Source organism: Pleurodeles waltl, chromosome 7 (assembly GCF_031143425.1).
Source record: "Pleurodeles waltl isolate 20211129_DDA chromosome 7, aPleWal1.hap1.20221129, whole genome shotgun sequence".
In the NCBI taxonomy this organism is placed as follows: Eukaryota; Metazoa; Chordata; class Amphibia; order Caudata; family Salamandridae; genus Pleurodeles; species Pleurodeles waltl.
Window position 1 is genome coordinate 564,777,683 of NC_090446.1, and position 144,179 is coordinate 564,921,861.

Below are 144,179 nucleotides of genomic sequence, written 5' to 3' on the forward strand. Positions count from 1 at the left end.
CGCCCGGTGTATAGACCTATCTCCCTCCTGAACACCGAGATTAAAGTGATGTCAACCGTGCTTACGACCAGGTTGAAGGAAGCGCTCCCCTCACTAGTACACCCAGACCAATGTGGATTCATGCCGTCACGTAGCACCACACATTACATTAGACGACTGAATGTGGCACTGGCACACCGCAACACTCTGACTCTGTCCCCTCTAGCCCATCTCTTACTCGACTTTGAAAAAGCCTTTGATACTGTGGACTGGTCCTACCTGGAACAAGTCCTAGGAAATAACGGTGTCGGACCCAGATTCCGCGGCCTTATCAGGCTACTCTATTCCAATCCAACCGCTCGTATTCAAGTGAATGGGGTAGCCTCAGAACCATTTCCCACCCGTCGTGGTACCCGGCAGGGATTTCCACTGTCTCCACTGCTGTTTGCCCTCGCAATCGAACCTTTGGAGAAACTATTGAGGGAAGACCCCCTGTTAGAGGGCTGGTCGTGGCCTACAGGCCCAGAAGACTGAGTGGCTCTGTACACGGACGATGTCCTCATCTACCTTTCCAACCCGGCCACGAGTGGCCCACGAATCCTACACCTTCTGGACCTCTTCTCACAAGCCTCTGGTCTGACTCTAAATCCGAACAAATCCCTACTGGTCCCTCTGCACCCTTCCAGAGAATGCGTCGACTGGCAACAAAATATCCCGATCCGTCAAAACAGTTTTAAATATTTGGGTGTCCATATAGCTATGATACCTGAACTAGCATGTGAACTAAATATTACCCCGCTTGTTAAGAACACCAAGAAGGATCTCACATGCTGGCGGAGCCTACCCCTTAATCTATTAGGCAGAATAGCATCATATAAAATGATGATTCTCCCAAGATTTCTATACCAAATACAGAACTTCAAACTCCCGGTCCCCCAGAAATGGTTCAAAGAGGTAGAGGCAGCAGCACGCCAATTTTTGTGGCATGGCTCCCGCCCCAAGCTATCCTTCACTACATGTCAAAGAGATGTCCATGACGGGGGATTGGGGATGTCAAACATTTATTCTTATTATTTGGCTACGCACTTATTAGTGGTTAACGACTGGCTAGCAGGAGGCTGGACTGGCCCAGCGTACAGACTAGAACTCCAGGTAATGGGCTATAATGGCATTTATAACGCGCTATATGGGGGCCCAATCTCGCAGACTATCCCAGAGGTGACTAGAGTGATTCTTACAGGGTGGCGAGCGGCACAGAGGGCATCAGGTTGGTGGAATCGCCTCACCCAACAGACCCCTCTTTGGCGGGGGAGGTGGCTAGGGGAAGTCTCCGCATTAGAAGGTTTCAAGAAATGGGACACCATCTGGATATCCACTCTCGGGACATCTGGGGCGTGTCACACATGCGATCCTTTGAGGAACTCCAAAGAACCTACTCACTGAACAACACCCAATTCCACAAATATCTACAACTCAGACACGCCCTACTATCGCATATACGACCAGGGGAAAACATTCCTGAGCACAGCCCTCTGGAGACGAAGATTCTGATGGGAAGCTTGGGTAAAGGTGGAATCTCTCAGATATTCCGCTCAATCCTTACTAACACATCCCCCTCCCTCGAAGGTCTTCGTCAAAAATGGGAGGGGTGGGTTGGCCCCATAGACACAACCTGGAGGGAAGTATTAATGGCCCCTCGGTCAACGCCCATATACTCTAGATTCCAATTGCTACAAACTCTCTTTCTGCATACAGCATACCTCACCCCGAAAAGACTCATCCAGGCAGGTCTCGGACCCACAGCCAGTTGTCCTCGATGCTCACACCTCGAAGCTGACTTCCTCCACATGGTCTGGTCTTGCCCCACTATAGAGCTATACTGGATAACGATTTTGGGGGAGATCTCAGAGGTCCTACAAATAGCTGTGGAGGCATCCCCTGTATCGATCCTACTGGGAGCCACAGGGGAGACAGAGTTGACTAGAGCTGATCGAACCTTTTTTGGAGTGGCGTGCCTGGTAGCAAAAAGAGACATTATGACAGAGTGGAAATCCGAAAGAGTTCCGGCACTCGCCAAATGGAGGCGGGGTGTAGACTGGTGCGCACAGTGCGAAAAGTTAGTGTACGAGACGATGGGGTGCCCTAGCAAATATAACAGAGTATGGGGGAAATGGGAGAACACACTGGGCAACTAATCCGCTAACGACAGCTGAATTCACGGAAAAACCTCATTCCCAAACAACACCTTATGGAAGTGAGGTGAAAGTTAGTCCGAGGCACAAACCTTTGGGGGGAGGGAACCATACCTTGGGTACACTATCACTCCAAAGAAAAATCCCTCCCACTTGTTGCAACACTAAGGACTACTGACTCCGATCTCTTTGAGTGTGTATACTCAAGGTTCACTTACCCCATGGGGGCCGATAGGACGAGAGACATAAGCAGGTTAAAGGTCCCATGTTATCTATTTAAGTTTGCATTTGCGTTGTATTTTTCTGTTCCTTCAAAAATCAATAAAAATTCTTTATTAAAAAAATAAAAATGTATTGCACCAATAGAGCCTCTACCTTTGGGGCCTCTGGATATGCTATTGCCTCAAAAGGTCATTCTGGTGGACTGGCGAGGCTGTTAAAACTACTGTAGTTGCATGTGTTGTTCAGCAGTGTGAAAAAGACTGGTAAAGTTGGCTTTGGTCTAAGGCAGACTAACATGTTTGTGTCTTACACGGGTGATGATGTTGCGGTGCACCTGTTGACAGCATTTTGTGCCTTTTTGAGCATCTCATACACTTTTGAGACAACAAGAGGCTCACCATCGAAAAGTATAATCAATGGATTAATACCAGATATCCTGAGCAATGTCTTCTAGGGAGCAGACTGGTATTAATCTGCGCCAGCCAGCTAAATGCCTCCTTCATCTAGAGTACAATCAACTACTGCATTAAAAATTGTTTCGAATTCTTGTAGGAGTTCATGCGCCTTCTTTAAGTCCGGTTCATGACTGTACTGCAGAATATCTCTTTTCTTCCCGTTGATAAATATCATACATACTCAACAATACTTGTAGATTGGCAATCCAATGCATGAACGAATAAGTATGTTTAAGAGTAGCAGGAGATTCATTCCAATTTTTTTAATCATGTAAAAAAAAAGAAAAAAAAAAAACGACCCCTCTGAATACTTCCGACTTAATATGAGGATCCAATTGAAGACACAATGACAATGGGCAGCAACTGGCTTGTATGGGCACGTTTATTTAGCGATACATGGGACCTACATTGTGTAAAGTTCTGTATGTAAGGCATAATGCCTTAAAATTGACCTTTGCTGGGCTACAAGCCAGTTTAAAATGACAAAGATTGCGAGGATGATTCAAAAGCAGCCATGTGGCTGCATCTTCAACTAATTGGAGCCTGTTGGTGAGTCAAGTAGGAAAGCCTAAATACAGAGAATGACTGTAAATAAGATCTTAAATTACAGGAACTTGGATCACAGTTTCCATGCAGTCAAAGGCAGCAGACAAAGTAGAACTCAAGCTGAGTAAAGCAACACAAACAGATGCTGCTGAAGAGATCGGAGGGGCAAAAGATAAGGGATTATCGAATAAGATGCATAAATTCATGGTACATGATATTGGAACTGGAGTGGAGACAAACTCAGACAGCCATCACCTTGAAGATTAGCTAGAGAACTAAGAAACAGAATCTCAGTCTTATCCAAGTTAAGTTTCAAGGAGTTACAGCTCATTCATGCAACCACTACTGACATACAGGTGGAAAAATGATAGAGTATAAAAATGGAAACAATAATCTGCATGTTGTGAGCATAGGACATGATGTTAAATCCAAATGACCTAATCGATGTTGCAAGAGGGGTGATGCAATTATAAAACAGTGGGACTTGGGCAAGATCCTTGCAGATCACCACAGAAAGAAGTAACATTCTCTGAATTTAAGTGTAAAGAGGTAAAATTGTATCTACCCATGTTGTGTAGCCATTTTAGTTATAGCTCCATCCACATTATTTTAACATATGAGGCCTGCCGCTGTGCACTTTAACCTAGATATATTTTATTCAGCTTCATTTATTATTGTTACAGTAGCCACTTTTATGATCTTGTTTTATTTCTTTCTATCCAACTGTTTTTGCCTAGGCCAGTGTAGGAGGCTGGCCTGGCTTATACTGGGTACCTGATGGCACTTACACCTTGTGCCAGGTCCAGTTATCCCTTATTAGTAGATTAGTAGTGTTCTAGCAGCTTAGGCTGATAGAGGTAGCTATAGCAGAGCAGCTTAGGCTGAACTAGGAGACATGCAAATCTCCTCCTATACCACTTATATAGGTACTATATCTTAAGAAACACAATACTCATGATTACTAAAAATAAAGATACTTTATTATAGTGACAATGTGCCAAAATATCTCAGAGGATATACTCCCTTAGGAGGTAAGTAAAATACACAAAATATACACACAAACCAAAATCAGGTAAGTAAACAGTTAGAAAAATAGTGCAAATGCTGTAGAATACAATAGGATGCAATAGGCCTGGGGCAACACAAACCATATACTATGAAAGTGGAATGCGAACCACGAATGGACCCCTAGGCTAGTGTAGTGTGTATAGGGTCATTGGGAGTGTAAGAAAACACTAAGGGTGTCCAAGATATCCCACCCCAAGACCCTGGAAAGTAGGAGTAAAGTACTACTATTTCCCCAGAAACACACTAAACTCGTGATAGAGGATTTTGCAAAGACCACAACAGACTGCAATGCACTGAAGACGGATTCCTGGACCTGAGGACCTGTAAAGGAAGGGGACCAAGTCCAAAACTCGTGAAAGTGTCCAGGGGAGCAGGAGCCCACTAAACCCCGGATGAAGGTGCAAAATGGCTGCCTCCGGATGGAAGAAGCTGAAGATTCTGCAACAACGAAAGGTGCTAGGAAACTCTCCTTTGTGCAGAAGATGTCCCACGGAGTGCTGGAGGAATGCAGGGTTGTTTCTTTAGCAAAAGACCGCAAACAAGTCTTGCTAGCTGCAAGGGTCTTGGTTGAAGAAAAAGGGTGCTGCCCAGGCCCAAGAAGTACCAGGATGTCGCCACTTGGGAGAGGAGACAGACGGGGACCCTCAGCAACATAGAGAGCCCACACACAAGAAGGTAGCACCCACAGAAGCACTTGAGGGGGGTTCAAGAAATCTGAACACGGCTGTCGTCTCAACACTGCAAAAGAGGGTCCCACGAAGCCAGTGGTCAACTCAGGGAGTTCAGCAATGCAGGACAGAGTGCTGGGGACCCGGGCTGGGCTGTGCACGAAGGATTCTGTGGAAATGTGCACACCTTGAGCCCTAGCAGCTGCAGTTCACGCGGTGCACAGGATTACTGCCTGGAGAGGGGAGGCAAGGGCGTACCTCCTCCAAATTTGGACAGTTGGACCACTGGAAAGTCTGAGTCACTTGGGTCCACCACCTGTGTTCCAGGGGCCACGCACGTCAGGAGGAGAGGGGCCCCAGAGTACCGGTGATGCTGAAGTTTGGTGCCTGCTGAAGCAGGGGGAAGATTCAGTCGACCCATGGGAGATTTCTCTGTGGCTTCCAGTGCAGGATGAAGGCAGGCAGCCCCCAAACCATGCACCACCAGGAAACAATTGAGAAAGCCGGCAGGATTAGGTGCTACAATGTCGCTGGTAGTCTTGCTACTTTGTTGTAGTTTTGCAGGCGTCCTGGAGCAGTCAGTGGTCGATCTTTGGCAGAAGTCGAAGAGAGAGGTGCAGAGGAACTTTGGTGAATTCTTGCAAGTCATTATCTGAGGAAAAGCCCACAGCAGAGACCCTAAATAGCCCTCAGAATAGGAATGGCCACCTAGTCAGGTAAGCACCTATCAAGAGGGGTCTCTGACGTCACCTGCTGGCACTGGCCACTCAGAGGCCTCCAGAGTGCCCTCACACCTCTGGATCCAAGATGGCAGTGGTCTGGGACACACTGGAGGAGCTCTGGGCACCACCCCTGGGGTGGTGATGGACAGGGGAGTGGTCACTCCCCTTTCCTTTGTCCAGTTTCGCGCCAGAGCAGGGACTGGGGGTTCCCTGAACGGGTGTAGACTGGCTTATGCAAGGAGGGCACCATCTGTGCCCTTCAAAGCATTTCCAGAGGCTGGGAGAGGCTACCCCTCCCCAGCCCTTAACACCTATTTCCAAAGGGAGAGGGTGCAACACCCTCTCTCAGAGGAAATCCTTTGATTTGCCTTCCTGGGACTGGGCTGCCCAGACCCCCAGGAGGGCAGAACCCTGTCTGTGGGGTGGCAGCAGCAGTAGCTGCAGAGAAAACCCCAGAGAGCTGGTTTGGCAGTACCCGGGGTCCATAGTGGAGCCCCAGGGATGCATGGGATTGGCACCCCAATACCAGATTTGGCATGGGGGGGGGGGACAATTCCATGATCTTAGACATGTTACATGGCCATATTTGGAGTTATCATTGTGAAGCTACATATAGGTATTGACCTATATGTAGTGCACAAGTGTAATGGCGTCTCTGCACTCTCAAAGTCCGGGGAAATGGCCCTGAACTATGTGGGGGCACCTTTGTTAGTGCAAGGGTGCCCTCACACTTAGTAACTTTGCACCTAACCTTCAGCAAGTGAAGGCTAGACATATAGGTGACTTATAAGTTACTTAAGTGCAGTGAGAATTGCTGTGAAATAACGTGTGCGTTATTTCACTCAGGCTGCAGTGGCAGTGCTGTCTAAGTTTTGTCCGAGCTCCCTATGGGTGGCAAAAGAAATGCTGCAGCCAATAGGGATCTCCTGGAACCCCAATACCATGGGTACCTAGGTACCATATAGTAGGTAATTATAAGGTTGTTCCAGTATGCCAATTACAATTGGTAAAAATGGTCACTAGCCTATAGTGACAATTTTAAAGGCAGAGAGAGTATAAGCACTGAGGCTCTGGTTAGCAGAGCCTCAGTGACACAGTTAGTCACTACACAGGTACACACATTCAGGCCACAAACTATGAGCACTGGGGTCCTGGCTAGCAGGATCCCAGTGAGACAGGCAAAAACAAACTTACATATGTGTGAAAATGGGGGTAACATGCCAGGCAAAATGGTACTTACAGCCAGCACTCTGTTCTCAAACATGATATTCTTGCTCACTCTGTGCTTCTTCCAAGGCTGCAGTAAGATAGGATGCCGGTGAATGTGGTATAAATTTTGGTCTCTGCCATTCATAGAAAACACACATCCTTACGTAGGGACATTTTCTCAGAACATCAGCTGTTTTTATTATATAAACACTTGCCAGTCCCTTACACGTTAGAGGGATATGCCAGAGAACCACGACTGTATGCGGATTGCTGAATGCTTCACTGCAGCTGCTTATGCAGACTTCAGGCCTTTGCTCAGGTATGGGGGGATGATGTCTTCCCAGGGGAACCTGAAGGGCAGAATTAGAGCTTAACACACTGTGCTCTATTATAGCCTAGGTAGGAATTAGTCTCTTGACTGTAGTGACAATATGGTAGCGTTATTTCTATGCTTTACTCTCCTTGTCACAATTTTAATCTTGTCATGCTGTATCGTCCTGGTTATTGCAGCCCATGCTTTTCTATCTAAGATGCAATTGCTTCATTAAAGCATTATTGAAACATATACTGCCTCTGATTGTCACTGTGTATGTGAGACTAATGTAACTGAGAGAAATGGATGAGACCTGAGTGACCACGGCTTCCCTGAGAAACCAGTTATGTTATGCGCTCGGCTGCCTGATCATCCCTGCTCCTGGGTAAAGATGAGGCAGTGCTACTTAGCCAGAGCAAAACCCGGATTGGAGCGACAGGTGTCACCTGCAGTGGGTCAGACTCAGTCTCCCACCCCGCAGGCGATTCTGTAGCTTGAAATCCAGTAGTCTCATTAGAATAATGAGAGCCTATGCGACACCCATAAGAAAGGAATGATGCCCCCCCATAGGCAGAACTCAAACCTCAACAGCAGAGAGACGTGGAATGAATACCTGATATGAGACCATCTTAGAACCATTCTCGACCTATTGCATCTCTCTAAGATACGCTGATAACTGGATATTAACATGCTTTTCAATCACCTTAGCTTAAAAGGGCAGATGAAAAGCCAGTAGCAGTTGGACAGGATATTCGGATCTTCAGAGGGTTTCTTAAGTAAACGATTTGCAAAACAGGCCTCCAACAGAGGGAGAAACGTCTTCCTTGGTCCAAGAAAGATTAGCAATCTCTACCAATGGAGGTTAAAGGCTCTCCATAGTCTGTACCTGGGGTGGGCACATACCAAAAGATAAAACTGACTTAATGGCACATTATTTCTTGCAAGGTGATGGGAAAGACCTACGCTAAATATGGCCCATCTCTTCAGGTGCAGAGACAGATGGTACTCACTACATCTTTCTGGGTAGAGGGGCAGAAGGCAGCCCGTATTTTCTAGATTTTGTCCCAGAAAAGACCTGCCAGATTTGTAAGACTTTCTAAAATGTAGATGAGCTATTTTGGAGATTTGTTCGACTCCTATCTTGAAAGGATTAAAAACAAAAAGCAGCATCTGAGTTATGAATTAAATGCAGATACCTTGACAGCCTTCAGATAAATTTCCTTGGCCCAAAGGCTGCCAGTTCTTCCCCACAGATGTTCATTCTGCCATATAGGCTCAGTTGTATCTAATGCACTTGAAATCAAAAAATTAAAGGCTGACAGCCTCTTCAGTATGATTGGAAGGGATAAAACAAATAGTATGTAAAGTCACTGTGAAGTTCTCTTTGGCAACGTTATTCCAAAATCTAGTGGGTTTGCTGAACTGAGCAGCTAATAATTATATGAAAAGGGCCTGAACAGTGTAGAGTTCTGACCATGTGAAAGGTAAAGATATCTCTACCTTAAGAAACAGTCTAAAGAAGTGAACATAGGGACAAGAATCTCACCAGCTATGTGTTGGGCCCTGCACTACCTGTTTCAGACTCTGGGCCTGATTTAGATCTCAGCTGTGGGGTTATTCTGTCACAACAGTGGCTGATATTCCATCGGGCAAAATCTAAATATCGTAGAAAACAATGGTATTTAGACTTCGGCGGACTGAAAGTCTGTCACCGCTGATATGGAGTAACCCCTCTGCCATGCCAAGATCTATATCAGGACCTAAGTATTTATAAAGTGTTTGTCAACTCACAAGTCTTTATTTGTAACATTATCCACATGAAAATTTAGATCACCTAAGATTGTAAAGTTTGAAAATGTAAGAACTAACTGTTAAACAAGTTCAACAAGATCCACTATGTAGTTAGGTTTTACTCTGGCAGTCTGTAAATGAAAGCACCCATAAAAGTGGGAGTAATTTTTAAATGAAAAAAAACTCAACATCTAAGGAATATAAGGATTAGGTTCACCATGCCACCTAGCTTATACCTGTGGCCCACGTTTTTAATGAGACAGCCAGTAGGGATAGCTGCAATAATGTCAGGACCGGAGGACTCTGAGCCATATTTCAGATCAACATAGGATATCCAGACAACTTAAGAAACAAATCATAGATATCTACAATTCACAGCCTCACCAGCTGCTGTTCTCCTGCATGCTGCATTCAACCTCTTACTTTCCTTGTTGTCCTGTTCACAGAGTGATGTTCTTTTCCGTTCAGTGTGGACCACCATGGAACCAGGCGGTGGACTGTATTCCCATCTGGAGAGGACATGGCTTGGTAGTGCGCGCTGGACTGTTCCCACTGGAGCAGGACAAAGACCAGTTTGCATAAGGTGGCTGTCTGTGTACTGTATAGTGGACGAACAAGGATGGACTTGAATGCTGCTCACATGACTGTCAACGGAGATTATTTCAAGCACTCCTTCCATCAGCTTGTTTGTTGCAGGAGATGTCCTAAGTGTGACGGGCAGGGCCAGGCGTGGATCCTTTGCTCACTGTGCTATAGGAATCACCTCAACGCAGAGGTCTAAGTATGCCTAAACTGGTCTGGGGTTGTTTGTATTCCTATCTGGAGGCGATTTGACCTGGCATTTTAGGCTGGAGTTTTCCTTTTTTAAGCTAGACCAAGAATGGTCTGCATCAGATGTTCACCTACTGTCACGCTAGACAGAGGCCCAACAATGGGCTGGAGTGCTGGGCTGGACTTTTACTATTGGAGCAGAAACAAAAGTGATTTGCTTAAGGTGGGTCTCTGTCTAGAGTGGGACGGTGAGTGAAAACAAAATGGACTGGATGGCTGCGCCAAGGTTATGGGATGGGCTCTGATTCAAGCATTCTTTCAATCGCTGTGTTATTTGTTGCATTATCAAATATAGGCAGTGTATTTTCAATGACACAGAAGGTAAGTGGTCTTAGTGCTACCCCATAGCGGGAATGTAGATTGACAACATACTTGATTTAGGTGGTAGGCTACTGCATTTTGCGATTCCTACTGCCTACAAATTGTGAGGCACATTCCAGTGACATTTGTTGACCTTTTGCTGGTCTACTATCCCATAAAACGTGAGCCTGCACAAATACTACTCTGCACTCGTCTTGGCACACAAGTATGTAAACACCGACAGGTTCTTCGCAGGCATAGCTTGAGAGTCAGCTAGCTGACAGTGACGTATCTGACTTTTGACCAGTAGGATCTCCAGTCAGCCTGCTGCCTCGGATGCCAGAGGGCTCTGATATCTGTGGTCTGCAGAGCTCTTGAGCAGATCAGCACGCAATCCCATTGTCGGACTTACAGGACTATTGGCTCTCCCAATGCAGGCACTAAAATTATGAAAGTGCAACCCTGTACTAAGTGCCCTGCTAAGGGTGCAGAAATAGTGTTTAAATAAGGCAAGAAGCAACACTGGCGAGAAACATTTATGTTTTAATTACGTTTTCAGTGTGTGTCACGATAATGATTCCAAGTTGACAGACTATCATGTTTCTATCCGTCTGCTCTTGCCGGAACCAGGCAGATCTCTAATGTACAAGTCTAGACTTAGGGCATGAACTGACATGGCCATGGCTGCTGGCATGGGGCTGAGGAATTCGATGATCACTCAGTTGGCTCACCTTGTTTCTTGAGGACAGAAGATTACAGGTCTTGGACCGTTCCTATTTTTCCAATAGGCTCAACTGGAGCAGTGGGGTGACACAGGGCCCGTCGCTTAGCCCTATGTTATTTAACATATATATGGGCCCGCTGGTGGAGTCTTTTGGACTGTCACTGGTCTCCTATGCAGATGATACCCAGCTAGTGATCTCATTTGCCCTCATGTTTACAGGCAATATCAGGCTGGATGACAAGGAGTATGCTCCAACTTAATGGGGACAAAAGAGAAATAATGGTTTTAAGCCACCACCCGCATCTAGGTAACAATCCCCTACCTCTCTTCCCTTTGGAGCACTTGCCTCCCCCCAAGAAGCACATTAAAAGTTTGGGAATCTGGTTAGATCCCTATCTTACTTTGGAACATCATGCCAAGAAAATCTCTGCTGCCTGCTTTGGGTCATTAAGAATCTTAAGAAAGGTACTTTTAGTACTCCCTCCTTTTGCGAAAAGGCTTATTGTTCAGGCAATTATCATGTCACGACTCGACTACGGCAACAGTCTGTTTCTTGGCTCCCCTAAATATGTGGTTAGGAAATTGCAGGTGGTCCAGAATGCCGCAGCACGCCTTCTACTAGACATCCCCAGGCATGCCTCAGCAAAACAGGCCTTGTCCTCTCTCCACTGGCTTCCAGTAGAACAGCGTATACATTTTAAAACCCTATGCATCATCCACAGATCATTACATAATAGAGGACCTTATTTGCTAAAAACCCTGGCTACTTTTTATAAACCCGCCAGAGCCTTTAGATCTGCATCAACAGCACTGGCTATACTGCCCAAAATTAAAAAAGCCAGATGGGACGGTGCTACGATGGCATTTCTGGGGGCCAAATTGTGGAATTCCCTTCCCCTCAGTATTCGACCAACCAGTCATGAACTTAATTTCTGAAAGTCAATCAAAACCTGGCTTTTATTTTTATTTTTTTAAGACCTAGCCTTCCCTTCCTTATCGCTCTTGTTGCTGTCCTTTTAGCGCTACAAGGCCTTCGGGTAGTCAGGCACTTTACAAGTGCAATTAACATAACATCCCTGGAGAGACCACGGGCAGCAGCTCAGCTGAGCAGAATACCTGATCATGAAGTGATGAGAGTTGAGCTGGTGGAGCATTAGAAGAAAAATCACTGGAACCTGACTACAACTCCATGGACATTGTGGGGGTTACCCAGACACTTTCTGTGCACAGGGACCCACTCTGATGCACAGAGTGGAACATGCTGTAGGAAAGGACAGTGAAGGACCGAGGGAGAAATGAGAGTGTGGGAGGTGGAAGGGTGGCAAAGGGAAGTTGACAAGACCATGGATCAGAGTGAGATCCCATGAGAGCAGAGGGGGGTGCTGGCAGGACTGTGGGAAGGGATGGAAGAGAATGAGAACAGGAAAGGAAAAGGGACAGGAGAGAGCAAAGAAGACAGATTTCAGCGAAGGCGATATGAAAACCAAGAGAGGAAGAAAAAGAAATTAGGAGGAGAGAGAGAAAAAATAAGAGAGGGAAAGGGTCAGGGGGCAGAGAAAGTAGTAAGGACAGGGGATGCAGAGCAGACAAAGCAATCATTCCCAAACACGAGCACACATCACTGAGAGCCATATTCCCTAAAGCATAGGTGTAGGATCTGTGGTGCATGAAATCTTGTTCTACCTTTCCTGCACCTGTGGGGTAGAGAAGCTTGCGCTTCATGCTGTGCACCTATTATTGAAAGATGCAAGCTCTACCAATCCTACACGTGCGATCTGGTACGTTTGCTCTGCCAGTCCTGCACCTGCTGTTCAGTTACACTTATTTGCCTCACTTACCTGCATCTCCTGCAGCCCCCTCCAGACTGGTGAACACCTCCCTGCAGTATTGGTCCTCTCCAGTGTCTGCCTTCAACTAACGAGGCACAAGAGGAAGAAAGACTGTCTTTCCAGCTTGAAAGAAGTGCATTAGTGGCATCTAGTGGCCAAAGTAGGTACTGCACCCTTGTTTCTGCTTTAACAGGGAAACAAGCTGTTAAAGAAAAGTCTACAGCAACACCCCAGAGAGTGACTGTACCGGACCAACAGGGCACGCGTGGATGGAAATGGCGCAGAAGATGGAAGCGACGAAACGACACTGCACAGAGAAGGAGAAGACTGCAGCTGTCCCAGCCAAGCTGCAACGGTGAGGAATGGACTTAAGTGCCACGTGAAGCACGAGGAGAGCGCGCATGGCCTGCGCAGCCCCTGGCGGCCATCCCCCGCCACCGCCGAAAGAACGCCACATGCCCCAGCAATGATGGACATCACCGCAGAACAAGAAAGGGACATGCCAGGCGTTAACAAAGGACGCCCAGAAGTGAAAAAAAGACTGTCACATGTGCGCAAAGAGCTGCGCCAGAGAACGTGACGACATGGGCAAAGCCCGCGAAGACGGACAGAGCACCTGAGAACATGACGTGACGCATGGGACGAGAGGCCGTGTCAGTTGGCCACACAAGGACAGAAGATGGCCACCGTTGGCCTATCAGTGAGCAGGTCATCAAAACTGACCGGACCTGGCAAAGCAGATGGAGGCAGGAGTGAGTGCCGCAACAGCGCAGCATCGAGGTGCAAAAGTGGCGCCCTCGAGTGAAGAGATGGAGGAAGAGATCGGTAACCCTGCTGCCAAGGAGCGGTCCATCTAGAGGATCAGGTGAACGGACCAGACCAGGAGAGGTCTGCCAGAAGAGCGGATCAAGTCCTACACCCACCCCTCAGCCTGTGAGAGGCTGTGACCGAGCAAGATGCACCAGCGGAGGTGCAGTGACAGGTCCATGTGATTCAGCATGCGACATGTGGCACGACGCCACATTGAAGATGAAAAGCAAGATGCCCTGGCAGAGGTGCAGAGGAAGGTCCATGTGACGCAACATGCGACCTGTGGCACGAAGCCACATCAAAGAGGAAAAGGAGAAGAGAGCGTGGCACGATGCTACAACAAGAAATGAGGAGAAGGAGAGGAGTGTGACAGACGGTCACACCACAGGTGAGCAAGGGGAAGGAAGTAGAGTGACAACTGCGGACTTGTGCGAGCAGATGAGAAGGTATCCATCAACACAAGACAGTCACTTGGGTGAGCAGAAGTCACTGAAGAACGCTACGCAGGTGGATCCCCACGCATCTCCGTGCAACCGTCCTGTCACTTGTCACCGGCTGCTTGGCTGCGATGGCATCCCTGTCGCCAACTGCACAGGCCACACAAGACCTGCCAGTGGCCATGACGTCCATCAAGTGGTCCTTCCGCCGACAAAGATGCCGCCACCTGTCTGATCTGCAGAAAGATGAAAAACAGATCATCACGATGAGGTGCATCGCCCAACCACCAAAGGAGCACAGCACCACCTGAGTGGAGCCAGTCACTAACAAGAACCAATGCTGACAAGGCATGTCTTGCAACGTAGAAACTTACCATCTGTACACCTGCCATGAGCTCCGTGAACCAGACACCTGCCGGTGAGAGCAGACCAGATCATTTGGACCAACCACCCTTGGGGTTGCACAAGACTTGGATGTGGCCCTGTTGGGAGTTCAGAGCGACTCCTTTGGCGTGGCCTATGTTGGCCTGCACAGGCCACACAGTCCTGTGGCAATCCAGGGGCAAAGGCCTCCAACGAATTCCTGTGAGAGAAGAATCCTGCTGCGAGAGAATGCATCTGAGACAGCTCCACATCAGGCATCAGGAAGCACGGAGGTCTTATAATGAGAGACTGGTCACCCAAAGACTTTGCACTATGGCCAGAGCACCTGAATACTGATGGCTTTTGAGCAAGCTGACCCTGCATCAACCACCCTTGTGGCTCCATGCAAGACTTGGATGTGGTCCTGGAGGCTGTTCCTCTGCAACGTCTTTGCTGGGTCTGCGATAGGTCAGAACAGTCCACACAGTCCCGTGGCAGCCCGCCAAAGGGCCTTGAGGAGACTCCTGTTTGATGGAGGTCTGGCACGAGAGGGAAGACTGCCGCTGCTCTGCTGCTGGACTCCCAGGTGCACCAGGCCATCACATCATCTGCAGTCTTAGGATGTAGACAATCTCCACAGCCAGAATGCTGCCCGAACTGTGTACAGTGGACTCCCCACTGCTCCAGATGCACCCGCATCAGAAACTGTGAATAGACTTTGACAACGTGAGCCCAGGTGGGACCGGACTGACAATATCCAGCAAACTGTGAGGTCGTGGACAAACGACTAAAGTATCAGGATTTCATCTGCATTGCTATTCGTGTCCAGCAAAGTCTGGTTGAACAACGGAGGCGTGCTGTGATGCCGAGTGCCCAGCTGCACCTAGTCCATGCCACAGCTCGGGCAGACCGCCTGAAGAGACTCTGTGTATACATTTTGTGTCCTTGTTTCTCTCCCACAGGTTGTACTTTGTTGTTTGGTTCCTCAATAAAGTTTGGGAGGGATGTAGTGTTCTGCTGGACAATTTCTAGTGTTTCGGTCAGCCACTCGGCTGAGGGCTGGTCTTACATGCACACCCCACACCCACCCAACACAGGCGTCACCAGTCAGGTGACCCTGCCATTAAAAGGGGCTGAACGCACGTGCCCGTGGCCAGTTCCAACTACCATGCTACTGTGTCTGTGTCTGTGTCAGTTACTTTAGTAGCATGAGGTCCTAGGGCCCCCAACACTAAACCATGCTCCTGCAGTTTTATTGTTGTTTGTTCTGCCTGTGGTTCACCTAAAGTTTGGAAAAGCTTATAAAAGTTGCCCTGCTCCTAGGATTTAGGAAACTATAGCTATAACTGCCCTTCACCTACGGTTCAGGGACACGAGTTCTGCTGTCCGGCTCATAGGGAAGAGTACACCTCCTATCATGTACTTGTCACATAAGCTACCATAGTTTGTCTCCTCAGTGCTCTGGTCCATAGTTCAAAGCTTGTGCTCCAAGATCTCTGCAACATACACGAACAGTATGGCTGGCAGACTGCCACACAGGATTGCAAAGCCTCTGCTCCATGATCTTTACCTGTCTTTTGTGGCCTCTGTTACCCGCTGCCCTCCTTCACCTCTTTCTAATTTCTCTTCTGTTACCACCAACTCACTCGTTCTTCAAATAGCAGACAGTGTTCCTCCCCTTGGAGCCTAAATGCGCAGTTTCAAGAGGCAGAAAGACCTAAAAAGGGGAAATACAATGTGCCACAGTCTCTGAAAGGCGACAATCACCAGGGCAAAATCAGGAGCATGACTTTCAGAGCCTTGTATGTTTTAAGCGCTATATAATGTAATTACAATACATGCACATTTTCAGATGTAAGTTATGGGCAGAGGCTTATCTCTCATTAGTGGAGCAATTCACATTACAATTGTGGGTAAGGAGTGGAAAGGGCGCACTGAACCTCAATAATTGACTTTTGTTGCTTCACTGGAGGGAAGGAGGCCCGCTCTTCTTGGATGCATTAGGGCCCATGCCAAGTTTGCTACACCAGTGCGACTAGAAGCTTTACTTGAGTAGCTGAAGGGTCTTTTAAAAGCAAAGCACTCTCACTGTGATCCCTGGTGAACAAAGATCACTAACCTCACGGTGGTCCCCGAGACCTGACAGCAGATGAGGCGCCGAAACCATTCGGCTAACTGCTCCTCAAATGGGTGCTTGCAACTGCCGTCGGTTTCCGATTCTTTGACGAGCTTTTTTCCTCAGTGCTCGGCATTTCGATGGGGATCCGACAAACATCTCCAAGCCGCACAGGGCAGCAATTAACCTCGATGTGTAGACTGCGTCCTCGTGCATTGCGAGTCTCAGTTAACATGATCAAGAGTCATTGAACATACTGTACACTTAAACCTCCACACACAGGTTTTAAAGAAAGATTGCATGAGAGCACAGCATTTATATCTAAAACACATACTGCAAATATAAATATAGATTTTGTATTTGTACCCAACGTTCTTCACAGCCCACTGAAAGCCCGTCGTGATTGTGCAGAGGTTATAGTTGCATTTAGTTTTGCTGTAAACAAAAGTATTGTTAGTTATTTGGGTAACGTAAACACTGAACAATGCAAAAAACAAAAAATGATTCTCAGTATCTGTGTGTTGCTTGGAAAAAAATGTGTTTTCCACCAACAAAGCACAAACAACCTCATACATATATATGGCTTTTTATTGAATAGTGAACTGCCAATTTACGGGGTGTAAAACACCAAAGGGTGAGTTTTAACAGATTTTAGTGAGATGGCCTCATTGTGAAGTTTATGTTCAGCAAGAGCTGGATTCATACATTTAAAAATAAAAATGAAAACAAACAATGACACACAAAACTCCGTTTTAGAAGAAGGTGTTTGGTCCAGACTAACAGCTCGGTGAGAAAACAAGGGGTTCTCTAGGACACAAATGTAAAATAATACAGAAAAGGCGTACAGGTCAAGTGAGAGGTCATTAAGTGGCGTCATTTCTACTGTGAGGCCTCTGCCATGAGGCTAGCCGGTTGCCCACTTATCAGGCCCAAGGTTGCCTTCCTATTGAGTAAGGAAAGAGGTGGTCCATGGCACTGGAGGGAGGGAGAGGGGGGGGGGGAAGGGGGGCAAACGTTGTTTAAACAAAAGTGCAAGTTACTGGTGGTCTGAGAGTGGCAGGCCAAAGAAGCTGAACCACACAGCGTTTAATGCCACCCGTCTGACTGATCACAAAACCTGTAACTGAGATGAGAGGATGGTGGGTGAGATGTTCTTACTGGGGTCAAAGGGGCACGCCACATGAAAAGGGAGCCACACGACCAATCATACACACAGGTAGCAAGTTACAGAGGTAACCACCAGGCACATTATGCATCCAGATAATCAAGGGTTAAGCCACTGCAGAAACCATGAACACAGGTACCTAGGCAATAGGTCACAGAGAAGTAACCACCAGGCAATCCACACAAAGGTAATTAAACAGCAGGAAATACACGGGTAGATTTGGGGCAAACCACAGATATAGATAACCAAAGGGCAAGCAATACACAGGCAGCCATGGGACAAGCAGGATGCTCAGGTAGCTATGTGGCAAGCTATTCATAGGAGTATCCACAGGACAAGTAATAGAGAACCAGTGGGGGAGGGAGAGTCATTCACAAGTAGCCACAGGACAATCCATACAAACAGGTAGCTCTGATGCCAGCCACAACATGACCACAGGGCAAGAGGTATACATAATAACCATGTGCCAAGCCAAATATTGATACAATTGCTTGGCAAACCATGGACACGATTAACCGTAAGCCACACAGTTAATCGCCGGGAATGTTATACACACTCAAAATCATAGGGTTGGAAATACACAAGCAACCATGGACAAGATATGCATACAAAGGCCAGTGCCCACATATAGAAGCAGAAAATGTTTCGGTGGCTACCTGATTGAAGAGCCGTAGGTTGGTGATGGGTATGCAACAGGTATGGTTGAAATTAAGTAGATCTTACCACAACTAGGCTCGGGAGCACCATTAAGTGTCAGTCTGGGCTTTTATCTCTAACAAAACCAAGACTGTCTACCAAAATACACAGAAAATACTCCTAAAAAAGAAAAATTAACTGTGAGGACAGTGGTGCGATCAGTCACTGGACAATTCTATGATAGTAGAGGGGACATTGTACAGATGGTCTGAGGCCTCCATGTCAGTGGATGATCCTTGTGCAAATTTTGTTCCAGTACATTCTTCCACATAAGGATCTTTGCTAGGACAATTCATGCAGCGGGGGGGCTCTACAGATCCCAGTCTATGGTCCATTCCCACCATCATAATCCTGGCTGAAAAAGTCTTTCAAAGTGGCAAGCAAAAGAGTGGGGCTAGGGATTTCCATGGAGAACCCCCACAGTGATGAGTCTAGTGCCCCACTGTCTTCACCCTGCAAAGCACTGAAACTGATCGATCCCCACATTCTCTGCTGCCATAAACCATGCATTGTTATTGATCCTTTTGATAGGTCCGCAAGGCAGAACGGAAGTTACAGTAACCCCACACCAGAATCATGTGAGCTCAGTCTCTCGCTGCCACAGTCTTTGACAGGCTTCCTCATTCTGCGGGGGCTCAGCAACACTTCTTCACCGGCGGCTTCTTTTTGGGTTTGTTGATCTTCACCACCTCGTTAGGCTGGTTCAGACGGGCCAGATTGTCTATTTTGGCTTTCAAGACCATGAAGGTGATGGCATTAAACATCTGAAAGATAGGGCAGAAAGAATACAACTTCAGTACATTGCTCCCTCAGTGACAGCAGCATTGTTTACCAACTAGGAGATGTTGAGACTAACACTAGGACTGGAGCTGCCCTCGGCAGAGCTTCAAAAAGAGCGATCAAGATGTAAACAGACGTCAAAAGCTCCCCGTCATTCTGGAATTAGTGATATCACAATGAGATGCCGCATTCAGATTGGGTAGCCCCACATCACCACCCACCAAAGAAAGGAGTTGTAGCCTAGTCTGGTGTATGGTCATAGAGAGCGCATTTTATTGCAGGTGTCCTAAGAAATTCGGTAAAATCTGGGGTTGCCGATATCCTATAACAGGTTTGAGTACACCAAGGAAATACATATTGTTTTGCTGTTTTGCTATATACAAAGGGCCAGAGCCAGGCTTTACGTAGAACTGTTTATTTATTCTATAGACTGCATTGCAAACATATATGCTGTTTATTGTTGATTATGCTACAGTTCCCAAAAAGCCCATCTCATCGCCAAAATGTGATTTATGTGAAAAATGTAAAACTTATCAAAAATGTTTCTTTAAACAAAACTGTATATAAAATATAAAGCAAACAATGCTCATGGCTGTGGCTCAAGTACCGGTAGTATGAACTTCCTTTTATTGCTGTGTCCCGACAACTATGGAAGATGCTTCCTCGTTGCAATGCCCCATCGTTCACACAGTACGGGTTTCTTCCCGGTGGATATCCTCATAGCAGTGGTGTGACACTCTTCCATGTGGTACCTAACATTAACATTTCCAGTAGCTGCTCCCACTGCTTGTAGTTTAAGCATCTTCCAAACAGTGCCTACCAGAGAGTTTCCTCCCTCAAAGATAAGTGCTAGCCGGCATGATGCACTGAGACCCAAATGGAAGACGTTGCAGAAATTGGGGTGCACAGATTTCAAAGAACTATCCTTACTGCGGATTTCCCAGGAACCAATACCAATCAACTGTACATATCTAGACCCTCTTCTTCAAGGCTCTAATTTAGGCCAATTGGTTAACACTGGGAAAACCTTTTTTTTAAATAAAAAGTACCCACTTTACAACTGTCAATGTTTTTCATTAACATCCTTGTTACCAACCTACAGCACAGTGCTTGATAAGGTTTCCAAGAGAGCTATAATATATAAGATATATTTTCAAAATTTCCTGCACCACGTGACAATGCTCTTCCTAAAATCTGGACTAAATAAATTACGTACCAAACACAAACTCTTGTGTTGTCTAGGACATCTTAGCCTTTCTCCCCCACTAGCGTCCACAGGACTTTCTTAAACTGCATGGTCAAGGGCAGAATCAGTCACAGCAGGCAGCCCTTCCACGAACCGAGGCCGTGTGCACAATATGGGTTCATCCACGAACCGAGGCCGTGGGCACAATATGGGTTCATCCACGAACCGAGGCCGTGGGCACAATATGGGTTCATTCACGAACCACGAACCGAGGCCGTGTGCACAATATTGGTTCATCCACGAACCGAGGCCGTGTGCACAATATGGGTTCATCACGAACCGAGGCCGTGGGCACAATATGGGTTCATCCACGAACCGAGGCCGTGTGCACAATATGGGTTCATCACGAACCGAGGCCGTGGGCACAATATTGGTTCATCCACGAACCGAGGCCGTGTGCACAATATGGGTTCATCCACGAACCGAGGCCGTGGGCACAATATGGGTTCATTCACGAACCACGAACCGAGGCCGTGTGCACAATATTGGTTCATCCACGAACCGAGGCCGTGGGCACAATATGGGTTCATTCACGAACCACGAACCGAGGCCGTGTGCACAATATGGGTTCATCACTAACCGAGGCCGTGTGCACAATATGGGTTCTGTCACTATAAACCTATGATGTCTCCGATTTCTGCAGATACCCCAATTTCCCTTTCTTCAATATCTTCGAAAATGGGATTGTGTAAATGAGGTATAAGGCACGAGTGTGTGTTAATCCAGCTCAGTTGGGGCAAAGTGTTCTGAGAAGCAGCCAATATCCTTTGTATTGAAAGTTTCTCGTAGGCTTCTAAGCACATTAACGTTTTTCTGTGACTAAAGAAAAGTAATATTACCTTTACTCATGAAGTAATTTCTTAACTGGTGATAGCCACCTGCTGTTAATCTTTTTCCTTCATACAACAATTTTTTTCCAGTGCGATTTTGTACTTTGTGGCTAGGTAAAGACTTGATGGAACTGAGTTTGGATCATTTAGCCCCCCTCCCAGTAACCTGTTTCCCCTTACACTGGTATTCCACACAATCAAGTGACTCCCTCAATTGAGTGTTAAATGGTAGACAGCCCATGCTACCTCGATGGCGGTATTAGGTGGTCACCCAACTCCATGTTGCTTCTCAAATGCTTCCATCATCTTTTCCATTATGAAGCTCTTGAACACTAAGTGCCCCCTTACCCATCAGTCACCTATGGTGTCCTAGAATGCGAGCTGTCACTCTCACAACCTCCACCTGCTGTGCTACAATACCACACGCACTCACCTCCTTCAGTCTCAGTGTTATAGAACTCTGTAGAAAGCTTCAGTGTTCAAAGTTGGTGTTCTACATTCAACAAGTCTGTCCCCATCCTTACCTCTTCCACATTGCTGTTTTCCTTGGCACTTGTTTCAAATAGCCGCACCCCCATCTGGTCACTAAAGCGTTTAGCATCTGCACTTTCCACCTGCTTTCGGGATGGGTCCTCGTTCTTGTTGCCCACTGTAGAGGAAAAAAATGATAATGTGAGAAATGAAGGGGGTGAGTGGAGTATAGGACATCTGATGGAAGTGGCGGTGGGGTCGGGGGAGTATCCCTTGTCTAGCCCTGGGAGGAAGAGAGCTTTGTAAAACCTAGGAAAAAATGATATACCAAGAGATACACAAGTGTCTGCCCCTTGCTCCGTCACACCTCTCCTACAATGCTCAGATCAACAGTTCCAGGCCAATGTAGGCAAACATCACCATCGTGTTTCGCTCAAAATTTTGTGAACGTGTATATCTACATTTTGCATACATTGGCATGTAATGAAGGCCTTCAGCAGCATGCTTAACCAGCATTCATAGGGGCATATTTATACTCCGTTTGCGCCGAATGTGCGTCGTTTTTTTCGACGCAAATTCGGCGCAAAACTAACGCCATATTTATACTTTGGCGTTAGACGCGTCTAGCGCCAAAGTATGGGCAAATAGCGTCATTTTTTTGCGTGAACGCCTTCCTTGCGTTAATGAGATGCAAGGAAGGCGTTCCCGTCTAAAAAAATGACGGCGACGCAAATGCGTCGTATTTATACTCCCAGGCAAAAATCACGCCCGGGAGTGGTCGGGTCAAAAAACCCCGCATTTGCGCCACTTTTTAACGCCTGGGTCAGGGCAGGCGTTAAGGGACCTGTGGGCTCAAAATGAGCCCACAGCTGTCCTCCCATGCCCCCAGGGACCCCCCCTGCCACCCTTGCCCACCCCAGGAGGACACCCAAGGATGGAGGGACCCACCCCAGGGACATTCAGGTAAGTTCAGGTAAGTATACATTTTTTTTTTTTATATTTTTTTTTTGGCATAGGGGGGGCCTGATTTGTGCCCCCCTACATGCCACAATGCCCAATGACCATGCCCAGGGGACATAAGTCCCCTGGGCATGGCCATTGGGCAAGGGGGCATGACTCCTGTCTTTACTAAGACAGGAGTCATGTAAATGGCGTCTGGGCGTCGTTTAAAATGGCGCAAATCGGGTTAAGACGATTTTTTAGCGTCAACCTGACTTGCGCCATTTTTAAGACGCCCTAACGCCATTTTTCCCAACGCCGGCGCTGCCTGGTGTACGTGGTTTTTTTCCACGCACACCAGGCAGCGCCGGTCTGCTTGCGCCGGCTAACGCCATTCAATAAATACGGCGCCCGCATGGCGCTTCAGAATGGCGTTAGCCGGCGCAAATTTTTTTGACGCTAAACTGCTAAACTACGGGCCATAGTGTCTGTTAGAATGCTGATTAAATCCTGCTGAAAAATAAACTGTCCTGAGGAAGACCTGCCAAACTATGACAGAGACTGGAAACATCACTCATTGTTTCCACTTTTTTTTTTATAGCACACGCTCAGTAAAACAGCAACTGCTGACCCCGTGTGATTAAGGGCTTAAATGTGTTTGTAAAACGTAACTGGAGTACCCCACCCCGGAACCAAAACCTCCTCCTTCACTACTGCATCCTGCACTTCACCGTGTGCACAGTAGAAACTGAGTTATCCTCATTTCCAATTATTGTACAAGAGCTCGATGGTCAAAGCGCCTTGTAAATACCATAAAGGATCACACTAATGAACCGATCTCTTCAGTTCACTACAGGCCCCACTGTTTTCTCTTCCAAAAAAGTCAGGTTTCTGATTAAGTCTATGGACTCATTGCTGCGCACTTGATCTCCTATTTTCTAAAAAGTGGATAATGTGACTGTTAAGGGAATGTTCATCTTGTTAGCTGTACCCCACAGGTTCCATTGCTGAATACAGGATGGCCCCAAGGCACTCAGGTGAATGGATTTACAAGTCAGTCGGATCCGAGGTGGGGCAGCAGCACCCATGCCAAGGGCTCATGCTCGCTTTCTAATGCTGCAGCACGCACACCTACCAGACGGAGCAGTCAGAAATGACAGCTATTGGTGAGGATTTGTTTGCCTTATACCCATATTTGGCCTATGTGTCTGCCTTCCCAACACTACCAACCTCAAAGAACTTCACAAGTACCATAGTCTGGCCTGGCCCTATGTGTCACTGTTGCCCTGGTGTTAGTTTGTGACCAACATGGACTCAACAAATTATATTTCTTGGCTAGCCACACAGAGGATGCTGCAGGGAGTGTGTACACTTGGGGAGGACACGGGGACATGCAAGCACAGAGGGGCTGCAGGGCACACAAGTGTACCGAGGCAAGGCTGGTTTGGGGCCACTGCCCACGAGGACGTTTCAAGGATAGGTCATACTCAGACAGTAAGGCTGGTATCTGATCATGCAGGCATGCCATCATAGGACGTAACCAGCAGGTGCATGTCTGGGCTGAGGATGCTCAACAAATCCAAGGCAATGGAAGAGATTCCATGACGGGTATGTGCACAGAGCAGATGCTGCTGGAGAAGTGAGCTGTGAGGAAGACGACCAAGGCCACTGCATCCGTAGAGCACAGGCCACTATCAAATGCCCAAGGACAAAGTCACATGGTAGATAGATATTCATACCTGTAACCTCATTTTATTTGTAGGGGGTCACATTTTTTTTAAATGATATTCACGCTCCAAAGAAATAACATCCATTCATAGAAATCAGTAGCATCACTCACTTTACAAACCTGCATCTACTTCCTAACATGGTTAATCCTTCATTCATTTTAATGGGATGACCTAGTAAACATTAGACTTCACTTTCTTTCACAAACCAAATATTTGACCGGTATTGAAGATTGCTTTTGGAAGAGGCAGCAGGATAAGCACAGGCCTGATGCACAAACTTGTGTGAAGTCCCTCCTTGGTTTGCAATGCAGGGATCAACTTCGAATTAAAACACAAATGTTCATTAGGGCAAGAGAAAGCGCGGTATTATTGGATCTGCCTGCTGGTGTGTCTGCGTTAGCTGATGGTGTAGAGATCCGGCCTCCTTCATTATTATATAAATGTATCGTGTAAAGGTAGCTCAGGGCTCCAAAAGCACTGGGTCCAGTACAGAGAGCTCTAACTGCTCTACTTTTGTGAAGGCACTGGGCAGGGACTCCCAACACTAAGCCACTAACAATGGTGCAAGATGTGTGTGCTTTGGAAGGAAACTGTAGTGTCGGAGACTGCAGGTCACAGGCACCCACTGGGAGAAGGCTCCAAGAAAGTCGAGAATGGAGATGGGCAAAGTCCACTGGTGAGAGGTGCTGGTACATGTGTCCATGCAGGAAAGAGTCCCCCTGGTCGGTGTACCCCAAAAAAATAAGGAGATGCAAGGTGGATAAACACAAGGGAGGAAGGCCTGACTCGGGTGGGCAATGTTCAGTGGACACAGGGTCTGCGTGGTAGAGTTGCTTTAGGAGTCTGCAAGGTAGATGAATGGTCAGGGAAGAGAATATCTGGCAAAGGCATTCAGTGAGACAACTACGTGGCTGATGAATACTGAGGTAGCTTGAAACATAGGTGCCCGCTCAGGGTAGGGCTTTGGAAGAGAGACATGTTTGGAGAGAAAGGTCTCAGCACATCTGGTCTCACAGGGGGAAAACATCATAGTTGGGTACATGTACAAACAGGAGGCTGCAAGGCAGGCTAAAACACAAACTTACCAAGGATCTTGCAAACCGAGTCACAGTTTTGGCTGATCTCATGCAGCCATCGCTGGACATTGACGAAGGAGGCTGGGTTTGTGACGTCGTAAACAATGATGACCCCATGTGTGTTGCGGTAATACCTGTGCATGGGACAATGACATAACTTGAGAAAGGTGGAGGGGGCAGCATAGAGAATGTGAGGAGAACTAAAACCAAACAAAGAGGCTTAGGGTAAAGATAGGAAATGAAAAAATAATACTAAAAACATAACAAAAGCAGTGGGTCGGTATACTAGTTAATAATTTATTCCAGTGTTGGCCACTTAACAGTTATAAATGGAAAATTCATTAGAAAACATTTTATCATATATTGGCATAACAAACATTAAAATACAACAGTGATTAAGACTGCATTTCAACAGAACTGAATTTCTTATACAGCACCAACATCCCCCATTCAAAGTATGGTTTCACTTTCTAGAAACTTCAAGAATAATGCATACATTATTTATTTAACACCAGAGATTTGTATTGTTTCCTCCTAGTTCGTACGAAAACTTTTAAATTCAGTACACTTACACTCAATATATTTTTTTAACATCCTCAATTTTACAGCAAAGGTGGACAAACGTGGACAGCCTCCCTGTCATATTACTTGCAACTGCTTAATAAAATAAAGCTACCATTATTGGCACCGTCCATGACCCATCTGTTTTTAAGCAGTCGACTGCCTAATGTAGTGTGCCTCACTGTATTCAGATGATTTTAGCACCACTTGACTTAGGTCCGTTTCTGCATGAATGAATGACTGACACTGCACTGCAGTGGGTGCTGCTTTTGTCCTGATGTTCCAATATACACCCAGGCGAGGCCCGTCCTTTAGGGTGGAGGGGACATGCCCCCTCCCACCTTTTGCCCCTCATGAAGAGTGCCTGTCAGGCTGAGCAAAGGTCAGCCTGGCAGACACATTTCATGTTCAGCTCAGGCAGCCAGAAGCGAGACATGCGCGATTTGCACAGACTCCTGGCTGCCTGAGCGGAACTTTGCTGGGCTGAAGAGGTCACAGCTCCTATGGGCGTGACCTCCTCAGCTCAGCAAAGGTGCCTCGAGGCCCCCCCTCGGTGATGAGGGAAATCGTCACCCATTGACTCAGACATGGGCGCTTCAGGTTTAAGCCCCTAAGCGTCCAGGGCGGGCGAGTGTCAATCAGTGACACCTCGTCACAGAGTGGGGTGGGGTCAGCAGTCTCACTGACCCCATCCCACTCTGTGACGAAGTTGGGACTGCTGCCTTCCCTCCCTGGCTGACCTAGGCAGCAGCCCCAGCCCTCCTGGGACCTCCGAGTTAAGGTAAGTGTGTGTGTCTGTGTGTTTTTTTAAATGAATGTTTATAGCATGCGTGTATGTTTGAATGTTGATGAGTGTTGTAAATGAGTGTGCGAATGAATGAGTGTGCTTCCTGCCCACCCTCCTGCCTCCCTTCTAAAATTGCCTGCCGCTAAGGAACCCTGGAACAACTGTCTAACAAAACTTACTTAAAACTCTGGCGTGAAAAGCCCGCATTCATATTAATTACATCCGAAGAGTCGTTATAACACAGATGGATCTGCTGATAACATGTTACCAATGGTCAGCATCACTTGTAAGTAGACCTGCAGAATGCTCCAATGAGGAGCAGTGGCCACTCAGTCCCTATGGCTGTCCCCGGGAAATGGACTTACCACTTCTTGCTAAGCTTGCCCCACCATCTGCTCTACAGCTAGGAGCTTGAGTGGTTTATACATGCATAATTTTCTGAGCAAGACACAAGCTTGATCTCCCTTCCCACAAGATGGAGTGGCAGACACAAAGCTGTACTGTACAAGAAACATATGGGGACGAGAAAACGATGAGCACACAGGCTGATGATCAAACCAAAGGACCGCTTAAGTGTATTTCTTTTATAATGAACTTGTTCTGGTATTGCACTCAGGTGAGATCTGTGTGGGCGTTACACTGCGAAGTGGTAAGTCATGTTTGGGAGCCCCTTGATTCAAGGAGAAGCGCTGCCCCATTTGCACATCCTCACTCTTCCCAGACATCTCTATTTATGCACCCTCCCATGACACTGCAGGCTGCCTCTTGTCTGCTAGATTATGCTCTCTTCACTCCAATTCTCCTACGCTTCCCTTTTTCTTCACCTCTTCCTCCTATGGCTCCTACACTTTTTCTCTATTCTCCGTTTACCCGTATTCCTACCCTCCCCCCTGCTGACTCAGTTCCATTCACAGTCCACCCCATGTTTTATACTCAAACACTGTTCTCCTTCACCCTTACACCATAAGAACGCCACTCCATGCTCATCACCTTCCACATCACCTCCTAGTCATTCAGTATCTACACCCCAACTTCCTACTCACAGCACCTTCCTCCTAATAAGCTTTTCTGCCTCATAGCCCCTCTCAGTATCTCCTCCTCAAAGACATCCTCCCAGCAACCATTTCCCCTAAGCTTCGCATCGACCACTCCCATATTCACTCCTTACTCCCTGCATCAACCTCCATCCTTTCATTCTAGTACCCCTCCTCCTCCTCCCAATCACAGTATTGCTCTAGACTACCATGACTTCTACTGGACCCGACCAACCCCCACTCCATACCACTACCACTTTCCACACTCCCCTCATCACTGTGGCTGCCTACAGCTGCCCCCCATGCCCAACCACCCTCAGCTCTCTCATACTCCACTAACGAGTAATCCAAATTACGTTCTCTCTCTTAGCATCGACTTTCACTCACTTAATCCAATTTGATATCTGGTACTCCTCCTTCACTCTCAAACGTCTACTCAGTTAATTTTGTCTCAGGACCCATCTCATCCCATTTCCCACCCATTTCAAATACGCCCCAATCCATCAGGTTTGACCCCGACTCTCAATGACCCACTAATTCCTCCACATCACTCTGCACATTTCTTTCCTTATGGCTTCTGTTACCATATTTAACAAACTCATCTTTAACACTTGATTACTTGCTTGGATGTACCTTCATGCGAGAAAGACCAATTTCCAAACAGTGACATCACTTCCAAAATCTAATCATAGTCAAAAGTCTGGGCCTCGTGTTCACCATAAGAGAGAGGTTCATAGAGCTCCGCCATCACGCAAAATGAACGTCTACTTCCAGAATACAAAACTATACCATGCCCACGAAAAGCAGTCCTGACCGCCAGCACAAACTAATGCACCAGCCTAACAACCTTATTTTTGGCATTTTCTACTGCAGAATGCAAATCTTTGATACATCCACTCTCCCAGTTCAACATACTCTCTTCTTTTCATTTACAGACCTCCGTGTAACTCAGGCCTCATGGAACCCTTCCTAGACACGATCAATTCAGTGCAAAATGTGCATTTCAGGCTAGGTATTAACCACATTTTTCCGTACGTGTAGGTTCCCATCATAAATGGTTTACATAATGCGACCTTGTCAGGAATGCCCAAGAGTGTGAATTGGGCTGTTCGCTGGACCCCATTGCCAATTTAGATAGGTTTCCAGAAAATGTTCCTTAAATACTAGGGAAGTAGGGCTTGACATGCAAATGTGATTCATGATTATTAGTGATAAATCGAAGGAGGATCACAGCAATATTGATGAGTAGTGTGTCTATAGTGCACATCAACAGAGGTCACATTATTTTAAAGGGCTGAGTAGCCGCACCCTCACTTATAAAAGAAGTATGGAGGCCAAAAAGATATGCATTTTTGTTGCGATGGTGCCGGTTGACCTGGATCATTTCATCCTCTTTAAGCTTACTTCCTTCTTGTTTTCTCATTCTTCACAGACGCTGCTGCATCTGCATTGCTGTGGTATGAAGTCCCAGTGACTTGTGCCAGCACAGACCGGCATCCTTGTGCAAAGTGGTTTTATTTCCCACAGGCTGGCCAAGTCCCAAGCATTGGCAGCGGTTTAGAGAAAAGCTTCCGTAGTTGGCACACACATTGACGCAGCACATTTTATTATATTGCATCAAAGCACTTCTATGGTGTTTCATGTCCCTGAAAGGAGGTCAGTTGTAGTTATTGGTTGGGGTGTGTAAGGTGTGAAGACGTGCTCTAAAGGTGATCCGGCATCGCAGCTGCACATAAACATGAAGTGTTGCAGTGTAAGAGAAAAGATGTAGTCACGAATGCAGATACTTAGGGCCATATGTACGAACACATTTTCCCATAGACACAGAATGGGTAAAAACCTTTGATACAGCTGGCCCTTAATGTCGTTAGGGGGATTAAGTAACCAGTGCATACATTAAATGGAGTTTCTCGCGAGTAAACAATGATTAATCCACATAGGAAACAATAAGTGTGTAACATAGGGAATCGCCTAGGAGTGACAGCTATAAGCACCCTTGAGACAGTCAATTGATATACTATTTAAATTACCCAGGAGTGGCAGAGGCCTTAAGCCTGGGGCACAGTCTTAAGTAATAATGGGCCACTGTGCCTTGAAGCAGGTACACCAGGCGCAAACAAGGATCGTGTGTCCTGTTACAAACAATGCTCTGGCTCCAAGGCAGCCGTGAACCTGAGGCTGACCTCGGGAAGCACATTCAGTGAAATATGGAGCGGCTGTTCCGAGATGTTCTGTATTTCACATCTGCACTTTAAAGAGGGATTAGCGACCCCCTGCAAGTAGGTGCAGAGAGCGACTGCCCCTACCCCCAGGGGGATGTCTGAGGAGTCTATAGCCCCAGTGGAGAGCTACGCTGAGAACACTCTCACCTAAGGGTCCCTTTTGCCTCCGTTATCAGTGCATAAAAGAGTGCAGCGGAAAATTGATTCCCTCATTTGACTGGTGCCGTTATGCATGTGCCCCAGTGCTATCAGTATTACAGAAGAGGCCGCACAGACGTCTGCAGCCCCTTCTGTAATGCTATTGTACCCCCGGGCACACAAAGTGGGGGAGGGCCTCCGGGGCACAATACATAATATGGCCATGGTGTCCACCGTGAAGCACCAAGCTCAAACACCGGAAGTAGTGTTAAGCAACTACTGAATACAAATATATGTAGTCATCATGCAATGAAACAAAATCAACGAAAACTTAAATAATCAGTGACGAATCATAAAGAGACTTGAAAGATACTTTATTGTAGTCATCGAAGAGTGACAGAAAGCTAATCCTATGAGGTACCCTTAAGCTACTTTACTGCGTCTCCATTCACATCTAACCTTTATCTCTATTCAGAATTTGTAGTTAATTGCTATAACATCACTGAAGTAACTAACGCCATTGCAAGGCGAATCCATTTTATCTTAGTACTCCTGACACTTTTTAGTCATGCGCTAAGTTTATTATGTGTGCGAATGAAGGGATTGCAGGTAGCCGAGGATGCATCTTCTCAGGTGCCTGGAATAGCACAGCCACATGTGATCTGAGCTTGTATTTTCACCTGCATTTCATTGAACATTCAGAAGAGGCAGCCACGCAAGGAAGAGACTCGGCTTTGTCTGGCTCGATAGGCGCTGGCAAACTTGAAACGTTCAAAGGTTAGGTTGGGTTGATGCTGAAAATAGATAGTGAGAGCCATAGAGACACCTTCAAAGTCTATGCCATGTGTGATTCTTGGCAGGTTTATTAGAATACCATACAATTTGGTCCCACCTCACACTTGCCCTTTATCCTTAACAAATACTGCTATTTCCCTGCCTTGGGGCAGCTATCAGCCAAAAAGATGGATCTTGTAGGTCCCACTGTAGAAGCATGAGCTGGAGGTAGACAATGCTGCAGTACTATCAACTTGAAGGGAGTGAGAGACATGGGTGCTAGTGTTGGTCTTATTTGTTAACATCCTTTTTTTCCTGCTGCGAGTGTTACATATTCCTTTCCTTGAAACCACTGCTTCCTTCGGCATCTGTGCACTGTCTGTGGAGGAGGATTTCCACTCCGGGAACAGGAACCAATCCTTATGATAAATATCGTCACCAAAAACTGATGTGACAGTGAATATTGTTTCAACTTGGTACTCGGTCACGTCAACCCTTTTCATGGTTGAACCTTGCAGATAGTGACAATTCACAATGAGAGAGTAAATGGGAGCAAAGGGAAAGACAAAGGCGGCTGCCTTGCAGATAGTGACCACTGCATGTGACAAGCTGGTGTGAACCACTGTGCCAGCTGGCTCACTGGTGTGAAGTGAGAGACTCACTTCCAACTAGCAGGGCGAGGCGAAGCATGCTTCTCAACATGCTACATGGTGGCTGCTTGCCAAACTTATGTTGGTGGTGCCACAGGAGATGGGGAGGTATTAATGCAAAACATTTTCTGGCCTACAAGTGGGCCATTCGTGGTATCTGCAAAGGACTGCAGCTCCACATATAGGTTGTTGGGTTCTGTGTGGCCACCCAAGGCTTTGGATGCAGGCAGAAGCTGTGCCAGACTGTGGACCAGTAGGAGATGGTAGGAAAGCCACATTAGCGCACAGTTTGTGTAAGCCAATGTGCATCACAAGGCAGAAACAACTATGTGGTAGTGCCTGCACATGGGAAGTTAATGGACAGGGATACATGGGGAACCTTAGCTAGAGTGTTCCAGGACAAAGAGTAAAATGCCCTCCACTGGCTAAGTGAATGGAAGTGAAATGCAGTGGACAATTATCACTGTTCGTGGCATAGAGAGAAAACATATACCTTATTATTATCATCATATCTGGAGTGGCATCAAGCTGGAAATTAAAAGTATAGGCAGACAATATGCACACAATCACATAAAATATAATGGGAAGGATGCTTTTAAAGTACACGTTAATTACCTTCAGTAATGATATACCTGGAAGAGCCATATTCTAGTTGCAGATTCCTTACCTTAGAATTTTCCCCCAGGCATCAGTCTGGATCCGGAGATTTATTCTTCGAGCAATACCCTTGCGCATCGGTAGGTGGTGTTGGTCGAATCCAGGGGCATCTTGGTGTCGTAGTCACCGTGATGACGTTAGGAGTAGTACATAGATGCCACCTCAGTGACGTCCATTTCTTTTTACAACTTTCCGTGTCAAAGCGCAGAGCCGCGAAGAACATGGAGACTAGTGCACCATAGCTAAGGCCCTGAATGGGGAAGCCCTGTAACTAGAAATCAGTTCGCAAGCGGGGAGGATGGGTGGGTCAGTAAAGAATCTGCAACTAGAATATGTCTCTACCAGATATATCGTTCCCGAAGGTAAGTCATTGTACATCAGAGAGAGACTTCTAGTTGCAGATTCCTTACCTTAGAATAGATACCCAAGCAATGCCATCCTCAGAGGTGGGATGCGAACTAAGATCATACTAGAAAGTCCTGCAAGAATGAACAACTAAAGTAGCTGTCCCTATGGACCTGACTGTCCAGTCAGTAATGTTTAGTAAACATGTGCAGGGATGCCCGCATTGCTGCCTGGCAGATATCCAAGACAGGAACTCCACATGCTAATGCTGTGAAAGCTGCAGTTGCTCTGGTGGAATGAGCGCGCAAGCCCTCAGGGGGTTGCTTCTTTGCCAAAGTGTAGCACATCTTGATGCAAAGAAGTATCAATCGTGAGATGGTACATTTTTTCACTGGCTTCCCTTTCTTCGCACCAACATATCCAACAAAGAGTTGATTGTCCACCTGGAAATCTTTAGTACGAATGAGATAGAATGCCAACGCTCTTTTTGGATCCAGGCGGTGGAGTCTCTCCTCCTTATAAGAAGGATGTGGAGGTGCGTAAAAAGTAGGCAAAGGGATGGACTGTCCTAATGAAAAGGTGTAACAACGACTTTGGGAAGGAAGCCTTAGTGCGTAACACCACTTTGTCAGGGTGCACAGACAAAAATGGGGGCTTAGAAGATAGAGCCTGAAGCTCACTCACTCTGAGAGCAGAAGTGATGGGAACAAGAAAAACAGTTTTGAAAGTAAGGAGCCGTAAGGGACAATTGTGCATCGGCTCAAAGGGAGTACACATCAAGTAAGTATGGACAAGACTGAGGTCCCACTGAGGCATGATAAACAGAGTGGGAGACACAAACTGGGTGAGGCCTTCAAGGAATCTACTAACAATAGGAGACTTAGCTGATCAGGCAACCTAAGAAAGGCTGAGACAGTCGATAAATAGCCCTTAAGAGTGCCCAAAGCGGAGCCCTGTTAGGGAAAAGAAACAACAAACCAAATAACCTCAGAAAGAGGAGCAGAGAGGGGATCAACAGATTTGTTGGTACACCATGCCACAAATTTATGCCAACGACAAGCATATACTGTTTTGGTGAAGGGGCCTGGCTGTCAAGGTTACATCACAGACTTCAGGTGGAAGGGCAAAAGCTGCCAACTACCGCCGCTCAATCTCCACGCATGAAGGCAGAGATTGGAGAGGTTTGGGTGGAGAACTGATACCCTTGTGATGCAACAGAAGATCCTCCCGAAGAGGCATTCAGAGTGTTGGATCGGTGGCCATGCTCAATAGCTCTGGATACCATACTCTCCATTCCCAGTCCGGAGTTATCAAGATTACTTGGGCCAGGTCGTTCTTGATCTTCTTGAGAATTCTGGACGGAAGTGGTATAGGCGGAAAGGCATAAAGTAGGCCGGAGTTCCACTCGAGACAAAAAGCATCTGAGCGAGTGCTGCCTTGGAACTCCAACATGCAAAACAGCTGACATTGTGCGTTCCCTGCGGAGGCGAACAGATCTAACCAAGGCTCCCCCCACTGTTGAAAGAGACCTTGTGCCACCTCCGGATGGAGATGCCAGTCATGATCGGCTATGCATCGATGCCTGAGTTAGTCTGCTCTGCCGTTCAGACAGCTTGCCAGATGCTGAACCACCAGGGTGACGTCCTGATGTGTCAGCCATGTCCAGAGGTGGAGCGCCTCCTGACAAAGGGTCCAGGACCCTACTCCACCCTGTTTGCTGCAGTACCACATGGCGGTAGTGTTGTCCTTGAACACTTGCACTACTTTCTCTTTGATAGAGAGTAGAATTGCTTTCAGTGCAAGCCTGCTTGCTCTGAGCTCCAGAAGATTGATATGGAGCCCAGACTCCACCAGAGACCAGAGGCCTCTGATCTCCACCTCTCCCATGTGGCCGTCCCGTCCCAGAAGTGACGTGTCCATCACTATGAAGGTATCTGCCGTTGACCCAATATAGATTCGAAAGCCACCACTGCAGGTCTTTCGCAGTCCCCTCTGAGATCTGGACAATGATGCTGCGCCCACTGGAACTTCAAGTCCCACTGCATAGCCCGCAACGGCCATCTGGCATGTGTCACTAGCAGGATGCAGGAGGCCATGAGGCCCAGCAGCCTCAGAGTCAGTTTCTCTGAAACCCAAGATAGAGGTTGAAAGATTGGAATCATAGCCTGAATATCTTAGACTCACTTTCCGGGAGGATAGGCCCGAAACTGCATTGTGTCCAGAAGAGCTCTGATGAAAGGGAGCATCTGAAAGGGATTAAGGTGTGACTTTGGCACGTTTATAGTAAACCCCAGCATGTGCAGGAGGCTCTCCATAGTCTGAAGGTGGGAGTCCGCCTTCAACAGCCAGTCGTCAAGGTAGGGGGAGGACTGAAAACCCCCAACCTGCACAGAAGAGCTACAACAACCAGCATCACTTTCATGAACACACAAGGGGCGCTGGTAAGGCTGAAGATAAGCACGTTAAATTGAAAGTGCTCATGGCCTACCACAAATTGTTGGTAACTTCTTTGGGCAGGCAGGATTGGAATTTGGAAATAAGTGTCCTGCAAGTCCATCGCTACCATCCAGTCTTCTGGGTCCAAGGCAGACCGGACCTCAGCCAGGGTGAGCATTTTGAATTTCTCCTTTTTGAGGAAGAGATTTAGGTCCTGAAGATCTAGGATAGGACATAAGCCCTTGTCTTTTTTGGCACCAGAAATAAGCAGGAATAACAACCATGACCTACTTCTGGCGCAAGGACCCTCTCTATGGCTCCCTTGGCCAAGAGAGCAGCGACATCCTGGCAGAGAAGTGCCAAATGACCCTGCAGTAAACAGCTGAATGATGGGAGCATGGATGGTGGGGAAGATTTGAAGGGGAGGGAGTAGCCTCTTCGAACGATCAGCAAAACCCACCTGTCCATAGTGATGGATTCCCAGTGGGGCAAGTGATGGCGAATCCTGCCACCAATTGGACCAAGGTGAGGGGACTGACTAGGAGGCTGGAGGCTTCAGCAGGGGCAGGGGTGGACTGGGCAGACTTCTGGTTCCCTGTCCCATGACCACGTGGGATCCCGCGTCCCCTGCTACACAGTGGCTGAACAGCATGGGTGGCATGGTGGATGGGAAAGGGACGCAACAGTGAACCCCTTTGTGGCCACGAAAGGGGCAAGAGGCAGACTGTTGGGGACAAGGGGCAGTGGAAAAGCGAGGGAGCGAGCTGTAGCCCGGGAGTCCTTGAACCTCTCTAGAGCCAATTCTGCCTTGTCTACAAAGAGACGAGAGCCATCAAAGGGCATACCCATAAGAGTCTGTTGGACATCCCCTGAGAAACCAGATGTACGTAACCAGGTGTGACGCCTCAAGGCTACTGTCATCGCAACCAATCTACCTAGAGAGTTGGTCATGTCCAGCCCACATCCGATAACTAACTTTGCCACGTCTCTCCCATCGGTGAAAGCTTGGGAGACAATAGCACAGGCCTCCTCTGGTATCTGCGTGACTGTATCCCACAGAGAGTGAGTATAATGGCCCAAAAGGCATGCAGTGTTCACTGACCACAGCATGAGACTGGAAGATGAAAACATCTTCCCAAATTGCTCCAGCCTTTTTGATTCCCGATCCGGAAGTGCGGAAGGGAATGCACCTGAGGACGAGGATGCTGTGATGACAAGGCTCTCAGGCACGGGGTGTTGGGACAGGAATCTAGGGTCATTCGGGGCAGGCCGATGGCAGCATGTGATAGTCCTGTTTACAGGAGCCCCTGTGTTGGGTCTGGACCAAGTACCCAAAAGGACATCGGTGAGGGCTTCACTGAATGGAAGAAGAGGCTCAGATGTGGAACCTCAGTCAGGATATTAGAAATGACCTGAACAGTAGGCAGCTCAAGGCCGAGGATCTCAGCCGCCCTACTGACCACCATGGAATAAGTTGCTCCCTCTGCCATTGCCACAGTAGGAGGAGACAGCATGCCAATGTTTGGAGAGGTGTCCAGACCACTGGCCTCGCCCAACTCCTGTGCCTAGTCCAAGTTCGGGTCATCCTGGTATTCATAAGGGTCCAGGGACCCCTCTAATCCTTCCGAATTCCAACCCATTAGAATAAGGGTCAGAATCCAACCTTGGGTGAATAGGCCCCATTGAAGAAGGAGGCGGTGGCAGCCGATGCCGTTCTTACTTCGAGTTGTTGAGGTTCAGGTCGATGGTGGGCACCACCGACGTCAGGAGCGCAGACAATCAAATGGGCACCAGGGAAGGTCTCAAAGGTACGACCGGTGCAGATAAAAGAGCAGATTCGGAAGAGACTTTGGTGGCCAGAGCTGGAGCCGCTGGCGCAGAACCTGAAGGCCCCCCAACTGAACCCCATGGGCCCAAAGGTGCCGTAGCAGGGTCAGGCTGCCCAAAAATGAGGCGCATGGCCTCATAAAGCTCCTTTAATTGGGCAGGGGTCACCCCGGCTCCAAGAAACTCGGGGAGGCACAGAGCAGACCCAGAAGCAGGCTCCGAAGACTGAGGCCTCGAGCATCGACGCTCCTCCCGCGTCACATCAGCCGAGCGACGGGGTGAAGTCAACGACTTTTTACGTTAACCCGAAGACTTCGAACAAGATGAGCGGTGGTGGCTCCACGACCGTTCGAGACCTTCTCCTCGAGTGAGACCAGGACCTATGCGGAGCCGAGAGCCGGGCTGCCATAAGCTTGAAGGACCGCTCCTCCAAGGCCCTTTGGTGCATGGCTGGGCACTCGGAGCATGAGTTTGGTTTGTGGTCGCGCTCCAGTCACCACAATACGACCAGATGCGGATCCATCACCGACATAATGTGGTGACAGTCCTTGCACGATTTAAAGCTGGTCTTCAGGGACATCCCTCGATGCACCAAAAACTCACAAAAAGTCGACAAAGGGGTGGAAGTCGGTCAAAAGGTGACCAAGGGTAGCTCTCTCCGGATCAGCGTGTGGCACAGAAAGAAAAGAACGGACGTCACTGCGCTGAGGTGGTGTCTATGTACTACTCCCGACGTCATCATGGTGACTATGGTGACTACGATGCCAACGATGCCCGTGGAGTCGACCAACGGCACCTACCGACGAGCAAGGGTAATGCTTGAAGAAAAAAATCTTCTGATCCAGTCTGACACCTGGGAGGAAATTCTAAGGTAAGAAATCTGCAAATAAAAGTCTCTATCAGATTAGTCTAGCCACAGGCAATCACACAATGTAGCATTCCAACCCATCGTTTTTCGCTCTAGACAATAGCCCGCCTTAAAAATCTCAGTTCTGACCCTGAGCTTCCTGCGAACTGTCCATCCCGAACTGCCAGGCTAAGCCTCCTTCAGAAGGCACCACAAGCAATGCCTCAGACTGGCTGTGGCCTTGTTAGACGTCATCAGCAAGGAATAGCTTAGATCCTATGGCACAGTGAGAAATAGACCCACGTACAGTCATAGCCTTGGCCACTTAGGGAGTTACATAAATCACACAAAACATTGATGAGAGGAATGCTTCCCACTAGCCTAACCTGGAGTAGCATTCCAAACTACTGTTTTTCACCCACTGTGCAACACTAGACAAAAGACCTGATTATGCAAATTAGTACTGACCATGCTACTCATGATAACAGACCGTCCCAAACTGCCAGGCAAGCTGAATATACACACAAAGCCTGCAATAATGTAGGTGCCACAATCAACTAATGCAAGTGTCAACAGCAGGAGGGCTACGGCTCTCATTTTGCATCATGGTATGTATGTAACAGCTTGTTGTGAACAGATGCACATATACAGCCAATCAGACTTGAGGATTTACTTGCAAGGTGCACATATGTATCCCCTAAGAGTGTGCTATCACACAACTTAGTGCCTACCAGAAATATTTTTTCAGGTGCTGCTAAAAGTCTGTAATGTGGCAGAGCTATGTGTAAACCACACTGCTCCAATAAAAAGAAGAAGTGCGACAAGTGGGTAGCATAAGAAATTGCAGTGGTACATCAAAACTATTTTTAGGACCTAGTACTGGAATAGCAGGGACTGCTTTCATTCACAACTGCAGTGCAATGACAGTGAAAGGTATGTGGGTTACAGAACTTGTATAGTAGTGACTGGAGCGAGGGATGATGAACTTCTGGAATGATGAGGATCCATACATCTGTGAATGTGGGAGACCAGTCCTCCCTGCACAGGACCATGCCTACCCCCCACCCTCTTCCTTATCACCCAAGCCCTCAGATTCATCTGCTGCTCTCACAAGGTTATAATTTGCAGTGTCCACAGACCACCCCTCCTTCAATCCTGCTTTGTGTTAGACAAAGAGGCAATAGTTCTGAACCTCTTCAGTCCCAAAAGGTCCTCTATGTTGTACTCTAGGCTGAGTGGTACCAGGTAACATAGCTCCTTGAGTTAAGAAGTAGCTGCCTGAAATATGTGTGATCTGCAGGTCACTGGTTCATCCTTCTGCATTAGAAATAAAGGAGCACAACGGAGACTGGCAATAGTAACATCTATTAAAAACACAGGTAAGAGATATAAGACTACAGCAGTGTGGGGGACTCAAAAACAAGTTCATGTTATTATGGTATAGTCATCCTCTTCTACACTCAACGTCTAAGACCTTATATAACATGTACATTGACAAGCCGAGTACGGCTGAAACTCTCCAGCATTTATATTGTGCCAGATGCAATAGTGTTTGGAGAGGAAGCCATACAATTCCATGACTACAACTTGGAAGTGTGAATACACCCAATACTGACATTTCAGCTGTAAATGACTTCCATGATGAACAATGCAAGTCAATAGTTCTGCCTTGTGTTTTCAATATCTTCCAACAGGCAGGTCGCTCCTCTCGTCGCCGCCCCGCGCTACCTCCTCTCTGCTGGTTTATTGCTTATTGGTTTTTACCTTCCTGGGCTTCGTTCTGGTTTTATTTTCCAAAACCCTGCCGCTGCGTCCCCACGGCACCGCCCCTCCTCCCCCACCTCCTCTCCCTCATCTTTCCCGCCGCTGAACCCTGCAGCCCCACCCCCCAGCCTTCCTATTCACCCAGCCCTCCGTCCTCCCAGCTGCCACACCCTCCCACCTCCCCTCTTATGGAAGCCGCGGCGCAGTAACAGGAGCGACCCTTGACCCTGCTTCCAGCAGGCAGGTCGCTCCTCTCACCGCCGCCCCGCGCTACCTCCACTCTGCTGGTTTATTTCTTATTGGTTTTTGGCCTCCTGGGCTTTGTTCTGGTTTTATTTTCCAAAACCCTGCCGCTACGTCCCCGCCCCCCAACCCCCACCTCCTCTCCCTCGTCTTTCCCGCCGCTGAACCCTGCGGCCCCACCGCCCCAGCCTTCTTATTCGCCCAGCCCTCCCTCCTCCCAGCTGCCAAACCCTCCCACCTCCCCTCTTATGAAAGCTGTTGCACGCCAAAGGCAAGCCCGTCCGCGCCTGGACTGCGCCCAGCGCCACTCACCCTGGCCCACAAGGCCCCCACACCTCTCCTCGCCACTACACTGCCAGCGATCTCCACGCCCTCAATCCAGGACGCCCCTCCACCACCTGCTTCCTGTCCTCCCCAAAGAACACCAAGGGACCTTTCTCCTTTCAAGCCTGCCGCTTCACCTGCACCCCAAAGAACCACGACAGACCTGCTGACAACCACCTCCGCTGCATCCTACTCAACACCCGCTCCATCCACAAACACGCAATTGAACTCTGGGACCTACTGATCTCAACCTCACCCAATATCGGCCTCAGAACCCGACATAAGCATAGCCATCCCTGAAGGCTACAAAATCACCAGAAGAGACCGCACCAACAAGCCAGGAGGAGGAATCGCCATAGTCCACAAAAGCATCATCAGAGTCTCGAGCAGCACCCATGACACCCTCGACCTCGACGAGCACCTCCACTTCAGAATCCACATCAACGCCAACACCACCCTCAATGGAACTCTGATCTATAGACCCCCAGGCCCCCACTCTCAATTCTGTGAAGCCATCGCTGACATCGTCAGCACCAACGCCCGACTCCACAGAGTACATCCTCGGCGATCTGAACTTTCACCTAGAAAACAACAACGCCAACACCACCAACCTGCTAGATAACCTCGACAACCTCAGCCTCAGACAACTCGTAAATTCACCTACCCACTCCGCAGGCCTCACACTCGATCCTGTCTTCTCAGCCAGCAACCACGTCTATATCAGCCACACCACTGAACTCAGCTGGACAGACCACCACTGCATCCACTTCTCCTACCAGAAGCCAGTCACCCACCACCACCGCACTCACTCCCCCCGCCCACTCCCCACCGACGCTACTGGAGCAAAATATCAACAGATCAACTGATTTCCACACTCGCCTAGGACCCACCCCTGAGACCATGGACCCCAACACAGCCACCACCAACCTGAATCGCTGGATAGAGGATTGCGCCAACACCCTTGCACCGCTCAAAAAAAAACACCCTCCACAGAGTCAAGGCCAGATGGTTTACCCCAGAACTACAGGAATCCAAACAGCTATGCGCAGAATGGAAAAAACCTGGCACCGCGAACCTACCAACTCCAACCACATCGCGTTCAAGGATGCCATACACAAACATCACCGACTGATCCGCACCACCAAAAGGACTAACTTCAAAAACCGCATTGACACCAACGCTCACAACAGTAAAGAGCTCTTCGGCATCATCAGAGAGCTCTCCACTCCCAAGACTTGCTCCAACGAACCCCCGCCATCACAGGAGTTCTGCAGCTCACTCGCAACTCACTTCCATCGAAAGATAGAAGAAATCCACAACAGCTTCAACCCCCCAGGCCCAACAGCGGACTACAAACACCCACGAACCCAACCCCCCAAGCAACACCCACCTCCTCCACACCTGGACCCCCGTCAACAAAGAAGACACCGCCAACACCATGGCCTCCATCCACTCCGGATCACCATCCAGACCCCTGCCGACACCATATCTTCAATAAAGCAAATATCATCATCGCTTCCTACCCCTGCAACACCATCAACAACTACTTCAATTCAGCCACCTTCCCAGAAAGCTGGAAGCACGCAGAAGTCAACACCCTGCTCAAAAAACCCAATGCAGACCCAGACAACCCGAAGAACTACCAACCAATCTCCCTTCTCCCATTCCCAGCCAAAGTTATTGAAAAAAAATCGTGAACAACCAACTATCCCGATTCCTGGAAGACAGCAAGGCACTCAACACCTCCCAATCCGGATTCCGCAAACACCACAGCACCGAGACCTCACTCATCGCTGCCACAGACGACATCAGGACCATGCTCGACGAAGGAGAAACAGCAGCACTCATCCTCCTGGACCTCTCCGCAGCCTTCGACACGGTATGTCATCACACTCTCCGCACACGCCTCCATAACGCCGGAATCTGCAATAAAGCACTCGATTGGATCTCATAATTTCTTTCAGGCAGAACCCGGAGAGTCCGCCTTCCACCGTTCCTATCAGAAGCCTCCAGAATCATCTGTGGCATCCTCCAAGGCTCGTCACTCAGCCCCACGCTCTTCAACGTGTACATGGCCCCACTCGCCAACATCGCACAAACACACCACATCAACATAATTTCCTATGCAGACGACACTCAGCTAATCCTCTCCCTCACGAAAGACCCTACAGCTGCAAAAAACAACCTCCACAACAGACCCCAAGCCATCGCCAGCTGGATGGAAGCAAGCCACCTCAAATTAAACACAGACAAGACAGAGATCCTGATCTTCGGAGCCAACCCCTCAGCATGGAACGACTCCTGGTGGCCCACATCCCTAGGATCCGCACCACCTCCCACCACCCACGCATGTAACCTGGGATTCATCTTGGATTCCACACTCAGCATGACTCAGCAGGTCAACGCCATCTCCTCTTCCTGCTACAACACCCTCTGCATGCTCTGCAAAATCTTCAAGTGGATTCCCGTCAAAACCAGGAAAACTGTCACCCACGCCCTGGTCAACAGCCGACTGGACTACGGAAAAGCCCTATATGCAGGAACAACAACCAAACTTCAAACAAAGCTGCAGAGAATCCAGAACTCATCCGCCCGACTCATTCTGAACGTCCCACGCCGCTGTCACATCACCCCCCACCTCAGAGACTTGCAATGGCTACCAATACCAAATAGGATCACCTTCAAACTCCTCATCCTCGCACACAAGGCTCTCCACAACACAGGCCCGCCTACCTCAACAAAAGACTCACTTTCCACACCCCCACCCGCAACCTGCGCTCCGTCAGCCTATCTCTTGCCTCCGTTCCCCGTACCCACCGCCGGAGGAAGATCCTTCTCCCACCTGGCTGCCAAGACCTGGAACTCCCTACCGCTCCACCTTCGCCAGACCCAAGACCTATTAACTTTCAGGAAACACCTAAAGACATGGCTTTACGACCAGTAGCTCCCCCCCCCACCCCCCACCCCCCCCAGCGCCTTGAGACCCTACTGGGTCATTAGTGCGCTTTATAAATCTTATGATTGATTGATTGATATCTCGGACTAGGGGTTCTTATAGTGGTGATAAAAGGACCTCTTGAGGTCTGGAAAGCCTTCTGAGGGGGTCCACGAGTGCTTAGAAAATGGATATTAATACATTTATAAAATGTATATAAATAAAGAAGCAAAATGTAGAGTTGAAAATTGTAAAACATTCTGTAAATGTGAAGGAATCTGAAATTGGAAGCTAAAATTTAAGTTCGTATCCTCAGATGGATTCATGGGAGCAGTAAAAGTGCATCAAACAGAACATAGTATAAACCATGAATGGCCTCAATTAAATTTAAAAAAGCTTCAACCTTCCCATTAAAATGTGATGAATGCTTGTTTCTGTATGTTTTAATGTACTGTTTTACTGTTCAAATTATTGAAAATGGAGGTCGGGGGTACCTGCCTTCCAGTACTATCAGTAGGGTGTCTCTGGATCCCAATAATGATTAAGTGCGGTCAACAGAAGTCAAAAGGTTAAGAACTACTGCCCAAAAAAGAAAGGCTTTTCAGCCATTGGAGGTGGGACAAGTCCCAATCTAAGCACAGGGTATGGAGAGGGACACAGGTAGAGATTAAAGGAAAAACCACTGGACACCAATTCAGTTATCACCACTTCAATGGCTCCAAAGCTAGAAGTCAATTAAATACTTCCACGATGCAAAGTACGGAGGAAATTGATTTACTGGATAATATGCCTGGATTTTTTTTTTTACTTAAAAGATCCAAATAGATATTAATAGAAGCATGGTGTGACAGTGACTGTACTGAAATCATTGTGCCCCTGCGTTTGCACTCACGTGGAGGTGATGGTTCTGAAACGCTCCTGTCCGGCTGTGTCCCAGATCTGCAGCTTAACTCTTTCCCCATTGATCACCAGCGTCCGTATCTTAAAGTCCACTCCAATAGTCGTGATGTAGCTCCCTGTAAAGAGAGGTCGGATCATCGTCAAGAACAAATGCACAACATACGATTTATTTACCTCGAGGGGGCATCAAGTCTTCTTGCATCATCCAGAAAATACTTCTACTCCCAGCCTGCACCCCGAGAAACCACAATATTAGGAAATAACATGATTTCCTTCTTTAATCAGGTAATTAACCTGAAAATACAAATCATTAAATTCATAAAAGGCAAATTTATTTTTAGTGATCTTTCCTAATGCTATGCGACAACCAATCTGGATGCTGAAAATATCACCCATTTACATGGAGACTATCCTGTTACTGGCAGGCTACTGAGTGTCAGTCTTGCATGCAATAAAATACTAATTATCTAATTAGTAAAACAAGTACTGCCTAAGAAAAGCAACGATTATTACTAATTGCAGAACTCATTAAATTGTTGGCGCCACAAAGCAGATGAGGAGATATGTTGGGGCCTACATATTGAAGTAATAATGGCCACGGGAAAAATATATATATATTGAAAATTACAACAGGCGAAGCCAGTCCCAGAGTCTGAAACAATCCACGGGTGAATAAGATAAGCCTGGAGTGGAACAGCAAATGAGGCTGAAGAGGAGGAAAACAATTAGAACTAAGCCCAGAGATCACAAGGAAAAAGTGAGAGAAATAAAGAAATTAACTGATGTTTCAGTACAAAACAGGGGGAAAGATAAGCCAATCAAGAGACAGCAAGGCCCAGATCAGGAGGAGGACTTTTAGTAAGCGGTTCAAAAGGGGCAATCATGGCGCCAGTCGTGCTTGGGGAGGTACAGCATGCTAAGTATTAGTAGTGCCTAAGGAGGTTCTGGCACATGTTTTCTTTTTTTTTTTTCTTGAAGTGGAGAGTGGCTAGCTGTTTTTTTGTTTTTTTTTTGGTTTGTTTCTGAGATTCCAAGAGCCACCACAGGTTGAGCTATTTAGCGGGACCCTTGTATGTGGGGCATGCTACCGAAGGAACATATTGCTTCCCATGGAAGCCTTTTAAGAGAAGAGACCGGGTCATGTTGTTGACTTTTCAGAGCTAAGTTGATTGCTGTAGGTACCACTGCTCTCAGGAATCGTATATGCTTTTTGGGGTGGTGGGTTAAGGGTTGATTTCCATAGTTTATATACGACAGCACTAGGGTAGGACTACAGTTTTAAGTCGTCTTTGATGAACAGCATACATTTATTAAGGTTTAGGGTGCTTCTGGTTGGTGTTTTGACATAAGACTCCAAGTTTCGGTTCTTGACTAGAATAAAGTCTAAGGCTTTGGCCAAATAGAGTTTTGAATTGAAGCAACTTTGTGTGGGAAATTAAACTACATGACGTTCGTGTGTAATTTTGTGTTTGTTGAACGGAAAAGGAATTCCTTTTTGTTGTTCATTTTCAAAAGCCTACTCCTTCTCGGATGTTGGATTTTGGCCAGTCAATTTGTCTAGATTTTCGGCTGCATATCGAAACGGAATATGATGCAAGTTGGGCATTGTCTGCTTATTGTATCAAGTTAATGCCCGGATACTTGAGTGAATCATTAAAAAAAAAAAAAAAAAAAAAAAAAAAATCACACCATGAAAGGCATTATCAAACCCTCAAACACTATACAGAATATAGGAATGAGGTAGTCTGAGGACATTTTCTTCCACAGCCATTCTTTCAATTAATATCTGTTTGAAAATGCCAGGTCGGAAAAGGATAAGAGGCAGTTCTCACGGTTATGAAAATGCCACATGTTAAGTCATCTGCAAGTTTTAGGGAGGTGGTCTCTGTGCTGCTGCTGCCTGTATGAACAAGCATTGGCAAAGCCAATAGATCTTGCCTATGTGAGATGTGTTGGCTTGGCCAATGTCTTTTAGCCCTGTTGTAGATAGAGCTGCGTGGCTGCTGTGGAGCACAGCTAAAATTTATGAAAAAAAGCACTATAAAAGCAAAAAAGTGAGGAGATAAATTTTTTTTTACCCGGACCGGTGCTTAATCGGTTTATAAAAACCTTTTAATAAAATATTCTTGAAACATTTCTTTTAAAAACAACTCGAAAATTGTTTTTAAAAGTTACTGTAATAACATCTAAATAATTTGTATTTAGGTATGGAGAACAAGAGCGTGTTGTGTAGAGGAGTCTAAAATTCAGTAATAAAATTAAGTTTGTTTTATGAAAACCTACAAAGGGAAAGGTGAAAATTATGATCCATGAACAACAGTTACTCCATTCCATATTTCAACAATGTCCACTAAACACAACATCAGAAACACCAATCACATTTGCCCCTACAAGACTTCATAACAAAAGCACACCACCAGCACTATCAAAAAGAAATACAGGTACACAAAGGCAAGAAACTCCAGTACCTGAGGTTTTTAAAAATACGTAAAGGTGTTTTAGCCAATCCTAACTTTCATTTCTCTCTCTCTCTCATATATATATATATGTATATATATATATATATATATATATATATATATATATATATATATATATATATATATCTATATCTATATATATATATATGTATAAATAAATATTACTATGCAGGCAGTACCGCCCCTGTGCACTTAGGATTTGATCTGACGTTCCATCAAAAATTTACTTTTGTTTTCTTAATAGCTTTGGTGCCATTCAATACATCTGCAGATTTTTTTTTATTTTAAGGTGGTGATCCATTTTGGGTTCAGCATGACAAGTTAAGTATGGGGGGGGGCTAACAAGTGACATTTCAAATTTTCATTACCTCACAAATCTTCTCTTATGCAGGAAAAATATGTCTGAAAGTAATTCCATCACACTTGGCATGAAGGGAACACTTTACTCAAGGAAGAACCTTTGCTTAGTTTGCCTTAAATCCATTCAGTAGTTTGAGAGATGTGTTGAAAAAAATCTGTGGGCTTTACAGAGTTTAATAAAGGCACTACCTAGACCAGTGGTTCCCAACCTGTAGTCCGGGGACCCCTGGGGGTCCGCAAAGCATCCTCAGGGGGTCCGGGACTCCTCAGAAGTTGGCTCACTTCAACAGATTAAGTGTACATAAATAAAGTGGCTAAATGTACAATTCGAAACTGTAATGTACTATAAATATCAAGGAACTTGAAATTGGAGTCTAAAAATTAAATCAGCATCCTCAGATTGATTCGTGGGCGCAGTGCAGGCACATCAAACAGAGTATATAATAGACACTGCGTAACTTCAACTGAATTTAGAAAAGCGCCAACCGTCCCATTAAATTTTTTTTTATTTGGTTGCAAATTAAATATAATGTGGTATTATTTGTGTATATATTTGATGGAATGATTGTTTCTGTATTTTCTGTGTATTGTATTGAGGTTCAAATCATCAACAACAATGTTTAGGCCAGGGTCCCTGGTTCCAGTAATGACTCAGTGAGGGTCTCCGGATTCAAATAATGATTCAGTGGGGGTCCCTGGGTTCCAGTAATAACGTGGGGGTCCACCGAAGTCAGAAGGTTGGGAAACACTGACAGACAGTTTGCACAGTTCCGAAGACCCGGGTTCATGGACCATTGCTGACCCAAAGTATATGCTCAAATCTGACTGGACGAGGGTGCCTTCTCTCCCTTTGTTTCCTTTAGTCTCTTAAAGTTGGGTCCACTGAACCTAAGCTGTCTGATTTTCTGGCCCCAAATTCATGAAAATGTTGTGGCCACCTTCACAGCATATGGGTATTTGTTCCCTGCATTTTGTAAAAAAAAAAAGAAAAAAAAAAGAAAAAAAAATTAAAGGGCACGAAAGGGGTCAGGGTGTGGACATTGGCCATCAAGGCTCATGCAGGTACCCAAAAGGGTGCTCCTCCATGAAGATTTTTTTATGCTAATTTTGCTATGGGCTTCATGAACCCTGGCCAGGGCTGGGTTTAGAATGGCCCACACACCATCCTGTGATATTTCAATTCTAGCGAGGGATGACAAACTTGGCGCAAGCTTCAAGGACAGGGACCACAAACTCCTGGGCAAGCCTCACTGACATATGTTGGCCCTTTTTTGGGGATCCATAAATCCTAAACCAGGTCCACAGACACCCAGGGAGGCCCAACATCAATCCATGCAGCTCGCCGCGGGTATTCAGTCCACCGTCACATAGCTTGCCATAGATTTGCAAACCATACAATAGGGTCTGCAAACCCCACAAAAAGTTTAAGAAAAAACCCTAAAAAAATACCACATTTGGGGGTTGTCAACCCATGTCATGTGCAGCACAAGCGTGAGTTGTCCACCCACAACGGGTTGATGGCCAGACCCTTTGGCTAAACCCTCATGTGCATGGGCATGGCTTTGTCCAGCAGGGGTCGGCCAATCTAAGGTATGCTGGTTGCCAGGCCTTTCGGGTTAACACCTCTGTGCATGGTCTTCAGCCATCCATAAGGATGACTGGCTACCCGATTTGGGTTGGAAAGCTATCGCATTAAGTATACGATAAAAAAAAAACTAAAATCACTGGAAAAACCAAAGGTTTAAGTGAAATTAAGGTTAGTGTAATAAAGACAATTCCGTCTTGGGTCCAGTCAGGTTTGTTTTCAGGAGCGGCTCGTGGCATGGAAAAGAGGCGGGCGGCGCTTAGCAGGAGTAAAGAGGGAATTGGTGGACAAAAGAAAAAATAAAATTTAAAGAAAAAAAACACTTACATTATTCCCTGTTGCGTTGTTTTTCAGCCTACCTGGCAGGCACAGGTTCCCAGGCCTGCCCTGCGGCCAATCCAAACGCTGCTCTGATGCTGCTAGCAGCATGAAAGCAGCGTTCGGATTGGCCGGAGTGCCCTGGCTTGGCGCTCCGAGGCGGACTGGGAGCCTCTGCCTGCTCTCTCCAACCCGCCAACACAGTGCCGGGTTGGAGACAGCCCAGTGCGCCTTTGTGTTTGGCCGGCCCAAGATGGCTGGCCAAACACACATTCACACTGAGGGTAGTGCTCTGCACTAGCCCTCTCTCCCTATCATGCCCCATGGCCCCTCCCCCCAACAATAAATCAATAATAAGCATAGTTTATCGTTACATTGTTAAAGGTTTGCAGCTGCTGGCGAGGGAGGGGGGGGCCACAACTCCTGTTCGTTTGTCAAACCTCAGCTCAGTCCTGGATAGCTGCAGCTCAGAGCATCCAGGCTTTATTAAAGCAATAATTGCAAAGTATTCCAAAACTATTAAATAAGAAAACGCAACACAATAAAGATCCAACCTCAATTTATAAAAATAGGTTGTATGTCCACGAGGTACACTCGCCCAGAGGCTCTGGGTACCCCTGATACCATATACTAGGGACTTATAAGTAAGTTAACTTATGCCAATTGTAGAGATGCCAAATAGACATACCTTTTTAAGGATCAGAGTACTGGCAGTGAGTCCTGCTTGGCAGGACTCTGTGCTCTTTCAGAGTTGAAAAACCAGCAGCATCAGTCCAAATACTTGGGGTGATTATGCAAAAAAGGTTTTTCCTTACAGTACACCAATGTATAGCACCTAAAAGCACAATGTAATTAAATAACACCACATTTAAAAAACAAAAATGAAATGTACTTTCATAGTTGTCTCTTTCATGGTTTTAAGGATTATGAGGTATATAATCACATCTAACATATATTCATAATTACGTCTGTCACAATAAGGGTGAGGTTGAGGGTACTACATTTGGTGTGCACATTATGGTTAACCTTTATTTTTTTCAGTGAATCTACATACATTTATGGGAATTAAGAGAAAATAGCCCCATAATTCATGCTATTTGAAACACTATTTTAAAACGCACATTCACACATTTTTACTACAATGCAACGGCCAAATTCCAGACTACCACAGTACAGTGAAATTGAAAAGATATGCACTGGTGACCGACTCACAGATTGCATATTACAATAGCTTTGTACAGGGAAACCAGCCTCAATGTCCATTGGTGATAAAACTGCCTATTACACAATGTGCACCTGCTTATGTACTCGCAGACGTGCGGAGTTTAATATGCTATTTATTATTACTGTTGAGTGAGTGCGATGAGAGGCCACGGCTCACAAGAGGCGTTTCTTACTACATGTGCTCCAAATAACATGCGTTATACAGGGAGTGCAGAATTATTAGGCAAATGAGTATTTTGACCACATCATCCTCTTTATGCATGTTGTCTTACTCCAAGCTGTATAGGCTCGAAAGCCTACTACCAATTAAGCATATTAGGTGATGTGCATCTCTGTAATGAGAAGGGGTGTGGTCTAATGACATCAACACCCTATATCAGGTGTGCATAATTATTAGGCAACTTCCTTTCCTTTGGCAAAATGGGTCAAAAGAAGGACTTGACAGGCTCAGAAAAGTCAAAAATAGTGAGATATCTTGCAGAGGGATGCAGCACTCTTAAAATTGCAAAGCTTCTGAAGCGTGATCATCGAACAATCAAGCGTTTCATTCAAAATAGTCAACAGGGTCGCAAGAAGCGTGTGGAAAAACCAAGGCGCAAAATAACTGCCCATGAACTGAGAAAAGTCAAGCGTGCAGCTGCCACGATGCCACTTGCCACCAGTTTGGCCATATTTCAGAGCTGCAACATCACTGGAGTGCCCAAAAGCACAAGGTGTGCAATACTCAGAGACATGGCCAAGGTAAGAAAGGCTGAAAGACGACCACCACTGAACAAGACACACAAGCTGAAACGTCAAGACTGGTCCAAGAAATATCTCAAGACTGATTTTTCTAAGGTTTTATGGACTGATGAAATGAGAGTGAGTCTTGATGGGCCAGATGGATGGGCCCGTGGCTGGATTGGTAAAGGGCAGAGAGCTCCAGTCCGACTCAGACGCCAGCAAGGTGGAGGTGGAGTACTGGTTTGGGCTGGTATCATCAAAGATGAGCTTGTGGGGCCTTTTCGGGTTGAGGATGGAGTCAAGCTCAACTCCCAGTCCTACTGCCAGTTCCTGGAAGACACCTTCTTCAAGCAGTGGTACAGGAAGAAGTCTGCCTCCTTCAAGAAAAACATGATTTTCATGCAGGACAATGCTCCATCACACGCGTCCAAGTACTCCACAGCGTGGCTGGCAAGAAAGGGTATAAAAGAAGGAAATCTAATGACATGGCCTCCTTGTTCACCTGATCTGAACCCCATTGAGAACCTGTGGTCCATCATCAAATGTGAGATTTACAAGGAGGGAAAACAGTACACCTCTCTGAACAGTGTCTGGGAGGCTGTGGTTGCTGCTGCACGCAATGTTGATGGTGAACAGATCAAAACACTGACAGAATCCATGGATGGCAGGCTTTTGAGTGTCCTTGCAAAGAAAGGTGGCTATATTGGTCACTGATTTGTTTTTGTTTTGTTTTTGAATGTCAGAAATGTATATTTGTGAATGTCGAGATGTTATATTGGTTTCACTGGTAATAATAAATAATTGAAATGGGTATATATTTGTTTTTTGTTAAGTTGCCTAATAATTATGCACAGTAATAGTCACCTGCATACACAGATATCCCCCTAACATAGCTAAAACTAAAAACAAACTAAAAACTACTTCCAAAAATATTCAGCTTTGATATTAATGAGTTTTTTGGGTTCATTGAGAACATGGTTGTTGTTCAATAATATAATTAATCCTCAAAAATACAACTTGCCTAATAATTCTGCACTCCCTGTAGACCCAGATTTCTTTACAGAGGCAAGGCAAATGGATTTGAATCCAAATCTTCCAATTCACTCTAGCACTACTGTTTTTAGACTTAAGCTCACTTCCGTGGCCACAGTCCTCTCCACAAACATTCAACCCTAGATTTATCTGAACGTGCCTTGCTTTGTAGCAATGGTGATTGGTGCCGGGTCACCAGTAACTACATATTTAGTGTACACATGCACAGATGATGCCAGCGAATGTTCCTTTTGTTCTTCCCACTACACATGTGAACACAATGGAGAACCAACTATGGCCTGATCGTCTTGGTCCAATTGCGTCTCCTGTGCGGCAGGTGAAGAATTGGGGCATTATTTTTGATAACAACCTCTCCTTTGAGGCCCAGAAAGAGAAGGTTTGGTCCTTCCCAGGGCCAGAATGGGGAACAACAGCGGGCCTTCCCAAAATGCTCAAACCAACCCCACGACCTTCACCTCAGGGCACAATCCATCCATCCACTGTCTCTCTCCTCTCTCCCTGTTCGCCTTCTCTCTACCGAACCCCGCTTCCTCCCTTTCTTTAAGCCTCCCTGTTTTTATTGCAATTAATATTGGGGAGCTGTGTAAGTGACAGAGGCACTAGGAGTGGCCCTGGACTTTCAAAACCGGCCTCCAAAGGCTCCAGACTACCAGGGAAGTGCCCAGTGGAAGAGAAGTCCTCCAATTATCTTCAACGGAAGATCCAGCCTTACCCTCCTGATTCAGCTAGAGTAAGCGGCGATCACAGTGTGGATTTTTCAAGCTTGGACTACAAGAACACATGCTACCGCAGCCTGCATACATGATTCAACATATTCAGAATATGGCAGTGAGAGTGGTATGCAGCCTTTGCCAACTTTACCATGCGTCAGAGGCTATATAATCCCTGCACTGGCTACATTTTAAAGTCTAGTGTTTGATGCAATGTACCTACTACTGGTCTTCTTGTCTGGGTTTGCAATGGTTAGTGCTCAGTTCATGCTTTTGTGTTGCAACTTGCAGATGCAGCTTCACCCTGCATGGTTTAAGTGGATGTTGTGCGGAGACACAGACTTCAGTACACTCTGTCCTAAGCTGGGGCTAGCCTATCGTCCGGTCTCCTTCTCATGGAACACAAACTATATCACGAGGCACCGAAGACCTATCCATATTGTTAATTTGTTGTCCTTTTGCATGTTTTCTACTTCCTCTTTTTGGAAGTGCCAAGGAACAACCTTTTTATGTCTTAACAGCGCCATGTATTTAAAGAAACTCATAAAGTACATACAAAGAGGGGCTCTGGCTCAGCTTTCTTCATCAATTGGTCTGTTCAGCTGTCATTCATACTTTGCTTCCACCTGCCACATCATAAAGCATGTGTCATGGGGGCCAGTCCACTTCCGGCACTGGCTCTCTTGAATTGTGTCTCATTGCCTTTTCCTAATCACATGTGCAGATGTGCAGATCTGCCTGAAAAGTATACTTCAATGCCGGGACTGCTTGACAAAAACTTTACTTTGCCAGTGTTTTTTTTTTTTTTGCTTTCCATTCTTTATCCTGTTTTTGAGCCTTTGAGGGTTGAAAATAGGTCTTAAGGTTACATTAATTCAAAGTCAATAATGTATATTCCACATGACAATGACAATCAACTTTTTCTGTGATGTGCATTAAAACCAAAAGCAGAGTGTACACGGTTTTAAGTGCACCAACCTGTTGGAAGCATCTCTACTGCTCTATGAAAATGTATGCAACAGTTAATATTTTAAAATTCGTTTGGCAAGCACATGGCAACCACTTATGCCAGCCAGCATGTACTGTTCAGCATTTCCCAAAAATGATAAAAAATAATTAAACTACAAAAAAGTCACCATCGTGCCAGCTTGCCAAAGCCAGATCTATTATCTTTAGCAATGCTTGTTTATCATGTCATTCTTCCTAGTGCCAAGATACCTTAGGGTGATTGCACGCTCTAGAAAAACATTTGCAAGACATCACATCGCCCTCTCTGACGCAAGCCTAAACTAAAAAATATCACATTACCCACACTCATATCAGGCTGAGTCCATACAAAATGCCACATAACCCGCAGCAGATGAGGTTACATGACACAATGCGTTCACAATGATGTCAGAGTACCCAAGGCACCATGTCATCTACAGTCACTTCAGAGTGAAATTCAACACTACTCACTCATGCTAGACCAGCAGACTGCCGCACTCTCATGGGGGTTAGAAAGGGTCAGTCACTCCGGTATAACTGCTCCACCATCAAGTGTGCCAGGGCTCAAAACAAGCAGTGGCAAAGCCAACAGGTTTTGCCTTTGCGAGATCTATTGGCTTTGAAATCTTTATTTAGACATGTTACACAGGAGCGGGCTGCTGTGCATTGTGACTCAAACAAAAGGGAAAAAAAAGAGCACTATACTGCAACAACTATTGACCACGTCATACAGCTCTGTTTTTCTTTAAGCGCTGGGGTGCAACATGTCTAAAAACATTGACAAAGCCAAATAGCATTTACAAAGCCAAAAGACTTTGCCAGCTTTTGTGTCCCAGGTGGGAAGTGTGTTGGGGGGAGGAGGGGGGGGGGGGGGGCAGGTGTTGCTCGCAACATAAAAGATGGCAGGAGGGGTAAGGAACACAAGGGAGTGAGACCGGGGCAAGAAGATGCAGCGTTACAACCAGAGTTGTCAATAACTGGGGAACCAGGTCAGAGTCTCGACATTGGCTAAGCATCCTGTGGTTCTGGAAAAATAACAATCTCTTGATGTCTAAAAAATGAATGAATGAATCCGAACTTCTATAATGTAATTGCTGCTCCTGCAAAAGGGCCCCAATACATTTGGGTTGAGTTGGCACCAGATAAAACTGCAAAAGTGAAAAAAAAAAAAAGAAAAAAAAAACTAAGCACAGACGGTGCTGGGGGGGGGGGGGGGCAAACAACTTTGGGGTGGAAGAAAGCAACCAAAAACGCAACAGTGATAGGCATGATGGACAGCAGACACATGCACTCTTTTATGAGTGTATTAAGTAAATGGAAAAAACAAAGTACCTGGAGAACCCTGCGGCTAGTGGAAGGACACTGGCCGCAGGAAGGACACTGTTCTTGGTCCATGCTCCACAGCCAGAAAAAAATTCAAAAGCCTAGGAGGAAGGAGTAGGTGAGCAGGAGACGCTGACAAATATGAAGCAAGGAAACGAGAGTGATCCAGAAGCCAGGTCCTGCCTCAGAGCCCTGAATATTGTCGCTCCGCGGCAGGTCTTGTGGCCAGCCTAGACTTGTGCTGCCTCTATCGGACTTCTTTTTCTCTTCGCTCTCCACCTATTGCCTCTAATTTTTCTTGTTGCCTGCTGGGACTTTGTCTCTCTGTCGCAGAGTTTCCTTTAATATTCTTGTCATTTTCCTGGACTGGTCTTTGACTTTGAACTCTTGGTGCTCTTTTTCCTCCATTCCGCTCCTTGCTTATCAGGACTGGTCTCTTTTGTCTGGACTTGTCTCTTCGCCTTGCTGACTCACTTTTCTCTTGGTCTTTATCCCCGCATTCCCACTGCCGACTCGTGGCTGATTCCCACCCCAAGACCTACTTAATGGAGGCCGCAGCGCAGCCATGCCGCAGGCTCACCAAAGACAAGCCCATCTGCACCCATCCATGCCTGGACCACGTCCAACGCAAGGACCCTGGCTGTCCCACCTGCCAATGTTACTCTGAGACCGAGCTCCGAGACCTCAACACCAGGAATCGAAACAACTGCTGCACCACATCCCCCCCGGACCACGGTCAGACCTTTCACCTGCCTCTTATGCCCTTTCTCCTGCATCACCAAGTCTCTCTGCGCCCAACAGGAAAAGCCCTCCTCTGCCTACTACTCAACACCAGATCCCTCAGCAAACACACCTCAAGACGTTTGGGACACCATCACCACCCTCAACCCGGACCTGCTGTTCATCACTGAAACCTGGCTCACGCCCTCAGCCACCAGACATCTGTTGCACAACCCAGCCAGGCAACAAGATGATCCACAAAGACTGCATCAACTAACAGGGTGGGGGCATTGCCACCATCCATAAGGACCACCTCCAATGCACCCTCATCGAGGACCAACCCTCACCCAACATGGAGCACCTCAAATTCATCGTCCGCTCTTATGCTGCTGCCACCACCGCAGAAGTACCCTCATATACGGTTCGCCGGGCCCCCCCGCGCCACCTTCTGCAGAGTCATTACCTAACACATCACCTCCCTAGCGATCAACTCTAAACACTAAATGCTTCTCAGCGACCTCAACTTCCACCTAGACAATAACAAAGACCATAACTCCACTGATCTCCTGGAAAGCCTAGACACCATCGGACTCAAGCAACTTGTCTCCGAGCCCACACACACTGCAGGACACACCCCCGACCCCATTTTCATGGCCAGCAACAGAATCCATTTCTCCCACACCACAGAACTCACATGGACTGCCCAACAGATCATCCACTTTTCCATAGATGGTAAGCCAGCACACACCATGCCCCCCCCATGCCACCCACATTGCAGATGGGGTCAAATCACAGAGTCACAATGGTCCGCCGCCCTCAACGCCAACAAACCCAACCCTACAGGTTACCCTTGAGGCAGGCACCCGCAATTTCAATAAATGGATCCTCAAATGTGCCTAAGAAGTAGCCCCAGCCAGAAAGTCCAAAACCAGTAGAACCAACACTCCAGCCTCCTGGTTTTCCCCGAGCTCCAGGCAAGCAAGAGGGAATGCAAGTGACTAGAAACATGTTGGAGAATTAGCAAAAAGCCCTCAGACTGCACCACCTTCAAAAGAACGCTCAAAAAGGTACCACTTTCAAGAAACAAAAAAGAACGTCCTATGCAGCCGCCTTGAAGCCAGCAACAATGACTCAAAGGAACTCTTCAAAATCGTCATGGAGTTCACTTAACCTGCTGCAACCGCGAACACCTTCCAACCCCGACAGACCCTCTGTGAAGCCCTTGCCAACTTCTTCCATGACAAAACCACCACCATATACAGTAACTTCCCCCGCCTCGAGCATCGACCACCTCCTCATCCATACAGACGTCACCTCCAGGGAAATTAACACAGATTGGAAACAGCTGACCTGCCAGGAGACAGCAGCCCTCATGAACTCCAACCACTCTGGCTCCCCCAACGACCCCTGCCCTCATCACGCCTACAACCTCAGCCAGAGCAAGATCAGCAGCATCCTCACCCCCATTCTCAGCACTTCTATCAACATTGCCACCATCCCTGAGATCTGGAAACAAGCCGAGGTCAAACCTCTCCCTAAAAAAAAAAAAAAAAAAAAAAAAAAAAAATAACACAACAGCGGACCCCAACAAACTCAAGAACTACTGTCCAATCTCACTGCTCCCTTTCCCGGCTGAAGTCCTACAAAAAGCCATCAACTCTTGGATCACCTGGAAAGGCTCAACCTCCTGGATCCCTCTCCTAAGTTGGATTCCGAGCAGGCCACAACACCGAAACCACCCTGCTCTCTGCCACAGACAACATCAGATCCTCCTTAACCTCTGCTCTCGACATGGTCTCTCATCACACCCCGGTGGCTAGACTCCACTTCCTGGGAATCCGTAGCAACGCCCTCAAATGGATCCACGACTTTCTCACAGGACACGCCCAGATGATCAACCTACCTCCCTACACATCAAAAACCCAAGAACATCATCTGCTGCGTCCCTCAGGGGTCCTCCCTCAGCCCCACACTAACACTTACATGTCCCTGCTGGTGGAGATCGTCCAAACCTATGGACTCAAGATCATTTCCTACACTGACGACACGCAGCTAATTATCTCCCTCTCGGAAGAACACGCCACTGCCCGATCCAACTTCAAAAGTGCCATGGCCAATGTCGCGGAGTGAATGAAGTCCAACTGCCTCAAACATAATGCAGGCAAAACTGAAGTTATCTTCAGTAACCACCCCCTCCCCCTTGGACAATTCCTGGTGGCTGACCATACTGGGTACTCCCCCCCTACCCTGACTCACCATTCCCGCAAGGAGCTCTCATTCAAACAGCAGATAAACGCAGCCGCAGTGGCCTCGTCAGGCTTCCACATCCCGCGAATGCTCCAGAAAATCTTCAACTGGATCCCTGTCAGCACCAGGAAAACCATCACAGAGGCCCTCATCGCCAGACACTGACTACGGCATACGTCCTGTACACCAGACTCCCCGCCCAGCTCCTTCATCGCCTGCAAACCATTCAGAATACTGCAGCAAAGATCATTCTCAACCTCTTCAGGCGAGCAAGCATCACGCCCCATCTCAGAAACCTTCACTGGCTAACCGTCCACAAGAGATGCAAATTCAAGATCTTCACCCTTGCGTACAAGGCTCTCCACAACACTGGACCGAAGATCACAGACAATCTTTTCACCTACCCACCAGAAAGTTCCTTCTGCCTCCCTCACCCACATCCCCAGGAGGGGGCGCCTTCTCCCACGTCGCTGCCAAAGCATGGAATAACCTCCCTCTTCACCTCGCACCGCTCATACTCTTACCCTCTTCAGAAGAGAACTCTAGACCTGGCTCTTCGACCGGCGATTACCCTACAGCTAGCACACTCGACCACTCCATCGCCTGGATACCCACTGGGGTGATAAGTTGCACTTTATAAATACCAATGATTGATGGATTGAAAAAAGTGGTAATAGTTTTAAGCTTTTTTTTTTTTTTTTACAAGATATTTCACAAGCACAACGCAAGCGCTGTGCAGGCAAGCCCTAAAACATTTTGTTTTTAGGGTCGAGTCTGCGTTGCATGTGCTCGCGCATGCGTATCGCAGCAGCGAGATGCTTTAGTGTTTAGAAAAGGGCTGAGAGCCCAGTCGACGTCATGTCAGTGTGTTTCATTGGTTCGTGGGCTTGCCTAATAAAATCTGCTTGCTTTCATTAGTCGAAGGCACGCATACGTCATGCCTTTTCCGGTGGCTAGCCCTCCTCGAGCGCAGCGACCAAGTACAGAAAACATGCGAGGCTCGCTGTGTTCCATCAGGCTCGTGGACTTCTTTTTCTCTAATTTACGAGCGCGATCTCTCTTGGCAGAAGTCGAGCGCTTTACATAGTTAATTGCACTTTTTCGGGTTATGTACATAAATGCACTTTTGCCCGATAGCGTTGTAAACTCCTAACCCGACTTTTCACCTATCAGCTGTAACATGAGCAAACGCGAGACCCGTTGCATTGCAAATGCTTGTTTTAATAGCAATGTAGTTCTGGTTTTCTACCAGTGTGTGGGGTCGTCGGTTTTTAGGACAGTGGGGCTCTGACTTCTGCAAGTTTCTGATGCCTTGGTCCAGGCGGTCCAGGCGGGCAGGTGGGCAGCCAGCTGCTGCCGCACACGGGTAACCTAGGGTGTGTTGGTTCTCTGCAAAGGGAGCATCCAAAACATGTTGATTGTTGGCTGCTCTTATTTTGGACCACTTCGTGCTTCCTCTCTCCCCCACACACACACACACACACACACACCTCACTGAACAAAACCCACCACTGCAGCGTGGAAGCACGAGGGGCTAAGAAAAGAATGGGCATGGGTCTGAATCCACGCACAGCTTCCCGTGAGGGTTTGGTGTGCAGGGGTCTTAGAAGCTGAGCCTGCTCTGCAGTGCTCCAAAGCCGCAGTTTCTCATCACAACACACAAAGCACGCCAAGCTAGCGCCCAGCAGTTAGTTGTTCTGCCCTCAGTCCGAGCTCTACGAAAAACGTTTATTCACTCTAGCTAGAACAAGCACTGTGAATTAAGCCCCAGGCTGTGCTGGAGTCTGGAGGGCTGCAAGAGGTTACCAGTGGCAGGCGGCTGAGCCGTCCTCCAGACCACATGCCTCGAGGGGCACAATCAGACACTTGTTTCGTGTCCCCCACGGAAACACGCCATCTGCCCACTGGCCGCTCTCGCTCGCTGCCTTGCACGGCATTCAGAGGGCAACCCACAGAGAGAAAAGCATCCGGCCACATCCTCTACACAAACTGAACTGTACGACAGAAACTACACCCCTCTACATACAACAACACAACCACGAAACGGCGCACGCAGGCAACACACCAGCACCATGGATGAAAAGTCCAACCCTCTGTATTATCTGAAAACGCAATTTCAGTGAAATACATACTCGGTATATGTTGTATGCAGCAAACTCCTGTGCAGTTCATCAGCCCTTAATAATATATTTAGCGCCTATGCAACGTGCACCATTAAAGCTCATATCAGTAAATGACGTCCCCTCTGCACAGTATGTAACATATACGTGCCTTCTATAGCTCATAACACATACAACGATCATTGGCTAAGTGGCGCATGTATTGCTCGTACAGCTCATAAAATGTACTTCCCTGTATGGGACATAATGTACATTGTTTCTAAACAGGCAGTAACCTATATGCCGACTGCACAATAAGTAACATGCATTAGTATTCAAAATGCAACCTGTTCATCGGTGGTCACACATAAAATACATCCCATTATTGTAAAAAAAAAAAAAAAAAGTACATGTCCCATGTGGTTTATTACCTGCAAATTCCTTACAATTAACACAAATTGTAATAGACTAAACTGCCTTGACGAGATCTAGAAGCCCCCTGTAGGGCGTATTACCGGCACAATCCCTATAAATGTCATACTCTGTCACGTACACAACATGTACGCCTAGACATGCACTTCAGATTGTCAAAAGTATGCATCCCCTTGCAGTACACAAGGAATTCCTCGTTAAGCATTCCTCTGCCGTGGGCCTACCATCGCCTATAACCAGATCCACGGGGATAATGAGATTCTGGGGGCACAGAGTTGTTCGCATAATTACAGATTTACCTCATTTGCCACACAATTTCGAGATTTTAGCATTTAAAAGTAGCTTCAAGCTGAAACAGATCAAAGGTTACTCAAAGGTACCGCAAGTGGTGCTAGGAAGTGGCAGTCTCTTTGCAAAGGGCAACTTACTACCTTTCAGTTGCTGATTGCTGTAATCAGGTACTAGTGCTAATGAGGTGAAATCTTTTCAAGACCTTATTAATTTGTGTTAAAAATGACAAAACAGAGAAAAAGTACTGCAATTTAGTGCCCGGAATTAGACAGCATGTTGTCCGGGGATTACACACGCAAAAGTTTGTTAGCCTATGACCCTCGCGTGATCCAAGTCAGTGATAAAAGGGTGCCGCCGGTCTTTCAGCACTCACCATTCTGATCCACAGGCACAAATATGGTAACCAAGAGAGTACTCCTGGAGTAACGAGTCCTACAAACACTTCCAATGCAGGGCATCCACAATAGCAGTCATTTACCAAGTGAAAAGACCACTGTCAAAGACCACATGGAGGCCACCAACCCCCTCAGCCAAGAATGGCCAAATAAACCTTAATCACGATCAGCTGTTCAATCTCCTTTCAGCTTCCAAAGATATCTTGAAAAACCAGGGTGTGTTAAAGAAGGAAAAATGCTATACGTTGGCATCACCGACACCTTGTCAACAGCCAATGCACAACCTACTACTGACAAACCCCTAATTCTGACCAAAAGAATAATAATAATAAAACAGACAATGTCTGTACCCAATGGAAGAGGAGAGACCATCCAGCACATCTTTCAGGACAAGCACTTCTCCAACTCAGTGAATTTGTTTATTATTCTTGCAACAGATCACAACAAAGCAGGAGACAACACTGCATCTCTGGAAGGGATTACCAACAACACTGTATTTACAAAATATGTATTAAAAAATATTCTGATGATTTTTTTTCTTTGGGCTTTGCAGAGAGCAACATAGCACCTCAGGATGGCCTCACAGGGCTCAAGAGGAAATAAACGATGGATGTTAAGAGGAGGAAATAACAATGATCAAGTTCAGTAGACAAATGGAACATCTCCTTCATGTATGTAGATGAAGGATCCAAGGAAGGGTTTTTACATTTTTACTCCACTGGACCCACTAGGATAACAATGTTTAACCTGCAAATCAAGCAGGGGAAAAACGAAAGAGGAACTGAATCCTACTATTTGTGAAACTGATGCGGTTTAGGTAGGGAGTGGTTTTGGAGGTCTGAATAGATTTCCTTGCAATAATCCAGACACAACACTAGCTCTTCTAGGACCAGTGAGAAGAATAGTGATAAGAGGCTAGAAGGCCTTTACTGTGAGCAGAACAACCATTTTTTTAAGAGAATACTTAAACCTTTCCACAGGAGATCGATGAGGGCCCAGAGAATCTGTCATGTGAAGGGAAGAGTGGCTAGATTTGCAAGGCTGCAGAGCAAAATTTTAATTTTGCCTCAGTCATGCAGGGCCAATTATTTAGCGTCTACTGGGGTGCCCGATATAAGCTGTGTGATATGTTTGAAAGCTTAAAAGATTTTCTTTCTAGTTTGAAATGGACTTGATCGCCATTGGCATACACATGGTGTTCAATTTTCTGAGAACCATGGATTCGGGTGAGTGGAGTCTACATCAATGTGTAAGTTGAAGATTAAGGTAAAAAGAGTGGAGCCATCGAGTATCCTGCAAGTGATGCTGGTAGAAAAAAAAACAATTTCTGTTTTCTCTGAAATGTCCCCAAGCAAAATGTTTAAAGGAAATATCCCTCAGTAGCTTCAGAAAATTCTTCTAAACTCTGTCATCCACTTCTAACCTTTGTAATTTAGTTAACTGACATGATTCATCCCCAGATTCAGACCAACCCTGTACTAATAGTACTTAAAACAGTGACTTCGTTATCCATGCGTTAGCTGGTGCTGTAGTACTTACTGTGATCTTATATGCTCCAACCAGAGGTCGGGAGCATTATCCTTTCTTGCCTTGGGTTCTCACTGCACACTTGCTATGACTCGGACTCAAAAGTTCTGTGGCATACAACATAGAGGACTGTGACATTCTCCTGAAACACCTTGAAATATGGGTGATGTTGACAAGTCTAGGCCTGTAGTGGATCCAGAGGATCTTTTAATAACCATCACCCATTGACCCTCCAACCCACCCTAAAAAAGAAGAAGAAAAGGCAATATATATTTTTACTTTTTAGTTAAAATGATCTAGTGCTTCATTCTGCAAAACTGCTCTTCACTTCTTACATGGAAGCTGGGCACAGACAATCAGGCAGTATCAACCACAGTTCCAAACGTATGCGGATTATGCTCAGATTCCCTTTCAGCCAGACAGGACCACCAGGACTAGACCAAATTCTTAAAGTGACCCACGCATATCATCTTGTTGCTGAGTAAGAGTTACAACTGTGGGTCCAAACGCCCAGATAATAAAATGTAAAGTGCACAAGGGACTGGTCACTGATCCTGTATGGTGTGAGGAAAGGCAAATGGTTCAACAAAAATAAAAAAGGGGCTAGGCCCTATATATCCTCAAGAAAAATCGATCGTACTTTGGGGCAGCTTTAGACTGACAAAGCAAGCCAAATAAAGTAAGACAAAACTACAGGGCTTTAAGCTCTGGAATGCCTTGGAACACCTCTGCAGGACTATGCCAAGTTTTCCCACTTTTAGGAAGGGTTCAGGGACGACATCAATAAGGAACCCCCAAGCTTACAAGCTGCTGTTGAAGACAAAACCTCCTTCCGCCTAAATCCCAGGAGGCTGGGTTCATCCACTGCAACATTTCATTGAAACCATTGTGGTAAGGACAACACCATGGACTCCGCGTCAGAATATCTTTGCTGAAAATGCCCTAAACATTGTTTACAAAAACATAGTCCCAATGTGTGTAGAGTTTACATTTTTAACCACTAGGACACAATATTTGTCTGCCAAACTATAATTAAATCTATGAAATTCTAGTACCGTGCCACGCCCAGATTCGAGCCATCCTGAGGTGCTATGTTGCTCTCTGCAAAACCCAGACACAGGACTAAGGGTATATATACCGATAGACAACTGCCCTCTTTACCCGTACACTAATTAATCAGGTTATGCCTTTGCTAAATGGGCTTCCCAATCATATATGCACTTCGGAGACCCCACTGCTCTCTAGCGGGACCACTCCCTCATCCTCCCCTCATCCTAGATTGTAGCTACGAGACATTGGCCACTGTACTCACTCTAACCTCTGGAGTGAATCTTGGTGTAAACCAGTATTGTCTCAAGAGTCAATGTAACAGGAAGATACTGTCGCCAGTCCTGGGACTGTTTACAAAATGCTGTTTTCACGCGTAATAGTGCATAATCAGTTGCAAAGCTCTAAAGCCAGGAACTTGATAACCAAGTGTGGCTCACCATCACACAAATTTGTTAAACACCAATGGTGTGAGCGACATCTCAGGCATTTTAATTTCTCTTATTAAAGACAGGATGTTCTTTCCTTTGCTGTATAATGAGATCATACCATAATTTAGCTCAGAGAATTATAAAATATTGCCCTGCCCTTGCAACTTGATTAAATACTTAAAGATGTATCCGTTGGTAACAGCTTATTGCAGATAGCCCAGTGAACAGACTGGGCCAAAATCATGCACCATTGCCAAGATTTGCATATGAGACATTTGAGATAGTTTTAGCTATCTTGTCAGACTACTGTTTTTCCAAAAAATACATAACAAACATACGCACAGAGGTCTAGGGTCAGTGTTAAGTTAAGCTGTGAATCACATTTGGCTGCCAACCACCATAGCATACGTCAACTCACTTTGATGGCTTTCTTTACAATGAGTACCTGCACACTGCCTACGCATATCATTTCCATCTGCCCAAAAATAGTTTCTTCCTCTTCAGCAACAAAGCTGGTTCAAAATGATGATGAATGATGACAGCAACTTGTATCACAAGCAACTACACCAGGGAGTGTCCCTACACTTCGCTCGAGGTCGCAGAGTGGAATATGTAAGATTGTAAAGACCTCATGAAAAGTAAAGTTTTCAACTTTATGAACACTGAAACAGTGCCCACTGCACAATGCTCGAGAGGGAGCTTATTCCATGGCACTGGGCCTAAGAAGGAGAGGGATAGTCCCCCCTGGCTCTAGAGTGGCAAATGCTGGGGAATCGTAGCAAGAAGGTTGTTAGCCAATTGCAAATTTCTCGAGGCGGCGTAGAAGTTAAGCCTAGCTCTGAGCGTCTGCCTAGTAGAGTGCCCCATGAACCACTACTAATGCCTTAAACAAGATTAATTTTTAGGGGCGAGCGCAAAACGCTCCATCTCTCTTCTAATATCTTTTTTGGGGGGGTTTAACCACGCCCATGTTACGTGAGTCACTTTCATTGGTTCCTGGGCTTGCCTTTTAAAATCTGCTTGTTTTCATTCATGAAAGGCATTCATACGTCATGCCTTTTCCGGTGTTTAGCCCTCCTCGAGAGCACTGGTAAACAACTGGAAACATACAAGCCTCCATGTTTTCCGTCTGGTTTCTAAACTACTTTTTCACTTTATTTCGCAGCGCGATCTCGCTGCTTTATACACAGTGCTATCGCGTTAGGGTTTTTTTTCTTCATTTAATGTGGCAAGAAAAGTCCGGTTAGGTGTTTACAACGCTAATAGCTCTAAATCGACGTAGTGCAAGACCCGTTGCATTGCAATTGCTTGTCTTACTGGGAGTCAGTGGAGGGCGTAGGTGCAGGGCCATATGCGTTCTTGAAAGTAGGTTCAGAAGAAGGCTGGTGCGCATTCCGGACCACCTGAAGTCAGTCAAGTGAGCGTTCAGGAAGTCCAATGTAGAGCAAGTTACAGTAACGGAGTCTTGAGATTATCAGCGCCTGGATGACCGTTTTTCTTGCTGGAAATGATACCGCAGGAACCTTTTTAGAGAGTGCAGTATTCCGAGCATGTGCGGACCACGGGTTTAATTTGTGGTTTGAACGACAGACAATTATCGAATTTGACCCCTAAATTCTTGTCTGTACTTCCCCTCAGGGCCTGGAGGAGGGGCATTTTCAGGATAAAAGTTCTTCCAGAGTTCAGGGGCAGTACTGCCGAAGAATACAACTTCGGTTTGTCTGCCCTTTTTATTTATTAATATTTATATAACTGCTATTTCATTTGCCTTCACTTCTGAAGGTTAGAGGATTTTTTCGGTCATTTTTAAAAGTCTATGTACGTGACATTGTAGCTGCCTGCAATTGTAGTGTCCCTTCACGAATAACATGCATGGAACAACTAAAAGGCTTCGTATTTAAAACAAATTTACTATTAAAACGGCCACAGCAGTCAAAAGTGGAAATGTCAAACTTTGCATGCATACTGAAGCTACATTAAGGTGACTTTTTCTGGTTACTTTTGTGGCATATGTTTGCAATTAAAAAAAGTTAAGAAAAAAAACACACACACACACAGAATTAACCAACGGTCCACAGCCAGACCTTTGGACTTTGCCAATTAGTGCTCCCATTAGTAGTTACAATATCCCTAAACAGCGTGATTTACACAAAGTTTAAATAACAGGTCTGTGCATAGGCACTTCAGCCACATGTGTGGCTGCAGAGTTCTGCAGTTTCTGCAGCCTGTGGACCCACTCAACTCAGTTCCGATGTCATCTGGAGCACGGATTTCAAAGTCCATCCGGCATTCAGGTCTCACATGAGATTTAGTGTTGGTTCAGAGGCTGCAAAGTCTTGTTCATAATTGCCAGAGATGGAAAATAATTGTCGGAACAACTATGACTTACTGCTTCTCTTCTGATCATCGGATCGTGCAATGGTCGGCGACAGACGTCACAGAAATGGGACAGTGGAGATGGCGGTGACACTACACACGCTGAGCTCACACTTCCTCTCGTGTTACGGTCTGAATGAAAGAACCGGCTTAAACCTCCACGCGACCCCCACAGTAGTAATCAACCGGCAGCAGTATTCCCAAGGTGGGACTGGGACAGAAAATAGGTACCGGCCCCGAAATAAAAGTTGCTCTGTTTGTAAAACAACAAAACAAGAGGCCTACGTTTGCAAGTTGTAGCAGCTTTGAACTTGGAAAGATACGCTGTATAAGGTTTTTTTGCAATGTGTGGAAAGGAAGACTGCATAGAATTGAGCATACAGCAGTTTTTTTTATTGTATTGGAAATCAACGGGACAAATCGAGCACAAAACAGGCCCACAAACAGCCAAATAAACGGCCCACACATGGACATATCGGCCCTTCCTTATATACAAGCAAAGCTCCTTTTTTTAGGTCTACAAGCCACTTTAGCTTTCTCTAATAAAACCTATGATTTCAAACACGACGAATATATCGAGAGAGGGCTTTGGGTTAGCCCCTGGCCCATGATTGGATGAATCTGTTGTATTTCTCAGTAGTCTGCTCTAGATTTGATGGCTTTACTCTATTCTTGCTTTTCTCTCACTAAAGCACACTTGCAGTGTTCTGACTGGATGCGTGGTAGCTTTCTACTGAATACTTGATAGAATTCACTTTCATTTTGCTCTGAGCACTCTATGGGAGTGCATGCATTTCTTGGCTGTCTCATTTTAATGGGCGAGCGCAAAGCTCTCCGTCCCATTCTGTAATCGCTCTTTGGGCTAACAACCACGCCCATGTCACGTCAGTCACTTACATTGGTTCGTGGGCTTGCCTTTTAAAATCCGCTTGATTTCATTTGTGAAAGGCATGCATACGTCATGCCTTTTCCAGAGTTTAGCCCTCCTCGAGAGCACCGGTAAACTACTAAAAACATACGAGGCTCGATGTTTTCAGCATGGTGTCCGGACTACTTTGTTTATTTTCCACACAGCGCAATCGCACTGCATTTTATATAGTGCGATTGCGCTGCGTTTTTTTTTTTCTTTACAACGCTAATAGCTCTAACTCGAGCAAATGCGAGACCCGTTGCACTGAAAATGCTTGTTTCATTTTCTCCCCACTCCCTGCTTCTTGATACTCCCTGCTCCACTCCCCATGTTTTTGTTTTTTTTAACAGTTTCCTTTAAACTTTATTTTTTTATGAGGATCCAGCAGCTGCACAGTGTCAGCTGGCTGCTCACTTGTGTTTTTTGGGCTGTGCACACACCTTTTCAAAATATGTTTTCATTTATCCTGTTACAATTCTAACACGCAGATAGGAATTCCACACCCCTGATCTATGTTTTATCCCAATAGTCAAGATCATATTGGTTAGGAGCAAAGCAGAGCTTAATTTGAGCCAGTGGTTTTAGGTGCAGGGTAGAGGCACTTATTTTTGAGGGTCGGCACTTATTTTTCTGCCTCAAGCATTTACTGTGAGTAAAAGACATATGGGAAAGACAGAGGAGGAGAGAAACGAAAAAACGTCACAAAGGGGGAAGACGGAAGCTGCAAGAGTGAGCTGAAGAGACAGGGAATGGCTGTACATGGATTAAAGAGGCCCGAGATGGCTTGAGGCTTACCGGTGCCTCAGTACTCTGTGCTCGCACATTTAATTGCAGCAGCAACGTGTTTCAGAGGAGAGCTTTGGGCACCGGCACATTTTTATTGACAAATTAAGCACCGGGGCAAAGGCAGAAAATTTTCAGGCTCACGGACAAGTGGGCCGAAACCCATGAAGCACAACACCTTTTTCTGTCAGTTTTCAGAACGGTTTCTTGGAATTATTTTCTGCCACTAAAGTAAGAATTTATTTATATCTATAAATGGTTCAACAATGTACATATGATTCATTAATGCAAAATATTTACTATTAGGGCTTCCACTGTAAGTAAATGCTGAGAGCCGCGAGCTCAGCTTCCATTACTGACAGTGATTCCAGTACAAAAAGGTATGCAAATGTTTGTAAATTTAACAATTTAAAGCAGCTGATAATGCTCCATGATTATATGGAAAAGCCCAAAAGCCAGATTGGTGATGTTTTGTTTTCAAAATAAAATATACACACAAAAAAATGCAAATTGATAAAAGCTTTTTGTTAACCTATCTTGCAATTTTAGATACCATTTTTTTCTGAGGAATTTTATATTAAAATGTTTTTGCTGTATACCAAAATGTTTGTTAAAAAAGGAAGAATCATGGAAGAAGGTTAAGGGCCAATGTTTAAGTAAGATATTAAAGTGCACCTGCAGGTATTGGTACAGATTTACAACTTTCAGGAGTTCACAACAGTATTCCTAGAACCCCCCATGAAACTTTTATGAATTCCCTTTTCAAATCTACATGGTCATAGATTTGATTCCTGATGGGGCCATTCAGACTTTCATCTTGCCGGGATCAATAAAATGAGCATCAATGAGTTGGATAACAAAAAACATATGTTATTTCAGCATGAAGAGACCCCTTTGGTGTCATATTCATTTATACAAAAGTCTGCTGACTGATTGCAAATTAACTTTTTCTACAAACCTTTTTTTATCCCCATCCTGGAAAAAGTTCTACTCCTGGCCTTTACACAAATATACTTTCAACCTTTTCTAGCGTGGGAAGAGATCAGCAGTGACTTGTTGAATACACTTGACATGCAAGTTAGTGCCCAAATTCACAGAGCACTCCAACCGTAGAACTAACAATTGACACCTACTTCTAGAACCTGTACATAGGTTTTTGGAAACGTGGGCAAATCAGAGACTTGCCAGAATCCAAACCCTGAGATAACATGAGAGGCGTCCATAATTTACCACCTAACTGCATGGTACCAAAAAGGGATAAGTGGATTTCTGTACAGGGCAAGTGGATTTCTGAAGCATCGTGTCCATTGGGCAAGTATATATTTTATAAAACTAACCCTTATGAATGTTAGAATTCGAAATCTAAATTGTTCATGATGTAAGCATGGGTCACAACACAAGCACAACTTCTTGGTGACACATGTGCACACTGACAGCCATCTTGGCATGTACTTTTTTTTTTTATTAGAAAACCTACTAACAGATTGCTAACTATGCACACGCATGCTTCTTTATGCAACCGTGCCACTGCCAAAAGGATTGGCAAAGCCAACTCCTTTCTTAAGTACACTACTTTCAATAAGGCAGAAATCATAGTTGACACCCTCCAACTAAATAACTATGTCTAAGGGGTTCTTGCGATATTCAGTAATGATAGGACCCCGGCCTGTTTTGAATTCAACAGAATTGTCCCCTGGTAAAGTCACCCTAGATTACTAAATGCAATAAGATGTCTTGCCAATGGTAGTTTGTATGCTGTACGCATGCCTATACATCACACAATAATATTAAATACAGTGCAAAGGGTCCAGTCTATTTTTATTTTATTTTTTAGGACCTCTTCCTCTGCTGCATTACACCGTTTATCCCTGATGTTACATGCAACTTTAATCTACGGAATTGCATCTTCGTCACAATCCAGTGCTTGCTCAACTTTTCCCAGTTCTATAAAGGTACTAAGCTCAGGAGTTAATTGGGCTCCAGTGCTCAGACCGCGGACTACTGAGGCACTTTTACTGGAAATAACTCATTGATAGTTCACAAATATACACAGGCTTTGCAAATCCACTGAGCTACTGAAATCTGCACATTTGGGTATCCCAGAAAATAGTTGGTGGTGGCATCCATAGGTCTGGTGAACTGGTTTCCCTTTGATGAATTTCTTTCCCAGATCAACCATTAAAAAAATATACTGCTGCTACAATGAAAACCACCAATTCCTACAAGGGGTTAAGTGACAGTAAAGTGACAATGTAAGAAATGCAGCACCTATAGTAACAACGTATATAATTAGGGGACTCACAATACAAACTGAATATGTATTATAAACAGGAAAATACTAGGGAATACAATAAGACGCTTTCAATGGACACTGGTCCTGTCCCATCATCTTGATGAACTAGATTTATGACTTTGCCTGTTGCATTGCCTACTGGATGTCATTGAGTGACGCTACTTGACACCGGAAGGCTTTCCTGGCCCACTGACCAATGGTTGTCCAGTATAGAAAATTCCCAACAATGCTCCTGCGTCGTTCCCTGGCCCCTACCAATCCTTGTACTACATGCAAATGGATCACTGATTTTTGCAAAAGGTACGCTGGTCATGATAATCCGTGCATTGATCTCGTAATTTCGGAATTCTCCTGGAAGTCTCCCAAAGCATGGCTTTTAAGTTCTCAAGAATAACCCAACAGCCACTGTGTCACTCTAGTCTTCATTGTAGGTGGACCACACAGCAGCCCAGTGGAAAGCCATAGTTTTCACCCAATCAAGCAATGTCTACTCATTGCTGTGCTGGCTTGCTGCCCGAGACATGGGTTGCTGGCTATTACTGCAGGAAGGCTCACCTAAACTGGCATTAGACGTTTAACACTCCCATGCATTTCTCACGGGACTCGTAGCCAATGTTATTGCACAAACACAAAGTGTGGACCTCACTTTAAGGATAAGTCAGAAGGTGGTCATTTTTTTTCTGTTTGACCAGCGTCTCTGACTCATTTGCAACAGTTGCTTTACTGCCCTATGTATGTCAGAACACTAATAGACCAGACCGTTGCTCTGCCTCAACTTCGAGTTAGAAGGTACAAACATTAGTCAAGGTACTCAGTAACCATTCTTGCAAATCAATGACCTAGCCACCACAGCAATGGACAAATAAGTGATATGTTAAGTTTGTGCTGTGAGCATCGTGACCAGATAAGACAGCGAGAGAGCCTTCTATTTAATCTCCATAAGCTTCCGTCGTAGTGTATGCTACAGGAATCCGGATTAGAAAAGGCTACAGTCAACAGCATAGATATGATTTATTCTGTAAGGAGACAGCCACTCGAAGCAATTTCACCATGGTGGTTGGAAAAGACTATGAAAAGCCCGGGGCCACCACCATCGAGGCAGTGTGAAAAGCACTGGACAATACTTATGCATGAAAAATATCCATCAATTTGTGATTCAGAGGACGAGAACAATCATTGGACAAAACATTAAAGTAAAAAAGATGATAATCTGGATTCATAAGCCGTATTTAATGGGGAAAAAAGGAACAGCACCCCAAAGGGTAGAAGGGCGGGAGGAGTCGGTGCAGAAGGAGGTAACTATAGAAAGATGTTGGAAAAACTAGTTAGTGAAGGCCACAAGTTGGCAGAATCTCTGTATTTAATGATTTTAGAAATTATGTTCACTTTTTACATAAAGGCAACATAGACTCGGTTTTCTATGACAGAATCAGGGGCAGCATATCAGATATATTTGTATTGCTTCCATTCCAAAAGCGGATATCCGAAAAAATGAGGAGATTGAAGTGACAGGGGTTTAAACTAGTCAACAGTTCCACAGTGTGCTTTGCGGCCTGTCCAGCAATGAGGTTAAGTGCGAGGGTTGCGGACGATCTTCCCAGTGCTTCAGTAAATGAGGAGGTCACTCCAATATTGTTCATAGGTGAGGGAAGTGCGGCTGGGTAAAGAAGCATAAACAAGAAAAGTCCGGTGTAACGAAATATTGGTATTTAACCCCGGTTGGAAAAAGTCACTCCACAAAGCTCCCAACAGGTCAAAGCAATGCATGAGCTTATCTACTAGTGCCAATGACAAGAGGTTCCCGAATGCAGGAGGCAAACCTGGCACTGGTCCCGGCAAGTCCCTGGCAGGCTTGCCTAAGATGTGCATTTGGAGCGCCAGCCAAGCAGAGTCGGGAAGAAAGGCTACAAAGCAATCCTCAGGATGAAAATTCGAGAGAGATTATAACTACAAAGAATCAAAAACCACAACTGAACACACTGAGAAAAATACCTGTACTCCCCGGGTATGCTGGGTGACACCTGATTAGTGTCACTATGAGAAAATGTTAGTTGGTCGGGGTGCGGTAAAGAGACAGCTCGTCAATTTTCAAAAGAAAAGTGGGTCTCGCAATGTTTCAGTGAGGAGAGAGCAACAAGTGTGGAAGAGGTGGCCCTCGGGGAGGTTTCCATGGTCATGCGAGTAGTGAGAGCGTGTGGGGTCGGCGCAGCAGCGGCTTCCTGTAGTTAACAGATTGTAAGGCGGCAGACCTGTTTGTGCTTGTGATCCAGGACTAGACAGAGAGGTGTACAGATATTGATCTGTTTGCAGGAGCAGAAGTAATTCGCCATCTCTACTATTACTAACAATGCAGCCCATTGGTCGAGGAAGAGAGGATAGTCTCTTGTACCATGGGAATGGTAGGCTACGTTACAGTACTGACTGCTAGCACCTCACTACGGGAGGCCAGGAGAAAGAACATGTGGATAGATGTGGCCATAAGGTCCACGAGAGGGAGAGGTAGAGAACGGATGTTGGTAGAGGCTAAGTGAGCCCTTAATGGGTTGTGAGTTCCCCAGGGTTCTCCTTTTGTTCCTCTCTTTCCTTAATTTGGTGCATTCCACCGGTCACTGAGGATATTGTTGGTGGAAGACGACATCTGAGACAGCTGATGTCTGTATGGACATGTGGCTGTTGAAGGGTCCAAGGGAGAAAGATAGAAAATGGTAAGGGCCCTTGTGGCGAGTTCCTAGGTTTTAGGATTAATAAGGTGCATGTTGGCAACAGGACAGAGGGAAAGACAGGGCAACTGTTGCAGTGCAGGAGTATAGTGGAAGGGTTTTAGAGTGAGGTGAGGGAGAATGGATTAGCCAAACGTCTGCTTTGGGCTGGTTTAACCCCACTAAAGGAGATTTAAAATTGGGGGTAACGGGCAACCGGTTGTGGAGAACAAATGTGATGAAGTAAGTGCGGTGCAGGAGAATATGGATGAAAGCTTTAAAAAAGTAAAATGAAATAAAGCAGCCAATGAACAAATGGTTGTTCTAATGCCATCATTTATGCGTGGCGGAAGGTAGACTCAGTTGTTCATGAAAACAGTGCGTTTCTCGCCTCTAAGGGCAAAGGATGTCGACAGTGAGTCAGGGATTACGAGACTTTATTTTATTAGCGTACACCCTCACATTAGTATTATCTCAGTGCCCATTGGTGGTCTGGGGTACCAACTTTCAATTATTTCTATAGATATTAGCAAGAGAGTTTATTTTCAAGGCAATTATCTATTTACAGTGTTTTCCCATGTGTAGATGGTTAATTATAGATTTTAGGGCAGATTTATAGGGACTGACAGTAGAGAAGGATTAGCCTCATTCCTTTGCTGAGACCCACGCTTGAGAGTACGGGGACCCAGCAAGCTGAAATAAGAGTATGCCTAGAAGTACTATGAAAATGAGCATGCAGAATGTCCAAGGATACTGAAGATAAGGTCCAGCAAGTTGGCAATAAGTTAGTACGTATTGGGAATGGCAGTGAACCGACAAGCACAAGAAGGGGGTGACCAGAAGAAGGCAGCATATAGAACTGCTAGCGTAGGATTTATTTTTCAGTGGCCACAGGAAACAAGGGTTGTTGGGTTGTCAGTGGGCTTGGAGTTGAGACAGGGAAACAGACGAGAGAGAGGGGGACTGGTAGACACAAATGGATGGGTCACTTAGTGACCCAGTGGAAACAGCGGTCCCTTGGCGGTCAGACTGCCAGAGTCGTAATGTGGCGGTCTGACCGCTACCGCCAGACTCATAATTAGGCCCTTAGTCTGTTCGAATGCAGATCAGCCCATTTCCGCCACTAGCTTTCTTGCACTGCAAGCATTTTTACCCAAACACATGTTCATATAGGTCTAAAAAAAAAATTGCACTTCGGTGGCAGAGAAGGGGAGCCAATACTTTGCCAATGCTTTCTCTCTCCATTCTCTATCCTTTCCTATTTTTTGTCCTCCTTGTGTGTTTGAATTACTGTACTCTGAAATATTAGATTAAAGTCAAAAGTACTCTTTCTTTGCACAAATAAAAATCTACGGGCCAGATGTATCAAAGATTTTTGCATTTGCAAACGGGGCAAACATCCGTTTGCGAATGCAAAAATGCCTTTCAGTATGTATGAAAGACATTCGCTATGCAATTTTAAGGAATCACTAAAATAGCGATTCCTTAAAATTACGACCCTGTTTACAGAATCGCAAATTGCAATTCTCTAAATAAGAAATCGTACATAAGGAATCCTTATTTGCGATTTCTTAAGCACATGTATCAAGCTTTTCCTTAATGCGAATTGGGCATTAAGGAATCATAATTATCACCAAATACAATTTGGTGGTAACCATGTGCAAATTTTATAAAATGCATTTTTAAAATTGACATGTAAGCACACAAGCCCTTTTGGCATGTGTGCGCCTTACATGTCCTAAAATAATTTTAAGGGGGTGCAGCAGAGGGGGTCTTAGGCCCCCAGCACCCTGGGGTTTGCATTTCCGAAATTGCGAATTCCAGTTAGGAATTTGCAATTTGGGAAATGCAAAAAATTTGCAAATATGGGCCTACAGGCCCATAGGTGGGAATGGGGTCAGAATCGCTATTTGTGATTCGGTAATAGCATTTGCAATTTTTATGAAATCGCTATTACCAAATCGCATATTTGATGCATACCTTTTTGCGACTCTGAAAGAGCAATTTCTTAAAAATCGCTTTTTGAGAATCGCAAAATGGATTCTTGATACATCTGGCCCTACACTTCCTGTGATGCGTATCAAAACTAAAACGGGTAAGAAATAGTTCTTTTTTGTTTGAATTTAAAATGTGTATTAGAAGCAAACGTTTTAAATAGCATCATTTTTTTCTTTTTATATTTGACGACACATGCCTGCAATGGAAAAATAAAAATTAATAACTGCACTAGATTGCTAAAGTGAAAATGAGGCTGGCTTTGCTAATGCTTATTAAAATAGTGATTAAAGCTGGAAAGAGACCGCTTTTGAAGGCACCAACTTTTGACAAGTGAGGAATAGAGATATGTAGGCTCTTCGCCAAGGCTTATCCGCCCACTGTTTCCTCATTTTATGGCACCGACGCTGTGTTTTTTGTACAACTTTTCAAAAATAATTTGGCGTGGAAGTCAGTAATTTACTGAAGAGGAAATGCCGAGGGCGCACTTACCGGAGAAGGTGTTATCAGCGAACCGAAGCAACAGACTGCTCTTCCCGACACCTAGATGAGAAAATAACAGTATTAAACAAGGTCAAGCAGAACACAATACACCGAGTGTGCGATGAAAAATAGCGACACACAGCTGAAGAATCTACGGAGCGAGCGTTAAAGTACTGCAGCAAACACACAATGAAAATTGCAATAGTGAAAACTAATAACTGTTCCGCACACCAGAGTGCAGATTAGAGACGAATCTCAAAACAGAGCTAAAATGCAAACAATTACCCCACACTGCAAAAGACTGAGGTTTTAACCCCTTCGCTGCTAGGCCTTTTTTTTGGCTATTTGGGGCAGTTCGCACTTAGGCCCTCATAACATTTTGTCCACATAAACTACCCACGCCAAATTTGCATACTTTTTTACCAACATCCAAGGGATTCTAGAGGTACCCAGAGTTTATGGGTTCCCCTGAAGGAGACCAAGAAAGTAGCCAAAATACAGCAACATATTTGTTTTCTTTAAAAAAAAAGAAAAATCGGGAAAAAGGGCTGCAGGAGAAGACTTGTGTTTTTTACCCTGAAAATGGCATCAACAAAGGGTTTGCAGTGCTAAAATCACCAACCACCCAGCTTTCTGGAACAGGCAGACTTGAATCAGAAAACCAACCTTTTCAACACAATTTTGACATTTTACTGGGACATACCCCATTTTTAGCCTCCTTCAAGTTAGTGACAGAAATGAGTGTGAAACCAATGCTGGATCCTGGAAAGCTAAACATCTCTGAAAAGTAGACACAATTCTGAATTCAACAAGGGGTCACTTGTGTAGATTCTACAAGGTTTTCCTACAGAAAATAACAGCTGAAATAAAAAGATTTAGAAATTCATGTGAAAAAACAGGCATTTCTCACCACGCTTTACTCCAACCTTTTCCTGCGGTCAATTTTTTTTAAAGCAATATACTGTTACATCTGCTGGACTCTTCTGGTTGCGGGGATATATAGGGCTTGTAGGTTCCTCAAAAACCCTAGGTACCCAGAGCCAGTAAATGAGATGCACCTTGCAATGGGTTTTCATTGAATACCGGGAATACAGCAATTCATTAGGTGAAATATAAAGAGTGAAAAATAGGTGGTTATTTGCACATGAATTCCAGGGTCCCCATACTAGCATGTGAATTACAGGGCATTTCTCAAATAGACATCTTTTTTTACACACCGTATTACATTTGGAAGGAAAAAGTGCAGAGAAACACAAGGGGCAATAACACTGTTCTGCCATTCTGTGTTCCCTGAAGTCTCCCGATAAAAATGGTACCTCACTTGCGTGGGTAGGCCTAATGCCTGCAACAGGAAACGCAACAAGGACACATCACATTTTTACATTGAAAACTGAGGTGTTTTTTGGAAAGTGCCTAGCTGTGGATTTTGATCTCTAGCTCAGCTGGCACCTAGGAAAACCTACCAAACCTGTGTATTTTTAAAAACTAGACACCTAGGGGAATCCAACATGGGGTGACTTGTGGGGCACTCGCCTGGTTCTGGTATCCGGAATCCTTTGCAAACCTCAAAATTTGGCCAAAACAAAAAAAACACACTTTTTCCCCTCACATTTCGGTGACAGAAAGTTCTGGAATCCAAGAGGAGCCACAAATTTCCTTCCACCCAGCGTTCCTCCAAGTCTCCCGATAAAAATGCAGGAGAGGAATTGCGGGGAAGGGGGGTATGCGGCTCCTGCATTTTTGGTCCTGGGCTCAGCAGCCATATAGGGAAACCTACCAAACCCAAACATTTCTGAAAACTAGACACCCGAGGGAACCCAGGGAGGTATGACTTACGCAGGTACCCCAGTGTTCTCTTACCCAGAATCCTCACCAAACCTCAAATTTAGCTTAAAATACAAAAAACACATTTTTTCCACATATCTGTGTGGGATCACAGCATTTGGGACAAATTTCCTACCACCCAACGTTCCTCTCAGTATCCCAGTAAAAATGATACCTCACTTGTGTAGGTGAGCCAAGTGCCTGTTACAGGGAAGAGCCGAAAACTTGTTGAAATTGAGGGGGAACCAAAGAGGGTCCAAAAAGGCAATTTGAAAAAAACACATTTTTAGGCTGACAAGTGGGGCAGAATTTTTATTGGTATAGATGCGACAATGCTGGTTGGTAGGAATTTTGTGAATTCCTCCAGATTCCGGAAGGTTCCACCACAAAAATGTGGGAAAAATTTGTGATTTCTAGCAAAGATGGAGGGTTGCAGGGCATTGTGGGTAAGGAAATGGTGTGGGGTGCATGTGAAGCACACCACCCTGGACTCACCCAGATGTTTAGTTTTCAGATGCGTCTAGGTCTTGTGGATTTTTCTACATGGCAGTGTCCCAAAGTCTAAAAAGTGAAGCCCTCATCATTCAAAGTGGGACAACTTTGAGAGTTAGACAAGCTCTCATCGCCCAAAATAATCAAATGTCCACTTGCTTGCCATGGGATAAGAGGTTTTAGTGTGCCGGGGAGAGCTGAAAGACTGTCACCCACTTCAGTTGGGGTGGGGGCATAACCATGCCCATATTGGTTGGTAGACACCACCCCCTATATATATATATTTTTTTTTAATTCCCTGGCAGCTAGTAGGCTTTCTGCCCCCCCACCCCACACCACACCACAGGAGTGGATCGGGGGTAATTGCCCCATCTGCCCACCGGTGAGAACAACTTTGGCCCCATTTTTTGAGGTGAGGGTATGGCCATACCCCCACCCTCTTAAAAAAAAAAAAAAACTTCCCTAGTCTCTGGTCGGCTTTCTGCCCCACTAGGGAGCAGATGGGCCTTCCAAAAATAGGCCGATCTTGGGGGAAAGAACCAAGGGGCTGCTCCGCCAAACAAAACACACACATACACACCAATTTCTGGTGCCTAAGTGGTTTCTGCCCCCACCCCCCCAGCAGATTGGCCTAATAGAAATAGGCCGATCTGCCCCCAAGGGGAGCAGAAACGGCCTAAAATAAATTTGCCCTCCCAGGGGAACGACCCTTGCGTTAGCGGTCGCTCCCCTTGCATGAAATTGGCACAAAAAAAAAAAAATCCTTGGTGCCTATTGGTTTCTGCCCCCCTTGGGGGCAGATCGGCCTAATAAAAATAGGTTGATCTACCCCTGTGGGGGCAGAAATGGCCTAAAATAAAAGTGCTCCCAGGGGAACGACAGTTGCCTAAGGGGTTACTCCCCTTGCGTGAAATTGACACAGTTGTTTCTGCCCCCCTTGGGGGGAGATTGGCCTAATAAAAATAGGTCGATCTGCCCCCAAGGGGGTAAAAATGGCCTAAAGTTAATTTTGCCCCAGGGGAGTGACCCTTGCCTAAGGGGTCGCTCTCCACATATAATTTTTCTAATTTTTTAAAATAAAATAAAAAAAGTCCCTGGTGTCTAGTGGTTTCTGCCCCCCGGGGGAAGATCAGCCAAATTATAATAGGCCGATCTGCCCCTGGGGGGGGACAGAAATATCCTAAAAATGTACCCCCCTTGGGAGCGGCCCTTGCCCAAGGGGCCGCTCACCTTATGCGTAAATACAATTAAAAAAAAAAAATCCCCTGGTGCGTAGTGGGCATTTCTGATGCCCGATCGGGATGCGAGAGACATGAAAGGAGAGGAAAGGCCTTTCCTCTCTTTTCATGTCTCTCTTGCCCCCTCTACGTGATCGGAGGAAGCCTCTGTTGACGTCAACAGATGCCATGGGGGGGGGGGGGGGGGGGGGGGGGGGGGGGGGTTGGGGGAGGACCGGAGTGGAAGGGAAAGTGATTCCCCTTCCGTCCCTGCCCATGGGAGGGGGGTGTGAGGCCATCGGGGAGCACTGTACCAGGACGTAATGGTTACGTCCTGGGCACCCGAGCGATGCTGCCCAGGACGTAACCGTTATGTCCAGGGCACTCAAACAATTAAGGAATGTGTTTATACTGTTGGTGTTGCAAAGGTATCCTTATTTCACTCATCACAATTTGCAAATTACCTTGATTTAAAACAACCTAAGTGAAGTTTTTCTCTGCACCGCAAGTTATTTTTTCACCACATATGAAACCCAACCAGCCAGGAAAACGTATACAAGTTTACCTTCTGGGAACCTTTCCTATGCACAGTGGCTAACTTAAGATTTTTTCCATGCAAGTGTACTATAAACAGAATATTCCCTGACAATCCAATTGAGCAAGCAAAGAACACCAACTCTTCTCAAGCAGAACAGTTTTGTTATCATTAAGTAAGTGTCCACAAAGCCACGGTTGGCGGGAGTGGAAGGGAGGGTGGTGGTGGAGGGTGACACCATGGAGAGGAAAAAAAGTCACTATAGGAGCCTGCTGGCCAATGGAAAGACACTGGCTTCAGGAAGCTTCACAACAAGGACGAAGACTCAAAGTCAGGGAATAAGCACGAGGCAAGGAGGCTGTGCTGACCAATAGGAAGCAAGGAACCAAGAGCGATATGGAAGCAAACGGATGATGAGTAAAGGTAAGCGATAGACGGGCTCTAAACTCATTTTAATATTTTTCCCTTACAAGAGATTTCGCAAGCAAACTGCAAGCATTTTGCAGGTGAAATGCTGTATTGGCTATTCTAGCCTGTGCAGATATTGACCAAGTGTTATATCTGTTACAGTAGAGAAACTATATCCTGACAAATTAGCTACCCTATACAGCTTAGAAAACCAAATCACATTCTGCAACGATGAAGGCAAACATCCCTACGGCACGTATCTTTGCCCGCAAAATCGAGAGGGAAAATTTCTGGTAAACCAAGATTACATGCAATCAGCCACACAACCATTAAGGCCTACCTGCTGGCTCTAAAATTTACAGTCACCATTGTGAGAGGAGCCCTCATGATGAAGCCTGTCACCATGGTGAGTGAAGACTTTTATCCTTTTTTAGGGAAGACTCCAAGAGTTAGGCGCTTCTGTTTTGGTACCTTAACCCTGATAAGAGGGATGCCCGGACCCAGTATCTTGCAAAAGGTATTATGGAGATGTATACCACCTGCTGGCTTGTCTGCAAAGCTTAGGGAATAAACCTTCCAATAATGCCACTCAAAGTGAGATCCTGGTGCTTTCCTCGTAATTCTTTTGATTACCAGGCCACCTCTTGATATGTTAACCTAAGTTAACTGCAGACAATGCCCATTCCTGATCCATAATATGGTACCGTAAACTGGCAGCCAAAGTGTTTGTGCTGCAGGGGGTTGGGCCTACTTGTCCCAAGGACAAAATAAACATGAAAACTAAAACTTGTTGTCCTTGACCCCAAACAATATGTCCTGGGGGTCATCCTATAGGAATTCCACACTCCTGAGATCTATGTCACCCATAAACCAATTAGTATGCCTTCCAAGTACTACATGAGCACAGATGTACATGAAGATATCTGCAGCCTTGAGGTGGCGGCACACAGAACCATGGTGGGTCAGATGAAAATTATGCACCACCCTCTCTGGGGAAATCAGTCGCTTTCAACAGCTGCCTATGGGACAGTGATATATCACGAAGGGGGTAGAGGGACCGTGAGGAGGAAGGTTATCAAACATTAAACTATACTACATCGCATCACAAATTATCCCCATTAACAATAGGATATTTGGAGACAGAGATGAGTCAGCATGCTAGAAAAACTTGGATTGCTGGATTTTTTCTACAGAGTGGCCCTGTCACAGGCAGTACCCAGGGTTACTAGAATTCCAATATATTCCTGGCGACCTGCAATGAAATGAATCAAATCGGAGGGGTACCCCATCCTTTCCATTCCACTACGACACACTATGGAACAGGAACTGGTTAGCCAAGTTACATAATTAAATGGTATGGGACCTGGCTGGGATCACAAGGCTGGGTGACATATGGGAAGGTACCCATATAAAATCCTATGAGCACCATACACAAGAATACCAACTAGTTCTTCCAGTAACTGCAGCTAAGGCTTGCTCCAGAGACTCATTTTACTAGAGCAGCATTCATGCCAGAGTTCAACCCATTGGAACTTAAGGCGACAATCGAACAACTAAGAAGAAAGGGGATTTTCAGAATATGTGTCCCTAGTATTAAGTATGCCGGACCTGTTAGCTAACCTACCAACCAAATGGGAGGCAGATGTGTCAAGGTTGGACAGTGAAGAGTGGACAGAAGCACGATCGCTAGTCAATTCTTTGCGCCTTAGCCTCATCCACTTTAAAGAGTTACATTGAGTTTATTACCCACCCAAAAGGCTGTGCAAATTGAACGAAAGCCACGACCTTCACCTCATCAGAAGTAAAGTAGAAATAGGAACAGATTTTAATTAAATTTGGGACCTTCCTATAAGTAGATGGTCACGCATACACACCACACTTTCCAATCAACACTCACTCCAAAAATCGCAATTCTTGAACTCATCTTCGACAAATTGGATTAAGACACATCTGCGCACTGCCCACAAAAGGCATGATGGTAGCCAAGAGAGACAGTGTAAGGTGCTGGCGCTCAGACAGTACACCTATTTGTGGAATAATTGAGAGGGATAGACTACTGTGCAAAAGCAGAAGAAAACAAGCATTTACAATGCAATGAGTCTCCCGTTTGCTCGAGTTAAAGCTATTACCGTTGTAAACTCCTAAACAAACTTTTCTTGCCACATAAACTGAAAATGAAAAGTAAAACAGTTTCAAATACGCGAGCCAACGCCCGCCATGCGCGCAAAGCAGACACACAAAAGGCAACAGAAGTTCGATCGCAGTGAAACCTATCAGCAAAAGTGCAATTATCCATGTAATCGGCAAAAGTGCAAATACCCATGTAACAGGGTCGAAGTCATGCAAAGCGCTAGACTACTGCCCAGCGAGATCGCGCTGCCTATGAAATTAAGAGAAAAACTAGTCCAAAAACTATAAGGAAAACATGGAGCCTCGTATGTTTTCAGTAGTTGGCCGGAGCGCTCAAGGTGGGCTAAACACCGGAAAAGGCCTGATGTATGCCTGTCTTTCACTAATTAAATCAAGTGAATTTTAAAAGGCAACCCCATGAACTAACCAAATTGATGGGTGTAACATGGGCATGGTTAAAAGCCCACAGAGAGATTACACCAGGGACAGAACGCTTTGCGCTCGACCCTAAAAAGTGTAAAAATAAAAAAATTAAAAAAAAAACAATAAAACACAGGAGCCACGTAAACAAACATCAACAAATTTGGGGACCATGAACACTTTAACTGAATATTCTTTTTTATTTAAAAACTATGTCAGTTCAATCGCTTCATTATACACTACATGTGGGAATGTAAGAACCCAGCTCAATGACCTGCTGCAACTTTGCTTTGTCATTTAAATTTAATGTGAACATTTGTAATGAAAAAAGGCTCTGGTCTAAGTGCTTCTAGGGATGTTTGTACACCCAGACGTGTCAGTGACTGTAGGAGAGCATTCCTCAGCTGACTCTTCAGAGACAGTGAAGTGAGAAGGCAGCAGGAGATGGGGGGAGTCCAGGCAAGACTTCTGTAGTAGTGAGATAAAACACAACTTGGCCTCAGCAGAACACCAAAACCAAGAACAGTGCTCATTAATCACAAACGATTCAACACAAATAACAACGAACACTAACTTGCTAACAGTACGTGGTTTAGGCAAGGAGAAGGTATATACAGTGCCACTGTAGGTCCCAAGCACAGTCAGTATTTTGTTCCACTGTACTCTGGGCGGCTCCACCACTAAGGCGGAGGAGCGTTGCTCCACTCCAGCAGCAGGAGCTGCAAACCTTTAACAGTAAAACGATAATAAACTAACTATGTTTATTATCGTTTTATTTTTAAAGGGGCAGGGCCATGGGGGTGACTAGCACTGAGGGTGAGTGCACAGAGCACTACCCCTCAGTGCGCATGTATATTTGGCCCGCAGTCTCGGGCCGGCCAAACACACATGCACACAAGGGCTCTCTCAAACCTGGCACTGTGTTGACGAGTTGGAGAGAGCAAACCCAGGCTCCCAGTCTGCATTGGAGAGCCCAGCTTGGGCGTTCCAGCCAATCATAACGCTAGTTTCAGCAGCGTCATGATTGGCCGCAGGACAGGCTGGGTGCCTGGAGTCAGGCAGAGAGCTGCGGTGAGGTCCAGTTAAGTTTTAAAAAAAAACATTTGTTTGTTTTATTCACCCCCCTTCCACCCCTGCCACTTAGCCCAGTCGCAACTGACTGTACTGCAGGAGCATATTCTTGCCATTATAGGTAAGCCATTTGACGTGATCAGATGGTGTGAGGTCCTGTGTAGATGTGATGGGAGTATTCAGGGCTCTAGGGTTTGAACTCTTGTGATGGGCAGTAAAAAAAGGTGAGATGGGTCTGGCCACACTGTGGCAAAAGAGCCCTAGTTCCCTGAATTTACCCATATACTGCACATTCCGCTTGCCTCCCCCGCTAATGGGAGATCCTTTGTGAAGCCCTTGAAATTCCTTGCACTACACCTCCCACTGCTTGTAGAGAGCTTATCAGGCCCACTTCAAATTCTGTTAGAGACTGTCCTTTCTCCTGGGGTCTAAAGCAGATTTCCGGGCCTCTCGTTCCTTGTAGGCAGTCATTTTTTTTAAATGTTATACTTCATAAGAAGATATAAAATATAATGAATCAGCAGTAAAATATACAAAGAAACATAAATACAACCATAATTCATAGGAAGTGCACTATATGAAAGAGAATAAATATTCAGTGGTAATCCAAATTCTCATAATATAGCTTAATCACTTACACATGTTGAACATTAACCCTGCTAGCCCATTATCCATGCTAGAACTACAAGTAATTACTTCAGTATAGAATATAATATAGGCAAAACAAAAAATGCTTTTCTATATAACATGGGTGCCGGTTGATGAATCTTCAGGAAATGTACAAAACTAGTACTAGTACACAAGTCACTTTAGCTGCTGCGTGGAAAGTTTTGGGGTGATTAGTCAAGCTGAGGGTGAGAGAAAGGTGTGTGTGTGTGGGGGGGGGGGGGGGGGGGGGGGGGTCCCAAAATGTGTTTTTCCCATGCAATTTCCCCACAGGGATTTTAGACACGACTACAGCCTAAACCGCTGGTTGAAATTACACCAGCTAGCTCTTGGTCCAGAAATAGTTTTTAGTGATTTGGGGTAGTCTGTTAAGGAGTTTTGCAGTTAGTAAAGGAAAAAGAAATCTAGATATCTGATTTACTCACAGAAGGTCTGCAGATCCGGAGTGGAGAAAAAGTAAGGCCCTGATTGACTGGCCGCAACCTGGGAGGAAAGTTGTGGCCGCTATTTTCTTTCTCGTATTGGGATGGGGGGAGTTGGGGAGATAAAAAAAATTAAAAACTGACATAATGGGTCAGGATTCAGGTATCCAGACCCCACAGGAGAGATGGAGGGGTCCAATGGTAAAAAAAAAAATGTGCAAGATAAAATAAAATTTGGGGGCCGATCCACCCCTACTGAATACTCATTAAGGATACACATATCTTAAAAAAAAAAAAAACACACACACACACACACACACACACACCAAAACCCGCTGCACTAACTGTATTAACAGGCGCTAATTAGATATTACTTTAGAATAGCAAAAAGAGAAATTCACTGAGAAAATCAAAGGTTAGAGGGTGGTTATAGTTAGGATGAAGTTTTAACTATACAAAACCACAGAAATTCACTGGAAAATAAAAAAACGAAGGTAACAAGGATGTTCTAGGTAGGTTGATGTTTTACCCTTACCAGACCATAAAAATGAATCAGTTATAGCTATACTTATAGTTATACTAATGTTGAGAAACTGTAACTCGTTGCCCAAATTTACTTTCCTGCATGAGTTATAGTTTCTTCAGATAAGTATAACTATAACTATTATTGCTGAATTTCTACAGTTTGTATGGGTAAAGCGTACTATAACTTCCTTGTAACCTTTGATTTTTTTCAGTGAAAATAAATGGCCAATATTTTGCCCATGATCCCTCCATGTATCCCATGGGGTCAGGAATCCTGTATCCTGACGCCCCCTTATGTGTTTACACATTTTTTACCCTCACCCCCAGACAATGCGAGAAACAAAATGGTGACCACAATCAGGGCCTTGTTTTTCCTCCAGATCCAAGGAGGATCCTAGCCTTTAGATATACAAATGTATTTTTCCCTTAATAACTCTGAAACTATTGAACAGATTTACACCAAATAACAAAAAGCACGCTTTTTGGACCAAGATCTACCTTTCTGTCAAATTTGGAGTAAATCTGTTCAGCCATTCGGACAGTAGTCATGGTAAAAAAATCCCATAGGCACAGGCTGGGGTGAAAGTGTTTCAGGGACCCAACCCCATTTTTTTTTCCCTCAACTCCCACTTGATGAATCACCCTAAAATTTTCAACACAACAGCAGAACTGGCTGTTGTATTAATTTTGAAACATTTGTGAAGATTGGTCAAACAGCGCCAAAGTTATTGGCAAAATAAAAAATGCACCGTCTATGGAAAAAGTTGATCCTAACTATAACTACCTATTGCCAGTAGGAGATATTCATCTATATGGATAGCCCACACTGTGAGGTTAACACTGTCAGTTCCAGACATACACTGTCCTTGAGAGGACCGGTGCACTATGAGGACCAGTCCCCAGGGTGTGTTTAGCTAGTTTCAAGCGAGTGCATCAAAAAACTACAAGTCAAGTTATATTTGACTTAGTCCATTTTATAACCTTCAATACTATAAAATCACGTGTGGAGTTAGAAAATGGGGGAGGTCTGTGTGTGTTTGTCTGTGCATGTGTCCCACGCTGTGAGGACCGGTTCAGTCCTCATAGCGTGGGTAAACACTGTCAGTTACAGACAAACACTATCCTTGAGAGGATTGGTGCGTTAGAAGGACTGGTCCCCGTAGTGTGTTTAGGTAGTTTTGAGAAAGTATCAAAAACCTAAAAGTTGTATTTGCCTCGGTCCGCTTTATAACCTTCTCTACTTTCAAAGCGCACGTGGAGTTAGTTACAATAGTAAATACAAACTTAATTACAATCAATGGCCAGTCCTCATAATTATAGGTATGTCATGTTTTGTGTGTGTGTGTATATATATATATATATATATAACCTTGGCAGTTGTTATGTTTCTTGGATTTTTGTTCTTGGATTTTTGTCCCTAATAACCTTTTGACAATATAGTGGCGGTTGTTATATAGTGACTGTTGTTGTAGTTAGGGTTTTCAGAGATAGGAATTCCTTGGATTTTTGTCCCTTAATAACCTTTTGACGAATTTTTGCAAATCTTTGCAGACCTCTCTGTTACTTTGGTGAAGCATTGAAAGTTTTGTGGCGTTTGGTCAAGGGAGTGCAAAGAAAAAAAGGGGGTCCCAAAACACATTTGTACACCAATGCATTTTATATAGACTTTTGTATTTCACATAGCAGCAAAGCAGCTGAACAGATTGTAATGAAATTTCACATCAGCGTACATTAGACTATGTAGATCAGCAATACTCAGAGTATGTCCCAGCGGCCACAAGCAGCCATCCTTACCTTTAAATGTGTCTGCTGTTCCCCTGACTCAACATGAACATTAAAAAAAAATTAAATAAAAGGGCAAGCATTTATTAAGTGAGGACATCTTGCAACAAATCTGTAAAAATAGGATTGTCTTTTAAAAATTCAAAAGGGTATTTCATTAACATACAGACCCATTTCTCCTTAGTATATGAGATTATGTCAGTGCACTGAGAAGTATTATTTTAAAAGTGATACTTTTCAAACAAGAATTTAGAAAGACTCATTCTTCTACCTACTATGTCAAAATTGCCAATAGTGAATTAACATGCAAATCAGTTGTTTCGTGAGTACTCTGGGTTCCTCTTATACACAAACAACATTTAGGTTTATTAAATCAAACACAGGAGAAGGTTTTGTACAGCACACATTACCTGAAGTCATGTACTTCAAAGTCCTCTTATATGTAATATTGAAGAAAAAAGGTGAGAAATGCAATAGTTGCCCAGGATCACACAATTTAGTAAAGTGGGGAAGGCGGGATTAATCCTAGGTTTTCTGGTTTCACATTGTGCAGTTGAGCCACTAGATATATATATTAAGCGTCCCGCCTCACCCCCAAGCCAACCCCCTACCTCTGACCCAACCACTACACTGCTGGCATCAATGCAGCTCTCATTCACATAAAACACCAAACATGTTGGCCCCCTGGGAAAATGTTTGTGAGTACCCATGGTATAGATGATTATCTTTGCTATTGCAAGTAATGGTGTGAAGTGGTTATGAAGTTACAAGGGTGGACAACTTAGTGATATCTGTATAGCACAACTCTACTAAAAGTAGCAAGGAAGCCCAATAAATAAACTAGACTACATATGTAAAGCTTAAGAATTATTACATGAAAACTAAAAGACATTTGTCCCATGATTATGTAAACCAACAAATGCATAACAAAAACAACAGAAAAGGGGAAGTAAACCACAGTAAATCTGATTTCCACTCTGTAGCTATAGTTAGTATTCCCAGAGATAGGAATTCATGATTTCACTCCTTAATAACTTTCCACCCAGTTGACGAATCACCACAAAACTACAATACCTATTGCATTTTCTACATTTTGAGACAATGAAAATGTTTGTGGTGTATCGTTATGGTGGGTGCAAAGATAAAAGGGGGGGGCAAAACACATTTTCCCCCAATGCATTTTTCAATGTCTATTGTACTTGAAATAGCATTAAAACTATTGAACAGATTTATATGAAATTTGTCAGGATTGTACATTATGGTGCGCCATTGATGCTTTGTTTACTGTAGTTAAATAGGACAAGTGTTTATCTTTTAATTCTAAGGCATTTAAACTTAGTGGTGTCTGTTACTATTGTACTTTTGCATAATTTCACAAAATTTCTTGAAACTAGCACAGTACATGGCTGTAAACCTACTTAAAAATACATTTTCCTACCAATTATCACTTTAGTAAAGTGGCAATGGGTAAGGACCTACTACTTACCTTGATATAGGGCCCTAACACTGAACAAACTTAAAGTCTAATAAAAAACAATATGGCTGCCATTTCATCAGCTAAAAACACCCATTAACCAAATAGATATTGGCTTGTCATCGCCATATGGCACTGTACGTAGCAAAGTTGCTGTGGTATACCATGGCCCAAGATCTAACTAATGCCTAGCTGTATTATTGGATAGTGGTACCCTTGCATCACGCATGGTGTCGCACGGGCAATGCAATACTTAAGTCAGATTTATAAAGGCACGCAAGGCGACCATGAATGGTAAAACTAGAGAAATGGGAGGCTGCGCAATACGCTGTTTTGCCTTACTCTGCACACCATAATCTACGTTGATGCTAAATTCCACATACAGCCGTATGCTACTCCACTATATTCTATTCTACTGTACTCTACTCTATTCTACCCCTCTCCACTGTAAAAGATTCCATTACACCAATACAAACTACACTCCTAAAGTATATGCAACTCCCCTGTATGCCACTACAATCTACGCTCAAAATTTACGCACCTCTACTTTACAGCATTCCAGTCTACATGACTCCACTGTACGCCACTCCACTAGTCATTACTCCACACCACTCCACTGTATGCTGCTCCATCTTACGCCATTCCAGTGTATGGCACTCCATTGTATGCCACAATACCCTACACCATTCCATTGTATGGCACTCCACTCTGCGCCACTCCACCCCACACCACTCTACATTACTCCATTGAACGCACTTCATTGTACACCACTCCACTATACATTACTACACGATTCACTATTACACCCTACAACACTCTACTGTACAACTCTACATCCCTCCACGCCAGTCCACTCTACACTATTACACTGAACACAACTCCCCTCTCCTCCACTTCAAACTCCCCTACATGCTACTCCAGTATATGCTATTCTACTGTATTGTATTTCAATGGATGAAACTATACTGCATGATACTCCGCTCTATGCCACATTATTCCATTGGATGCTACTCCACTGTATGCCATTACACTCTACCCCACTCCATTGTACACCACTACACTGTATGGTATTCCACAACACACTATTTAACTCTGTTACTCCTCTCTACCCTTTTCCACTGTATTCCACTCCGCTATACGGTACTCGATGACAACACCATTATATGATATTCCACTCTACCACACTCCACTGTATGCCACTCCAGTGTATATCACCTCACTCTATGCTATTCCACCTTACCCCATCCCATTCCATGATATTACATTGCACACAACTTCAATCTCTGCCTCTACAGTGTGGTATTCCACTCTAAGCCAATCCACGCCACTCCACTTCACTCAGTATAACTCTACAAAAATCTACTACACTCTGTCACTCTATTAGACTCTACTCTCTCTATCCCTGTAGACTTCACTATCCAAACCTGTACTCCACTTTATGCCCCTAAACTCTATTGTACAACAGACTACTCTGCTCTACCACAGTTTCTAACATTGTACAACACAGCACTCTACCAGACTGTATGAGGCACCACTCAAATTTATAACAGTTAACTCGACTCTATGCTACTCCACCTCAATGTATGTTACCCTACTCTACGCAAATACACTGCACCCTACTCCATCATACACCACTCCTCTATGCTATTCCACTCCACTCTTCTTTACTCCACTGTATAGTATTCCACTGTACACCAGGCCACTGTATGCTACTCCACTTTACACTGCTCCACCGTATGATACTCGCCACTCTATATACCTCTGCTTTATAGAAGTTAACCACACTTTATGGCACTCTACAACATTCTACACCACTCTATTGCCATACACTTCACTCTCCAATTCTATACTCCACTCTATACCTTCACTGTACAACACTATTCCACATTTTCCTATAGGAGACAGTACTCCACATTACTGTACGAGACCCCACTCCAATTTAACAGTTTACTATCCATGCTATGGCACTCCATGCCACTCTACTCTAAGACACACCAATAAACTCTATTGTACTTTATTCCACACTAAGTTATATCACTCCACTCAACTCTACTCCACTGTAGGTGTCTCACTACGCTACTATGCAACAATCCACTTTGCAGCTCCACTGTTTAGCACACTACTGTACTCTATCCAACTCCACAACACTGCACTACCCTTTATTCCACTCTCCAAAGTCTTACTCCTGTCGATACCCCTACACTACGCTATACAACACTGTACTGCACTCTACAATACTCTAGTCCACCATACGACACTGGACGCACCTCTTTGTATGCCACTGAAACCCATTTTACTCCACTCTACGACACAGTACTCCACTCTACACCACCACTCCATGCTACTCCTCTCCACTTTCTGCCACTTCATTCAATTATACTCTGAAACACTGTACGCCAATCAACTCTACCACACTCTGCAACACTGCACTGCACACCACTTCCAATCTACAAAACTTAACCAGGCTGCATGCCACTCTATATCACTTGCCAATAAAGTACGACTCACCACTACAATCTGAGTAATACGGTCCTCCAATCTATGACAGTTTACTCAATTGTATGCTACTACACTCCACTGTGCTCCACACCATTATAGTCTACGACACGCCATTCCAATCCATGACACTTTACTCACTCAAGTGTACTCCACTATACTCCACTCTACACTTTATCCCACTCTACGCCACTGTACTATACTCTGCTCTACACCTCTCCACTATCCAACACTACTCCACTGTATGCAACTCCACTCTACAACACTGTACTACACTCTACTCCAAACTATGCCCATCCACTCTAGTCCACTGTACTACACTGCATGACACTTGATGAAACACCACTCAATTTCTCTCTACAATACACTACTCACTATGACGACTCACTATGACAGCACTCCACTCTACAATACTCCTCCACTGTACTCAACGACACTCCACTTGACGATTATCCACTCTACGGCACTCTACTTTGTCGGACTCAACTATAAAACACTCTACGACAGACTGCGGAAAACTTTTCTACTGTCTGACGTGCCAGTCCACTGTAAAACTCGCTGCTCTAGTCTACAATATTTGACTCCACTATATGAGACTTTACTAACAAAAAAGGATGATGGACGGAGTTCTGAACAATGCAAACACTCACCCCCAGTCACAGAACTGGATCGTTCTTTTGCTCACCATGTCCCAGTTTGGACCCAGCCATATTCAAATCTTACTTGACCCTGTTCCTCATGGGAATTACACTGGATTCCAGTTAGCCTGACTAATGGAGGGTGATACCCTGAAACCGGTCCCAGGATGCTCGTTTCCGGTCCAGGGAGGACCTGCCCTGGTAGTTCGGACTGGACTGTTCCCATGGGAAACAGGGTCAAGACTGATTTGCATATGGCTGGGTCCAAACTGGGGTGGCATGGTGAGCAAAAGACTGATGGATTAAACCCAGATCTGTGACTGGGTGTGAGTATTTCAAAAAGTTTCAACACTCCGTCCATCATCCTTTTGTGTTGCTAAAGTTGCCCTATGTGGGAAGGGTATGCCCAGACGTGGGTCCCTTGCTCACCGTGCCACTGGATTCAAGTTAGCTTGGCTGATGAAAGGTGAAACCCTGAAACCAGTCCCAGGATGCTTGTTTCCAGTGCACGGAGGACCTGGCCTGGCAGTTCAGGCTGGATGGTTCCCATGGGAAACAGGGTCAAGACTGATTTGCATATGGCTGGGTCCATACTTGGGTGGCATGGTGAGCAAAAGAACGATGGATTAAACCCAGATCTGTGACCGGGGTTGAGTGTTGGAAAAGTTTCAACACTCTGTCCATCATCATTTTGTGTTGCTCCACTATACGAGACACCATGCCACTACACTATATAACATAGACTTAAAGCTCACAGTATATCACTACCGGACTATTAACATAACCAGCATTGCAAAGCCATTGGGTTTCTCCTGTGCAAAACCTATAAGTGTTGTCAATGCCTTTTTAGATATGTTGCACAACAACTTGAACCGCTGTGCAACATGGCTTAAAGTAAATAAAAACAAAGTGCAATGGCAGCCTGCGTTGGCTTTTCTGATTACTTAAGGAAGGAGGTATGAAGAAGGACCTGGTTTCCATTGAAAAAGCGTTTTTTGACTTTCCTATATCTTTGCACAGTTTGACTAATCTTCATGAAATTTTCCAAAAAAGCTCTCTCTTTAATCTTGTTGTGCATGGAAAGGTCTGGGGTGATCCGACAAGTGGGGGCCAAGAAAAAGGGGGAGTCAAAAAGTGCATTTACCATTTTAATTCCCACAGAGATTTTAGACAACTACAGCCTGAACTGCTGTAAGGAATTACAACCAATTTGTCAGGAAGGTAGCTCCTGGTCCAGAAAGAATGCTTTATGTTATTTGGTGTAAATCCATTCAGTATTTTAGGAGAAATTAAAGGTAATCCAAATTTGCAACGAATTAGTGAATACTGCTGATCGCGTGCAGAGATCAGACTGGCTGCCAACACTTCAACCAGGAAGTGTTAGCAGCCATTTTGAGAGACTGCTTCAGCAGAGTTTCCCACAAAAAACAAAAAAAGAAAAGAAAAGGTGGCAGGGTACTCTTATCCCTACCCCCTCTAGCCTTGGTGCAGGGGTCTCTACTTCTCCAACACCCCACCCCCCACTCTAAAATGCATTTTTTTTTTTATGTGCAGTGAAACTCAAGGCTTTGAGGATTTCACTGTGATTTATTGATTTGTGTTTAAACAGCAAGGGCAGTCTGATGTGCTTGTTTTTCATTTAGCCCCCGGGTCAGCCAGGTCCCAGGGGCATTCATAGGATATAAAAGGGGGACGCAAGGTCCGCTTCTGGGTTTATCAAAACCCCTGGATCCACCACCTCCCCAGGGCAAGAGTATTATGCTACACGGGGCGGCCGCGCAGCCCCTGTGTCCCGGAGACCTCCACCTCCCTGGGGCAAATCATCCTAAATCTATGCGGGGGCTACACGGCTTCCCACTCCCCCTGTTCCCCGGGGGCTGCCAACTCCACGGGGCGATCAACTATTATGAATGTGAAGGGGCCATGCGCCCCCCACACCCCTGGGACCACCACTGCACATTTCTGAATGGAGGGGGGCCTTAGATGACCATGGGGACTGCTAACCCTTTTAACAGGGAAGGAAGGAAGGAAGGAAGGAAAGAAAGAAAGAAGGAAAGAAAGAAAGAAGGAAAGAAAGAAAGAAGGAAAGAAAGAAGGAAAGAAAGAAAGAAGGAAAGAAAGAAGGAAAGAAAGAAAGAAGGAAAGAAGGAAAGAAAGAAAGAAAGAAGGAAGGAAAGAAGGAAAGAAAGAAGGAAAGAAAGAAGGAAAGAAAGAAGGAAAGAAAGAAGGAAAGAAAGAAGGAAAGAAAGAAGGAAAGAAAGAAGGAAAGAAAGAAGGAAAGAAGGAAGGAAAGAAAGAAGGAAAGAAAGAAGGAAGGAAAGAAGGAAAGAAAGAAGGAAAGAAAGAAGGAAAGAAGGAAAGAAAGAAGGAAAGAAAGAAAGAAAGAAAGAAAGAAAGAAAGAAAGAAAGAAAGAAAGAAAGAAAGAGAGAAAGAAAAAGATTTTTATTGCAACAGCCTCTCCATATAGTAGATTCAAAGCGTCACACTAGCAAGATGTTTGGTTGAAAAGTTATAGTTATGTTTTGAGTCACAGCAGAACATAGTCACGTCTAGCCTACTGGTAAAGCTCTTCGACTGTCACTCAGTGAAGGTTCAAACCCTGGTATCTCATGGCAGTGTTTGTTAATTTACTCATGTTCTCGATGTTAAACATTTCTAGTGATGGAACATTTACGTCTTTTTCCACCCCCATCACCATCTTTGGCTTGAATGTCGTAGAGATGTCTGGACACTGTACATTAAGCAGTCACCTGAGGCACAGTGGTTAAGGTCTCAGACCCTCACACAGAAGGTTAGGGGTTCCAGTCAAGATGTGTCAGTTGTAATTTCTCAGCTTTAAATTCTTTTCAACTTCAAAAATGTAAGGTACATACAGAAAGGTGATCTCATTCTTTAACTTTCCAAATATGTTTTTTTTCTATTTTTCAGAACGTTTCTCATTGTAAGTGTTGCAGGGTTGGGAAAGGCTGTGTGATGTTAGGGTTGGGCGATTATGGGGTGGTGAGGGGGGTGGCCGCAATGCCTGGCCACAGGCCCGGCCCTGTGGGCAACCCCTGCAGCGCACGGCTGAGGGGGCAGTGGTTGGATTAACGTATAGTATTAAAATTACTTTGCGTTACAAAAAAAACAGAAATTCACTGAAGAAAAAAAAAAAAAGAAGGTTACAGGGACGTTATAGTTAGGAAACAGAAATAGAATAACCTTAGAAAGGTTACAGGGACATGCCCTAAGGTGACTATAACTCGCACCCTCACCATGCACTACTAAATAACCCCAAATTTTACAGCACTGATGACATCTTTTATAAAATCACTGATAGTATCACTGTAACATTTGGAATAAAATTATTCATTAAAAAAAAAAAACTGCATGACGGGGGATCGAGTTATAGTTACCGTAGGGCACAAGTTATAGTTACTTTATGTAACTAACTATAACTGCTGAATCTCTATGGTTTTGTTTGAGTAAAATGTGAGCCTAACTATAACGTCCCTGTAACTTTTGGTTTTTTAAGTGAATGTCTATGTTTTTTTTAATTCTATTTCCTGACTCTAACATACCTGTAAGCTTTCTTTTTTTCCAGTGAAAATATATATAAATGAAGTAGTGTGAAAGCTTTTATTCATAAAGTGGAAGGGCTGGCATCAATTTGTTGCCTGGCACTCTATATATAAAAAAAAAAAAAAAAAAAACAATTGGACCACTTGGAGGAGGGGGCAAGGGGGGAACTGGACCGGTTAGCGGGTGCAGGGAGTGAGGGTGCAATAAGAAGGAAGAGGAGAGTCATAACGAAGACAGCACAGCGGCGAAGGGAAAAGCTAAGACTAAAAGAAAAAGAATAAAATTAATTAATTTTAAAAAAACAAAAAAACGGCAGCATGGGACAATTTGTACAAACAGCAGTAAACTGTCAACCCTGAAACAACTCTCCCTCTGTACTGGTAATCTTTCCTTCCGCATCCTTACTTTTCACATCTTATTCCTTTCCCCCTTATCTGCATTAGCCAGTCTGGCAAGGGTGGGAAATTATTATATTTAGGTTCCACTGCTATTGTTAGGCCTGAGTGGGGCTCCCAACAGTCCCAGGGAACCGTCCAGACTAGGTTCCAGTGTAGGTTGCTATATATCAATAATAGTGCAGGTGTATGCTACGCCATGAGAAGATGCCTTGAGATTAGAAACTACCCTCCGCCCAGCTCCCAGTTTCACAGTTCAAGGACAATCAGTAATTAATGTTGAATTGTGTACAGGCATTGGGCAGGCAGCAGAACTGTCACACATTTCTACAGACTCAGAAGCCCATCAGGGAAACAAAGATGCTCTCTGCTGTCACCTTCACCCAGGCAATTTGATACCAATATTATATTGTTGGAGTGTACATTTTTGTAATGCTTTTAGTGACCAAGACGTCAGCAGAAGGTGATGATTTATGTCTCAGGCTTAACAGCCTAATGTAGAAAGCTGCATTGACACGCATTTTAAATGTGCTAATGTTTTCATTTTCTGGTAGTCACAATTTCGCTTTACTTCTTAAAGAACATCTTAATGAAATAAAAATCTTAACGTATTAGTTGGACTCAAGACAAATTATGTTTTAAAACAAATATATTTTCTAATGTTTGATATGTGATTTATGAGTTTAAAGATGCGTGCAGAAATGAAATAATTGCGCTTCTGTTTCATTTTCTGAAACATATTGACAAAGTTATCGTTTTAAGTGAAATACATTTCACATACTAATGAAATATTAATATTGATGAGTTTATAAGTTTAATTTTACATGTTGTATTAAATTGCAATGATAAACTGCAATGCATTTGATTTACTTATTTTAGCTTAAAATAAGGCCTGCAGAGCTTGCATTTTGAAGTCATGTAAAAGTGTTGCAATTATTTTTCCTCATAAAATGAAGCTTTCTTTCAGATTCCTTACTCATGAGAAGCAAAGTCCCATTTGTAAAAACCCATTGTTAAACTGTGAAAGACGTGTCTATTTGTCCTTTAGATGTTAAACTGTACAGGATGACACTAGCATAATTTTGTTTTGAACTGTTTGGACTCGCACAGGCATGAGCTAATCCCATGGTCGAAACTTGTGAACTAAATGAACTCCTGCAAAGTGAAGTTGTAGATTTATTCTTACTGGCTGATGCCTCTCTAGCGTGACCTCAAGTGATGTCCATGGATCAATCGGAATGTTTTTATAAGTTTTAAAATACCAATGAACTTAGAAACTCTAGAGAGTCTTTCACTACCTCCTGATGCTTTCAGATGCCTTGCTGACCTAATGCTTTGCTGATGAAGAATCCATTAATGCTGTTCCCTTGGAGAGGTATACCCCTCTCAGCTGATTGCCATTGCCCCTCAAAATCTCCTATTTATAGAATAGAATTATTATGCTGACACTCACTCTTTATTTTTCTAGCTAGTTTTCTATAGCCAAAATGATATATTTACCAATTATTTCATCTTCTTTTGCATTTTGCCCACGTCTGTCCTCACACATGTATTTCCTGATTTGGTTAGATGTAGGATCAGCACCGTGCCCAGAAAAAGAAGATGAACTCTGTTGAATTTGTTTGACCAATGCATTTTAATTCTAATTTGAGATATGTTTCTGCGTCTCGGATAATTGTTTTAATGATATGTTTGATTCTTCTTCCTTGCTTAATTGTGTTGATGTTAATTTGTTTTAACTTATTTCTGCACTTTGGGCAGCCTATGGTGATTATATATATATATATAAAAACTTTACAATTTGGTTTTACGCACTTTCTTTATGACACTGACCTTGTGGTTGTAAATAAAGCTTTGAACTTATTTACCCATAGGAGTTTTCTTTCTGTGGCCACATTTGTCGTGGTGTAGATGTAAACTGTGTATGGTTCACCATACTTCTTTCTGGGTTAAAAGGTTTGTCAACCTCAGTGAGGCGTTTGTTACTTGTGAAGGATGAAAACGCATCTGATATATACAATTGGACAAGAATGTCTACCAAACTTATTTCATGGGCTATAGAGCCCTTAAAGTAACTAATTTCTTTAGAGGGAATTCAGCACAGCTGAAACATACCAATAATTCTGAGTCAGATCCTCCCAGGCCTCGTCCACAACCAGAATCTAGCATTTCCCCAAAAACAAACACATAAAATAACAAATGGTGTCAACTATCGCATAAAACAAATTACACAAATGAGGATTTTCACTTTCAAAGAAAAAAAGAAAATACTTCATCCTGCTAATATGCAACAAGTCTTTAAGAAATGTTCCTTTTTAAAAAATATATACAATTCACAACGACACTTAGAACGGTTGTGACATTATAGAAATTAGCCTCTATACCAGGAAGACATACCAGAACTGTGCTTAAAAATATGACGAAATAACAGTCAACTAAATAGTTGTCCTAATGTAAGCCTTGGAATTACTAACATCAAATCTGTGAACTGCAGGGTAAACCGATCACTGAAGCAGGAACTCGGCCCGCAGAACTGTCTGTAAAAATAACCAATTTAGTTTACTGGAATACGATAGGAAAAAAAACATACACAACAAATTCCAGGAAAAAAAATTACACTTCTCTGCCTCTCCAGGAAATAACCACCTTCCGGATGTTTCCCTAATTACAGAGAAAATGATGTCTGTAAACTAGTTTAAAAGCATTTCTAATGGTCAGCAAATCCTCTTTCCTAGGGCGGATTATAGCCGTTGGTAAATAAATGTTATTACGCCATTCGGACTGGACATTTAGAAATGAGAGAAGAAAAACCTATGTGTAATAATTTTTTATATCTCTAATCAAAAAAGTTTAGTTAATGCCAGGCGTGATTTACAACAGTCACAGCAGGCTAGGTGAACCAGCAATGGTAAAGCCAACAGGTCTCGCCTATGCAGGCTATTGGGTCGGACAGTGTTTTTAGCCAGGTCATCCAGCTGAAAGATTTAAAAGAAAGTGCTATGACGGAGCCAGCGCTGACTGCACCATAGTGGGTGCTTTTTGTTTATATTGCTGGAGTGAGGCATCCGAGGCGAGGGAGGGAGTACAACGATAACGGTGTAGATGCCTCCTGCGCCAGCCTCCTACCATCAATTAAAAAATGTTTTCGCTATGAATAGGGCAAATTTTCCATTTCACGATCTGAGAATAGTATCAACGTTTTCTTGGCAGTAAGAAATTAAGGGTGAATAACACAAAATGTCCCCAAACGGCGCAGTTTGTGCGGCTCTCGCTAGGCTGGTTTCCTCAGGAGAATCGCAAGCTGTTCTTAGTTGTGGGCCTTTTTATATTTTGTGGTAGGCAGAAGTGGATGTCGCAGAATTTGATCAGATTTCCTCCGAAACCACTGCAGAATAAACAAAAATAGATGTACACATCACACAGCTCTGGGTGGCAATACAGACATATGCATCCTGTTTGCTGGATCCCAACTCAACTACTGGGAGACCAAGCCAATCAGAAGTGCCGAATTAGGGTCATTCTTTCTTGTTTATCAGCATCATATGAAAAATTAGTTTAGTTCCCATTTCGGTTTTTCCTAGAACAAGATTACTTTGTCTTTCCAGGAAGTGTTTTTGTATGTAGCCTTAGCAAAGGGGGGAGACCGGTAGCTTGCCTCCATGAGCAAAGCCCGATTGCCTATATGACTGGTATTAAAAAGGGACTGGCCAGGCAGAGGGAGAGGCCTATCTAAAGTCTGCGTCATCCAGCAGGCCATGTGTGAGTCAGAGTTGAAATATGGGTGGGAGTGATTGCACCCTGCAAAATAGCCCATGAGACATGTCCCGAGTAGAATGCCTAGGGACAAGCTCGGATAAGAACAGCGACAGGATGCTACTGACAGGAGTATCGCAGTTGTATTCATGGCGCTGTTGTCTTCGCTTACTTTATTGGGAACGCATCTACCTTAAATTAATATCTGACTAGCAAGAGACTGCTGAAATCATTCTGTGGTCTACAGATGTCATGAAACACAGGTCGGCAAGTGAATTCACCCATTCTGACGGAATAAATTAGACACACCCAGAGCTCGGCGACTTCACCCATCAATCCCAATTCAGTATTAATTAGCAAAGTCCGCATCTTTAACCTCTGCTGCAAAACGCAGCTTGCCAAGGAAAATACCTCGGTTCCAACTGTCACCCCAATACAGAATGAAGACAAACCAGCCCCCCAATAGAAAACTTTAAAACGAATGTCTACACATAAGTCAAACGCTAAGTGGATGTGGAGCTCCCTGTCTGCAGGCACCTCGGAGGTTGCCCAAACGAAGAACACCCTACGAGATACAGCACCTCTCACAGGATCAAGCAAAGGCAGTCGATCTACACTGGCTGCTCTATGAGCCTTCATACTAATGTAAGTGGAGGGCCATTGCCTCCTTATGAGCCTTATTTGGAGTCTCACACTTCTACTTCAAAGGCGCACGATGCGCTTCCTTCACCGGCATCTCTCAAGACAAATTCAGGCTTCACTGACAAATACCTGGAAGATAAACCACCCAAGAAGCAGTGCAATCTTCCATCCTTTAAAGGAGGGCCGAGGGCCTAAGCAGGGTGGCTTGCTCTTGCTGAAACACCTGCCAAATGGAGTGAGTGGGCGAGTGAGTAAGTAAATAAGTGAATAAAAGTGTCAGGGCAGTGAAAATAAAAACACGCTGTTTAGAGCAAATGTACCAATAAACGCACATTCGCTTATTTACAACTACAGAGCAAAAGGTCAAAGTCCGTTTTATTACCACAGTATAATCTAACTGACACAAAATAACAGTTTTCGCGCTCATGGATTGCATGTTACAAACATGTCACTCCTTAAGCCCACTCTAATAGTCAGTAGACCTCTTCGCTCCGATTTTAACTAAATGCACAAATTTAACCCCTTAAATTCTGGTTTTGATTAAATCTTTTTTTTAAACAAATGCACATGAGAAAAAATGCCATTGCGTAAGCCAGATGTGCAGGTTCTAATATGGTATTACCATTGTTGACGGTGGGAGAGGCCGTGACTCACGAGGTGAAGCACAACATATTAGTTAGGGCCGCTGTACAAATAAATGCACATTCACATACTGATAACTACAGTGCAAAGGACACATTCCATGTTATTAACCTCAGTACAACAGAACTGAGATAAGACACTGTTACAGTGACTTTACACAATGAAACAACTCACCTAACAGCCACAAGCAATCTTCCGTATATCTTAACGTACTTGCTTCCTGGTTTTGGTGGAAACTTTTTTTGTTGTAAACCAACACACATGAGAAGTGAATGATAAACCACATAAGCACATCTGCAGAGAAATATGGCAATTATTTCACCTCTATTTTTTTTAGGGGGGGGGCATGACTCACTCAAGGGTTCGTTTCTCATAAGTGATGGCCCTCACACTCAAAAATGGAAATAAATACCATATTACACGCTGCACATATCCTACGTTTATTTATGAATACAAACACCAAGACACACATATCCAAAGGAGAGCATAACAGTGTGAAGGTACTGTCAACAGTCGGTACTGGGGCTGATGGCACACATTATAAAGACATGCATTCTCCCCTTGGAAAGAAAAGGGGCGGCTAAGTTGGCAGAACTGAAATATTATCTCTAAGTAAATCCAGACAAGACAGTGACTGAAGAGAAAACTAGGAGGAAGGCACCGCTGTTCGGTGAAGGTTAGTGAAAACCAGCTACTCTTCATCCAGTCACTAATGACCTCTTAATAGTTAAATGACCAATAGGGATCCATTTATACCTGCAGATTCAATGTTGCCACTTTAGAGGCAGAATTCCTGGATTGAAGGGACCCATAAAAGGTGATTGTGTAGAAAGGCATGCTGATATTAAACAGATGAAGGAAACGATAGAGTCACAATCTCAGGAAGACTACAGAAGCCAGAGACCAGGTATGCGTGGAGAGGGCTTAGTGCAATTCTTTACATTGTATTAGATATACCCGGCAGGTAATACTGTCAGATAGATATGGGTGCACCTCCTAAACCAGAGTCACCATCCCATTCAAGTGGCCGGTGACCATGGGCAGAGCTCAAAAACTGCAGAAAGATCAGGGAGCGTAGGAGCCAGCGTGCTCCTCAACGGACAGCCACTATATATTGTGCAAAACTTTGAATGCAGTTGCAAACAGGACCTGACAAACGAAAAAAATGGAGGCACAATCAGAGTGAGAATTGCTCAACTACTCCCTTGTCCACAACCACAGCAGCTGAGGAGAGGATAGGGAGTGTTTTATTATACGGAGCCTGAGATCCAGTATAAAACCTGCAAACCCAGTACAAAGACTATCTCCTTTTTACAGTCAAGTTGTGACCTTGTTAGTCACCTGTAATAGGAAAACTATGTAGCTGCTCAAATATAACAGGGTGTTACAGTTCACTCGTGACTTAACACTGCTGCGAGAGTCAGCAACCAACGTGAAAGGCAGGTCAAAGAGCATTATAACAGCTGCAGTTAAAAAAAAAAAAAATCTGTCTTTTTTTTTAAATCTGTTCTTCTAAAAATAACTGATCAGCAGAAACGACTGATTTACGGTAAAAGGTTTACTCACTCTGAGCTACAACTATATATATATATATATATATATATATATATTTTTTTTTTTTTTTTTATCAGAATTAGATGAACCTACATGTTTTAGAAACCAATTACTGACTACTTTTTGGTGTGTTTAATTTAACATTACAGATTATGTTTTTATCATGTCTGCAGCCATATAATCTCTTTTATACAAAGGAGCATGACACCAAGCACTTAAGACGTCGGTCAGTAGAATAATGGTGTGACCATAAATTCTGTGGAAAAATATGCTCTCCTCTACGTTAACGTGATATTGCAAGTCAACTTGGTGTTCAATTATCATACAAAGGAACGTGGCTTTCAGCCTAGTTCTTATATATAGTCAGATAACTTTTGTGGATGTAAAACAGGGGGCTTTCATCCCATATGTAATTTGTAGTAATGCTGGGTTCTGGGAATGATGGTGTTCGTTTTAGCAACAAACATTGGTGTACCTTTTTTTAAGGCAACCTCCGACAAAGGTTTCTGGATGTAATTGTTGATGAGGTTCTCACTGGCAGGGTGAAATTCAGTGGAGTGGGACTGTAGGGCACAAACATGGACCAGGTCCAGGTTGCAAACTGTTTGTAGGTGGACCAAGAAAGACCAATTCATTCTTCCTCCAAGAATTAAGACTTCTTCCAAGAGGAAAAGCATTAACTAGAGGGAAATCTGGATGCGTAATGAGGCAGGCTAAGTGCTCAAGTATGAGAGGATCATCATTTTAAATGGATCTGGTAGCAAATGCTTGAGCTAAACCATGTTAGACAGTCATCAATGTTTTTAGTGAGTTTCTGTAAGGAAAAACATGTCTAACTCCAACATAGTTTTGGGCGCAAGGATCCAAGGACTGGACCAAATGGATCTCGCTTGGTTTAAGAATTGTTTTTCCCCACGGTTAAAGATTGCACCGTTAAATCACGGGAACATGGGTAGCAGAGAATTTTACTTTCTGCCCTTTGGTGCTCCCACATTTGGCTTCATTTGTGAACTTGGCTCCATCTACTTGTATCATATCATGGTCACTGTACAATTGTAGAGATCCAATGGAATGCAAGTGCGTGGATACATTAAACATCGGTCTGGAGCACACTGCTGTCAATTTCCAAACTCAAACATTTACAAACAACAAATGAACAAGGGTATGGCAGCCAAGATCGACAAAAACAGTATTCTAGTTGAGGTAAATGACCGGGTGATTGTGTCATTTAAGATAAGGTAATAGAAAAGAAATAGACAACAGAGACGTGTCCTTGGCAGGCCGCTAGTTCCTTCTAAAAGTTGTAACCAAACAGGCAGTGTGAGTCACGGCCGCCATTGTTCAAGTGACGCCTTAGTGAGGAAGCTCGCTGCCGGTAACTGCTGGGAGAGCGCGCACTCCTGCGACCGGAAGTAAGGGTAGGTAAAGTGTCTTGTGAAGCACTCGGTGACTTGAGGACAGAGACAAGACCGAAGCTGTCTCCACTCTGAGGCTTTTTCCTGCACAAAGTGAAGAAAGTCAAACCAAACAATTTCACTTTCACCAACAAATAAATAAATATATATAAAAAAAAAAAACAGCCAGCTCTCTCTCACGGAAATGAAGTTAAAAGGTGGCGAAACGGCACGATACAACACAGAGGAATGTATTATGGAGAAGAAATGTTGAAACGTTAGAGTCTTTGAGAGGGCTGTCCTATGAAAACTGTTACGGAAATTGCCAGTGCTTTAAAATGTGATACACATCGCAAACCCAAGTTCCTATAAAGTATATGGTACAACCCTATTTCTAATTAAAACAACAGAGGCTCTGACAACAGTGCCTAACAAGAAGGGGTTGAGGGTTAAGAAAACTGGGAAGAAAGCTAGGGGTGACATAGCACTATTTGGGTTATTCACTTTGATCTCTCACATATATTTCCCTGCCTCAGTTTTTTTTATAGGGCAGGAAGCCAAACCAACCTCCCAAAAATAGCTCCATGCTTTTGTCTCCTTCCCCTACAAGCAGCAGCGTAAGAGGATCTTTGGAAGTTGGGTGTAAAGAGTAGGGAAACAAAATACACTGTAGAGAGCAAGGAATAGGTAGATATTCTAGGAAGAGGGGCGTCATAAGCTACTGTATGCATCCTTAATCTTCCTGTCAGTCCCCAGCCACAAAATAAATTCTTCTTCCTCCACCATCTCCACTTCGCCTGAAAACTCACCACTTATTCAGACACTTGGCACCAACTCAGCTCCCCAGGAAAGAGGGAGCAGCAACAGAGTCCGCTCTTACCCCAGCCCAGGTATCCAAGCTCCCTCATTACCATGACAACACAGCAGACCTTCATCTCTTTTGAGTAGGTTTCAGTACTCCGGTGAGTACTCAATTCACACGCCACCACCACAGACTGTACACGTTTGATCATTATGCAGTTACAAGCACAAATCGGTTTCTTTAAATTCTACTTGTAATGTTGCAGTCTGGCGGGTGCCAAGCCTGCAACATCTTGTAGCCAGAGCAGATTCTGACTACCAGCATTGGGCACTGTGCTTGATAAAAAAGTTCAAGTTGCAGATGCTGAAGGAAGCCTCCTACTGCAGTGATGACCAATGTCATCATTAAACAGTACATCTAAGCCCATAACCAGGACCAAACAGGATATGGCCACCAACCAAATGTGTTCCCAAGAACATTATGACCTTGTTTTCATACAATAAGTAGTTCTTGCCAACACGATTGAATTACTAAAAATAAAAAAAGTGTTGCTAGTAACCATGTAATAATACTCAGTTTGTCAATCTCCGGCAGATAAGTTGAGTTGACCCTTCTGATGTTTAACTGAACGACCTTTGGGTAACACATCTTAGCAGAAAGTCCTTAAATCACGGAGCCATCTTTTAAAAAGACCATCACGTCTCAAGCAGCCACTATAGCAAAACCTATGCTTTGTTCAAAGGCTCACACCGGTACAGGAACTAGACCAGGCATTAAAAAAAAAAATCATAAAAAACTTTTACTAGACCTGCAGGTCGAGTAGCTTGAATGAGCTACTCGACCTAACCGTAATGTACTTGACCCGGAAACGGGTCTCAAATTGTGTGATCCTAGGCAAATATTGTATTTTACAGTCGCCTTTTTCTTCATTCGCACATACGAGTGCACCTTTAAATATGAGAGTTCAGCATTTCTGCTGTAAAAAAATCCTCTTTTGTTTGATTAAATACACTAAACGCTTGTTCCATGTATAATAAATCTAGCACACATATAAGTAGACATGATCCATGCATGACTTGCCTCTTAGTTTACGAATAGCTTTGCCATCAGGGCAGGAGTGTTTCTCAGTTTATGTTTAAAACCTCACTTTTAATAAATATATTACTAAAGCATGATGTGGTAGCGCACTGTCATTTACAGACAGTAAAATTCCAAGAAATATCCAAAAACTTTGCCACCAACTTGCAGCTATGGATAAAACTATAGAATGTATAAACAACAACCGGTGAAAATTGGGTTTCAGAAAATATGTATCATTTGCACATTACCAATTAAAAAGTGTTCTGACTTTTTTTTTCATCACACAGAAGTACATAAAAAATGGTCTTTCACAGTTACTGAAATATATTTTAAAGTGTTTGTAAAGTTAACTTTGTTATATAAATGTTGTGTGTTAGAAAAAAGCTGAGTCCAAAAGCCTTTCACTTCACATAGGTCATACAGCTCACCTTACAAAATCCTGGAATTCTGCAGTCACAAGGAAAAGTATTTGCACTGCAAGAAAACAAACTGACTTTTGACCTCTTAACATAATAAGCACTCGTCGTATTCCATGAACTTAACACATAGGTCAAATCTCAATAAATAATCAAATGTCCGCAAATAATTTAAATAAATTCCAATGTTTGTCACATGATCTTCTTTATTCTTCTTTTTAATTTCCTTTCTAGCCAACACGTGTTTCGTCTAGGGGTTACCCCACAACTTTCTCAGGGCTTTCTATAGCGGTCCTTCGTTGATACACGTCAATCTGGCCTCCTCTATAGGTTTCGTCGTCTTGAAAACCACTGCTTGTATTTGTTTAGTGTTGCAAATTATAATATCTAACCTTTTATATATTCATTATTAAGCTCCTCCTTATTAGGATGCTTTTATCTGTCATTGGTGCGAAGCGTATCCTCTATTTGCTTCCGTGTGGCTTCAGATCGGCGAGTGGGCCGATAACATCTACTTTTGACCTCTGTCTCTGAACACAGAGCAAATGTGACAAGAATAAGACTTAAAGGCATCTTAATTGCTAATTCAGTTTCTGACACCTGTTCTTTGTCCACTCAGTGGAATCTAAAAATAGCTGGACCTCATAAAATAAAATTCAATGCCAGTGATGGAGTAGATTTGTGGAGCCCTGTAGCCCCAAGACATCTCTAGGCCATACACGGAGGATAAAGGAGTATAGAAAGCGGGTGGTCTGATTTCAAGATGAGGGTAGAAAACCCGCACCCTCTGCAAATGTGTCCAGTAAGATATGTAGATACTCGAAAGACCAAGTGCGAGAGTGACCAGAGACCTAATAATGGGAGGCCCGGCAAACCAGTTGCAATTACAGCATCCAGAATCACCAAAATAAGGGCTTGCGTAAATCTGTTGGGGGAGGGGGGGGGGAGGTTTCCTCCAGATTCTGAGACAATGGAGAATAACATGCAGTAATTCGTTTTTGCCCCGACTGTTGCATGTCTTTGCCATTTCTATGCAGTTTTTCCACCAAGGCATTTCTTTTAGCAGGATTAGTCCAGTTAAAAAAGTCCCTGGTGGCTGTTCAAAAACAAATCTTGTATTCTTGATGGGACTGTAAGCACTACTTTCGTGATTACCCAGGCACTGGGAATGAGGTGCGAAGAATTACATTAGGAAACAAGAAGGGATCACATCTGTTAAAATTCCAATTTTGGTTTAAAATCCCCACTGAGAGCGTCAAGGATGCTTTAAAATGACTCTCACCCACAGATCATCTGTGGCAAGCTTCCTCAGAGTCCTTCATCTAGAAGGACGGTGCATTTCTATGGCATCGACCTATTCAAAGAAGCACTTGGAAATGTAGGTTTGAGGTATGAGTTTTTATTCTAAAACTACTGTTGGAGTGCAACTTTTATAATCGGTATTAACATGAAATGCTTGCAATATAATGTGTAATGAAACCGCATAGAAAATGTGTATAGTACTGATGCACGCGTTTGAAATGTGCCCACGGGGAGTGGCCATCAATGTATACGATGATTAATGGAACTGACAAATGATGTATAAATAATGTACTAATATGTGACTTTATATTAGCATTAAGAGTTATGTATTAACGTTTTGCTAAATTAATCACTAGGCCTTAGTTAGCAAGGGTCTGGGCCCAGCTGCCGGTCTCATATTAAACTGTGTTTTTCATAACATGCAATGTGCTGTCTTTCTGAAGGACATGAAGCTGTACTTTTCCAGAAGCTAGAGATGTGTGTGTACTTGTAGTAAATTCTTTCTCATGGGACCCGACGTGTCCAAGGAGACATTCTTGCTGAATGCAACAGTGTAATTCGCAACAGGTGCAAGGTCGCCTGGACTAGGAGAAGACAATGGAACTACTGACTTGAGCGACAAGTGTAATTTTTCTTACCTGACATTCTACTCGATGAAAACGTCAATCACAGGAACCAATAAACTACGTGAGAACTGTCTTAGGTGAAGATTCTAGTAAGGTGTGTGATGGATTATTGGACAAAGATAACGATGCACCAAATATTGCCCAAAGAGAGATTAGAGACTTGTTCGACAGATTTGATATAACGGCGTGACACAAGAAATAATCAGCCATTACCGAGCCATTCTTAGCCATTCTTCCCCACCACTTTGATGCCATTACTTGCCATTATTCTTGATACTCTGAGAGACTTTAACTGTTTGATTCTTTAAACCATCCTCACTTCCTTCCTTGCCCGATACTTACTTCTCCTCCTTATGAGGGAAGAGTTCCTTCTTGCTATGCCTTGCTGAGACTTAGCTGTTCTATCCTGGCTGATGGCGAATCAACTGATGTCCTGAGGATGAAGACTGACGCTGTATGCTGACCCATTTGGAAGGGTAACTATATGACGATATACTGTAATTGTCTGTTTGCCTTTTCTCTCTAGGTACCAACTGCTCTTTTGATAGAGGCCATAGTTAGATGTTTTCTAAATTCATGTTGCTAAATTGTTTTGCATGAAGCCCAACATGCTGATGCTAATTCGAGGGTAGCTAAGGAGTTCACTAATATCGGATGCAAATAGACAAATGACTGAACTCTTGCTTTGTTGAATAACGTTCAAATGGTACTCTGCTAAAGTTGATTCATGTTAACGTCGTGCTTTGTTCTAATGTTCATGATCTATGCTCTGATAAAGTCTTACTCGAGTTGCCATATTGTAGTGGTTCTGAAGTGCTTACTGGTATTGAGACTAATAAACATGCTATTAGAGTGTAACCAATAGGGAATAAATATCCTAACTCTTACTAGATTTGTGTGGTTATTCATGACCGCGAGGTCAAGGTGTATGATTCTTATTAAAAGTTATTGATTAGCTTGACTGATTAGTTATTGTGAATATTGATGATGTTATTGTCTTATTGATCAACATGCTGAACAGATATCTCGTCCTGGGAAGTCTCCAAACGCGGTCAAAAGATTAATTGGCCTAAAACGAGTCCCCGTGTAAGTTAAATTATCAAAGTTGGGACGCGTTATCAGTTCTGGTAGCAGAGGTTGGTTTAGGCCCTTTGGGGCCCTAGGACGAGGGACCATTGTTTGAAAATTGTTTTGAGATAATGCAAATTGGAGAGATGATGTGCCCCCCCAAGTCCCAAATGACTTTCCCGGAATCTCAGAGCTTGCCGAAGTGAGCTGGGTATGTTATCGGCATTCTAGTAATAGAGTGAGCGACGTAGGGTTTGCGCTTGCACAGCTTATGCATAGCGCAGGTGAATTGTGAGAATTGTAGGCCAGGTAATGTTTTAGTAGGAGTGTGCGTACTCCGCAGTATGAGAGTAGGGAAGTCGGCAAACTTCATGCAAGTGTGGCGCTTTGTGCTAAAAAATTGTCCATGTGGTTGTTGGTGATGTACAGACTCTGCGTGGTATAAGAGTATATTGCCAAGTGTATGAGACACTTGGTTTATGTTGTAATTTGCACGGTTTAATAGGTAAATCGGGCGTGGTTGACGAGTCGTGTACGAGTCAATGTGAGTGAATGAAAACTTCGATGGAGATTTGGTGAGTTCTAAAGTGCACTAGGACAAACCATTGACAAGTTGAGAGTAGAATTTGCCGGTCAAATTTTGCTTGCGAGTGCTGGATCTGAGAAGGAGAGAGTAGCGGCAGAGGCTAAAAGTGAAATCTCTGTAAAGTTCTGAAGCAATTGTGTTACCCTTCCCTGTAGTAAACCGGCAAATTTGAGTTTTGTTAGTGCTTGCAATATATTGCATTAGTTTTGTGTGAGTAGAGAGTGAGGAAGACAAGACTTTGTCAGCCGCAGTGTGTGTGAGTGTGACGTCATTGGAGCCGCGCTGGGATAGGTCGGTTAGTGAGAAGGGTCGCGCACGGATTGGCAGCCGTCCGTGAGAGGCAATTGGTTGAGAAGGTGGGCGAAGAGAGTTCTGGGAATTAACCCCAACTGTGCCGCGGACAAGGTGATCTCGTCCAAGGCACCGGCTCCCCGGTGCCTTGGACTACATCACCTCGTCCTGCACCCGACCCACGGGGGGAGCGCCCACCCACACCCACCGGTCGTGGATCGAAGGGGAATCCCTTCCCCTTCCAACCCCGACCCTCCCCTCAGCAATCTGATGAAGTCAGCACGCTCACAGCGCGCTGACGTCATCAAGTATTGCCGAGGACGCACTGGAAGCCATTTGCTTCCAGCGCGTCGAGGGAAGAGGACTCAGAACAGTTGAGTCCTTCACTTTTTGGGGATTTGGGGAGGGAAAACAGAAATAGGGGAAAGGAAAGGGTTTTTCCCTTTCCCCCGTGCCTGTTTTCACAGGATTCCTGCTCCACGATCGCGGGTGGGGCCCGCGATCGTGGAGCAAGAATCCCCACTAGGCACCAGGGATTTGTTTTTAGGTTTAGTTTTGGGATTGACCCTTTGGGCAAGGGTCGCTCCCATTGGGGGCTATTTTTTTCCCCTATTTCAGCCCCCCCTGAGGGCAGTTCAGCTGATTTTGGCAAGGGTCGCCCCCTAAAGGGGGCACAGAGCTGTCGGCCAATTTTTTTTTACGCCCATCTGCCCCAAGGGGGCCAGAATCCACTTAGGCACTAGGTATCCTGTGTGTGTGTTTTGTGTGGGGGGGCGGCACCTTTGGCAAGGGTCGCCCCCCAAAGGGGGCACGTTAGTGATGGCCATTTCTGCCCACCTTGGAGGCAGATCAGCCTATTTTTTTTAGGCCTATCTGCCCCCAAGGGGGGCAGAAGGCACCAAGATGTCAGATTTTTTTTTTTTGGTTCCCTTTGTTTTTTGTGTGCTGGAGGCACCCCCATTCACCCCCTTTGGCAAGGGCCACCCCCCCAAACAGGATACAGAGCTGTTGGCCATTTCTGCCCCACTTGGGGGCAGATCAGCCTATTCTTTTTTAGGCACATCTGCCTCCTAGTGGGGCAGAAGCCCATTAGGCACCAGGGACAATTTCTAAGTTCTTGGTGGCAGGGTGTTTGTCAACTGGCGAAGTATTTGTGATTATAACAGTTTATTTCTTCTTTTTGTTCTAGTTCAAAGCTTTTGCTTCCTTTGCTGTGGATCCTTGCGGTTTTGGCAGTAGTTGTCCTGCGGTTTGCATAGTTGCATGTTTTAGGTAAGTGAAAGCAATTTACTCCAAAGGAAATATTTTTAAATGCAAGTCACATTTAGGTTTTATTGTTTCTTATTCTTATTTGTGGCTTATGCTAGCAATAAAAAAAAGAAACCATGCACACCTTGCCAAGGCCAGACTTATTGGCTTTGCCAGTGCTGATCTTCTACGAGCTGCTTACCAAGCGGGATGGCAGGACAACAGCGGCAAGACATCCAAGGTCATTTGCACTTTTATAAATTTTGATCATATCATATTTGTTATGCACCCACACAGCATATCACTGCCACCATAGCGAGGCTGGTGTTTTAGTAGCTGCTTCTAAATTTTAGTCCTAACTTCCAGTTTGGGTGTCTTATCTCTCACCCTCACTCACCACAAGGCCAGACAATGCATTCCATAACACAATAACCGCACTTCATAGTCATTACGCACAACATGAAAACACTTCCCACGAAGGCTCAAAGTAAAAACAATGCATTTCTGACCACACATCCTACAGAGTGTAGCTTGCTGTCCATATGGATATGCGCATCAGCACCCAATATGGGAGCAGAAAGCACTATATATGAATCATACAGTAAACAATCACCTCACTTTGAACTTTGCTACCACCTGTAGAATGCACTTAAAACGTGGCTGTCAGGCCCATAATATACTACCAGGCCTGGGACATTCTCTGGGTTATGGCATTTAATTATTTACAATATCTCCAAATACTCAGTCATGCTTGGGTCCAGCTTCGCCACACTTAAAGAATTTGCAGAGCCACTGAGCGGAGGGACCAACAAATATGTGCAACGGCTGCTATCTGATATGTTGCCTATGTGTCCCGTTCCTTCACTGACGTTTGAATTCTTTCTGATGATGGACACCACTGGAGGTGTGAACAGGTCTACCGGGTATTCACAGCCTCTACACATAGATGTGGACCTACCCTAGTGATGTGGACGTACTCTGTACAGTATGCTACCTGGGCGTGCCTCGTGCTTGTAAATGTGTGGGCCATGCTCTATATGCATAACATCTGCATTGTATGTGATACGACAGTACACTTTGGGGCGCTATCTTGTAGCTACACATAGGCCTGCCCCCACAATGCACACGAGTACAGACAATGGGCAGACATCCCTACGACCCTGCTGGCCACAGATCTCCTAGACAGCTAAGGACTGACCACAACCGGTTTGAATACTTGGCAGTTTTGTCCAAGCCTCTGCCCAGACTCAGATTAACCCTACTTGGGATGTCTGCACATCACTGTGTCCTTCTGTGGTTCCCCTCTCGTGTCCTGTGTTTGGAAGAGTTTAGAAATTACATACATTCTGCATCATCTGACCGAGAATTCATATTCCTGTGACCGGAGGCTGGCTGCTTTCATCCACCCAGGGAGTAAAGGTACAGGAATTACGTGCATCCCTCCCTGTGGTAGTTGCCAGTTAAGGAATTTGAGCACTGCAGACCCTTTTCATTTGCAGAGGCTCCCCTGATTTGAAAAACTAACACTGCTACCGCCTTTTGCCCATAACCAGTTTCCAGTATTTGTCTGGGCTATGAAAGATGATCAGCAAGCCAGCAGGGTGTGATTTCTGACCAGGAACAAAGCTGTGTGTGCATCTCTCAAGGCTGCGACCATGCCTGCTACCTGGGGAAACCTTGTAGCTGTGCCCGGCTGAGAAGATTTGAGTTGGGCTTCCCTGGAAGAGGATTGCTGCTGCCTGTCCCAGAGCGAACACAAGCAAGACCTGGCTGACATTGTCTGTGTAGGGGTTGACTTCAACAGATGAGCACGCCATAAAGCCAGATTATCCCTGGAGACCAGCAGGCCTTATGTGACCAACATCTTTAACGAAGTAGATCATCGGAGGTTTGAGGACATGCTGAGACTACTCAAGGACTACCTCAGGTTTACACTTGACTGGCACCTTGACTCCGATGGCTTGGTAGGAACACATTTCCAGACAAAGATCACTAATGCTTCCCTCACTTTATCCTAGGTCCCTTGTTGGATGAGGCTTGGCAACCCGACTGTGAAACAATTTGAATTACCTCTCTATGGCATACAGTGGACGCCCCTCATTAAAACACTATTCTACATGTCGCTACTCTTTATGAGAGATGGGCCCTTAAACCTCAGTCCCTCCACAGGGCCTAATTACAGCATTAAGTCTGCTCCTGGCATGATAAGAGGACAGCTGCTCTTAGCAAACAACTAAGGCCCAAAGATTTACAGAGAATACCAGGCCATAGGATAACATTGTCCATAGCACCTAGCTATTTTATCACTTACAACACCGTTCCATATAAGTGCTTCATAAACTGTATGGGGTTATATCTTAGGGCTATAATGTACTAGATGTTCTTAATTTTTATGTTTTCCTTCTAACTTATTTCCTTTCTTTCAAACAGTTTAAGTGGTATAACTCTGACTAGACCTGGTGTTCTACACTTCTTACCACCCCCTGAATAAGCTCGTCTGCAGTGCCAATCGACAGTCGAGGGTGCAATGGGAGTAACTTGGTCACGGAAGTGGAAGGCTCTGGGATGTCAGCGTTAGACAGTGATCACTGGTGGTCCCAAGACCCACAGAAAAAGGCCTAATTCCAGGATGTATGAGGGTGGCTTCACCGGTTGCATACACAAAAGAGGTTCTAAACTACATGCTAGAGTGACAAACTGCACGAACCTGTTTTTTGTCAATCGAAATATCACATATTTGCCTAACTGCCAAGAAGAACGTTCACCACAAGATCAGCATCTTCCACAAACAGGACTCTAGGCGGGCTCTTTATATGATTATACTATTGTAAAAAAAATTGACCTACAGATGTTCTGAAATTGTATTGAGCTGTTGAACGGCAATGGTTCATTCAAATACGAACGGCACACGATATTCTTTCTAAATAGCGTGTTCCCTAATATTTTCGCATCTAACGTTAGATGTCCTACAGCTTTTCAGTTATTATAAATGTATTATTACCGTATTACATATAATCTTTTAAGACTTGCAGCTGGTTTAAGGCCAGATGTGACTGTGAATGGCATTATTAAAAGACAGCTATCCACAAGAATCCTTGATGAAGCAAGCTTCAAGACGAGAGAAATCCAAAACTAACATGGCTCCCACTTATTGCTTAATTTTCTCACAACAGTTCAAACAAAAGCCTAATCCCATGTGTGCCTACTTAACGACCTTTGACCGGTCCCACTTGCTTTACAAAGTTATATATATATTTTTTTTACCACAGTTCCCTCGTAACAAGATTCGTACCGAAATTAATGACCGTTTAATATGACTTTATACCAACAGGCCACTTCAATATGGTGGCAGCATGCCGCGGTTCGGAAAGCTTCCACAAGAGGCTCCCGACATCATCCCTATCGACGAGCCCCGACCCACCTGAGGAGAAGGGGGTACGTCCCTTCGAACATACGACTGCACAAACAGTAAAATGCTACATGCTTTCCAACCGCTTTTATGCTTACATAAACGAGTAGTACATCTCGCCATTTAACTAACGTATTTCTTTATACCACAAAAATTGCAACGTCATGACTGTTCATTTTTGATAATTGTAATTACTTTGAAGATCATATTTTCAGCTTTGAAAAAGTCCGAGGTGCTAGCCTCGGAATGTGGACGAAGCGCGGAAGGTGTCGATGCTTTCGGTACGTTTGAACGACGATTGCCAGCATCACCTACATGACGTCTGTAACTTTTCAGTCGCTTCCACCGCACTAGCGGTATTGTACCAGGCCAACCCCGCACTTTTCAGAAATCCTACGTGCCTTTGGGTAAATCCTTTCTCTGTCAATACTTTCTGGTCCCTGTGACTGTGCCTCTCGCGTCTGCTTTCTAACCACAGACTTTAAATAGACTCCAGCTCGTTTCTTAGCCATACTTTTTATGTTTTTAAAGTCCAAGCGTGAGTTACACACTCAAGCAAATTTTTTTGTACTCAGTATGCTGGGGTTTGTTGTCCTAGTTTTTACCATGGAATGAAACACCTATATGTATCAGAATGGGAGGCAAAAACCGATGAGGAAGAATTACTCATGCATGGGCCAGGGAAACGTGAGTGCTCTGCTTAGCTCTGCTTAGCACTGCTTCCACTATGATGTGACCGTGTCATGCCCACCGAGCCTTCTTACCGCGTCACACTCACGCCGCATAATCTTTAGCTTTTAGACGCAGGACACCCAGTTCACAAGGGACAACATATGACCAAGGGTTTACGTAAAAGATACATTTCTTAAATGGACAAATTAAATAACATTTAAAACATGTTTTAAAGAAACTGAGATGAGCAGGAGTGACAGGATCAAAGTAATGTGAAAGAGAAAGTGAGCCGAGAGGTGAGATGAGGACGAAAATAAAGTGCGGAATTAAAAGTCTAACTATAACGTTCGCTCACCGGAATCTCCAATTATCAGCAGCTTGAAAAGATGGTCATAGTCCTTCCCGGCCGCCATCCCCATACTTCTGCTAAAGATGTCCCCGAGGCGCTGACAAGTCCAGAAAAATACAGGAATGCAGCCAATAAAAGAGAGATGTGGTGCCAAAGAAATCCGCAAAAACAAACACAAAAAACGCCAAGCCCGGCAGACCCGCCTCTGGCCGCAGAGGGCATTAAGAGGCGTAAACACGAGACCGGGAGGCTGTTCTCCCTCATGAGGGTCGCATACTTTCAAGGAAGTGGGACGGGCGCCTTCCGGGCTTTGCCCTCACGGAGATCATAGGGTTTCAATATGTAAAGTAGAATAACGGAAAACTCTCCCTTCTCCTCAACACTTCTGTGCTGTTCTCCGCTTCCTCGGATGACGAACAGCGCCGCGGGCACTGCAGGTTCCCCAACTTCTTAACTCTTCGCAGGGGGCGCTGATGAAAAGTGAGAGAATTCAAGGGTCCAGAGCCACCTCCTCTGGAACTCCTCCCTCTGAATCCCCCTCCTACAGACTACAGCTCCAGGGGTCTGTAATCCCAGGACCCAGCAGAGAAAGGGATAATCTTCAACCAGCTGCTCCTCTCCCTCCAGGCAGGAAGCTGGGGCTGCGGCTCACACACCCAAGCCCCGGCCAGCCTCCCGCCTCCTCTTCCTCAGCTCCCTCCTCCCCTTGGCTTAAAGCGACAGTGCAGAAGGACAGAGGTGGAGCCACGGCTGATAGGATCTGCTCTCCTCAGCGACATTCCACTCACATTCGTAGGTTGTGAACAACTTGCGAAATAAATTGTGTGCTGTATTCATTCACGATAATATCTGAAACACATATCCTAGCTGGCCCTTCCAGCGTTAAACAAATGACATAGGGCCACCAGCAGACCTTCCTGGGGCCCCTGATGGAATTCACACTGGAGAAACCCTCCCGCTTCCCATTATCAGTGGGTCCCGAGCCAACTGGAAGCTGAGTCCCTAAACCCACCTTCCCGGATCCAATCTTAAAGAGGCATCTTCCCTGGCACCCTTTGGAAGATGGGCCTGGGGAAATGGGCCAAACCATGGCTCCCTGGCGTAAGCACATCTGCCCACCGCCCAGGTCAGTGCTGTGGCATACCTGTGAAGGGATAGGGACAGCTATCCCTAGCTCTTCAAATGTACCCACCCTCAGATCCCCCGAGCACCGCAGTACCACTGTCCATGCTAGGGGTAAGAATTTAAGCCAATTTTTCTCCCGGGATAATGGATCCAGCCGGGGGACAGCCACAGGCCTCTAGGCAGGAAGAAGAGTGTGTGAGATGCTGAGTCCAGGCAGCTTAAATGGTGGTCATCCCATTGCCCTGCAGCTGTGCCCCACGGACCCCGCAACCGCCACCAGCCAGTTTATGTGGGCTTTCTGGAATCTGGGCTCTTACCAGAATTCAAACTCCCAATAGCAATTATCACTGTGCATCCCCCCTCCACTCCCCCAGCGAGCCTGCATCTATGTCATCTATCTACCAGGGACCACCATGCAGTGGGCACCCTTTGTTCCTACCAAGTACACTAGTCAAAGCTGGAGGAGCAGGTCAGATCCAGGGCAGGATTGCCTGAGTAGGAGCCCAACAGGCCCCCTTACCTTGGTCTAACCTCAACTGAGGAAGCAGGTACGTGTGGTTTGGAGATTCATGCACCACAACATTACCTTTGAGGTCCATTGTAAACCTCTGTGTAATGCCACAAGTGGAAAAAATATCCATCGATCTGGTTACCAGCATTTTATTATCTGTGGAGCATTACAAGCCCTTTTGGTATTTATTGGTAGCTGCAGGCGTAATACCTACAGGTGTAACTGTAATACTGCACCCACCTGTTGCAAATTGTAATAGATTAATGACAATGCCCACCAGAAACAATGTTTCTGGCACTTATCTCCCAACATGTTCTGAATATTTCAGAAAGAGTGGCCAGTTAATGTCAATATTGGAGCCGTCATTTCTGCAATATTTTCTGGATAGTTTCTAGTTTTGACAATCTCTGCATTTAACTGCTGGAAAGGGCCAATACAGGACGTCAGACCCCCCTGGCCTTGTAAAGCAAGAGTAAAGCAGCATATGCTGAGGCCTTTGTCTTTTACCAAAAATAGGGGTAAACTTTAGTGTAGGCAAGAGGGTCTATCCTAAAGTAGGATACCATAAGAGTAACCTTCGCTTGATCAGCTACAAACTGCTGACAATTTGCTACAAAGTGCAAATAACATTGGGGAATAGGATGCACTCATAGAATACTGCAAGTAAATGTGTGAAAAAGTCAGCTTTTACTGGCTTAGGTGCACAATCACAAAACAAACCTGGCCTTCCAAAACTAGAAACCTCATCATACATGAACCTATCCTATAACCTCCACCCCCTCCCCTAAAGTACCCTCCATGTCCCAACCATTATCAATGCAAATTTCCCGCATTTGCTATAAACTCATTTCAACCATACCAGCACTTTGATATTGTAAATCTGTAAACTACTGAATGCATAACATTTGCAATCAAGCTTGAAAGGCTGTCCCGTCTGTGTTTGGCCCTATGTAGCCAGTCTCTCCAGCCTGCCCTGCCCCAAGCCCAACCATGAATTGAACAAAATGAGGATAACTTGTCCTCCACCTGCCGTGCACCTGCCAAAGGCAACAAAGCCTGTACATAAGCCCCAGTCTTTGTGCACCTAAACCACCTAAACAAGGCCCTATAAGTTCTATTGAAACCAACATTCCCCCAGACCCAAGGGCAATAGCTCTATGGAGGGAGGGAGGGAGGGGTTTAACGGCCTACACTATAACCAGCCACTGGATCACCAATTCTAAAATGAAGGTCCGCCTTAAAATGGCTAGCTATATAATGGACTACATGAAAGCCCAAACATAGCCCAACAAAATTGCACTGCAGCCCAATGACCACACCATTCCCCAAATTCCCCTGGGAGAGACTTCATTAAAGTTAGCTACCCCCACCCCCAAGTCCCCAATTGAGCCATAAAAGGTTGGAAGCAATGTGGATCTTCAGTGTAATTTTCAGGTGTGCTAAAACCAAGGGTGTATAAGGCGCCTTGCATAAATGACTCATTACTAAATTACTTGCTCCTGTATTTGAGCTGGTGTTGATTCCACAGTGAGCAGCGGGATTCGGTCCTCCTCCCTTTAATGTGCTGGGGCAGCAGTGGGGGGGAAGTTAATCACCTGATTCAATATCTCAAAAAGAAATGCATGTTTTTGTTGAGTGACTTCAAGAACAGCTTGAATTTTGCTGTCTATGTGTGCCATCGTCTGCAGGGCATTGTTTCCTTGGTGTAGCAATCTGTTATGTTATGTGGATTGGTAGAGTGTGGCTAATCACCAGTGAGGGTATTCAGGTGCTGAGTAGGTGAAGATCTGTTCAAAGGGGTTGGTAGAAAGAGAGCCATGCTCTTGCAGGCTGGTGTTAAAAAAAACCCAGACTGGATTCCTGGAACATAGTGTCTCATGACAAAACTATGAATCATCAAGGTCTCCACCTACTGGTGACAGAACATGAATTACAAAAGTTTTGATCCAATAGAAAAGAAGTTATATACAAGGGTGTTTGACCTGGCATCCTTATGGTGGGCTTACCCCAGACTTTTTGCCTTTACCTTTTGTTTTGTTGCTGTATCCTTTTGTTAGCCTTGGGACTCTGAGCACTTTACCACTGCTAATAAGTGCTAAACTGCACGTGCTTCTCCCCTAAAACAAGGTAACATGGTGTATCCACAATTGACATATTTAATGTACCTGTAAGTCCCCTTTAGAGTGGTATACCATATACCCAGGGCTGTAAGTTAAATGCTCTAGTGAGCCTATATCACTGATTGTGCCACTCACTTAATCAGCTCTGTAAATATGTTTCAGGTATGCCACTGCAGAGCCTATGAATGCAGACTTACTGCCACCTTAACATTGCCTCTAATTCCTCTTGCCAAGACCAGAACTCCCCTTTTCTTACATATAAGTCACCCTTAAGGTAGGCCATAGGTAACCCATAGGGCAGGGCGCCATGTAAGCAAAAAGCAGGAAATGTACCTTTAAGTTTTTCCTGTCCTAGTAATGAAAAACTACCAAAGTCATTTTTCATTACTGTGAGGCCTGCCCCTCTAATAGGCCAGCATTGAGAATTCCTTATACAATCTCTAAGCTGTCATTCCTGATCAGAGAGGAGTAGCTGCATCATGTTTAGTACCACTGGAATGGTAATAATACATTCTCTTTACTGGCAAAGTCTGATTTTATGTTACTATTTTAGAAATGCTCCTTTTAGAAAGTGGACATTTCACTGCACTCTCTGCTCTGTGTGCCTACAGTCTATCTCCAATGCATGTCCGGCTTGGGCTAGGTGACAGCTACACTTGTGCATTCTCTTCAGACACCCCACAGCACAGGATACTCAGCTACATCTTCATTCATCTGCATAAAAATGGGTCTTCCTACAGAGGAGGTTGATAAGGGCTCACACTTACATTTCAAGGGGTAGTGACTAGAGCCCACTCAAAGGGGATAATTACCTCCCACTGGCAGTCTTCACAAGCACTCTTTTGTAGTAACCCCCACATCAAAGGCACTTGTCAGTATAAATACTGGGTCTCTTGACCCACTCAAGTAGTTCACTTCTGAACTTAGAGGAAAATCTGCTGGAGTACAGACACAGACTGCAGTGCTGCCAGGATCACCATATTGCCAAGACTGACTGTTCTCAGGAACTGCTGCCCTGCCTCGTTGTGCTGCCCTGTCGCCTTCTGATCTCTGCCCTGCCAAGACCACCCCAGAGAAACTCCAAGGGATTGTTGGCTTGCCCCAGGTTCTCCTCATCATCATCACGCTTGCAGGAGGTTGCAGTGCAGGAATTAGCACCCCTGTACTTTGGGGGCTCCAGCGTGTGAGGAGTGCTTCAACACTTTTTACTTCAGCGCTGTCTCGTTCTTCAACTCTAGTGTGAGTGTAGTGCTTCTAACCTTGACTGCATCGCTCTTCAGTGTCAGTGTGTGGTTTGCACACCAAGACTTTTCCTCATTGCTCCTCATCCCTGGTGCAGGTGCGGAGCTTCCTGATTCTGCTGCACCGCTGTCTCCTCTCGGAGAGGGGGCAGTGTCCCAGGACTGTGCGGCACCATCACTCAACACCTGAGTGCAGGCCGCGCTCACACTCTGATCTGCTTCACCGCCCCAGAAGAATCTAGTCCGGAGAAGCCGAGGGGTTGCTAGGTGATGCAGAACCCCCAGCGACGTCAGCCACAGTCAGGATCGGCAAGAGCAGTATCAACGCACCAGTTCGGGACCACTCACCTGCATTCCTCACCAGCGGGCCTAGCCACCTGACAAGGCCCCCGCGTGGCCCCCCTTGAGTTGGTCTGAGCCTGCGTCCCCAGGAACTGAGGTTCAGCAACCGATCAGAGGACCATGACAAGGCCCACACCCAGGAGTTTCTTGCCCGCTGCCACCCAAGAGAACATTACCGTATGTCCCTTAAATGGAAGTCCCTCTAATTCCCTAGCACTGTGATTCTTAAGGAGGCTACCTTCATAATTTTAAACCCACACACCTATAAAGCTATTGGTTGTATTTTTGTCCTTTTGATCCTGTTTTAACCAGATAAATATTCTATATTTTTTTCTAATTCAGTGTGGAGTCTTTTTGTGGTGTCCTCATTTTTTTTACTGTCATTTAAGTGTTGCACAAATACTTTACACATTGCCTCTTAAGTTAAGCCTGACTTTGCTGCGGCAAACTACCAGAGGGCAAGCACAGGTTAATGTACGGTGTGTATCTGCCTTGCCCTGGCTAGGATGATGGGTTCTGCGTGGCTTAGGTGTATACCCTAGCCAAACAGAAACCCCATTTCTAACAAAGGGTAACATTATACTAGACTTACTCAGTGCAAGCTGAGGAAATGCTGTTACTACCCTTCAGCACACTGAGAGGCCCGCTCATGAGCCAAAGATAAAATGGCAATGCTGTACCTGTGAGGGAAGAGTCTGGATAAGGAGTCAAACTGACAAGAGGGTAACAAAGATCGTAACCACAAATAGCAAGTAAGGAACTAGAGGACCGAAGGGAACTGAACAAGAGTGAAAACAACAATGGTGAAGGAATGGAACGAGAGAAGTGTGAAGAGTGTTTTTTCCACTGTCCTGTGTACCATCCTTCTACGTTTCTAGTCTTCTGCATCCTAACGTGTCTTATGGCCTGATGGTTTACCATCAACTTACTAAACTATTGATCCACTGTAAAGAACTACCATCTTATTGTCAAGGTAAGTAGATGTTAAGAATAGTAAACCTACACTCCTCAATACACACTTATCTTCGTGATGTGCTGGTAGTCCATTTCATCAATACGATATTTTGGCAGGGTGATTTTAAGCACCCAAATATGTTTGTCCAGGGCTCCCCAAATCCTTAAGATGGCCCTCAATGAACTCCATGCCCCTCAATTATACTATGGAATATCGAAGGCGGAATATGGACGAGACAGAATATCTTTACATGGATATTGAGGGACAAAATATCGAAGAGGTAAATGCACAGAGGGAGGTAAGGATTTAGTATTCTTAACTCCACATCTATGTACCTTTAAGATATATTTATCACCAAGGTATGCGTATATGGGGATATGTATAGAAAATCTATCCAAACTTACCTTTCGATATTCTTGTACCAGTATTCTGCCCCATCGATATTCTGCCTGTGATATTCACGGCCTACACCATGCAGCTCTGGCTGGCTCTGGAATTTTTGCTGAATGAAAACTACACACCCTGGTTAAATGTTCTCTCAAAGATAACACGGCCAGCCATCTGCCCTGGAAAACATGCCTAGGCTAAAGCAAGCTCAATAACACAGGGCCTTGTTTCTCTCTTCCATATAGTTCCCAAGCACAAACATCATAACTGCACACTTTACAGACATTGCTTAGTTTGTAAATAAAAATGTGCCGGTACCCAAGCCTTAAACAGTGGCTGCTGCAATTAAATGTGGGAACACGGAATACTGAGGCAGCATAATTCTGAAGCCATCTCAGGCCTCTTCAATCCATCTAAAACCATCTAAAACCCATCTAAAACATTTAGGAAAATAGAGGAAAAATAGAAAGCTGCTCCCTCTAGCAGCTTTCTATTTTCTCCCTTCGTGACGCTTTTTCATTTTTCCCTTCCTCCGTCTTTCCCACATGTGTCTTTTGCTCGCAGCAAATTCTTGAGGCAGAAGATTAAGCACCGGCCCTCAAAAATAAGTGCCAGTGCTCAGCACCGGAAACAACAAGCACAAATTAAGCACTGCTTACAGATGCTAGTACTCTTAGCTCCATTATCCAGCAAGCCTGCACAAAAGAGAATGACCATCCCACCTTGTGTAAGCTTGATGTATTTAGTTATTTATGAATGGAAGATTGTGTCCCTGAGATGCCATGTATTTATCGCGCCACGTGAGCACATTAGTTAACTTGCAATAGCAGTATTCACATATTTTGTTCCGCATTGCCTATTTGCACCGTAAGTGTTAGGCAAATATGGTGACTTACCGAAAATTGCAGAAGAGTTGATCAGGTGCTGAAGCCGTGACCAGAAGCCCAGTCTCTGAGTGCCAAGCTTAGCAAGCTTAGCAACTCAGTCACTACCAACTCCAGTGTGTGTGATCTTGAACCACTTCCTGGCCATGTGCCTACTCTGGTAGCAATATTTGTAACTTTAACGCTATCATTTTGTTATTAAGTGTTTTATTATAAGAGGGGGCGTGGCCAAGATGGCGGCCGGAGCGGACGCTTGAACGAGGTGCTCCGCTCTCGGCCCACTAGAATCCTTCATCGATCCTGACCCCAGCGGCAAAATAATACTAAAGTTGTAAACCGGAGCCTCCCCTGAGTCCTCTCATAGGATTGCTAGGCTCCGTAACACATGCAACAACTAGAAATGTGCGACGCGCGGTCCCATGGGGCTAGAGCCGAAGAGGATATCAATCGGCGTCCCGGCGGATAAGACCTCACGAGACTGGGATTGCGGCCCAGCCCTTCGGACGAAAGGGACGGTTCTTCGGCAGAGTGCGGCTCGTGACTCGGGGAACCAGAAGAGGTGTCGGCGGGGCGAGGCAGAGCACGTGGCTCGGGACGGTCCGGATCGGACTGTCGCAGAACTCGGAGTGGCGGCCCGAGGTAAGAAGCGCAGTGGACACACTGCGATCCCGGGGAAGCGCTTTCCACAAGCTGATCGGAGCTATGAACGGTGGGGCGGCCTGATCCCCCGCTGGGTGCTCCCCTTTGCATGGCAGCCCGCAGGCCCGGAAAATAGCGGAAGTGGCGGAATCGGTGCAAGGCGGTGCCCGCGGCCCGAATGAGCTAGGCCAGAGACGAGAAGAATAAAAGTATTTTAGCGGACTTGAGGGGCGCTCCCTGCTGCCGTTCGCGGCTCACCTTGGGCAGTGGACATAGGGCGTCGGCCCTGAAGCTGAGAGAGGGGCCAACAATTGGAAAGACAGTATCATGGGGCCGGGTGCCCGCGGCGTCGCGGACGCCCGGAAACAAACACAATGCCATAGCCCAAGTGCGCAAAATAAGCAATGACAATCCGTTCTAGCAGATAAAAAACGTGGGCCCTCTCGCATAGCCTACCACTTAAAAGCTGCCCGCTGGAAGACAACACCGCTTAACCGCAGCACTCAACGACCCCGTGTGGGCAAAGCACGATACCCTCGGATGATCCACAAGCATACTACAGAAGGCATAATGGTCAAAACTACCCAAATTGGGACCTAGCTCGGACAGCGGCACCCCACCAGAATCACAAAGGACAACAATATCACAAGTGAATGAGACACTTTGCAAGCACTCGTTACAATTCGAAAAACTGCTGCAAGCAGTCATGAATACCAAAACTTCCCTCGAGAGTAAAATTGACTTTGCAATCTCGAAAATCACCATTCTTCGAGCGGATCCTCACAAACTTACAGACAGGGTTGCGGACACAGAAACAGCATTAGAAAATGTCCAACCAGAGGTAACTGTCATGAAAAACAAAATACAGCAACTAGAGGCGGAAATCACACAGCTACAGCGAAGAACTGAGGAGGCAGAGGGCCGGTCCAGACGCAATAACATCAGATTCTTGGGAATCCCAGAAAGAGCAGAAACATCACAGGCTGAAGTATTCCTGGAGAACTGGCTTAAAGATACAATGAAAATACAAGACTCTACTAAAGTTCCAATTATAGAAAGAGCTCACAGAATCCCAGGCAGACCTCCTCGCCCGGGCGCCCCACCCCGCCCACTGATAGCGAGATTTCTAAATTGTAGAGACAGGGACCTTGTCTTACAGCATTTCAGAACCTCTTGCACGGCCAGCATGGAGAATTGCATTATCACTGCCTACCCGGACTATACGACTGAAGTTAAAAAAAAAAGGGCCTCGTTCTTCAAAATAAAGCAAGTCTTAAGAGAGACTAAAATTACTTATTCACTCATGTTTCCAGCTCACCTCCGGATAATTTCAGATGAAAAAACACTCATATTTCCAACGCCGGAGGACGCCTGGACCTGGGCACACGCGAAAGGCATAGTCGACCCAACTAAAGAAGACAAGCCAAAGGAAGAATGGATAACCCCATACCCCCATAGAGGGGAAAAAAAAAAGAAAAACAACTTGGTGAGACCAACCAAAACACAAATGCCAGATGAACAGGCACAAGCCTTAAAAGAGATCAGCACATTAGCACGTTCGCAATTGAGCACTAATAATGAAGCAGAGTGTATCGACAGTAGCTCGCAACACAGTGATACCAGCCCCTCCCTCTCTCTGTTGGCGAGGGGGCCGAGCCTCACCCCACGTGCGGCCGACGAAATATGAGAACCACTCTCTGGTATCCCCAAAGGGCCGAAACTAACGACACCTGACCTAAAATGACTACGGACATAATACGAGGGAAAGCTCACTTCAAAAGTACACTGGTTGCATGCTGGTCCGGTTCGGCCGCGCGCTGAAGCTGAAATAACAACACCTAATTATAAGGAAACTCACATGCTGGCGCTGGGAACAACCTGTACTAATACGGATCAAGGGCGAGAGACTAGCCTTCATCTACGCGCGCCCCCCACTACCTACACGGTACCTGAATGGAACAGAACCCCTTCGGACTCGATTTAGGCACCGGTTGTGCCAAAACACTTAAAGTTGGGCTTTGCCCATTATATCCTTTTTATTGGTTTTTGTTGCTTTTCTCTATTCTACTTTTCTTAGTAGGTGCTTACACCAATTTCTCGGGCCATTAATATCCTACACATGCGGGACGGTAATCAGACAGGGGGCCAAAGCGTGCGACGATACCATGCCGGGCGATGCAAAGAGCCAACATTATCCCCTGAGGCGGACCCTCAGGGCGATAGCCAACATAACGTAAAATGGCACATAAGGACACAACATACAACATAATAACATGGAATGTAAAAGGCATGGCCGGTGCAGTTAAACGCAACAGGGTATGGGCACACCTAAAACACCATCATATACACATTGCTATATTACAGGAAACACACATCACTCCAGCAGATGCCAAATCATTGGAAAAAAGTTGGGCGGGACAACTATACACAGCAGGCACATCGTCTTTCGCGAGGGGGGTCATGATATGGATAGCGCCTGGGGTGCCATACTCTACAAAACATAATACAACAGATAAAGAAGGCAGGTATATCCAGTTGATCGGCACACTAGATGGAGAGCCATTAGCGATTACTGGGTTATACACCCCTAACGTTAAGCAGAGCAAATTTCTACAAACCACCATATCTCACCTATCAAACACCTTAAACATACCCAATATTTGGGGTGGTGACATGAACTGCGTGCCACAAATAGATATGGACAGATCACACCCCCGCTGGTGGCTGCCCCAGTAAGGAAAAACTCACAAACACTACAATCCTGGATATCCGAGCGCCGATTGATTGACGTGTGGAGATACCTACACCCATTGAACAGGGAATACTCTTACCACTCACCTGTGCACCTCCTACACACCCGCATAGACCTAATACTCTGCTCACTTGAACTGACATACAAATTCACCAAAGCTGAATATTCCGCTAGAGTGATCTCAGATCACAGTCCGCTCATAGCACAAATCAAGTGGGGCAGACCACGCACACGCATCCCAACGTGGTGTTTGCGACCACAACTTTTACTGGACCCCCCCTTCAGGAAAGAGATAGCCACTCAAATTACCACATATTTTGCACTTAATAAAGGAACCACGAAGTCCAGAGCAAATGAATGGGACGCACATAAAGTGGTGGTCAGGGGCATATGCATGTCAATATCCAAGGGGGTAAGACAAACATTGACAAACGAAATCCGAATGCACGAGCAAAATGTGAGAACCGCAGAATGTAAATTCACAGAGGGAGCAATAGACAATGCGGGCCTCACAGCTATGCGCACATTGTGGAAGGACGCAGACCACCGACTGAGACAATACGACTATAAATACCATATGGCCCGCAGGCATTCAGAGGGCGATAGACCGGGCAGACTTCTGGCATGGCTCCTGAAAAACGAGAGACATAATGCTCCTATCGGGGCGATACGGCTAAGCTCCGGAGCAATCGTAAACACCCAGGCTGAAATAAATGACGCCTTCAGAGAATATTATAGCACATTATATTGGGCACACAAACCCCCCACACAAGAACAACTGTGTAAGTTCCTTAGTGGAATACAAATAAAGCAACTCACACTAATACAGGCCGAGGAACTAGATAGACCAATAGACATCGTGGAAGTGCAACAGGCATTACGTCAGCTGACACACGGTAAAGCACCGGGAGGTGATGGCCTCCCCATAGAATATTATACACCTTCCAAACGCAAACGCTAGCGCCATACTTTGAAATGCCAGGTGAAGCCCTAGAACGAGGTCAACTACCCGAATCACAACGTGAGGCAATAATAGTGGTGCTGCACAAGCCAGGCCGAGACCCAATGGATGTCCGCTCATACCGACCTCTGTCACTATTAAACACAGATTGCAAACTACTAGGCAAAATACTAGCAAACCACCTTCTCCCACTGCTGTCGACTCTGGTGCACCACGACCAATCGGGATTCATACCCGGCCGCAACACACATGTCAATATTAGGAACTTACTACAATTAATGGCAAACACCCCTGAAAATGAATACGAACGAGTAGCGGTGTCACTGGACATTGAAAAAGCATTCGACACACTGGGTTGGCCTTTTCTGATAGAAACACTTGAACTCATGGGCTTTGGCAAGACATTCGTTGGGTGGATTAAAACTTTATACTCTGAACCGACAGCTAGAGTTAAAACAGGTGAAACTATATCTGAGAGGTTTAGAGTAGAAAGAGGCACAAGGCAGGGATGCCCATTATCTCCACTGCTGTTTGCTCTCGCCATTGAGCCCCTGGCTGCCCGACTTCGCACGTATGCGTCCGACTGGGGCATTCCAGACGGCCCACGGCACCGTATAGTTTCTTTGTATGCAGACGATGCATTAATATTTTTGAATATGCCACCTCCCATCCTGGTATACTCGAGCTAGTAGATCAATTTGGTACTATATCCGGGCTTAAGGTCAACTGGTCAAAATCCTGTCTATTTCCAATGCGTGCGATTCCAGACTCATGCCGCATAGTCCACTCTCCGACTGAGCTGCAATGGTGCTACACTACATTTAAGTACTTGGGCATAAATATTTACCATGCCCCCAGGATCTAAAGAAAGGTAACCTAGGATGCGCGATCAGAGCCCTTCGCGGATCCTTACCCTTCTGGTGCTCGCTCCCACTCTCCCCTCTGGGCAGAGTGGCCATTGCAAAGATGGTGGTCCTACCACGTCTGCTATACTTTTTTTCTGCGCTACCACTGACACTCCCTGCCTCCTTCTTTAAATCCCTATCCAGCATATTGTCAGACCTAATTTGTGGTAACGGCCGTCGTAGAGTGGATCAAAACAAAATACACTACCCACTGGCACAGGGCGGGATGGGGGTACCAGGACTAGAACTATACTATGCATCCGCCCAGCTGCAGTGGGTGCTTAAATGGATACGCGACCCTGCAAACACAGAAGCACAAAGTGTATACGGCGAATTAGGACATACTAACATAATACGCCACCTATTAGATAGGGACGACACATGGCATATGCAAAATATACTACTGCATAATGCACGACGAATATGGCACAAATATGTGCTGTGTGGTGACAGGACACCACAATACTCCCCCAAGATACCTCTATTAGACATACCCAAAATTGAAATAATAGCTGCAAAACTAGATTTATCAACCTGGCCAAAGAAAGGCATACAAACAGTGGGCAAATTATTCAACGACGGGCTACTAAGCACATATGAGGCACTAGATGCCGCTCACAACCTAGGTCGAGGGGATTTCATCACATTTGGAGCGGTGCAACAATTAATACGCGCTACATGGAAATGCGGGAACAAAGAACCTACTGTAGCCCCAATCCTACACGAATTGTTAAATAACCCTCAAAACCTACCGAATATCTCGGAAATATATAGAACCCTGACTACACAATTCACACAAGGCCAAGAACAAGCTAAAAGTAGATGGGACAAGACCCTCACTTACACTCTATCGCAACGAGTGGAACCAGGCCATAACATCGACACACACAGTATCACGTAACCCCAGGCTAAGATACACACAGTTTAACTACTTACATCAGACATACTTATCACCACACCGACTCGCACAAATGTTTTCTCAATCAACCCAGAAATGCCCAAGATGCGGCACCGTCGAAGCTACTTTCTTCCACATGACATGGGAATGTCCCCCGATCTTGAATGCTTGGAGCAACATAATAACTCAAATAACTGCATGGCTCGAAGTTCCATTGGCCCTCAGCCCAGTTCTATGTTTACTGGGAATAAGAGAAAGACCTAAAGGCAAAAAGCAAATACACAAATGTATAGACTTAGCGTTAGTCTTGTACAGGCGGTTAATAGCTATGCACTGGAAAGCTCCCAACGCACCAGGGCTGACATTATGGCACACAGAACTACTGCGCTGGGCAAAAGCAGAGACATACACATTGCAATCACTACAGGATAGAGGGATCAAAGTGAAGGGCCTTACAACCTGGAACTCCTTTGTCACAACACTTGAAAGCAAGTACGATGAGCACCCCCCCTGACCACAAAAACACAAACACTCAAATGAACAGCAAACAATAGGAGTAATAGTAAACAGTGCATAACCCAAATAACAACACTAAATACACCCCGAACACCCACTAACCGAAAGAAGCCGAATAACACCGCTACAACAATGAAGCCGATCCTCCTGGCTCCCTATATCTGCCCCTTCCCATGCTCTTTACCACTATTACACTTACCTTTTCTCTTTAGTTTCTATCTCTCTTCTCTCAATCAAACGATCTCTGTGAATACTAGCAACAAACACCAAACTAGCCATTAATATAAGAAAGCAGACCGCAAAGGTGTGACTGTAATATTGGTGCTATACATAAGTGTATTATTCCAAAGGTACTAATACTGCGTATGGAGATTGTTTCTAATTTCTAATTTCGCTATTTAGCTTATACCTGTGTGTAATGTTCAATAAATACAAGTAAAAAGATGTTTAAAAAAAATAGTGTTTTATTATAAGTAGTACCATTAATATTATCACTTTTATTATCATGATTATTATGATTTTATGACATGGCTTGAGGCCCTATTATGCTTACTCTATTTTAGATCTTGCTTACAGACAGTAATAGTTGTGTATTCTTAAAAACCTTTTTACGTACAGTACCTAGAGTAGGATTTGGTCAGCCCATTGCCTTTCATTGGTTAGCATTCTTGTCAATCTAATGTGCTTGCTTCTTATTTAATGAATTTCCTTCCTCTTCCCTTGTTCATCCTAAACCCTGGAGCATAATTGCTCCCTGGTTTCTGTTGGATGAGTTGTATCCTCCCAGTGCTACAATCAGGGAACTACATTTATCTTTTTCTTTCAGTACTCTCTGGGAGTACATGTATTTTTTCCACTCTTTCCCTTGTGTTCTTGTTTTGCATTTTTTTTATTTTTAGTATTGCATTATGTGTTTTTCATTGCTCTGCCACTTCTCCTGTCATCTCCCTTTCCTCATATCCAGTAATATCCATGCTCTGCTCTTCAACTACCACTTGTCTGCTACTCCCCCACCACTCCTTGATAGCAGCATTACTTTCAATTTCTGTTTATAAAATTTAAAAGGGTGTGGAATGCTCCAATAGGAAGAAATCCATTATTTTCAGCAGACCGGTTTGTTAAAGGATAAATGAACAATAAATATGGTGGCCAAATGATGAGGTATTGGAACCAGAAGGCGCAGTGTCTAAAGGCAATCCTCCAATAGGGGCATCCAATACCATTTTTAAATATCGTGTAAGTAAGTTTATCTTACCTGGAAGCATTGAAAAAGGTGACAGCCTAAACGCATCTGCATCAAACTGATTAGAAATGATCCAGTGAGTCCTCATTATTGTTTTTTGGTGATGATATATTAGATAATATATAACTAAGTAAAATATGTTTTTACAAACATTAAAACAAATATTAACAAATAAAACACTAAATATAGATATATAATATAGGTGCATATTAAAAAATAGAAGTATGCGATATAATGAGTAACTAATTACAATTACATTTTAGGAACACTTTGAAATTAATATCCATTAAAATGTTACCCAATAAAATATAGAATTGTAATAAAAAATATACTGTAAAATAAAATCACAAAAATATATCAAATCAAAAATGAATAACAAGTAGAACTATAACACAAGAAAAAATACTAACATAAAAAACTAAAACAAATAATAAAACAGACATATCCCCCACAAAAAGGGAAAAACATGCTACATGCAACATCAAAAGTAGTAAACATAAAAAACAAAAGGTAATCATCAAAGAAACAATTAAACTTGATTAAAACAATAATTAAACCAAAAACATATAATTAAAAAAAATCACATTCCATATTCACCATAAAAATATTGAATCTTGAAAATTTTAAATTCACCACTCCCTCATCAACCTAAAAAACTGTAGGGAACTATAAATTTTACTTTGCCCACTCTAACTTAAGCATCAGGAGGGAATGAGTTGGTCTTTTTTGGGGGGAGGGGGGCAGATTTATTGTTCCCACTCCAACTTGAACATTGGAAAATATATAATTATCATAAACTTTGTTTAAAAAAAACTCACAACAGTAAAAATGTATTTTGAATGATCTTAACAAGTTACGTCTTAAACACTTCCTACAACCAAAAACTCTACTAAAACATATATGTTTAAAAACGTTACCTATAAAAAATACCAATTAAACATTACTCACTGATTAAAGACACTAAAATGTTACAATGAATTAACTTCCTGCCCCGCTCTCCTACATTCCCAACAAAATTACAACCAAAAAAACTGTAAAAATAGTAAATCTTTAAAAGAAAAACCATGACACATTATAAAAGGAAAAAGTAATAAAATCAATTAAATAACTGGCATAAATAATAACATAATTTTCCAACTAACATACAACATGAGCAATTTAAAAAACATTAAATGATTAATTAAAAATATACATATAGCTAATCTAATTAGCCAATTAAAAAACATAACATTTTTAAATAATATAATTGAAATAATATAAGAATGAAATCATTTACATATCTATTAATCCAATTTACCAATTACATTTTACAAATTGTAAAAATTGTTTAACAAACTAAATATATATGTAACCCTACTCCCTACAAACCCAAATAAAATAACTCAAAACCTTTACCAAAACAACAAAGCAACTAATAAAGCATTATAAACTATTAAAATTAGCATATTAATAAATTAAAATACACAAAATCATAAAACATTACAAAATATTGCTAAACAATAACATATGCAAGTATATATATATAACACTAAACATCGAAAAAACTATATTCTTACTTACAATAGTCTGTCCATACGATATTCTTGTAACTACAATATTTTTTGATGATATTTGTGTCTGGTGATATTTTTGAGACGATATAAACGTTGTGCATTGTTTGTCCCTCCCCTGAAGCATATTCCGTTTACCATTCTTTTGATTCTTTTTCTTTTAGCACTGAACAAGAGTTCATATGTTTTCTTGCTTTTTTCTTTGTATGCTGCTAATTCAGTAAATCCCCCAGTGTGCTTCATGTTGTGCCCGCCTTCCCCACTTGTTCTCTCCCCTGTGTGCTGATTAGTCAGGTAAAACCTACTCCACCCCATGTGCTCCATTTTTCTTCCTCCATCCCAGCTTTAAAAAAAATGTTTTAATGTATATCTTCCTCACTCCCCGGTGCTTACTCCCCGACCTGCTCCACCCACCCACCTCACCACCCTTAGTGTTGTACTCAGCATTCCTGAGCTTCAAAGGGTAGCCTCAAGGTGTGCCCACCCTATTCCAGACTTTTAAAAGCTGCCTGCCCGGCCACTGACAAATGCAGCTCACACCAAGGCCTGCATGCCCTTTGTTACCCTTACAGTTTGGAGTCAAACTCAGTAAAAAAGGGGAAGGTTACACAAATGAGGCATTCTCCCCCCACAGACTGGCACCAGGATTAAAAGATGCACCTTCAGGATATCTCATTAGAACATTTCACAACCTGTTGAAAATGTAAAAGAAGGACTGCCCTGCTGTCTGAAGAAAGAAGATATGGCCTGCTTGCCTTAAACCCAAGTTATCCAGAAGTGACTCCCAGCGTCAGCTGGCTGATCCTGTTTGAGCATACCTCTCTGCAACTGCCCAGCTGACCAGCACCAAATGGTTCTGCCTGATCCCTGCTTCTGGCCTTTGCTGGAGTGAGTTCTGATCACAAAGAGGTGTCCTACTGGTCTTGGACCCCTGGTTGGCACTAGAGTGTAATTCTTCTAAAATCAAGGTGAAAATACGGATGTTTTGAGTTCCTTGTGACAGCAAAGTGACGTCTTGCACCAAGAAAGAGCTGCCCTTGATGACCCTCAATGCGAAGCTCCAGCAGGTCCTGGTGTTTGGGCAGACAGTCACAACCATGTCAACCAACAATGAAAAGCTCCAGAGATCACCAGCTTTGTGCACAACAACAGCAACTGTCTGCAATGCCCAATCTGCTCCTCGCGTTGACAACTACCTCCTTGCATCCCGACCAGTAGCTCCTCACTCAAACTTAAAAAGATAACTCTTCATTGGGATGAACCTTGTCCCTTTATCCGACCCATGTTCCATCTCAGTTGGCCTGAACAAAAAGGACAATATCTATTATATATGTGAAAAGAAGTAACAGTCACTTACATTTCGGGGACAGCACGCCGCGGGTAGGTTACCGCGATAGCAAACGCCGAGGCGCAAAAGCGACTGGCTGGACCGTGCCATTCCCCAAGGGGCCCCCCTTACGATAAGGGATGGGCGACTTTTTTTTATTCGGATTTTTGACAAGACAGTACACACAAATGTAAGTGACTGTTACTTCTTTTCACATATATAATAGATATTGTCCTTTTTGTTTTCGATACAGTCAGGAGAAGCTCAGTTGATTGTAGGTCCTGATGAAGCGTTAAAGGATCTTTCATGACCACACTACGTGAAACATGTTGACCAGACCTTAGGGGTCAGGTGACAATTTCCCAGATCTCCAGGCATTTTTAAAGTGGTTGATCATTATCCTCATTTTCCACTTTTTGTTTGTTTTTAATCTTGATCGTAACTCCTTGAGATAAACCAGTAAAAGTAGATTACGTAGGAGTTCCTAATCAATTTTAATATCCACTCTCCTGCCATAAGGAGTGTCTGACCTTTATGACCTTCATGGCAGCCACCCCTGACATATTAAAAGATCTCCGGTAAAGAGCCCCCGAAAGGGGAGCCCGTCAGATATTGCATCGCCGGTCTGACGAGGAGCTTCCCGATGATGAAGCATGACACCCATCTGGGTGTGTGAGGGCTCTTGCTCCTGAAACTTCAACTGTCCCCCTAGTTCCAGGAACAGTGTACTTTTTGTTGTTGTACATATGGTGTGGGCAGGGGTTAGTGGGCCCCCTGAGTTGATAGTCTTCATAATTCTGGTGGTGTCCTCCGTGTTGAGTGGGCTCCCATTCGCTAGTTGATAGAAGTTCTTGGCGGTGGTAGGCAGTTGTCGGATGAGGTCTTCTGAATTGGTACAGGTTTCAAAATTAATGTAGATCTTGAGTATTTTATTGTGGAAAAAAGTCAGAGAAGTTGTTGCAGAGGTCCTGGTGATGGTGTTGGTGACTGCTGTTAGGTTGGAGAATTCTCTATTGATGTTGAAGAGATCTTTGCTAAAGTTGGAGAAGCATTCCAGTTTCAGTGCAAGTGGCACATTCCTGACATTTGATCTGGGTGTATGTAGGAAAGTGCCCTCTTTCTGAGCATGGTTACCCTTATTTTGTGCCTGTTGTCAGTGATTTTGACTGTGTTCACTGGGATCCTGCTAACCAGGACCCCAGTGATAATGCTCTCTCCTCTACATTTGATTGCTAGTAACCTTTTCTCCCCACAATTGGCATACTGGTCATCCCATATAAGTCTCTAGTATATGGTACTTAGGTACCCAGGGCATTGGGGCTCCAGGGGAGCCATATGGGCTGCAGCATTTATTCTGCCACCCATAGGAAGCCCATGCAAAGGGTTCTGCAGGCCTGCCATTGCAGTCTGTGTGAACCGGGTGCACGCACCCGGTTTCACTACAGGTCACTGCACCAGGTCACTGTAAGTCACCCTCATGGTAGGCCCTCTCAGCCCAGAGGGCAGGGTGTAGGTACCTGTGTGTGAGGGCACTCTTGCACTAGCAGAGGTGCCCCCTTGAACTCCAGACCCATTTTGCTGGACTTCGTGAGTGCAGGGACACCATATTATATGTGTACTGGACATAGGTCACTACCTATGTCCAGCTACATTATGGTAACTCCGAACCTGGGCATGTTTGGTATGACAGAATCATACCCCAATACTGTTGCAAGTATTGGAAGTGTGATTCCATGCACTCTGGGGGCTCCTTAGAGGCTCCCCAACATTGCTACCACCAGTCTTACAGGGTTTTCCAGACAGTCCAGCTGCTGCCACCCGTCAGACAGGTTTCTGCCCTCATGATGCTTGATCTGATCAAGCCAAGGAAGGCACAACAAAGGATCCCTTTGGCAATAGGTGTGACTGGCTTGGGGGGTAGCCTCCCCAAGCCACTGATTTGCTTTGAAGGGCACATTTCATGCCCTCCATGCATAAACCAGTCCACACCGGTTCAGGGACCCCTATACCCTGCTCTGCCGCGAAACTGGACAATGGAAGAGGGAGTGACCACTCCCCTGTCCTTCACCACCCCAGGGGTGGTGCCCAGAGCTCCTCCAGAGGGTCCCTGGGTTCTCCCATCTTGATTCCAAGGTTGGCAGGTAACTCTGGAGGCATCTGAGTGGCCAGGCCAGGAAGTGACGTTAGAGGCACCCTCTAATAGGAAGTTACCTGGCTAGGTGACCAAGCCCCCTCTTTGGGCTACATAGGGTCTTCCTCTTGGGTGGGTCCTCAGATTCGGCTTGCAAGATTCCAGCAGGATCTCTGCAACCTTTGCTTTGACTTTTGGCCTTCGGAACCGCGACTGGACCTTCCAAGAACCAACAAGCTGCAGATTCACAAGGAAGACTCTTGGCTAGTCCCACACTTTCACTGGCCCCACATGTCTGAAGACAAGAAGAAGAAGGAATCTCCCTTGGGGTGAAGGCATCACTCCCCTGTAACTACATGTACCTGGCTGCAATGACAACCGGCTGGGCGGATCTCCCCTCATTCTGAGTGGCATAGGTCCTGCATCACAGGTGGTGGACCGAAGAGTCTCCCTTGGTCCTCTCTACCAGCTGTGGCACTTTGGTAATAGTAAGTCTTTTCCACTCCACGCAAGACAGTACCCCAGTGCACGGAGTCCTTTGCAGCTGCCATGGCTTGTTTGCTTCACCTCCAGGATGAACTTCAGGCAATGAGTAGCTCCAGCCCCCAGCACTCCCTCCTGCAACTCCTCGGCATCTGTGTGGTCCTCCGGCGATGTGGGAGCAACTTCTGTGGTGCTGCGTGGGCTGCCTCAACGACTTCTGTGTACCTGTCCTGTAGGACACCTGTGGGTGCTGCCTCTGCCCCTGTGGGCCTCCTATGACGCGGAGGGCCTCCTGTGTCTCCCTCTCCTTGGTAGAATCATCCTGGACCTTGCTGGTCCCCGGTAGCACCTCTTTTCCTCCAATTTGCTTTTGCCAAAGCTTGTTGGTGGAAATCCTTCACCCACACCCATCTGCAATCCAGCTTCCACCGTAGGACACCTTTTGCATGCATCAGGAACTCTGCTGCAGCTTCTGTGCTGTAGTGCCGACCTGCCTTCCTCCTTCGTCGACCAACTCCAAAAGGTACCTCTGGGTGGGTAGTATCTCCTACCCCCCCTGGACTCAACAGACACTTCTGGACTTGGTCCCCTCTCTCCACAAGTCTTCATCTTCGGTATCCCACTGCTGGTTCCTTGCAGGCGGTTCTGATTATCTTCTTTTTCTTCTTTTCATCCTTTGGGGTGGTTTTGGGGAAATCCAGTGTGTTACCCCTGCATTCCTGGTCACTGGGGATACTGCATTACTTACCTGTGTAGTTTCCTAGTACACCCAGCTCTCCTCTACATGATTTACTTTCCTAGGTGGGGGCCCTGTGTCTGCATTCCACTTTCTTAGTATATGGTTTGAGGTCTCCCTAGGGCTACTATTGCTTATTGCTATTTTACACAGTTTTCAAACTTTTTATGCCTCTTACTGTTTAGTAGCGTGTATATATATACTTACCTCCTATTGGAGGGTTGCCTCTATAGTATTTTCTGATACTGTGTTCTAAAAATAAAGTACCTTTATTTTTGTAAAACCAAATGTTTTCTTTTTTGTGTGTAAGTACTGGGTGTGTGAGCTCTGCATGTCTCCTAGATAAGCCTTGGCTGCTCATCCACAGCTACCTCTAGAAAGCCTGACTTCTAGACACTGCCTACACTTCACTGAGAGGGGATACCTGGACCTGGTATAAGGTGTAAGTACCACAGGTACCCACCACACACCAGGCCAGCTTCCTAGTGTTATATCTTCTAAGCAAGGATTTGTAAGTGTATCTTGTGGTGCTGTCTCGTGGTCGTTCTTCATCTCCACTCCAGTTGCTTACAGTAACGTTTGGCGTTTCTCACGTCTTTCGTGTACCAGCAGACTTGGAGCATTTAGTCTTGCTAAATCTTAAAGATTCATATCTTCGAATCTACTGAATGGCTTTTTGTTATTTTGGTTTAAATTTTTTCATTACAATTTACTCTGTTTTTCTAAATTGGTTTTGGATTTTATTGATGTTGCATTTTCACGTTATTACTGTTTGAGTACTGAATAAATACTTTACACATTGCCCCCAACTTAAGACTGTTTTTTGCCAAGCCATCAGAGGTATGTACTGGGGTTTGTGGTTCACCATGACAAGGATTTTTTTAACTGATTTATTTGCATGGGGCTTCCACCTCTCAACTAATGTAACAGGATTTCTAACAGTGCTAGCCTGGCACTTGTATATGATCCCCCTCCACACACACACTCTCACTGTTATTAGAGGCACTCCCATCTCGCCGTCATAAACTCTTCCATCTTCTCTGTAAACTTCCCCACCCCCTCCATAAGCTCCCCTCTGTGTCGGCTGCTAATGCTGACACGCTTTTGTTTGGGTTTTTTCTAGCTAATTGCATTATTTCTGCTGGGAGGAGAGGAAGGGATGAGGTCAGCAGGAGCCCTGGGAGGGCATGCTTCCTCCCCGCCTCTTTCTTTCAGCAAGCAGCCTCGGGCCCTCCTCCCCTTACTGCGGCCGGCACAGCCCCCGCTCTGGGGAGAGAAGAACTGGGGACAAAGTTACTGTAGAACACACCTCAAGAGGAAGGAAAGAGTCGGCAGAGATGGATGGGGCGGGTAGTACAGTGAGAATCCAGAGAAAGGGCTAGAAGACAGGGGATTACAGAGTTCTAAGACTATGGGTCAGCACAGGGCAGTCACAGGCTCAACAGCATTATCAGTAAAACAGGGGCAGAGAGGCTCCCGAGAGAGGGTTCAGGAAGTTTAGAAGAGTCTGAGGGACAGCGAGAGCACAAGAGGCCTCCGTGAGCGAGGCAAACTGGATGACCGGCGATGTATGGTCGCGAGCATCGCAGGGGGTCAGTGAATGTAGTGAAGTAGTTCGAGGGACATGGTCACTTCTTGTTCCGGTTCTTAATGAGGTGCGGGTCTGGATCGTTTCGTGGCACCCGTGAAGCCAGATTACGGGCTCTAAGTGACCAAGAGCACATTTATTTCCCACTCTCAGTTTCTCTAGCCATCGCCCGAGAAATGTGGTAACGTTCCTGGTGGCATAACAGGAAACGCCATTACGTAACCTCTAACCCGGATGATATCACTTGACTAGGGTGGCCAGATTTTGAGGAGCAAAAACCGGGACAGGTCAGACATAAAAGAAGGACTAAAGACTTTACTCTCACTTTTATATCTGACCTGTCCCGTTTTTTTCGTAGCTTTGTGAATGTGTGCCTATACACGTGTGTTTTATATATATATACACACACACACATTTACAACACTACATATATAAAATGAGCTATGGCTTGACCTCCCACCCTGCACCCCTAACCAGCATCCCCCTCTCTGCTCCCCACTCCCTGTCTCTGCTGAGGGCAGACAGGGGACTGTGTTGCCTGACAATAACAGATACATTAATTTGTAGGCGTCTTTCATTGTGCTTCCCTGGATGATCTAACGTTTGTCCCAAACATCGGGACACATCTGACCTTTGTCCCAAAAACCGGGACATTTATTTAAAATTGAGAAAAGCGTCGGGACACCGGGACTGTCCTCTAAAAACAGGGACTGTCCGGGGAAATCCGGGACGTCTGGTCACCGTACACTTGACACAACCTTTAAAATTACTCACACTGCAGGAAAAGACAAGTGAAGTGATATCATTGTAACCGATACCGGCGGAATGGATTAAAAATAACCAAAATAAATGTACAATTTCTAAAATATCCTGATTACTTAAAACAAATAAATGGTTCTATGACTGTTGACGTCACTTGATCATTTGTGCAGTTCATTTTGTGCCCTTAAAACATTACATGAAGCTTTTGGAAAAGGGGGTGGATCAAGAGGGATACTTTTGCATCATCCCCTCTATTCGAATATTACATCATGGCTGACATCCTATCATCCTTCTGCCGTTGACAAATGGAGTATCATTAAACTGAGGGTAATAGCAAAGGCTGGTATTTACAAACCTATGAAGAAATGAAACAAGCACTTAATATTATCTCCCCGAGGTCGGACTGGGATAGAAAATAAGCCCAGGCACCAAAATGAAAGTGGACTCATTAGCGAACAAGATAGCTGCCAAAAGTGGTCACATCTGCAGATCAGTCAGTTTTAAACTTGTAAAGGCACGCTGTATGGGGGTTTTCCAAGGTATGAAAGACTGCATGCATTTCTGCTGGCTGCAGGCAATGTTTGTGGTAATAGTGAAGGAATCAATAGTGAAAATCTCCCAGCACACCATAAACAGGCTCACAAACAGCCTTCACGCTAACATATTAGACCAGCTCATTTGGGACTACCAGATTGTCCTATAGGCCAAGCTTACCCTGACCCCCCTCCACCATCAGCACTTCTTGTTCCTACTGCCCACTGGCCTTCCCACTACTCGCCATTCTTTCTGCCCCAGCCCTTCTTCATCTGACTCCCCAGCTATGTTTGTTTTTTCAGAACCCCAAGCTTACCATATCAGTTCTTCTCCCTCTTGCCTCTGTTCTTCCTTTTAGCACTATTCCCCAGTTTCCTTCTCACCTCATTCCTTTTTCCCCAGAGACCAGCCCTTCACCATCTATTGTACTGTATTTCATTGTAACTTTAATATAGTCCTTATTACCCTTATATGGGGTGATGAAGTGCTTGCCTACATGAGCAGCATGCTACACCATGTAGGGCGTGTGGCTGGAAAGGTGTTTTTTTGATCCTGTGGGAAGTGTTTCCATGTTGTGTAGTGATTGTGTTATGGGACGCAGTGCTTAGCAATGAGCTAGATAAAGACTTGTGAGAGATAAACGCACTGTTTATGGTTTTTCAGTAAGCTAGCAGCTTTGAGCAGATCTGCAGGCCTCTTAATGGTGCTTCCTACTATCATAGTCCATTTAGCTGGTTACTGCACTAACTTCTGCATTATGAGATACTTTGTTTGGAGTTTATAGTCCTGAGCAGGAATAGGTTGGAGGGTGAAATGGTAAAGCGTTGTCTCTGCCCCCTTGCAATTCATCACCTCAGCACTTCACTCTCCTTTAGCTCTCTCCAAACATCTCGATTTTCACATTCAGCAAATTACCCTCTTCATCTGCCCTCACCTATTAGGTTCCTACAATCGCTGTCACCTTTCTTGCGTACCAGGTTCATCTTGCCTTCCTGATCTGCTCCCATCGACCATACCCTGTCCTCTAATAGAATCATCACATGCACACTGCAGAAGCTTATGCTTCTAAATCAGAAGGAAGAAAACTGATTAGCATTTTTTCAACTATCAGACCAGTTCACCCTGGGGTTTGCCCTCAACAGGCTTGACTAGGATTCCATAGGGCTGTGGCTGTGTTACTACATTATAGCAGCTGTTGCCACCATACATGGAAGTGGTCCCTCACAGGAAATTAAGTTCAGGCAAAGTTACATTTGTTGCCTCTGCACCTGTCATTGGGAAATGATGGAACAGCTTGAGTAATCACATAAAGCGATAGGCTACATTCAATTTTGGCAGTCTGACGCTCAAATCTGCAGACCGGGGGCACTGTTGAAATGGTATGACAGTAGCTACATTTTGCCACGTTGTCACAGATTAATTGGTATGGTAGTGGGAGTTGTACCGCTCTTGTATCCCACAGCTTTTTGGTGCTGATTTGAAGGAATTGCACAACTAGATTACTGAGGCCAGTTCTTAACATTGAAATAGGAATGATTTCAGTAATTTTCTAAACTGAAATAGACTGAGTACCATATGAAGGTGTAGAAGCAGGGAGTTTCATGTCTTGGAGACAGTTAAAGAGAATGTGTTATTTACTTAGGTAGCTGTTCATGTTCTGGGAACCATGGGTAGTTGTTTTGGTAATGGAACAAATGACTTGTTTGGAGCATTCCATGCTAACTGCTCTCTTACACAGTTTGGAGTGTTTTGGTAGATTTGTCCATGTATAGTTCCTATGGCTTTAAAACTGACTGTGCTTTAATTGGCAGCCAGAGTAGGATTTTCAGTACAGGGGAAATAAGCGAATACTGCGGCATAGTAGAAATGAGATGCACCAATTGAAGTTGATGCATAAGAGCTTCAGGAACAGCTAAGTATATGCAGTTACAGTCATCCTGTCTCAAATGAATTGATTTGTTGATGACTGATAATTAGGGATTGTTGTCAATGAATAGCAACAAAATGTTTAGTTGCCAGAAATAGATTTTAGATACTTGGTCAGTATAGGAAAATGGCCCTTGTTGCAGTTACCCTGAACGTTTTGCCTGGTATTGATGCTGACTTGACTGAGAGTGTTCTGGGAGCCTACTAACCATACCCCAGCACCAGTGTTCTTTCGCTACAAATGTATGATTATTTCCACAATTGGCACACCCCTGGCACACTGATAAGTCCCTTGTAAAAGGCACCAGTGGTACCAAGGGCCTTGTGACCAGGAAAGGCCCCTAAGGGCTGCAGCGTGTGTTGTGCCTCCCTAAGGGACCCCCATCTAACACATGCACACTGCCATTGCAGATTGTGAGTGTTGGTGGGAAGAAAAAGGCAAAGTCGACATGGCATCCCCCTCAGGGTGCCATGCACACAATACACTGCGTGTGGCATAGGTAAGTCACCGCTCTAGCAGGCCTTAAAGCCCTAAGGCAGGACAGTGTGCACTATACCACAGGTGAGGGCATAGCTGCATGAGCAATATGCCCCTACAGTTTATAAGTCCATTCGTAGACATTGTAGGTACAGTGTGGCCATATTAAGTATCTGGTCTTGGAGTTTGTCAAACGAACTCCACAGTTCCATAATGGCTACACTAAATACTGGAAAGTTTGGTATCAAACTTCTCAGAATAATAAACCCGCACTGATGCCAGTGTAGGATTTATTAAAATATGCACACAGAGGGCATCTTAGAGATGCCCCCTGTATATTACCCAATCCTTCAGTGCAGGACTGACTGGTCTGTGGCTGCTTGCCACTGAGAGACGAGTTTCTGACCCTCTGCGGTGAGGCCAGAAACAAAGCCTGCACTGGGTGGAGGTGCTTCACACCTCCCCCCTGCAGGCTCTGTAACACCTAGCGGTCAGCCTCAAAGGCTCAGGCTTCGTGTTACAATGCCCCAGGGCACTCCAGCTAGTCCAAAGACAAAGTCCTCGGACAAAGACCCCACTTTTGGTGGCAAGTCCAGGGGGATAATTAGGAAAAACAAGGAGGAGTCACAACCTCAGCCAGGACCACCCTTAAGGTGTCCAGAGCTGAAGTGACCCCCTCCTTGCAGAATCCTCCATCTTGGTTTGCAGGACAGGGACCAATAGGGACAGGAATGTGCTCCCCTCCCCAAAGGCAGTGAGCACAAGGAGGGTCTAGCCACCCTCAGGGACAGTAGCCATTGGCTACTGCCCTCTAACCCCTAAAAACATCCCTAAATCTTGCATTTAAGGGCTCCCTGAACCAAGCTAGTCAGATTCCTGATGACCTCAAGAGAAGAAAAAGGACTGCTGAGCTGAAAACCCCACAGAGAAGAAAAGGAGACACCAACTGACTCAGCCCCAGCCCTACCGGCCAGTCTCCTGCTTCAAAAAGATGCAAGAGAAGAAGCAATGTGTTCTGCAGGACAAGCGACCCCTGAAAAGCCTCCAGGGGACCACCTGCATCACAGAGGACCAAGAAACTCACGTAGACAGCAGACCTGTCCAAAAAGAAGATAAAGAAACCATCATTAAAGGGGATCTCACCTCACTCCAGAAGCGTGAGTCCAACTACTCTGCACCCAATGCCCCGGCCCGTGTCCAGAGAAACCAACTAGCCAGAGAGGATCCCCAGGTGATTCCAACTACAGGTCCACCCTGGGCTGACCTATCTACACCCCCATGACGACACCTGCAGAGAGAATCCCAAGGACAACCCCTGACTGCGACTGCCCGGGATGAAGATATCCGTCGCCTGGAGAAGCACTGCATCCGCAGCCCTCAGGCACGAGAGAAACCGACCACCGGTGCAGCAACGACCAGCAGGCGACCCTCACCCTTGCCCAGTCGTTGGCTTGGTCGAGAGGCCCCCCTGTGCCCTGCCTGCAGCGTCTAAGTGACCCCCGGGTCCCTCCGTATAGTTCTATTGAGAACCTGACGCCCTGTTTGCACACTGCACCCGGCCGCCCCCGTGCCGCTGAGGGTGCGGTTTTTGTGCCTACTTAGGGCCCTTCCAGTACTCATTCAAACACCCCTGGTCTGCCCTCCGACAATGCGGGTACTTACCTCCAAGTAGACCGGAACCGGAGTACCCCAATTCTCCATAGGGGTCCACTTTATTTTGGCTCCTGTTTGACCTCTGCACCTAACTGGCCCTGTGTTGCTGGTGCGGGGTGTTTGGGGTTATCTTGAACACCCAACAGTGGGCTACCTATGCCCTGGAGATTGAACCTGTAAGTTTGTTACTTACCTCAA

General features: G+C 44.9%; 1 protein-coding gene across 1 annotated transcript; it reads right to left on the bottom strand.

Annotated features, from left to right (window-relative positions):
* Window positions 1–17,145: 17,145 nt before the first annotated feature.
* LOC138304351 (ras-related protein Rab-35-like) lies at window positions 17,146–115,988 on the bottom strand. The gene is made up of 6 exons (XM_069244327.1): window positions 115,341–115,988; window positions 75,453–75,503; window positions 43,945–44,068; window positions 25,518–25,642; window positions 21,817–21,941; window positions 17,146–19,200 (listed from the first exon to the last, which is right to left on the bottom strand). The coding sequence occupies exons 1-6, from the start codon at window positions 115,402–115,404 to the stop codon at window positions 19,072–19,074; spliced, it is 618 nt and encodes a 205-aa protein (XP_069100428.1). The 5' UTR covers window positions 115,405–115,988; the 3' UTR covers window positions 17,146–19,071.
* Window positions 115,989–144,179: the final 28,191 nt, after the last annotated feature.

What these genes read in the sequence shown, in the direction of transcription:
- LOC138304351 (XM_069244327.1), bottom strand. Translation starts at nt 115,404, where the DNA reads ATGGGGATGGCGGCCGGGAAGGACTATGACCATCTTTTCAAGCTGCTG. An exon ending in GCTGATAATTGGAGATTCCG is followed by an intron (nt 75,504 to 115,340) that starts GTGAGCGAACGT and finishes TTTCTCATCTAG; the next exon opens with GTGTCGGGAAGAGCAGTCTG. An exon ending in TTCAGAACCATCACCTCCAC is followed by an intron (nt 25,643 to 43,944) that starts GTGAGTGCAAAC and finishes TCCCATGCACAG; the next exon opens with GTATTACCGCAACACACATG.